At 41.9% G+C, this 144,179-nt stretch overlaps 1 protein-coding gene across 1 annotated transcript; it reads right to left on the reverse strand.

The window, feature by feature from the left end:
* Positions 1 to 8,458: 8,458 nt before the first annotated feature.
* LOC141006298 (ephrin-A5b-like) lies at positions 8,459 to 89,595 on the reverse strand. Its single transcript, XM_073478455.1, has 5 exons — positions 89,471 to 89,595; positions 18,625 to 18,917; positions 10,439 to 10,504; positions 10,233 to 10,313; positions 8,459 to 8,593 (listed from the first exon to the last, which is right to left on the reverse strand). The coding sequence occupies exons 1-5, from the start codon at positions 89,593 to 89,595 to the stop codon at positions 8,469 to 8,471; spliced, it is 690 nt and encodes a 229-aa protein (XP_073334556.1). The 3' UTR covers positions 8,459 to 8,468.
* Positions 89,596 to 144,179: the final 54,584 nt, after the last annotated feature.

The raw sequence follows: 144,179 nt of genomic DNA on the forward strand, positions 1-144,179 counted from the left end.
TCTATAAATTGCATCAGTCAGAAACATTAAATTACTTGAAATGGCAGAGGTAATGTCATGTTTTGTGTTGTTTCTATGGTAATGTGAGGAATAGATGAACTTTAAACCAAATTTGTGTTCTTACTTTCTGCAACTTTATACTTGATATGTTTTTGTACACATGTGTACATTGCAGATGAACAATTTACATCCCTCTTATTAATTGTTTTTGGGCCAAAACATCTGTGTTCATTCTAGCTTGAATGCTGCAATAATTCTGTTTTTTGTGCTTATTTTCAGTACATGGAAATAAGACAGAACGGCTCATCTAGTGGTGAGGTTGCAGATTTCAACCAACTGAACACCCCTCACCTCACCCTCCCCTACGATGGCCATTAAAAACAAATAAGTCAAAAAGCCCCTCTCTAGAGCCAGTGTTTAGTTTGTCCATTCTGGGATACTGTAGAAACATGGCGCTACAACTTGGTGGTAACAAAAAGAGAATTATTCTAGGTGTCTTAAAAAATAATTATGAAAAATATTTTCCATTTCTGCCAATAGATCCACCTAAATCCTACACACTAGTCCTTTAACTGCTATTGGATCAACTCCTCCAGTGCATTATGTGTTAAAGTCCGTTTGAATAACGTGATGATGACATACTTTTTATCTATTTTCTGTTGGAAAATTGATTAAATGTGTTATCATTGAACATTTTACTAATACATTCAGAATTAAGACTTGCTAAATACATTAATCAACATTCACATGTTGCATTGGCAAATGTTTAAAGGTTCCACAATATGATCATTTTCAGGTTCGTATTTTTATTTTAGGTGTCTACTAGCTAGAAAATGTTTACATGCTTTAATGTTCAAACAACAAATTATTTTCCTGTTGCTGTCCATTGCTGCATTACCTCTATTCACCCTCTGTCTGAACACTCTTTAAGTGCCTGTCTCTTTAGGACTCCCTTCCAAAAAACCCACTCTGCTCTCATTGGTCAGCTCTCACAGGCCTGTGCAGGCACAGACCACCGTGTTTCCGCATCAGCTGTGTCGGTGATTTTGCATCCACTGCATGCACTGCATGTTTGCACACACACATTTACAGATAGAGGGGTGCAATGTTGATCCTGTATTTTTTCTTGTTTCATATAAAAGACATATAAAATGAAACAAAGCATTTTTTTTATATCAAACAGTGAACTTTTTTTTTTCTTGCTAAGAACATTAATGTGTCAGTTAAATTGCCCTTCAAAAGAGGTGTGTAAAAAAAGAGAAAGTATCGAACACTGTATGTTACAACAGACTAATTTTTGGATACACAGTATCCACAAAACTAACTGATTGGTTTTTCTCATCATGACGTGGCTAGAGGCGATGATGACAGTGACAGTGGGCTCTTAATGTTGGCTGAAGTAAAATGGCTGGAGGCTGGTAGGTGAGAGGAGGAAAGGATTTAATCAAGAAGTAATTTGGCCATGCTGGGGGCGTGGCTTATGGTGGCGTCTGTACCTTACAGAAATAGTGATGGCTCGTTTAAAGACAGTTCCTCAATATGGAGTGTGTGCATTTGTCTTTGGATTGAGCGTTTGATACTTTTACAGTATCTATATAGCACCTAGACATGTTCTGTAATCGAAAAAACATGGAAATGTTTCTTCCTACAATATGGAACCTTTAACATATGTTTCTTGCAAAACTTATTTGCTATTGCAAATTAGTAATATAAATATAATTTCTAGCAGACCGGGTTGATAAAACATATCAGGTCCAGCCTATAACTCTCCATGAGTCATTTCAGAAATTACAGACTGTGAACTGACCTCAGTGGTAGCTATGGCCCTCATCCTAAAACACTTTTCTTAAAACAACTTAACAAAATCTGTCAGGGTGGACTCTGGGTTCATAAAGAGACTGAAGTGGTCCGCTGTGCATGCAGTGAAGTCTCTAACCACTAAAGATTCTCTCTCTCCTCTAACCACACTGAACTGCACTGTGTCCTTCAGTTAACACCTGACCACAGGGCCGTCTGAGAATAGAAATGGCCACCTCAGGACTAAGATGGAGGATGTTCTTGGACTCAGATGTCACTGGCAGTTATGAAAGAGACAGCATCTCTTGACATCACTGATTGTTCACAGTAAGAATGCACTTTTCCCTTCACTTTTCACTGAAGGGCAATGAAAATATTCAACATCAAAAATGGTAGACGTGTTCATTTGAGTGTTGCATATTTACAAGGAAGGTTGCAAAACAGCTCATAAACATCAGAGTGAAATAAGAGAAGAAAATGATGCCAGTATGAAACCATGGTTACGAGAAGATAACACTTCCTGTTTCTGTCAGAGAGAGAGAAGTTTGTCCCAAAGCTTGCCTTTGCCCAACACCTTAAAGTCATCTCTCTTCGGGTCTTCTGATGTGGGGTTGTATGAGGTATTTATCCCTAGTCAGTGTATTACCTGCAGTAGATGACCGTCAGCTCTCCCTGTGTGTGCAGAAGCAGCCAGTGCCCAAGTCCGACCCAGACAGCTGATCTATGGTGTAATACAGCATGCGGCACGTTGTACGGTTGAGGGAATGTAGTGCCAAAGGAAAGGGCTGTCTGACTGTACTGTAAATACTAAAATGTTCAAAATATAGTGTACACTTAAAATGATTCACATTTTTGGTGGGGACTAGGTTGGCCTTCTTTAAGGTGGCTAAAAAACGTCTTGCTGCTGGTCCTGTTTTGCAGTACAATGCTCTGCTTCCTGTCAGCGCTACAAGCTGCTTCTCCACACGGGGAGAGCTGGTAATACACTGACTAGGTATAAGTACCTCAAACAACCCCACATCAAATACCCCAACTATCACTTTGATAAAGGGTGCTTCATGTAGCTGCAAGTGTGACTACAAACAGAGTTACGCTGTGTGAGGGAGTTGGAGTGGCGAGGGTCAAGCTTGAGAAAAGGCCCAAAGCCTGGACGTGAAGTTTTATAGACACTGTTCCAGTCAGGGAAGGTCTATTAAACGGTGATTTCAACTTGCATTATCAGAACTGTAGGATCCAGTGTTTTGGAGCTTGACCCCTTCGAGGCGAAACAAAACCTTCGGATCTATCAGCCTCTGTAGTATGTACTATATCACTGGAGTACCTCCTCAGTGTGGAAAGGCTTTTCTAACCACTGAGAGTTCAGACTGTCCAGGGCAGATATCAGACAGCACACAGTTTTGATTCAGACACCTCAGCTGCACCTTCATTACTGCTGATAAAACAGGTTGTACCGCGGAACAGTGTGTTCCTGACCTTCTGCTGGAAATTTTCCCATTGTGTTCGTGACAACACAGTGTGAACTCTATGATAGCACGTCCAAAAAGTTTGTGCAGCAGGTTGATGAAAGGTGGCAAAGTCACCGGAGAGACAGAGGGAGGAAGAGAAAGACAGTAAAGGGAGGAATCAAAGCAGACAGCAGGAGAGGCAGAGCCAGGCGAGGAGCAAAAGACCGTGTGAGACAGAGCTCTCTTGGCAGAGCTCCCTAAAGCGCTGCACATTCCCGTAAGATTAATTGAAGCTGTTTCTGTTTTTGTTTTTTCAGTCGGTGAATTACCTCCAGATTATAGAGAAACAGCTGTTCACCCACTTCCCCCGGACTCAGCCTGTGCGATTATGCATCGAGTGACAACCAAGACAAACATCCAGCTCCACTCGAGCCGCTCCGACGAAGCCTTCACGCCTTTCTGATGTTCTTTCCATTTCACAAACTGCCAGTCATTTGCATAGCGATTAATAAAACAAACCAGACACGACAATTACAACGACAAAGAAATATTTATTAAATCTTTTTTTGTTGCTTGTTTTTGTTAGTCATAGCTGCTCCAACACGTGTATTTACAAAGAAATGGCCTTTTTGTAGAAAATTCTAGTGAGGGGGTTGAGCAGGAAACAGACATTAGAATAGTTTGGATGAGTACAGGAGAGGATGGGGATCATATAGGCACAAGGTACGGTTACTACAATGTTAAAAGAGACGTGCACTTTTGTGGCACATCCACGACAAGTTTGGGAAAAATAAGCACAGTTGTGGCGAAAGTAGCAAAAGCCTTCCCAATGCTAGATGCACAGACAAAAGCACACATCCTTTTAATAGATACAGAGGATGGAGAACAGACGCTGCAAACTAGGGACACAGTGGTGTTAGCTTCAGGCTACATGGCACCAAAATCAGGTGATGAAGAAGTCTTAGAACATAATACCTGCCCTCCTCGTAGTACATTTTGCTTAATGAAACATGAAACATCAAAATTCCAGGTGGAAAACAGACTTTCTCCCGCTGCCACAGGCAAACACACTGAGCGTATACACCAATAAAAGCCAATCGCACATCCTGAAGCCTGCAACACGGTCATCACAGAGATCTAAACTGCGGTTTTGGCTTGGAAACAGTTGGAGGTGAATGTTAGCAGATGACCACAGACAGAGAGAAAGAACATCCTGCACCTTAAACACACTTTTGATGCATCAGTACAATGAACAAGAGTGGTTTTAAAAAAAAGGGGAAGAAAAACAGATATTGTAGCTCTCGGAGATCCGTCTGTTCGTTCTTCAGGCCCTTTGATTCATGATTGTAACCTGACCGCACTGCATGTTTGCACACACACATTTACAGATAGAGGGGTGCAATGTTGATCCTGTATTTTTTCTTGTTTCATATAAAAGACATATAAAATGAAACAAAGCATTTTTTTTATAACAAACAGTGAACTTTTTTTTTCTTGCTAAGAACATTAATGTGTCAGTTAAATTGCCCTTCAAAAGAGGTGTGGAAAAAAAGAGAAAGTATCGAACACTGTATGTTACAACAGACTAATTGTTGGATACACAGTATCCACGAAACTAACTGATTGGTTTTTCTCATCATGACGTGGCTAGAGGCGATGATGACAGTGGCAGTGGGCTCTTAATGTTGGCTGAAGTAAAATGGCTGGAGGCTGGTAGGTGAGAGGAGGAAAGGATTTAATCAAGAAGTAATTTGAGCTGTCAAATGAAAAATGACTTCCTGACACTAATCAGGATGAAGAATGCACTTATTCACTCCCAAAACTGAGTAATTCCAACATGTCCTCAAATCCAAACGACAGATGGTCATTTACCACGAACTCCCAAAACGACATGTGACGGTTCCCAAACAAACATGATGCAAGTTACGTATGTGATGGAGTTAACGTAGTGTAACCTCACAAACGGCGATACGCAACATTAACTGCACAACATACCTGATGTTACGTAGTTAATGTTGTGCATCACCGTTTGTTGGGTTAAGTGTCTGAATCTATTTGGTTAGGTTGAGGAAAGCAACATGGTGACGTTACATTACATCATGTCAGGTCACGCTACAAAACCTTACGCTCCGTTTAGTTTTGTTACGATACGATATGTTACGTTACGTGACGTTGCGTTACCATACTAAGATAAATTACGATTCATTTTTCAAATCTGTCTCTTGAGATTGATTTTACTTTATAGTACAGTGATGTTAAGTTGCCAGAGTGGCCCTTTAATTGCGTAACCCTTAGAAAGATTTTCCTCTCTGACACCAAGCAGCCTTTGCACAATGACTATTGGGGTCAGACTGCAAGATAAAGATTTATTATTACAAAAAAAAAAAAAAATCATACTTGAGATTACCAACATATTTCATCTTGTAAAATTTCAACTTTTGTAATTTGTAGTAACTTTTTTGTAAACTTCTTTTTGCTTTTCTTTTAAAGTCACAGTTTATTCTTGTATTATCATTATTATTATTACTTTCTGTAAAATTCCAACTTTATTCTGAAATTCTGTTTCACTCTGATAGTAGTTTTTTTATTAATAAAACTTTATTCTCCTCATATCATTACTTTTTGTAGAATTAGACTTCACTCTACTTTTTCTGCTTTGTACTACTCCAGGTGTTTTTCAGCAGTGAAACCATAGGACTTTTACTGCCGTAGGTTTCATGAGGCAGGTAGTGAATATGAGTTGTATCAGTGCTGCTGAGAATGACGGGTGGAAAATAAGGTGAAATCGTCTGTATTTTCATATCGTAGCGGTGTAAATACCAGAGATCGTCGATAGGCGATTCATTAATGGCCTCCAGCAGCAGATGGGGGGTCTCCCCTCCCTCCTTCTTTCCGTCTCTCAGTCTCATAATTTGTAAAACTAGTTTTGCTGTATTTTAGACAAAATCAGTAACAAATGAAATGCATGATTAAAAAATAATTACAGGCATTTATATACATTCACAAGTGAATTTCACTCTCCAGAGACAAGAGACAGTGAAAAAAGACCGCCAAAGTTAGCCGAACGGGAGAAGATTTGTTGAAAGGACGTGGCTCACGGACGGAGAGAACAAACATTGCAGTGCAAGCTAGCTGGCTGCGAACATCGGTGTGCAGGGCAAAGCTTCGGAGACTGTAGATGTAAAGTTTAATAAGATTGCACTTAGAGGGATCGGCAGATGGAAAAAGCGATCTAAAAAGGCTTGCTTTGACTTAAAAAGCACAGTCGCTTGTGCTGATTAACAGTGATCATCATCACCAGGCGCAGACATGCCACTCCACCACAAACATCTCTTGCAAATGCACAATAAAGAGCAGTTTTCAGATTCTGTTTTCTATACAAAAAAACTTTAGTCCATTAATATCAGCAGGGGGAAAAAAGAAACAGCCATCCACTCCTCAACGGTCAATAGTGGATTTGGATTTGCGCCAACCAGAACAAGCCTAGTGGAGACGATATGTTTACCGCTTGTACTACTGATCTCAGCAGGAGCACTACAACGCTCCTCATCTCGCCCTCCCCTTTCCCCCCTCAGGTCCACCAGTGGTGGTTTCAATTTGCCCCGGGAGAACAGGACACCTCGCTCTGTTTATTCCGTCTCCGCGGGTGGTCGATTTTTCATTCCAGAAATAACCAGTACGAGGGTGCCCGCGGTGTATCTTCTGTACAGACGCCACTTTACACGACATCAAAGAGGGCAACTGAATCACGCATAACCCCCCCCGACCCAGACGCACTACCAACACCTGCTCTGTAACTCCCTCACTGTCTCACTGAAACATCTTTAGCCACAGAAAACTTGTGCTGCTTTATTCAGAGAAGAGTAATCCTCCCTGATTAAAAAACAATAATCTTTTTTTTTTTTTTTAACCTCATGTTAGGCATGGACACATCCCTGAACTCTGTAGGAAATTTTGCCTCTATATACAACAGCTGTGTTATGACAGTGATTCACAAAAGCAATAGTGTAATAGTAAAACTACATTTGTGACATTTTTAATGACATATTCGAAACACAAACATTCTACGACTTCTACACCCTGATAGCACATCAGACTTTTTTTTCATCTCGGACATTGTTAAAAACAATTAAAAAAACCATCATCAGCCATCAATCCAAGCAGATACATAAACTGTACTCAGTGTTTTTGTATGATTGTATCAAATAAACGGCGTGTAACCTGAACTAACTGAATGGGTAAGTGTGGTTGTTTTTTTTATTGCCTTTCTACTGTACTTACAGACTAAACCAGAACAGAAAAAAGCACGAGGACTTCACAATAAATAGGAAAATACATTTCGCCTGGCAAAATACCATATCGACTCCTACGCTCCGTTTCAAATATTTTACTGTACACCCGTGTTGGCTGCTACAATTGAATTACGTGATTTATTAAAAAACAAATACATTAATCGATCATTAAATCGCCCCTATCCAAACTCTAAAAGATGAGTGCTTCTTTAAATTTTCGTCTTTTTTACTCTCAACAAGGGTCCTCCACAGTCTGAGACGATGCGTCCGGCTCCATTTCAACCTGAGAGGAAGGTTAAGTCATCAAAGGCCCGCCCCCTTTTACCCAACACCTTTGGCAACAGTCTCTTAGCAACACCATCTTTCTTCTTTTCCTTCCTGTTGGCCTGTAAATGATGCGTCGCTTCCGAATGTTCTTTGAAAACCTCCTCCACTTTTTGATGTGAGATATAATCATGTTACATGTCAGGGGGGTTAGGTGATGTTTTCCTGAACTTAAAAAATGTTAGAAGTCTGTAAACTTTTGAGGGATCCTGCTGTGCTTCTTTGCCATTCAAGCTAAAGAGTGAACTGATTGTGTTCTGTGTGTGTATATGTTTAAAAAGCATGTATGTGTGCTTGTCTTTAACACAAAGAAATGTTTAATATCTGCATACTGTGGACGGCAGAAAGTCAAACAGGTCAGAGACTCTGTCACCTCAGGGCGCCTCCGCCACTGGCACCCACAGAGAGTCAAGAATCACACTAGTTGGCAAGTCAAAAAAACAGCGAAGGCTTCAGTGTTGAAGTCCCGTCCTCTCTCTTTTCATATAGAGAGATTGTCAGTGTTTTCTTTTTTTTTAAAAAGTGCTCCTTGAGGGGAGGGGTTGCAGGGTAGGGCGGCCTGTGGTCCAATCAGGACAGTCCATTCCCGTGGGATTCCTCACACTGGGCGCTATAAAGACAAGATGGCAGCCAGGAGGATGAGGGCGGAGCTGAGCAGGAGGACTGAAGTCTGGCACCGGCTGACAGAGTTCACATTCCTTCGAGCTGGCTCTGGTGACTCGGGGCCGACGCCGTCTGAAGGAAAAAAGAGATAAAAGTTATTACATTTTTAATGCTCCATAAACACATCAGTTTTCTCACACTGTCCAGTCCTGCAGCTCTGTATTCCCCCTCTATCTGAAACGCTGCTGTCTCTTTAAGAACCTCCCCTCCTAGTCTCCACCTAGTCTGCTCTGATTGGCCAGCTTGCACACGCCTGACCCAACACTGCTAACAACAACAGAGCAGCTGTGCTAAATCAATTTTTGCTGGCAAAACTAGCCGCTAGGCTTTAATTATGCAAATATGTGACATGGTGACGTAGTGTGATGTCACAAAGTCACGGAATTAAAAGGTGAGGCTATTGACGAGGCGTTTCAGGAGCTGTGTTTTCTGTGGGAGAGAGGAGCTTCTGGTGGTGCGGACCTTTTACATGCACAAGAACATACTGTATATAAAACAGTGCAGGAAAGGAAAAAATTAAAAAGGATAATAGGTCTCCTTTAAACATTTAAAGTTAGATGACAAGATCGATATTGCTTTCATGTCTCTCTGTCAATTATGAAGCTATACCTCAGGAGGCAGTTAGCTTAGCTTAGCAAAAAGACTGATTATGGCAATAAGATGGTTGTTTTTTTGTGTACAAAAACGAGATAATATGCTAATGAGTGATCTTTAGGGGTGTAAGAAGGTGGATTATTTGACCTTTGGATATAAGAATTCTAGCTGTGTCCAATCTTCATGCTAAGCTATGCTAAACATCTCCTGGCTATAGCTTCATATTTAGCACACAAACATCAAAGTGGCATCAATCTTTTCATCTTAGTCTCAGCAAAAAAGCAAATGTGACGTGTTTCCCAAATTGCCAAACTACTTTTTAATAACCACATGAAGCTCAGCTAATTTTTGACCCCACACCCTCTAGCTAAATTCTACTTACTGCAGACACAAACAAGTCATTTAGACACACAGAAATACAAATGTTCACACACACACACACACATACACACACACAAAAGACAGAAGAAATATCATTTTAAGGATGTATTAGCTGATAATGAGTCATAGATTCATGCTAAGCAGTAGAGATGATTCACCAGCTGATAACCTACAATATTGAAATGAAATAGAAAAATAAAGAAATGCAATAGTGAAGCCTATTATCAGTAAATGAAAATGTGTGCATCTGCTGATAACAGCTATTTTACAAAAATGTATGCCGTATTTAACCAAGTCATTAATATACTCATACACTATGCATACTATAGTAGATATTCCTGCTATTATACGAAAACTACATCGGCTCAATGACCTGATTTACTTTTGTACTTAATTTTAATTTATCCACTGTGAACACATACTCCAAACTTGGTTGTATTTAGTCCATTATATAAACTTGAGACAGTTCAAGACATTTTGCCCTGGAAAAAATGTCATAGAAAACCAATTTTCTTCATCATTTGATTATTCAATTCTTTAACTCTCCTTAATACGTATTAAATGAAAGACAGGTCTCCAGGAAATGAAAAGGAAGGAATATCATCAGCAGACGTAGCAGTTAAAAGAAATATAAATTCTGTCTGTAATGCACACATGTGCGCGCACACACACACACACACCACACACACACACACACACACACACACACACACAAGTATTGTTTATTCCCACCAACCTCTGGGTTCTATTGAGTTGTGACTGTTGTCGTCAAAGTCGACCCCTTCCTGCACGGTCCCAGAGTTTTTCACACAATTGTCTTGGGGAAACAAAGAGGAGAGAGGATATGTGAAGATTAGAGAACTTCAACGTCAGCCTGATCGCAGGCTGGTGCACAGCAGAATGGAAAACTGGGCAGAGTAGACACAACAACGCGTGACTCACTTTGAGGCCTGACGAAGACTTTGAGTCGAAGGCAGCTTCTTCTTCCCTTGTCGTCAGTGATGGCGGCTGTGGAAACATCACGTAGAGTTCAAAACATTTCCAAATACCTTCCTGGATTTAATCTAGGGTTGCATGTTTATGGTTTAAAAGGGCAGTCAACATATTACAGTCAAGAATGAGATCATGATGAGTCATCATCTTCAGAAACAAACAGTTTTGTTAAAACAAATTGAATTAGAACATTTGATTTTCCCTCAGTTCTCATTTCTAGGTTCAGACTTTTATCATGGGTGTCTGCTAGAGAAGGTTCACATGCTTTAATGTTCAGAAAACACTTTATTTTCCTTGTACTGTTCATTGCCGCAGCACCTCTATTCACCCTCTACCAGGTAGCTGCTGTTTTTATTTTTTCATAGTTTGATTGGCTGAAAAGAACAGACAAAGTACAAATGTATATATAAATAAATAAATAAAAAGATTGTGGTAAGACATTTAACATTTGAGAACTTTGGCAACTTTTGTTAAATCAAAAAAAAAAGAATGTTTTTAAAAATAAGTTATATTTCAAAGGTATCAAAAGGAAGTGTTTTTCGATAGCTAGACTCAGATATTTTATCATCAGCGGCATTTTCAAAAAATGTCAGCCAGCTACCGAGGCAAACGCAATTAAGTGTCCAAAATCTCCATAATATCTTTATTAATACAAATAATAATAATACACTTGTGTATCCACTAATAATCCAGAATCACAGGTTATTCAAGATTATCAATGTGTACTTTACTTAGCACTTCAACTTCTAAAGTCAGTTCCTGCTGCCTCCTTCCTGTTAAACTACAATATGTATGTAGTACAAGTCTTGAAGGACAGCACACTGCATGTTGGACAGCAACAGATCACAGACTGATGTATCTCTAGGTCGAGTCACAGTGAGAGCTCCTGATCCTCTGATCACCTCATCTGCATCTACAAAGGCAAAAATATTGTGCAGTCCGACTCCAACATAAGTTTTGAGGTTCTAGTCGTGTAAACCCACTCAGCATTCTCCATTCATATTCACTTCACAGCTTCACCTGAGGCCTCTTCACTCCCCACAATCTACCTTCATTCATTAACGTCGGCTAAGCAGCCAAAATGAACGCTCTCCCACAAGGTCGACAGTTTCTTCATCAGAGGTACTCCACACGCATCTCCCTTAAACACAGTCTGAAGAGCCTCTGAACTTCCCTCTCATCCTGACGTGAAACGCTCCATATTTTATGATATGAAACATCTCAATGTCACCCTCATATTTCCAGGCTAATTTGGCCAGGGGCAGTCATTTCTGCAGATGTGTGTCATGCTGTTAGGCTCACCTACAAAACCTCATTTCCCCTGTTTCCTGATTGTGAAAGGCAATCATTAAAAACTTTTTGGTGGGGTTTGCTGCAATTGTTTTGCAGCGCTACCAAAACTAATTAGTTTCCAAGTAGTGCAGGGGACCAAGCAGCTAATAGAGCGACTGAGGGTGTCTCCAGCTGTGACGAATGACTCCAACTTCTGTCTGCGCCGCTGTCAGGAATATTTTCATGTTTTGTGGCTGCATTTACATCCAACAATAGATTTTCTGTTTTTCCTTTTCAGACTTTTCTTCATGGGCTTCAATACTCTGACCTCTGTCATTTCCTGCTGGCTGCCAAGTCTCTCTCTCTCACACACACACACACACACACACACACACACACAAACAACCCTGAGAGTGTTTGGATATTGATGACCGTGTGCTGAGTATGTATGCATGCATGTATGTGGTTTCACGACTATGTGCATCTGTCCACAGACGTGTCCAAAGTTTGTCCAGACACTCTTCTATCCTTCCGCCCAGACGCTCTGTGTGCTGGATTCTGGCCCAGCGGTGAATTCCTGATAAAAAGCAAACCGTTTCAGTGTTTCCACTGTCGCCCGTGACTCTGGCTCCTATTTCAAAAGGCTCTTTATCAGATACCGTGCGGCTGTGAGAGGAGATAAAAATCATCTTTAAAACTTCACCATGAGAGGAATATTGGAATTGAAGCAGCAGAGGGGGGAAATAAACGGAGAGAAACGGTGTCAATCACGCTGCTTCTGTCTGTGTCAGCGGGTATCGAGTAACTTACCTCACACCCCGACGGTGACTGGAGCAGAACTCACTGTCTCAGTTTCTGTCTCTGAACTCGACTGGCCAAAGCCTCGTCTTTCTCTTTCTTCATGCCTCTCGTACTCCTTCTGTCTCTGTTTCCTTGGCTGTCATTATCGCTCTTTACTCTGACTCCTATAAAAAGTGTACTCCTGCACTCTCGCACGAACGTCGTGATGGACAGATATATTGGACAGAAGAAAGGAACCATTGTCTCAAGCTCCCATCGAGGACGGTTTATTAATCTTGTGAAATCATACCATAGGACAGCACCTTACAATTATTTTTGGCTTATTCCATTCGCACGTTTGGCCACACACAATCAGACCATGGTGCTGCGCTATGCATTTAATAATCAGTATAACCAAACCAGAGATGGTCCATTATCAGAGTGGGGGAAAAGCGCCTCTAACTAGCCTCCAAGTGGGTTTTGGTGATGACTTGGGATCACGGACAACCCGTGACGACCCCCCTTCTCACCTTCAAACCACCTGCATTACTCAACTCGGGTCTGTATAGGAGACCAGAGAGAAAGAAGGGGTTTGACATTAACTGCCGGTGAAAACCAAACATTTCCTGATTTTGCTGCTACAAAATAACAGCTTTTAAATAACTAAATAAACTTTGGAAGGAAGGAAATGAAACGTGTTCATGAGTGAATTATAGGAGCTTTCTTAGCAGCTTTTCTTTAGTATGTCAGAATGTGGGACTTATGCATAATCCTTTTAGCACATTTCTAATTGTGGTGAAAAAAAACAGCTACTAATACACGAATTAATACAGCTACATGTCAGCACTGAGTTTTCTTTATGCAGCTGCTATCTGTAGCCTATGTCCTGCTTTTTTGCAATGATGTTCTGTATGTCTATATGTTTACTGGTGTTTTACTAAGAGTTGTATGTCCTCTTCCAATCTTTCAACTGCATGCCCTGTTTGTTTTTTCCTCTGCTTTATTTTAAGAATCCTTTTTAACACCTTGTTCAGATAAAAACTGATCTCTTGGCTAATTCTAGCATCTTTTAACCTTTTGTTTATTCTCTCACATAAACTAAACTGAAGTCAGTGAGCAATTTATATTAAACTGCAGGTAACCATGGCAACAACACATATGCCTCACACTATATTTAATTTGCTCTCACCTGAAGCAGCCACAGTTTGAATTGATATAAAATACATTTGATTGCCACATATTGAATTAACAGTTTTCAGCTCCTTTGACAGGCAAGCTGTTCAGCTGTTCTCAATATTAGTGAGAATAACCCATTTTCTCCTAATATTAAAATAAACGAGCAGAGAACATCAAAACCGTGCAGACATGGAGTTATATCTGCAACTTTGGTAGAAGATCAGTGTCGTGTGTAAAATCCTGCTATGCACAGTTTTAATTGACAAAAATGAGTAACACAGTAAGTTGGACAAAGTGCAGAGTCCAGACTCCTCGGTGCACCACACAGGTCCGTGTACGTCCACAAAAAAGGGAAAAACAAGCAGCTGTGCAGCTCAGTCTGTGCTGCAGAAAGAGAAATGAAGCAGGAGCCGCAGTTGTCTTTTAGACGGCAAAAAGTCCTAATTAAAAGTATAAAACCACCAAAAGAATGTAAAAAATGTAATAAATAAGAGAAAATAAATAAAACTCAGCCTCCAGAGGAATAAAACAAAACACAGCCGCTCTTGTTTTCAGTCGGTAATCGACCATGGTATAAGCAGGATTATGCACCCTGAGGTGTCATCTATCAGCGGAGATTATCTGGTGTGTGTTACGGACACTTTGATGTGGTTTTTTTGAAAGACTGACAGTAGGACGTGTTCTTTAAAGGAGCACTGTGTAGTTTTGAGAAAGAAATTTTAAAGATCTTCACTGATGACTGAATAAACAAACTACCTTTAAAGGACAACACAATTTCATACTGTTTATATTTGGCGGACCCTGCCACCTTTGTAACTACAACCAGTTTTCTGACTAATTATGACTATGACTTATTTAAGATTATGTGTCAGGTGACCTCTACTCTCAGAGATACTGTTTGTTTCTGAGGATGATATCTTCCAAAATGTCCTGCAGAATCTTTTCTTCCTTCTTCTTTCTCTGTTTTTCAGTCATTTTCCCCCTTATTCTTTATCTTCATCTGTCACACTCTTTTTCCCTCATCTCACTTTCTCTCCACCATCCCTCCACAGGTTCAAACACACACACAATTACCCAACTGTCTCTCTCCCTCTCTCTCATGTCTGCCACTGAGGTCAGAGTCTGGCTTTTCTATCCTCGAGCTACACAGCCGTGCTTCACCATGACTGTAACTCCAGCTCTGTCTGCAACCCTAGACCCAGCGCTACTCAGGTCATCCGACCGCCGCCTGGCCATGACAACAGCGCCCGGTCACACGCTCAGGCACATGTTACGTGTTCAGTCATGTGTTGTGGGACCCGTGATGGTAGCGATCGCACTCTTGGGACTGGTATCACAGATCACCAAACAGGCAGGAATGCAGTGTAAGGCCGAGCTTTGGTGTGGCTGTGAGGTGAATTAGACGGATCCTGATATAGCGGGATGAGAGATGTTTTTCTTGTGATGATCGGTTTATCTTGGGGAAGAAAGCCTTTTGTCTTTGCTCCAGCCGCAGGAAGCTAAAGGGAAACTGTCGGGGCGCTGTGCTGGCGGGGTTCATGTCATTATCGATGTAGATCTGCACTGGCTGTACAGAGCGGGACTCGGGCGTTTGAAGCGCGAGGGCTTTACGGGGAGACAGTCATCTCTCTCACACAGGGAGAGCCAGACTCTCAACTGTCTCCTCTGAAAATTGGATTTCTATCCCCTGAGATTAGGATCAGGCTTTCCCCGCTCCACTGAGGCTCTATTAGAAAAACATGCCGCCCTCTGAGGCCAGGAGAAGCTCGCAGCACAGACTTCGCCGTCATCTCGGTGACCTTTGACCTTCTAGGACCAGCCGCAATACTGATCCCACACCAGGGTGGCTTTCCTCCGGGTGTTTGTCTGGCTGCCAGACGGGCATGCCCTCAGCCAACTGCAGGTGTCATGTATTTGACGTGGCCCACCCCCTCTTCCACACTGCCTTGGGCGAATGACGATCACCACAGAGGAGGACAAAGGAGAGTCTGTCTTCACTGAGACAAGCAGACATGAACCCCCCCGTCAACATGTCATTTACATGGCCTCTTAACAGATTCCCAAACCATATTATGTGCACAACACTGGTATTAACTATCAGCTATTGTTCAACTCATGTCAGAGCAAGACATAGTCAACATGCAATTTGACACTGATACCAGCAGCTGATAAAACAGAGTTTACTGTAACCAGTGTTTCTGGATGTGGATGATGCTGCTGGGAATAAAACAAGGATCCATCTGGAAAAATGTTTTTTTTCACATGTGACAGCAATACTTTGTTTTTTTTACTGATGTCAGTGAGTTTCACAGCACCAGGGAAGACCTAATAAGAACATATTTGAGTGAACAAATAATTACATTCAATTGAAATTAAGAAAAATAATGCCTTTCCTGCTAAAATGGAGGCTTGAGAAGTATAGCTCCTGTGTGTGAGACAATACAAGCTAACTGACAGCTAGAGCTGTTATAGGCTCCCAGGGACATTAAAACTTAAGTACAAATGATAAGAAACTGCATAAAAAAATAACTTGTTCTTTGATTTAAAAAAAAAAAAAAAGGCATAGACTGTCACCAAAAAAAACAAACTTTTTTCAATTCAAAAAATTAAATCACCAAGCCCAGAATTCTGTTGGTGCGCCGCTAATGGTGAGCTACAGGAAGCAGCTGTTTATAGTGGAAAAGCTTTGACAGACGTCGCACACTTCCTGCCCAGCACCAAATGACAGCCTAAGCTAACAGCTAGCTAAAGTGAATATAGTGTAGCATTTAGAAGCTAGATATTTCCCTATGATGTAAATGGAAACTAAAACAAGGAGCTAATGCTAAAAAGAGAGAGTATATTGGACTATTGGATATATTGGCAACACTAATGTTTCCTTTTGGATATTTAAATTCTTTGCTGGCACTTTATAAGCTAATGTAACATGATAATATGGAAATGTGTTTTTAACTTCCTGGTATGTGGCTAAACAAATTGCCAATGCTACTTCACATAACTTTGTTTTTACAGAGTCTGGGTCAGCATCTGTTTTTTTCACAGCTGAGGCTCATGGGTACACAATCAGTAGAATTTTACTCCTTGTTTTAATTTTTTTAAACTTATTTTTCGAGCAACATTTTTGCCAGTGTACACAGGTGGATCATGTACATCTCTGTCAAAGAACACAGAGGTTACCATTCAAAGGGGAATGTATCGGTATATATAATTCCACAAGCAGCTCTTCTTTCCAACTACACACCTCTATACATGTAGGACAAATATGGCTATTATGTGAAATGTTCTGACTGTAAGTCCTCGGTATTTTTCCCGGAGGTGTGTCTGTCTTTTGTTATTTCATCCCGTGCTCAGATCCAGTCTTCTGTCTGTAGTGAACGAGGATCTGATGGATGAGTCATGGATCTGAGTCAGCAAGAGATAGTCCATATGGCCTGAAACTGCTCGAGGCCATGAGGACTGTCTCTGCCTTTCTCTCTGAATGATCAATCATCATCATCAAAGTCTCCAAAAACATCTTCACTCGGTTTCACATCAGCCGGAGCCAACTGAACAAATTACACAGAATTAGGCAATCTATGACTTTTCTTATCAACATCCAAGGAAATGCAATAGCATCAACAAATCTCTGGCGCGGCCCTCAACTTCCTCAACAATGCAGTCATGTCAATTCAATGGAGTCAAGTAGACTAGCCAGTGGACAGAGAGATCCAACAGAAACTATGAGTGAATGTGCAAAAGATCACAATACAAAACACTGCAGCAAAAATACAGCTTTGGATTTGGCTTAACCCGCATGAGGACGATCTTGATGATGGTGTGCGCCCAGATGCTCGCCCGTAGCACTGTCCAAGATCAGTGAGGCACAGAAAAGTGTTGAAAGACACAAAACAAATTTTTACCAGACTGCCTCACAGTTAAATAAATCGTCCTTGTGATCTTAATCCTTTTAAGTCTTTTTTTTTTAAGTTTTCAAAGCTACAGACCATGTCAGGATGGAATATATTTGGGAAATCATGGTTCAGACGGTTCCATCACTGAGCAGACAACAGATCAGAAATCATGAAATGCATTGTAACAGAACACAACATGTCCTGAGATTGGTCAGGTGAGCCAAACTGTGTGTTTCTATGAATTCAGAGTTTCAGGCAGCTTTCAGAAACACCTGCTTTGGGTCTGGTTGCAAGGCTGAAAAGCTGCACCAACACTGACGTATAGAGATAAAACTTTCCCCACACTTCTCCTGCTCAGTCACAAGTCTCCTTGTATTTGATATCTTTATTATGTATATGTTGCAATGCCAAGACAGCACTCTTTTCACTGACTTCTACTGCTGTTTCCTGCAAACTATGAAGTTCCTCTGACCGATGTCAGTTAAATACCAAAAATCTACCGTGGAGACCACTGTATCTCATTTAGTCCCTCTCTTCTGGCCCTGCAGGGCACTGACTTCACTTATGAAAACAGGACATCCCAGCTGTTTGTTTTCCCGTGTCTTCTCACGAGGAGCAGAAAACTGAGCTCAGCCAGTCAGCAACAAAAGACACTTCAGACGAGAGCTCAACAGTAGAGATGTTTTGCTCCCCCTGGCTCGTATTTTGGCTTGGCCCTCATTCCAAGGACTTGCAAAACAAAACCGGAACATTGCTGCTGTCTTTTTTGCAAAACTCCAAGATGGAATTGATATCAGTCTTCTGATGTAACTGCCAGTTAAAGCTGGGTATCACTGTGAATCTTTCCACACTAATGCTGATACCATACCTGAGTTTACTGATGCTAAAACATGACTTTTTAGGCACCTTTCTTTAAGACATGCTTTTTTTTATCAGTTAAAGAAAGCTAAAGAAGCCAAAGTTGCCAATGATACAGTCATTTCTGTAAATAATACAGGGAGGTTAGTGCATACTCACAGATATAATAATACTCTCTGCCAGGGCGAAACTCGAAGCCCAAAGAGAAGGGAGTGAAGAGCTGGAACTTCTCCGAGAACTTCAGTGGTCCGTTCGGTGACAGAGGCCTGTTGCACTCCCAGCGTTTGAAGCCCTTGGCCGTGTGGTCGCAGGAGCTGTAGCCATCGTAGTTCACCATGTAGAGGATGTAGCGCTCGGCCCGCTCATCAGAGACCGGGCCGACGTAGTGCGGGCAGTAGACGTCAAGGTAGTCGTTGATGCAGACGTCGATGTGGTAGTCACCCCGGTAAAACCTGGAGGAGAGAGAAAAGAGAGAAATGTGAATATATGCAGAGTGGTTGAGTGAAAGTCTTTCAGGTCTCTGAATGCTGACAAGGTTTCAGTCCTAAGTCAAGTCTTTAAGGAGTCCTAGGTAAGTCAATGCTGAAGCCCTTATTTTCATAATTCAAAGGCAACCTGTGGAGTTTCTGACCACTAGTAGTGAATGGAGCAATGTTTTTACATGTGGATCTCCGTTTTGTTTCGCACACACAAGCACATGGGTGCCATGGTTTCACACTATCCTACTGATGGACAGGTGGTGATAACATGCCAAGAAACTAGAACAGAAGAAGAATAGAAGAAGACTGCTGGCAAGGACAACGTCAACAATGTAGGTATGAAAATTACCCAAAAATTGGCTTTGCAAATGTTTTGAGGACAGAAAAGCATTCACATTTGTTAGACCTTCAGTTCACCATGTAAATTCAGGCGCTAAGGGTCTCTATGTCAAGAGTCAGGTACAGAGCCAGACCTTCTGAAGGAATAAACACCTGGTGTCACACTGGATTCTGATTGTACTCAGAGAACCGGAGTCTGGTGAGTACTGAGATATGTGAGAGGTTGATCTGAATTCAAACACACGGACACATACAGTTGCTTAGTTAGTTTACAGCAAATGTACAAAGATGTAATCAGGCTGATCTTCTGTTTACAGCTCTGTAAAATACAATACTTAATAAAATCATGTTTGCATTTACACCAACATGTGACTGCATGTGCTTACTTGACTGTTTTAACTGTTTTTATAACCCACAGTGAGGGCCGGTTTGTGCATGTCAGCAATAACACTAACAGGATTAATGTATTATTGGTGAGGTGATTGTTCTACATGTTTACCTGCAGGGATAATTCCCACAAGATACCACATCATGTGATCTTGACCTTTATTTACCCAATGATAATGTGCTGAGTGTGCATGTTCGCTCTGCACCAGCTTGCTTAATGTTTTCTACACATTTAACACTGGGATCCCCTGAAGCAGCAGTGCTCTGCTCAAGGGTACACTGGCAGCAGCTGTTCAGATGGGAAGATAGTTACTCATTGATTTGTTTGGGGAGTCTCTCGCCATCATGCTCCATGATTGTGTGTTCTCCAAAGAGCTATGAGTGCTCCAACACCTGATGACAAGAGATGATACTTTGGGTCTCTAAGTGAAGGAAAAGTTCCCACATGTGTTCGGAAACTGTGGAAGACACAACCAGGCTCCTCTGGTTTGTTCTCAGGGTCTCATCATGTCACTCTCGATCATCCCAGAGGCCTCTTGTGGGACTCATCCGAATCCCCCTGCAATACACCCGCCCCGGCAGAAACCTCTCCCGACACACGCTAGTCAGTCCTAAGCCATATATCAATGTTAGTGCTCAGCAGCGATGACTTATGCTGGTGCTGAAATTAAAGTCCCCTAGCGTTACAGGGCTAATCCCCTGGTTAGCATGTGCCTTTAGCAGCTTTAAGAGGATCCCTCTGTAGAATGAGATTTTCATTAGCCCAATATGACAGCTTGATGCAGGAGCCCCTTGTGGAATCTCCAACTCTGGGAAAATGAGGCCTGTTTCTCAAGCTTCGCCTTGAAACAGCCCCAAGATTTTGCGCCTGGTGTTTACTGTAAACCAAGCGGACAGGAGAAAGGGGAAAAAGTGCAGCGGCGAGATATGCCAGGTATTCATTCCTGAGGAGAGTGATTGGAAACACATATTCCCATAGGCGCCGTATAAGGTTGCATTTCTGAGGCTTTTAGCGGAGACAGATTAGGCTTGGACAGCCGGCTGCTTGTGTCTCTGTAGCTGCTAATGGCCCGCGGTCCAGTATCACTGACATACTGCGGATGTCTTCAATACTCCACCTCTGTCCATTGACACAGTGAGGGCCATCAGGGGAAGACAGGCCAGAGATCGTGTTGAAGCATGCAGCAGCCTGATGATCCGATACGGGTGAACACGCCGGGGGGTTTTGCTTTGACGTGTCGCTGCCCACGGATCAGATATTACACCTACTCCTGCTCCACGCCAAGGGAAAGGGAAGTACCAGTCAGCTGATCTGAGGCCAGGTGAGACAGGAGGGGGGGGTTGAGGCGCAGCTGTTGCCGTTGACACGAACATGTTGGGACTTTGGGAGGCGTGAGTTAGCATAAAGGGAGGTGTGTGCTCGCCGCGGCCTGCTGGGGGTATCAGGTTGTCGTTACACAGATTGTAAATGTGCTGCAGGATTAGTGGCCGTCCTACTGTGTTTGTATGAGCGGATGCGTGTGTGCGCGTGTGTCTTATGGCATCAGCAGCCGTATTCTAATCTTTTTCTCTCTCTAATTATAGTCTGGTCAAACGTGAAACCAAAGCCCTTGTTTTCTCTCCCAGTTTTTCCTTTTTTTCTCCTTCCTCCAGCACCAGCTGAGCGCTTTGGCTCCAGGCAGGCACAGCATGGCCTCCCTCAGCCTCGGTTTCAGGGCTGCTCGCTGATATTATGACTAGCAGGGGTCAACCGGCTCCGCGGTATCATGTCCTCAGCCAGAGGCACTGTGGGAGAGCCTGCTTTGTCCTGCCGTGTCTTTACAAAGCCTTAAATGTTAGCTGCAACCTTGCAAGTGTCAGGGGCTGTCAATCAAGTCTGACCCAGGAGGAACAGCTCAGATTAGGATTAAGACAGTTTCTGACTAGTGGCTTTGTTAGAGATAGGTGGGGGAAAGTTTGCGAAAGTGACGATAATTGTATTCAGATACATCCTGATACTCTGCTTTACTCCTGGCATCAACAAGCAGCTTATAATCAGTCTCCAGTGACCACTTCTGATTGGATTTCACTTCTGGACTCAATACAAATCAATACAGTCATCGCCACTCGATGCTGCAGTGCATTCTTGGAATTGGTTAATACTAAGAGCTGCTGCACCTGTTAAATTATGATCCTTATGCAACTTTTTGCATATTTTTTCAATATGCAATAGACTTGTGATCTAGCCACTAAAACCACAGACAGTCACACTTAGTTACATTTTTGCGCAAAAGAATTTCATAATGCTCTCGCAAAATTCTAAATCACATCTTGACAGCGCCATACGATCCCAGTGAGCATTCTGTTGCTGAAAAGACGTCACGGGTGAGAAGACGGTCAAAACTGGTACAAAAGTTTTTCAATGACTACAACGACTCACCGACGTTGATTGAACATTCACAGTTAGACTGTGTTCCACCAGGATTTGCATTCCTGGCATTCAGCTGAGAAATTTTGAAGTGGTTTCTTCAGTCAGGCTCCAAAACGATGACAGAATATTATTTACACAAGAAAAATGTCTCTACTGCAAAACCCTGTAATAACCTAAGGTGACCGTCATTTCACTGCAGGGGTAAGGGATCAAACTACCAACCTCCTGATTAATGTGCAGGCGCTTTGTGTTCTTAGCCACAGTCACCCCTTCTATTATTTGAGAGTAAAAGCCTCACACAATAAGCCAGAAGCTTATTGTTGGCAGCTCACAGCCTCATAGTTCCAAATTTAGGACATTATATATGAAAAACTCAGTGTGTTTAATGGGTCTGCATTTAGAGACCATTTCGCCAAACAGTCAAATATGACTTTGGAGAACTACCTATCATTATGGCCTCTCTTTCAATCTACTGAACAAATGGTCAAACTTGAAGAGCACTTAGCAGAGCGCCTACCTCCACCGAGGCCAACAGTTCCTTTTAATTAAAGCTATTAAAGGCTATCAAAGCTCAATAGCCCTGTATCACTCTAAATATTAAACCACCCATAACTGCTAAACCATAATTTAACCTCACCAGATCTGCATCGAACTGCACTCACTCATAGATACCAGCCACGTAAACAGGCTTGTTGTTTTCATCGAGATCCATGCATCACGCCCTGAGAAATGAACCACAATGTTGAAAAACGCTAGCCCCTATCTCACAATGTTACAGAAAGAGAGAGAAAAAAAAAATCCTGGAACCGTCCCTTTATCTGGATCAGCACCAAAGGTTAATGGGCTCTATTCTGGACTGAGACCCATCCTCCATCCAAGTTTTGGAGAAATCTGCTCATTAGTTTTTGTGTAGTCCTGCTGACAAACCAACCAATCCATAAGAGGACACGGGTGAAACCATGATCTCCTTGGCGGAGTTAATTGTTTTTATCAGAACTGAACAAATTAGTTTTTTGTGACAAATTGATGTTGATGCACCTGGTTGAAAAGAGGGCGAAAAGACGTCTTAGATATTAGATGTCTTTTCCACGTTGTTTCCATGATGTTTAGTCAGTGAAACAACTTATACTTTAGTCATCAAGATTTGTTGCCACCGGTGACATGACCAAACTTTTTAAGCTCCAACTGGCTGAAAGCTGCATTTGAACTGTATTTATGTCGTGCTGTGAAGTTGGTCTGAGGCCATACTAAACCTTCCTGCCATAAAAGATCAAAACAGCTGATAAAACAGTTAATGAAGGACTCTAAATAAAATATTGTGCCGTGGGAGGGCATCAGGGACAGGCCCGGAAACAACAAGCAGCCAAATGTAGTTTGTGTATCAGTTTCTCATCTTTCCTTGGAACCATGTGCTTTTTTTGCTATCTATTCATGATCCCATCACTACAGATGGGTTTAGAGAGCAGTCAAATGTGGCCAAACATGTGCAGAGGAGAGTCTGTGTACATCTTAAGTCTAAAATATGGACTGTAGGTGTTTATTACAAAGGATGATTTAAAATGCAGTGTGAGAGTGCCAGCAGATGTTCCAGATGTTTGCCAGATGGAGGCTATGAGGAGGTTTTTGAGTGGCAGAAATGAAATATTGATAAGACACGGGGCCATAAACACACAGCCTGGCTCAAGATGTGGCCGGATGGATGACATTTAATCTCTCAATGTCTTCTGGTTTCTTCTTTTGACTTTCCCCTGCTGATCTCCACTATGACGTCTCTACCCTGAGACCCTGAGAGCATCCGTCACCCCCCCAACCCTCCTCCGCCACGGGCTGGACTCAAGTGTGAGAAAAATTCATTCATTTACCGAGCTTTAAACCCTCAGCAGCGTTCACAATCTTCCGCCTTTTTCATTACCGGCAAGACTTATTCATCTGTTTGTCTAAATGGCTTTGTTGTTACAGGCTATTTAGTGAGTCATTAAGCCTTCACAGGGCCGATCGGGGCAATCTCAACAGTTGTGTTTTCCTTTTGGCGCCTTTCTGAGCAGCAGGACTCGGTGAAGGCTGATCGCCAGTTTGAGGGCTTTAAAAGCAGGAGGCAGAAAGAACGATCAGACCTTGGCGAAAAAGAAAAAAACAGCACGGTTCAGCGGTTCAGTGTCAGTTATAAATGTGTCATAATGAGCCATTAACAAAATAAAAGCACCTAAATCCTCAATTCATTTGTCTTGGGGATTAATGATCCCTGATTGGCTGAATTACTCACAGCCAGTTGGAGGGGCTTATCAATGAATCAGTAACCGGAGCTCTTAACAAAGCACACATCTACGGGTAATCCCTCTTTTCACTGAGCTCCCCCTGCATGTTTGCTTTCTTTATCCCCTTCTGTTGTGTTATTGTCGCTCTGCGGCCTGGCACAGGTAAGGTATGGCAGAGCCGGTGTAGACACAAACAGACTGAGTGAAAAAAAAAAACCACAGAGCCAATGGGGAGGAGAGAGAGGGAAGAGAGCGGGAGAAAGTAGAAGAAAAGACGAGAAGAGGAGAGAAGAGCCACAAGAGTGTAAAAGTAAAAGACAGGAGAGGTAGTAGAGGAAAGATATTGTCATCAACAGTGCATATAACTTAAACTCTAACTAAAAGATCAGCGTGAGAACTTTGTCTCTATTTGCTCAATATTTAATGGCAGATTACATGACCATTTCCAGGAAACTTCAAAGGAAATTCTTAGGAAATTGGAGAGCCGTACATCCCATAAAAGTGGTACTGTTTTATTTCCTAACTTCAAGGACCAAATGCTGTTTTCAAAGTCCTCTCCAAATTGCCCGGAAAAATTTAATTCTGGTGTAGGAACAGTGAATGCTTTGTGTTTTTTCTGTTTTATGTTGTTGGCAGGAATACAAAAGAAAAAAGAAACTCTTGAACTGTCTCCCTCACTGCTGGTGAACACTTTTGTGAAGTTGGGCTTTTTATTTAGGTGTGCAGACATTTTTTTTTATTATTTGTTGACACTAAAGGAAAAGTTCACCCAAAAATGAATTTTCAGTAACAATCCTCTCACACCCATGCTGATGAAAAGTCGGGTAAAGTTTCTTAGTCCACAAAACATTTCTGGAGCTTCACAGAAAAACAGCTTTGCAGCATTCTCCTAAACAACTTATAAACAAACAACTTGAAACTCATAAATTACAAAAAAAAAATCTCCAGAAACCCTGAGATCCTGAACTGATTTGAAAAGACCTTATTTACACCCTGGATGCAGGTCAAGCTTGTGTACACACTTCAAGTGGTGTGTGTGCTAACACTTTTAGCTTTGTGGCTACAGTGAAGATTTGAGCTTTAGAAATGCTGTAAATAAAGTCTGTTCAAATTGATTTAGTATCTCAGGGCTTCTGGAGACTTTGATTGAACCAGATTGTTTAGAGCCATTTTCTGTGTATTTCCTTTCCTTTTCTTTTTTCTTTTTTCTTTTTCTCTCAACTCTCTAAGAAAAATGCGGGTAAGTAAATAAATTACTGAATTCTCATTTTTGTGTGACTTTTTAGTCAGCTTTAGTATTTTCAGTTGGAAAAACAAACAAACAAACAAACAACTAAAATCAGCCAAAAATATTTAGGTCAGTTTGAAACTGTAGCACATCACAAAGGAGAGGATATAGAGATATAGAGAGAAATAAAAACTAGACATGGGTTCAGAGAAAGAGCGCGGAGGAGCAAGTGAAGAAGCAAGAGAGGAGAGGGAAAGAAGAAAGAAGATAATAGAGGAGAGAGATGAGAAAAGACTGGAGGAATAGAAGGTGATGGAGTGAGGAGCAAAGAGATAAACACAAGATAGTCGAGGAGCAGGAGACAAAAAGAGAGGAAGAATACGAGGAATGTAGAAGACTTTAGAGCAAAATAGGGAAGAAGGGAGGAGGGAACCGAGGGAAAAGAGAGGAGAAGACAGTAGATGGGAGGAGAGCTCAGAGGAAAGAGGGGTAGAAAAGAGGAAAGATGGTGGAATGTAAGTAGTCAAGGAATAGAAAAGGATAAGAGATCGACAAAAAGAAGAGGAGTATGTAACAAACAAGAATGGGGGACAGAAGAATGAGGAAAGAAGAGAGAAGTAAGAAGAATGTAGACAAAACAGGAGGGTGGAAGAAAGCAGAAGGGAGGAGGAGGAGAGGAGAAGAGGATAAAGCCCTCCTGTTGTTTCCTCATGAACACAGTTGGGTCAGACAAGGGGCAGCTTCCCAGGGTTATCCCACAAAGACAGAGAAGAGGAGATGCTTTCAGCCCACAGAAACACATGAAGCTCCTGTCTCAACACACACACACACACACACACACACAGGATAATGTCTGCACTGAAAGACACAGACCGCAGAGTGCAGACCTCATGTTGCTTCTATATCAAGTCCCTCAATTTCCTCCTCCACAAACCGATGTGTACTAACTGTCTTTCTAAACAACACCATGGAAACCTGCACTTCCTGATTACAGCCTCTAGGGGGAACTCTTTATGGGGCCAAAAAAGGGGGTAATCAGGTCATGTGACGTGATGTCACCAGATGGGGTCTGTCTGTCCCGTTGCCCTCAGGGTGGGGAGGTCTGATCACCCTCCCTCCACCTGTCCCATCATTCAGCTTTGTTCACCGCTGGGAGGTTAAAGCCATTATTACTTAGTTGTCTAATTACATACACACACATCTGTCCGGAGACTCACAAACACACACAGAATCTATTTGAACACATAATGTGTCTGCCAGGGGGCTCAGTCCGACTGGGCGTTGACAGCGCGGAGATGGGAAAAATGGAGGCTGTAAAGTATAGACAGTTCTCTGTTTCTGTGTTTTTCCTGCTGGGAACAAAACCAGAGGAGGTGAATAATTGGCCTCAGATTGAAAACACATTGCTGCTTGTGGGAAGGCACCTCGGATAGTTAAAAAACTAAAACAGAGGCTGGAGAGAGTGGAAGCGGAGACGGGGGGGAATGAGAGCGGACGGTCTGTTTATGGACGGCGGTGGTCCTGACTGTGCCAATCACTAAGTTGTCCTTCAGTGCAGCTGCAGACACACTGTGTGCCAGGCTAAGTGAGTGCACACAGACAGGGAATGTCTTATGTAAAGCTTCATGTATATTCTAAACTCTGTCTGTCTGCAAATGAGGACCTGCTGCCTCTGAGGCGCGTGTCAGTGCACACTGTAAAGAAACAGATAAAACTCATTATGAAAGCATAACTTTCTTCAATATATACGTTTAGGAGTATAACAATGTTTTTCTACATTGTTTTTAATTTAATAAAAAAACAAATCCTCAAATATTTTGTCTTAAAATGTTGTTGAAATACAAGCACTCTAGTTCGGGCTTTATTTTAAAGGGATGTAATTTTCTAATAATAAAGTTTCCTGGAAAAACTACATAATTATACTGTAGTGTTATAGAAAATACAAGTGTTGGAAAAAGTAGAGTAAAAGTAAAGACATTGTGTTAAAATGTTACTGTGATCAAAGTGAAAGTCACCCATACGTTACTACTTGAGTAAAAGTATCTGGCAATGCTCTACTTTTGCTCTGATGCACACATAATCTGCAAAGTAACTAAAGTTGTAAATGTAGTGGAGTAAAAAGTACAACTTTTGACTCCTTTTGACTTTTTGATCCTTTGAGTTAAATTGTATTCATTATTGGAATCTTTATTATAAATGACACCAAAACTCAGACTAACAACAGTCTAAAGGTCTTGCAAAAACTCACTTTTATGACTCTATAACTCATTAGTTCTCGCTGGACTTACTTTATCAGCTGACCACTGTGTGTATTTCCCCCAAAACATAGCTGACAATCAGAGCGTGATTTACTTGATTTGAGTGAACTGACCCTTTAAGGTGAATATTGCTGACTGTGTCAGACAAGAGGGTCTGGATGAGGCAGGTTAATTACTGACAACGCTATTCTGGTGTCAGGGGGGTCAAAGCAGCAACAGAAGCATGGGGTTAGTGTCAGTCAACACACACACACACACACACACACACACACACACACACACACACACACACACACAAACACACAGCATGTCTCCGTCATTCAGTCAGTGTAAAACCCCATGGGGCCGACAGAGCGACTCATAAACCCCCTCTGTGCCAAAGATGGTTGTTCAGGTTGCCATGACGCCGGTTTACAACAACACAATGTTCCAACCACAGAACCGGCGCTTCCGACAAACACACAGCGTTCATACCTGCAGGTGTATGCATGCAGGCGCGCATATGTGTCGGCCCAGACACACACACACACACACACACACACACACACACACACCACCACCAGCCCTAACGTCACATAACTCCAGGAGGCCCAGAGCCGGTCCTGTTAAAATAACCCCACTGAAATATGTCCCATCAGCACCTGCTGGACATACTGAGGAACATGATGCTACAGATCACTGAATACACACATAGTGATGATCATACAGTATAGTAAGTGGATGATTTTTTTTAATCTAGCTTCAGAGCACACGGTCAGCGTGTAACCTCCGGGAGCAGCTCAACATCCCAGGATGCCTCCCATCAGATGAGCTGCTCACCGCGCTCGGCTGATATCGATCTGACACCTTAGACTCTGAGCTGAGGTCAGGGGTTAGTGACAGCCCATTATTCAGCCTCAGAGCCAGTGTTTGGCCAGAGTCTGAGCCCAGGTGACAGAGTGACCTCGCTGTCGTCCATCTTAGGAGCTGCTGAGGGATGGAAGGTGAAGTTTAAAAAGTCTCTTAAAAAAAACTCAATTCCCCATGAAGTGCTTCACGCTTCATTCACTGCTGTGTGTCCTTCCTGTAAACTGGACTCCTCTCTCTCTCTCTCTCCTTCTCTCTGACTCTCTTTCTGCTCAGAGAGAATCCCATCATCCTCTTCTTGCTTATTTACTAAAGGTTTCTTGCTAAGGTATCTTTAAAATAGAGCTGCAACAATTAAGTAAAGTCCTTGTTAACTTCTAATGATTTCAGCTTTTTTAAATATTATATAAATATCATATTACATAATAAGTAAATATTAACATTATATCATTTTCTGTTTTCTTTCCTAACTTTTCATTATTTTTTAAACATCTTTTAAACAGAACACATTTTTTGATATTTCATATTTTCCCTTAACACTGGTTGTGTTCAGTTGGCTATCGCTGTCCTGTGAGCACAGCTGCTTTGAGTGACATTTAAAAGTTAAGACTCCAGAATGGACCCTCGGGCTGCAACTAGCAATTATTTTCATTGTCGATAAATCTGTTGATTAGTTTTGATAAATCAATTAGTTGTTTGGTCTTTTAAATGTCAGAAAATGCTGGAAAATATCGATCAGTGTTGCCCAGATCCCAAGATGACGTCCTCAAATGTCTTGTTTTGACCACAACTCAAATATAATCAGTTTACTGCCACAGAGGAGGAAATAAACCAGAAAGTATTCACATTTTTTAAAGCTGGATTCAGAGAATATAAAAAAAGATTAACTGATTATCAAAATAGAGATTAATTAGTAAAATAATTGACAACTAATTTATTAGTTGTTGCAGCTCTCAGGGACACACAGAGCAGACATGTATGTGGTTCTGTTTTTCTGTTCACAAACGTGCAGTAGGTGTGCACAATGTACTTACACCCCCGAGTGCTTGAGCTGATGATGGACAAACTCAGAATGTAGAATTTGAGCAACTAACTAAAACAAGAAAAGTGACTCTGACTACCTCCAAGTTATTCGTTTAGTCTAAAATCAGTTTTTATCTTTTGTTTATTTTATTTATTTGATGCTGCACATGTGTGAGCAAAGAGCTCAAAGAGCAAACACTTACACTGGATGAATCTATATATTGATGTAGATGCGGGCTGCATTCATGTGTAAGCACACTTTAAACATTGATTGATTGATTTCCTCAACACTTTTCAGGAGGAAAAGGATAAAAGTAAAGCAGAAAGATAAGAAGAATACAAGGAGGGATACTTAACCCCACAGAGGTAAGACTAATGCACGCACACACACACAGAGAGAGAGAGAGAGAGAGAGAGAGAGAGAGAGAGAGAGAGAGAGAGAGAGAGAAACCCAGATGCGAGCTAACCTAAGCAGTAGTGAGTTCTACAGGAAGGCCCCACCTGAAGCTGACTTCACTAACACAGCCCTGATCGCTCTGCAGGCCCCGAGACTCAGACCTCTGACCTCCCTCCCCAGGGGCGATCCGAGCCCCCTGCGCTGCCCTATCACTTTACTGCACCCCAGGGAGCCGTGGCCCCACCCGCCCCGGGCCCAACACACTCTGAACCCACAACCAAGAAGAGGGGGGAGGGGACGGCGGTGAGGAGAGGAACCCACAGCGTCTGGACTCAATCACCCGCCCATGACAAGCCTGCAAAGCTCTCACACACCACCACCGCTGCATGCACACATACGCACACACACCAACACCAGCACTTATCCACCAGTGAGGTCTCACACACATCAAAGTGCGGTGGGGCTGACTTGGTTGAGTAATAGGCGTTCTGTGGGGAGATGGTGAAATGCTAAAAACTCAGGCTCGGAAAATTTGTTGTGTTCATGGTTCTGAGAAGAGAGGGGGCGAGGGGAAAGGGTGAGAGAGGAGTGTAGTCAAGGTTTGAAAGGGAGAGAGAGGGGGGAAGAGAGGGCAGAGTGAAAGATCTACTAGTGGGAGAAATGTGAAAGAAGAAGCCAAAACGATGTGAGAAAATGTGAGAGAGGGGAGTGGGAGAGAGCACATCGTTGATTTAAAACTCCCATAGGTGCAGTATAAGAGCTAGGAGGTCTCTGTGCATGTGGGTCTGAGAAAGCTGAGTTTAATTGTATGGCCTGGTATCAAGGCTCTAAACATCAACAGCTCCCGACCCCACACAACCTCTCAAACAAACTCCTACAGACAGAGAAAGAAATAAAAACCTTTGTGTCCATCTCAGACATGTGTCATTCATGTATTTCAACTCATAACTTTCAGGCAAGCGCTCCACAGCGGGCGGATGACAACAGGGAGACTCTGCGGAGGTCACCGCGTCATGCATGCCGAGGGTCACGTACCCAAAGTAGGCAGCTGAAGTCATCGGTAGACTACTTATGATATAAAAAGGTAATGAGCAGAGAAGCCGACATCAGACTGTCCTTGAAGTTCAGCTTTTAGTCAAAAACGAACCAACCTTTACTGTGAGATGTATTAAACAACTTGTCAAGTTTCTTCCCTCTATAATTTGTCCGTGATTACAGTGATTGCTGTGACTCACACGTCACGGTGGTCCTTCCTGCTGAAAAACACTTTAACTTTTCAGGAGATGTAGATGTGGCCCTCTTGTCAAATTGCCAACTAAGTGATGAGAGATTAGAGAGGACCACACTGTATTCCTCTCTGTTCCCGTCGTTTAACACTCCCAGCATCTTAAGCACACATCGCACTGTGTTAGAGAAAGGCAAGCAGTCGGCCGTATATGTGTGTGTGGGCACGCTGCTGCAGGTACAGGGGAGGGGATGACCCCCAGTGTGCCAACGCAGTGATCCCATTGAAATGAATGAGGTGGTTGCATTATACACAGGGCTTTTACTGGTCATTGAAAGCATGTTGAAGGGACATTAGACCTTTTTACAAGTAGAGGTAAGTGTCAGGGATTAAGGGTAAGTGCAGAAATGGAATACAATATTCTTCACTATGTTTTCATTAAGGTATAATCACCTCAAACTAAGAATGGTCGTGTTTTTAAATCTACAGAGGGAGCAGGTCCTCTTCCGCGGAGTCCACCATGTTGCATCGCCATGATTCTACAGTAGCCCAGAACAGACAAACTAATCAATGGCTCTGGAGAGGGCTTTGGTGTTTTTGTGCGTTTTATCGTCCACCATAGGGAAGGGTGAGACAACGGGTGTTCGGTTGGTTGCAGAGTGCAACCTCACCACTAGATGCAACTGAGTCGTACACACTGGATCGTACAGCTGACACTGACACCACAGTGCAAAGACATGTCGTGTTTATGGGGTCAAGGACTGAAGTGGATGCTACCCTTCATCATGGCTCACATTGTTTGCTATCACAAGAAACAATCATGAGACATAAATATGCATTAAAGGCACACAGTGTGTTTCTTTACTTTAGTACAAAAAATGAGAGTTCTTGTAACGAGAGCTCTAACATTGCATGCTGGGAAGTTTTTTAATATGCTGCTTAATCTGATGAGTTCAGTGAACTCTGGGCAGTGTGCTCAGTCAGCTGATCATCTCAAGTCAAAACGCTTCGGGTCAGATGAATTTGTGTAATTTTTTGTATGTGTGTGGGCGTGCATGTGTTAAATGATCTGAAAATGAACAAAACTTTTGTATTTACATCGAGTTGATGCTAAATTTCTGTATAATGTTTTAGTGTGTATAGGCTTACAAAAAGTGCAGCACTTGTGTAAAACTAATTCTAATGTTACAAATCCAATAAAAGAAGTGTGCAGTGTCCATTGTAAAGGCTACAGTGGGAGAAGCACTTAAGAGGCACAGCTCTGCCCCCTTTACATCCCACAGCAGGCCCAGAAAAAACAGCACATGTAACATCATGTAAGGACTAAACATAGACGCACCCTCCGAGTGCCCCGCATGCCAGCGCAGAGCCGTACCACCTGGCCCGCTCAATCTGCCCCCCTCAGGGCCCCATCACGCCCCTCGCCCCTTCCCCTTGACACAGAATGTCTGTCATAGTCTCGTCCATCAGCCTGCAAACCGGAGACTACCTCAAATCTGCACATGCCACCTTAAGAGAGGCCCGGCTCAGATTCGCACGCGCTGCCTTTAGAAGTCCGGGGCTCAGATTCACGCGCTCCACCTTAAGGGGCTGTATTTCATATTCACACCCGCTGTAGCATTCCGGTGTCAGCGCCGGCGGAGGCCATGTTCCTCATTCACATATTCAGCGCAGAGCACAGCGTACTGTCAGTGAGGTAATGGCCCGTCTTTTGGGACTTCCAGTGGGCAAATTTCAATGCATATAAAACGGTTTCCCACTGCTACAGAGCATAAATGGGCCTGAGAGGTGCTCCAAAATTTTAAGCACATGTGAATATATATACAGTAAGTGCAAACACACACACACAGACTCACACATACACACCATAGAGGCAGCAGGAGACAAAGGTTTAGGAGGGGGGAGTAATGACTGAAATATTGCTAGTTTGAATATCTGACTGAATGGGTCAATATGTGATGTGGAGGAAGAAATACAAACACACACTTTAGTAGTAATTGAAGTAGTAGTGCCTTTAGCCAGTTAATTCAATTTATTGCACATGAATCAAACCTCAGTATTAAATGCATATGTCAAATCTGAGCTTTGCCAAATTCTTTATCCAATCTGAAGGTTGGCTGCAACTAACGATTATTTTCATTGCTGAATAATCTGTCAATCATTTTCATGTTTGGTCCAAATGTCAGGAAATGGTGAAAAATGTCAATCGGTGTTTCCAAGGGTCCAAAATGACGTCGTGAAGTGTCTTTTTTTGTCTACGACCCAAAGATGTTCATTTTAATGAATGAATTTTCTAACTTCTTGAAAAAAATAGTTGGTGATTAATCTAATAGTTGACAAATAATTGATTAAAAGAATAATCATTGCAGCGCTGAATATAATTTTTCAAATATTCAAAGTAACAAAAGTTGTTAAACGTGCAGTATGTAAGAATTGGCCACTTTCAATTCATACTCGAAACAAAGAAACCCTTAAAGATAACAAAATTAAGTATTTTTATTCAAGGTACTTCTCTGTCAATAGTTTTTTAGGGACTATTTCTTTGAAAAAAAGTTGTCCCAGTCCAATCTGTTGAGTGTGCTGTGTATTCTGCAAAGTAATTGGGAAATGTTTCGAGGACCATAAAAAAATTCCATCCACCACCACTGTACAGGACTGGAGACAGCTCAGAGACAGGTATCTGAAGACCTGAAGAACTATTTGGGTGAACATACCCTTAATGAACCAGAATATTTTACTTCTGGAACCAGATCCGAACTGAATCCACCTCTCAGAACTTAAGACCATGTGCAACGATTAGACTGTGGAAGGAACTCTGTGAGCCTGAAGCAGGGCGTCGCCAACAGAAAAACCTCCCTGGATAAATAACAGTTAAGAAAAGATACACACATACAAATCCCTCCGCCCACATGTACATGCACTTTGCAGACACAGCTCTTATTATTCTGAGCAAAAGGCCACAGAGAGCAACAGAAATCTGGCCCAGGACAAAGCGGTCCGATCCGACGGGGTGGACCAGCCAAAGGAAATATCCCCAGCTGCTGTCCAACAGCTGATCAGCATTAAACTAAACCGAGCCCACTCACACACAGAAACACGCCTTCCAAATGTTTGAATAAACTCACATCCGCCCCACATCCAAGAAACAGCACGGAGCTCCTCTTCAACAACACCTGACGCCTACCCAGTCTCTATCCACCTCCCTCTGAACTTCACAACCGACCCCAGATCGGCTATCAGCGCGTTCCTCGCCACGATGAGCGTCACCTCGGCTGAATCCAGGCCAGCTGTGAAATCCCCAGATAGGAACCACATGTCAGCAGCTGCATGTCGGCTTGAGGAAGGATTTACTGCTTGGATGTGATGATGGAGAGGGCCATAAAGGAGAGATAGAGCCGCTGCTGATAGATCATCTCACCGCGGGCCGGTTTCCATCTCTGTGAGAAGACTTCGCCTCCACACCTCGCCCAATGAAAGGAGACATAAGACAGATGTGTATCTATTTTCTGACAACCCCAAGTGTCGGAAACTTCCTTTTTATCTCCATTTACCGTCTGCCACAGTGTGTGTTTTTACATGTACAGTACGAGCCTGGGTTAAATTAAGCATTTCGCGGCAACCGAATCCTCCCCTCTGCCCGTCATTATTGCTGCGTTTTAGGGAGCAGACTGCAGTGATTAGCCCCAGCCGCTGAACCGTGGGCCACCTCATTTAACACACCACTTGATGTAATTGTTATTGGAGTGGAGATACTAGCCTGCTGTTCAGACTGCAACACGCAGCAACACTTCTCTCTGTCTCCCTCTGACAGTTGCTGGCGACACTGTCGCCGCCTGTCCTTGTTTGTGAGTCGGAGGAAAAAAGAGAAATCAAGATTTGGCAGAGGCGGCAGAGCTCAAACAGCGTACGAGATGTATGAATGGAGGCCAGAAATACAGTTGAAGAGACCATCTGTTGAGCCAAACACATGAAGACGCAGAGATATCCAGTTTGGGGGATTTGTTAGAATATGTTTGTTAAAGAAGTTTAGCTGAAAAGTTAAGTTTTTTTTTTTAATTATTCGTTTAGGTTACATATGACTGTTGTTTCAACAGTATTTGAATGATTATATTTCAATGTGAAGGTCTAACATGTAGTCCTACCTAACTACAAGTTAGACCTGTCAATACAGACATTTAAAGATATATTATGTAATATTTCCGCATTAAAACGACTAGAGGATTTTGTTGAGTTGTGCACTCATATTATAAATGTTTCCGACAATGTTCAAACCCAGAGAAATCTGTAATGGGTTTCTGAAACGACGTGTTTCATTTGCTCGCTTGTCGCTACAACGTTCAGGAGAGAGTCAGAGTGAGGAGGGGAGTCAGTGAACGAGACATGACGTGAATAAAACTTTGGAACATAACCTCTCACTTGAACACTGGATAGAATATAAAAAGGAAGTAGTTTGTTTGACTGTGCTATAAACAGATGTTGACATTGTGCTGAGACCATCATAACTATTGTTGGTTTGGACCGTCATTTCACCTTACCAAAAAGTGCACAGCCGGAGCAAGACGTGGCTGATTGAATTAAGTACTGGACTCCCACCCGGGAGACTGGGTCTGGACATTTTATACCATCGTCCAATTATTTTTACACTAAGCTCACTTATTATTTTCCTTTTTTTCAGTTTTCTGTAGCAGATTGGTTATTGGTTTTTGTGAGCTCTTGGAAAACATGCTTTGGGTTAAAATAGAGTGTTTTACGATGTTAATCATGTGCTTGAGAGGATAACTTCTCCCCTGTGCATATTTTTCCGGTCTTATTCCGGATTCCTTGCAGTCGGAAAGCTATGAAATTTCAAAAGCGTCATTGGTCAGTTTTAATGATGGTCCTGGAGCAACATTAATTATGATGTTCGAGCAACAACACCATCATGGGGATATCAGATGGTGCATGATTCTGCACACCTCTGCCTTACTGAGATACAGATCACTACTCTAAAAATACCCATATTAATATCAGAATATTGATTTCATTACACTTGCAAATCACCAAATCAGTGCCTGGAGCGGGAAGGAGGTGCTGGGGGGGGTTTAAGACAAATAGACAAAGGGATATATTTAAGGTTAAAAGAAGAAGGGAGAAAATTGAAAATGAAAGATTTAAAAGAGGAAAAGGAGGAAAGGAAAGAGCTCAAACAGAGATAGAAACATATTCAGAGAGAGTCAGCGGAGACGGCGGGGTGGAGGGTTGGATAAATATACTCCCCTTCACTGAATGACAGGCATTCTCATCTCTCATCTACCCCCTGGGGAGACAGAGGGAGCGGAGCAGGGCTGGTCCTGCCATCTTAACCCTTCCTCTCTGCTCATTTTACACCACCATCCCTCTCTTCATCTCTCCGCCTGCTCGTCTTCCACTCGAGCTCAGGGCTGCCATCTTAACCCTGCATCTCTAATCGTTTTAGTACAACCCCTAACCCTCTGCCTCTCTCTCCCTCTCTCTGTCCTTTCACTGCCATTATAACCTCTCTCTCCCGCCCTAAATGGCATGTGACCGCCATTATCGCCTTGTGGAAAGAGCGGCGTCATCATGTGTGCCATCATTTTCATCCATAACCATTAGGAACGTTGTAAAAAGATACGACCACTCACACAGCGTCTTCAAATAATGGACTGTAGGCACACGGTTGGACTGTAGTTGCTCGCCAACATCAGCAGACGCTGTCATTACTTTTTACGACTTTGAGTACTTTGGCCCTTAATGTACATTCTTCCTGTCCTTCAGTGTTGGAGCCCTGCAGATTAGCAATGGCAGAGACCATTTGGTTATCAAAACAGCCGCAGGTTCGATCTCTGCAGCAATTAGCAGAGCTCTGTTTTGGAGCGGAGTCCCAGCCGACGTTATTTGACCGGGGCGTGGCAGCAATTCAATAACCTCGTGATTGTGTTTCTGTAGAATCACATCATGATTTAGCTCTGGTGTCCACTTGTCGAATTGATATTAAAGGTCCAGTGTGTAGGATTAAGAGGGTCTACTGATAGAAATGGAATACAATATTCATAATAATGTTTCCATTAGTGAATAATCACCTGTAACTAAGAATGGTTGTGTTTTCGTTACCTCACAATGAGCCTTTTATAACTACAGAGGGAGCAGGTCATCTTCCACGGTGCCTGCCATGTTGCTACAGTAGCCCAGAGCAGACAAACTCACCAAAGGCTCTAGAGATACATGTTCTGTGTTTTTAGCAACCACCATCGGGGAGCGTGAAATGAGGGGTATTTAGTTGGTTGCAATCTGCAACCTCACCACCAGATGCCCCTAAATCCTACACAGTGGACTTTCAATACAAAGAAATACTGATTATGGGTGCGTTTAGTGTGTTTAGTGTGTTTGTAAGAAGAGTCTTGAACAAATGTTATGACTTAAAGCCTGTAGAAGTTTGTTACCTTTGTCATCTAATCCTTAGCTTGTTGCTCTCAAGCACAACACTGAATTACAGAAAAAGAGTCTACAGTCGTGCTAACACCTCTGTGAGGCCGTACTTGGTAACAACAACAGTGCTTCCTGCTTGAGCTAAAGGCTAACATTAGCAAGCTGACATGCTCACAATGCTATGTTAACACACTAATGTTTAATATGTGTAATGTTTACAACGTTCAGCATCTTAATTTATTGTGTTAGGACGCTAACATGTGCTTATTAGCGCTAAAAACAAAGGACAGCTGAGGCTGATGTAGGGCTGTCGGGTCCATGGCACTGGTCCGACCACCCATTGGTCCGACCTCCCATTAGTTCGACCTCCCATTAGTTCGAACTCCCATTGTTCCGACAATCGGAGTAATGAGAGTTCGAACTAATGGGAGGTCCTCATTAGTTCGAACTGGACTAATGCATCTGTAATCTAAACAGACAGGTCGGATATTTGAGAGCTGCCAACTTGCACGAGCACGCACTGACCAGGTTGAGCACGCCACCAGATGCGCATTTCTCCGGCCCCTCAGCTGTGTGTCTGTGGGTAGCTCGTGTGTGTGTAGCCTGTGTGAATGTGTGCGTTAATCCCTCTGTTCAGCATCTCTGTTAAGATGAATAACACAAATCTCCCCACAGAGCGCGAGCCTGGCACAGAGGTGCGCGCTCTGGCGCATCTGGCACAATCGGTTAACGGCACCGAGAGGAAACTGGCTCCGCTCCGTCCGTGTGTGTGTGTGTGCGTTTCCGAGAGCTCTCTCTCTCTCTCTCTCTCTCTCTCTATCCCTCTCTTTCAATTTGCTTTATTGGCACGACTGTGATATACAATGTTGCCAAAGCATTGGGACAGCAGAGTTAAAACAAACTCTCAGAGAGAGAGAGACGCATGCTCGCAATGAAAGCGCTTGTCAGAAAGTAGGGATGACAGGTCGAACTAACGGGACCACCCATTGGTTCGACCTCCTATTGGTCCGACTTGTGGTTGACTTTGTCGGAGTAACGGGAGGTCGAACCAATGGGAGGTCGGACCAGTGGGTATTTTGTCGGAGGAACGGGAGGTCGAACCAATGGGAGGTCGGACCAATGGGCAGTTCCCGGGCTGTCATCATATCAGATTTAAACTACATGATTATTCACAATGACAATATTATCGCTGTGGTCGTCGTTGTGGTTGTAGCTAGCTAGCTAAGGCTACTATGACAAAGCAAAATTGAAAAGAAGCTATAACTATTTAAGTGGCGCTCGATGTCTGTTAACACAATATCAATATCATCTTTAAATATCATGGTTATCATATAACAGTATGTCACAACACCCCTAGGCTGCAGCAGTGTCATTTGGACATATTAAGAAGATGATCTGGTTTTTGCATCTGGATATTAAGCTTCCCACTTAGCAGTTAGCTAATTATGACATGCTGTGGCAGTGACTTCACAATAACAGTGAGAGGAAAACACAAAATGTCTGAAAGACAGCAACAGCCCTGAAAAGTCACGAATATCTGTCACTTCTGCAGCCTAATATATAAATGCAGTCACATCCTGGAGCCACTGACTGGGAGTGAGACATTGTTAAGTGTTCCTGCTGATTGGTTGACCTTCAGATCTACGACCACTGAAAGAAAACGTCTGTGTGCATGAAAGAGACAGTTTAGGTAAGAGGGCCAGAGTTTAAAATCACTCCAAACCAGCGTCAGTCAGCACACACACACACACACACACACACACACTGCCGAACACACAGCGCACACACTGCACTCAGCACTCACATTAACACACACACCGAACACTTCACATGCTCAACACTTCTCAGATAGTGTTTACCCTGCGAACAACAGCCAATTACATGGACAGGGAGGCTTTGAGAGGCTGCACTAGAGGTATTTTAATCACACAGACACAAACATTTGGACATTTTTCATGTTATTCTACACAAAACTGTGGGTGAGATTAGGTACAAATCAAAGTGAACAACATAACTCAGCGTGGATGTAAATACACTCACTTACATACAGTTAACTGTTAATCATCCTGAACTCTGTTAGTGTTATCATTCATCACATCTACTGTTTTGCCTTATTTTTACTCTTTTTGTAAGGGAGTCTGGTAAAAACTCAAATAAGACTGGAAGAATGGCCATGTTAACCATACCAACCATCCACTCTACTGCATACTGCAACAGCTTTACTGTGTTCTTCTACTTTGGAAGACTTCATTTTCGAATAATCTGATTGTTTTTTTACTTGTACTTTAGTGTACTTGACTACAGTTAAGATCACATCCTTTACTTTGTTATCAGGTCTCCTGTAGACTGTAGTCTGGCTGCATCAATTCTCATTACAGGTAGAAAAAAAAGGTGCTGGCTTGTTTGTATAGTTTAACTGGGAACTTGTTTTACACATGGGGCAGTGCCTCCTCGCTTTGAAATGGCTAAATCTTTGGAAAATAGAAAATTACAACTGCTAGTTTGTTTACCGTTATCAACCGAGTTAGGGTTAGGGTGAATTGACATTTACAGAGTGTAGGTTGCTAGCTTGGAGGTTGCCGTCGTTTGCGGTAGAGACAGAGATATTGAAAATAGTAACACGCAGATAGCAGAAGAAAACTTAAACCAACAGTCATGTTTGGAATTACCAACATTCCCCTTTAATCTAGTTTGAGCTCTCTCGGCTATGATAGCAAATAAATAATTACTTAAAACTTAATTGTTTGACACGTACCACATGAACATCGTCTCAGTGTTCCTTACAATCGGTACCAAATTACACTGTGTTTTCTGGAATAAATAACAGCAACATACCAGTTTCTCTTTAGTGAATTCTAAGAAACTTCAGGACCACTGGAGCCATTCACAGATGAATCTCTTAAAAATCTAGTTTTCCTGTAATGACTATTGACTGATAGCTCATTCCACATAAAAAGACCATAAAAAAAAGACTAATTGTGTAAAGCTTTCTTGGTCGAGTGAAGATCCTAATGACCAATTAGTTGAGTAATCGACCGAGAGGCAGCAGACCTAGAGTCCAGTTTAAATGAACCTCTTTATATTTATGCTTACATCGATATAAACTACTGTTTTTTCTTGAGCCGAGTGTCACAGAGGAACAAAACTCGCTGCATTCACATCGACTTCGCCGCTGCTGCCGTTGCTTGAGGTCAGTCACATGGCTTAATCAGTTATGTGCCAAGAGTTAAGATGTCATCTCGCACATTCGGCCTGTCCGATCGCAGAGCCAGGTCATCACAGTCGAGAAGAGGTCTCAGTTTAACACCTACAGGTCACAGGGTGCACCTTTCCTCTGTCATTAGGCGCTAGCTGAGCCTAACCCAGGGAGTAACCTGAGCCCTACCCTGCAGGCGGCTAATCCACCTCAACAAAGCCTTTCTGCTGCTCTGACAGCCTGAGCGATCATCAGTCAGGTAAAGCAAACTGCTTCGTCGTGACCATTATACACACAGGTGGCTTTACCGGCCACTCTGTGTTTGAGTGGGTGGGTATTTGTGTGTGTGTGTTCCTGGGGTGGTATGAGGTCGCAGGAAACACAGTTGATAAACAGTGTGTCCCTGCCTGACTGTGCGTTTGTATATACGAGTGTGTGACATGTCCGGACCTGTTAGGTTTCACAAGACATGAGACGGTCGGACGCAGAAGCCGAGGCTGCAGCCATCACAGGCAGACACACTGATTAGGTCGCCTTTTCTCACGGCAGGTAAAGACTCAAATCCCCATAATCCCTCAAATGATTAAGCTCAGGTCAGGAGTGACAGCACACACACACAAGAAAAACTCAGCTCTTTTAATGAAGCTTGACAGCTCATTCATATAATAAGTAATAGAGATGGAAATGTCATTTAAATTAGCGTTTAATGACTACGTTGTTTCTGATCGGTTGGAAGGTGTTCATATAATCATAGTGTCATTGTTATTCAAAGCCACGCCGTAAGGAAACCTTCTATCTTATACAATGGAAAATGTATCATAGACCTTTAACAACTTCCTATTTAATGTCTTGTGTTTTTGAAACATACTAAGGTGACAATAAAGTCGTGAAATCCATCCATATCAAATAATAATTAAGACACTTAAGGCAGAATATGCAACAGGGGAGCCGTCGCTACAATAAAAGGCTTCTTATGAGCAGGCTGGTTGAGAATCTCTAAGAGACACAGGTTAGCCAGAGGCAAACAAAATAAGAAAACAACGTGTATCGCCTTCAACAAGCTAGTCAGATGAATTCTTCCATTCTTAACCCGTGCAGGGAATGAGGGAGACACACACATTAGGAGAGTGTCTGCTGCATTCCTGTGTGCCTTCTGGCTCTCGTCCCTCCGCACTTGTCACCGGACGGCGCAGCGGGGCCCTGCGGTGTGTGCCGGCCAGCCTGAAGAGGCTCTCACAGGCCTGTTAGCATGCAGATGGTGTCAGGTGACAAGAGCCGGGGCTGCACCGCGTCTGACGGTAGAGGTGGAAAGTAACGTTACTCGAGTTCTATAACATATTTCAGATATTTGATATTAGATTTTTTTTATGTGGACTTAAATTAGCTTTTTAATTGTAGTGACCAAAACATGCTGTGTGGGAGGTGAAATAAAACATTCCAAGAAATATATTTTTACTTTAAATAGAATTTTTTAAGATCATAAAAGCTTTCAAATCGAAAAAAAAAAAAAAATTACCTAGAAAACAAGATGGATTTGTGTAGCCTTCACCCAGGAGGCCACTGTGAGTGACCGTAACTTGACTATGCGACAAACGTACTTATTTTAACCCAAACCATGATCCAAGTAGTTTTTGTGCCTAACCAAACAAACTGCAATCGTACTGCAACGTTAACCACGTTTTTGTCTAGTACACCTGTTGCTAGTACTCTCCAGCAGTCATGTATGTCATTTTGGGAGTCTTGGGGAAAAAAAAATACAATTTAAATATGCTTTACAATGACAATATAGACAATTTGGTAAATTCAGGGTTTGATCAGAGTGTTTGAGCAGAATGTGCCATTAATAAAAATGTATCCATTCATGTTTAATAAAAGTTAAACATGACTGATATCTGGGTAGACAAAGCCAAATCCAGACAGACGGACACTCAGCGGTCAGTGCCGGCGGCTGTGGTGATGGTGATGTGTGCGTTGGGGGGTCTTAATTGGTAGGAACAGCGTTGCTCTTTTCAGCGCAGCAGCAGATGTGAAGCAGGTTTCAGACAGACAGCACATGAGGGGAATGTAAATGACCTTTCTGACCTTTTCACCTATCACACTGAGATCTCGGTCTCCTCTGGCTCGGTTTTGAAAAAATAATCATAAAACGGTTTCCCAAACTATGGTATCAAAAAGTGTAGTGAATCTCAGGTGATGCACCAAACATTAGTTTTCTATACAGTATTGTTTTCTGTGGTATCAAAGTCATATCACATATTTAGGAGAGCCAACTTCCTCTTGAAACCTAAGCCAAAATCCTGGCACCTGCACACGAGTGTCTGCCTTCGTGCTCAAGTACCGTTCACGCTCCTTACATTGTTTCCCAGCTGATTCGAGGTACGAACAGAGGAGGAGCGGTGAGAGTTTGGGAGCTTCCAGGAGGAGGCTGAGACCCTCTGAAGGGTCACAAAGCAGCTGTGCTCACTTGGCTTCATCACTCAGGAGGAGAAGAGAGGGAGGGAGGAGAGACATTATGGGATATAATAGACAAAGGAGCAGAGATAATTGACTTTTGGTGGTTTGTGGGCGCAAACACTTGTCAGCTATAATGTTTATACAGTCTGTAATAAGCACAAAATCCACTCTGTTGCAGAATATTGAATATTTATCTGTGGCAGTGTATGTATAGTCTACTCTACAAGGTATACTATGTCTTGTCATGTCTTTGTATATTGTATGCACACTTCTGTTTATATTTTACCATATGCTTCAGTATAAACTGTTGTCAGAAGGACCCTGTGGCAGCGTCATTAAGACAAATTCTTGCCTATTTAATGTTTTCTGGTGATTAATTGATGCTTTAACCATAAAATCCTTGTTCTCGAATGTAACACCGATCAGAAAAGATGGAAGATGGCGACACAGATGATTAAAACGGAAAAAAAACTGTACATCTTAATAACTGCTAATGAATCTTTGACACTGTCTTTAATTCAGAATTTCTTCCCGGCGCTGTCTCATCCTGTATTTGTCTTCATAAAGAGGAATTTCCCGTGTTTGGCATAAATATTCACCTCTCTGCTTCCTCTCTTTGAGGCGATGATCTGACACCGGAGATGAGAGCTCATACTCGTACACACACACACCTCCAGGCTGTTCTGCTTCTCATTAACACTGCAATGAAGTTCACAGATGTATGCATACAAAGGCACACACACACACATTCTGAGGCATTTGCGCGCACACACACACACTGAAAGCTCGCACGTCGCAAATGAGGGTTCTTTCAGCAGAATCAGTCAGCGTGCACATCACCCAATATTTGACACAATTCTCTGCTTCTGACACACACATCACAGCGGGCTGCGTTCAATCACTCACTAACCTACTCTCACAAACACTCCCGAGCCCTGCCAGCTCTGCCTCTGGGCCCCTCGTCATGACTGAAGCACTCACTGTGTCGCCGTAAATGGATGAGAGCGTCGGGGTGGCCCTGCGGTCAGCGGGACCGGCCCACAAATGACATGTCACAGATTTGGTGCCAATTTGGACGGCCGATATGCGCATCTGTGGCCGCATTAAGTGGATGGTGTTGACAGTGAGCGCTGCACAATAGGATGATATTACAGTCGATGAGTTTTTAAATGGCCCCGAGTGGATTTCTCAGCACACAGCGTCAGTGTTTGTCCCAAGGTTGCTCTGACGCCGCGGATGAACACGAACAGTGTGTTGGATTCTGAGATCAGAGATGTTTTTAAATGCTGCTGAAGCATGAAGCTGCTTTTCTTCACTGTTTCATTCACTTCTTGATGGAACAACATTGCACCATTTGATTAAACTGTTTTCAATAGCCCACCAGTATCAGTATTTTCATTACTGATTTACACATTACATGTTGTCTATAAAATGTTGACCGTGGTGACAACTTAAAATGTCTTGTTTTTATCGACCTCCGGTCCAAAACCCAAAGCTCAGGAAAAGCTAGTAAGTGGAACGCACATTTACTACTGTTTTTGGTGCAGAGTTTTATAACCTCTTGACACATATTAAATGACAAATGTTAGCCTATTTCATCATCAAACTGTAGCTCAGCTTCTCAACTATTATCCAATGGTTTCACCGGGTTCTGCGCGTGGGCTTTGCTATCATCCAACGATCGTAGCTGAAGAATAGTTAACGCAGCTTGTCTGTTTTGTCTGTTTCTGCTGTCAGTGCAGTCTATTCAGATTCGCAGCTTTGGCCCTCGACCTCGGCCCACACTACGGTTCCTGAGGAGGATCTCTGATTTGGTGCTATTTGTCAATGTCAATGACAAAGATTTGATCAAATAAACTTTATTGATTGTTCTCTTCATGTTAACTTGTGTTGTCTTTCACAATCAAACTACCTTTTGTTCTGTTTTCTTGTGCATAATATATACAAAGTGCTATATAAATAAAATCTTGCTTATAGGGATGTATTCTTCTTCTCTAGAACCTGTCTTGGGCATTTTTAGGTCACCCCAGAGGGCAGGAGACTTGCTGAACCAGCTTTAATTTAAGCCATGAAGCCCACACTTCCGTCTCCAGTCAGCTGAAAATCGCCAGAATGCCAGGCACAAGGTTTTTTATTGGTGTGACAGCTGCGAAACGTCCTACTGTACCCCTAAGAGTAAGAAAGTGGCTGATTTAAGGCAGAAGAGGAGGGAGGATGAGTGAGGGATGATGGGTGGCTGGGAGGGTGCGAATCATCCTGGCCCTTCACTGAGGCTCTAATCCTCCTGGGCTCAGGAGAAGGTGTCGGCCTGGAGAGCCAGCCTGTCAGCACCCAGGGACTCCATCCTCTCCCCTTTATCCTTCCCCTCCCTACATCCCTCTTTCTGTGTCCCTCCATCCCTGACCTCACTGCATTCCCACATTCCTCAGATAAAATGGCAGGTAGAGAGGAAGAGGAGGAAGGGAGAAAGTTGAAGTCACAGCTGTGGCGCGTTGGGCAAAGCCCACCACTGAAGCCCTGATAAGCGTATCTCCCTCCCTCATGTGTGCCAGACAAAACCCATTTGTTTCTCATCTGTTCCCCTGATTTAGGCCTGACAGCTCGGGGTGAGCTGTGGAGGACCTGCGACAGGGTGATGGAGGAGAAGATGGGGAAAAAAGAACATGCCTTTCGTTTTCCATACCTTGCTGTTTGGTATGTTGGCAGTGTCTGTCCATCCGTCACACGCAGTATCACACACCACTGACAGGACTTTGATGGTGGTAAAAGTACATGGAGTGGATTTCGTGTCAGAAAAATAATTATTCTGGTGGACAACACATTTATTCTGTAGCTCGGACGTTCATTCTGTGTGACAAAATAATCTTTACTCCAGCTTCACTTATTGGCTCTGCTGGAGCTTTTTAACTGCAACAAAAGATAGTCGTCACTGAAAGGTGTCGTCACATGACTTAGAAGCAACCAGAGTCGGGTTGTCACATTAAACATCGACATTAAAGAATGCGCTGCTTATGATTATATTGTCCTGTATGTTATTTACCCATCAAAGAAGTAACCAACAAGCTGCTGAAAGCTTTCTTTAAGTCTAAAAAGTCTGAAAAACTGAATCCTCAGATGAAAGTTTTTCACCAAACAGGCACCCTCCACAGTGTGCACTGTCCACACACACATAAGACATGTGGTGCAGGCGTGACCGAGGCAGCTGTCGCGGGAAGCAGGACGTTACTACTAATAATTTACAGAACTGGCTGCAGAGAGGGACTAATGAGGAGGAAAGAAGTGTGTGGTCCTGCACAGCTCGACTGGCAGAGCATGGCACCGCCTCCGCCAGGGTGGCGGTGGTGACAGGGGGCTGGCGCTTCGTTCCCAGCGGAGCCACCAATGCACAAAAAATGTATGCACGCATGGTACGGTGAGGCACACGGGATAAAGGCGCTCGCTAAAAGGTGCAGGAGAACAAAAGAGAAGAGGAGGCAGGAGGAGAACACGCCTGCTGTTTGTAAATGGACTCTTTCTCTCCGTGTTCTCCCCTTCATCCTGTTTTGTGTGGATGTAGGTCTCTCATCCCTCATAATCCCTTCCCCAAACACCGATGAGTAAGTCCTGACACACAGCCACATTGCCTGCTGCTGGGGATTTACTACCTAAATAAACACTCCACATACACACACACAGAAACACACACGCGCATAAAAAATAAATTGAAGCAATAAATTCACACTGTCGTCTGTTATGGGAACAGTATCGTTGCAAATGTTCTGATTCTAATCCTGATGCAACACCTGAGAATCTGTATAGATTGAAAGACGATACTTTCTGTGATTCCTGACTTCCAGGAATATAAACTTCGTCTTATTGGACCATTTATCTCTCCTAACTTGAGGTGATATGTTCATATTTTTCATGAAAGGATCAAACTTGGTGCAAGTGAACAGTTTGGTGCCATGAAAATTTTCTTCGCGGTCCCCCAGGAAGAGATCCAGGCTAATTACAACATCACATAATGCACTGGGGCACAAAAATACTTTTTCCCATAAGCTTACATTGTGAAAGAAGCATCTGTAAAATGGTGGATACATTTTTTTTAGCACCACAAGCCAGTTGACTGTCATTTGACTATCATAATTTGAGCCTTCCAGTCCAATAAAATTGGAAAGTCTAGAAAAGCCGTAAGATTAAATCATTTTATCTCTATTCAAGTCATCCAGGCACTAAACCCGAGCCCATGGCCGCCATTTTACTTTCCAACCTAACCAAATTATGTACTTTGCATCATATCTCCTGAAAATGATAACACAGAAATGGTGATGTCTCTGTTTAGAATGATACAATGAACAACTTCAGAAACTGTTCAGCTGAATATTTAACAGTTAGTCCAGTGATCTTGTAAGAAGGAAATTCATTGTAACAGTTTCTGAGAGACACACAACATGCATGCAACAGAAACTTTATAAGTTTAGCCTCGGTTCTCAGATACTGTGATCACTGAATACCCCATTAACAATTCATGTTAACTGTTTATGATGTTGCCTATGGCATCGATATAAGTATTGACCATCAACACACAGGGGCAGACATCACCTTCTCTGCACTAATCATGTATGTTTCAGGAGATATGATGCATAATGGATAATTTGGTAATGGCGGAAAGTAAAATGGCCACCACGGCTGCCATGTGGTGTTTTGCGACGGCTCCATTTCTGAAAATGTTCACGGCTCCAAGCTGTTTAAGTGGACCACTTATCATGCTTTTATGATAAAGTGAACATTATTTTAATCAGCTGGACTATCAGCAAAGAGTGACAAAACCTTAACGTTAGCAATAGTCAAATGTTTAACGCTGGCAACACTTTTGTCAGTTAAAATGATAAATATCAGCAGCAGCAGTTTACATCAGAAGTAGCTAATTAACATTAATTCCGTAATGGCTTAAATGTCACTTTGTCTGGGTGCTGCGTTGGCTAGCGTCACGGAAGGTGCATCTTTATAGTTCAGCAAGGCCGACAGACTCTTCACTAGAGCGGTGATACAGCTGATGACATCACATGAACTTTAATAGAAATTTCCAGTCAAACTTTCAGGCATATCATATCAATATTCAAAGCTGGTTCTTAAAGGTGCAATACGCAACAAATGTCCAGCTCCAGTCAAATTCATACTCAATAGGGGCAGCTTATCACCAGAATAACTGCTAACTGCAGCTGCTGTAGCATGTCACGTGTTCTTCTTCTCCTGTATCTTCTTATTCCCAGCTTGCACTGACAGGTTGTGAACATTTTATTATGACTCAGAACTACTTTCTGCCTTCTCAACCAACAAAACCTGATAACAGATCATCAAGTTAGAGTTATTAATACTTCCTTCCAAACGCTCGAAGCTAAACCTAATTTGATTTCATAAGAGGATTTGGATTCAATAAGTGGAATTTGATACTGGATTTGATAAATGCAAACCCAGATAAACCCAAATCCTACAAACAAGATTAAGAATCTGATTCAAAGCCAGCTATTTGTACTCACACTTTCCTGTACCAACAACGTACTGAGGCTCAATACTATCCGTTCCTCCTGCAGAAGAAATAGGTGTTGGCAGAAAACCTGCATTCACTCCAGCATCCCTCAGCATTTAGCAGTCTGCACCTGAGATGTCACACCGCCTGAAAGAATTTAATTAGCATCGGTCTCAGTGGATCTTTAGTGGCACATCCAGCTCGATGCTTGTCCAGAGGCCAACATTAATTCTGGGGCGAGACCCGGTCTAAAATAAAGTTAAAATCTCATCTAAGACAATATAAAGTTTTATGTTCCTCCTAATGTGATACACAGAGCCGGAGAGACGAAAGGCTCCCAGGAGGTTTAGGTTTCCCTCGCAGTTTTACTTCCTCCTTCCTCTCTCGTCTCCTCTCCTCACCCTCTTCTCTCTAATGACCGTGCTGCTTGCTGGCTCATGGCCCGTGCTGATCTATAACCACCCATCTGGCCTGTATGTGTGGGTTTTTGATGAGCCTATGATGGATCTAAAGGTGCACATGAGGAATGTATGAATGAATGTGTGTGCGTGTGTGTTTAATGTTTTTTTCCGGCACACCTGCTACATAGAACCAGCGCACGGCCTGTTAGCTCCTCTCAACACTGTGCATTGTGCCGTCAGCCAGCGTGGCGTTGCTAATCCGCAGTGTTCAGGGTTAGCTGGAGGCTACCACGCTGCTCTCTTTACACTGGTGTGAATGGGAGAGGAATGTGGCACAGATGTTCTCTGTGTAGACCTGGCTGTTGGACTGCATGTGCACTTGGCTCAGACACGGACTGTCAGTGTACTGACATGTGTCGCCATATTAAAGAGTAATGAATTTTTAACATGGTATTGTTGTTACACGGTCCATTTGTGGGGCGTATCCATTTCCTTGTTAGTTGCATATCAAGATTTACTGTAAAACTCTAAAGCTGCAGGTTCCAGGACTCACATGCAGGGCTGGGGATATCAAAAAATACGTTGCTACCGGTACTGATGCCTAGACTTCTATACTGGTTCTTGATTTTCCAATTTTATGAAATCCGCTGTGGCAAAAGATTACATTTCACATGTGCGTGGTGACATGTCCAGTTCGAGAAATCGAATGTTTCTGGGAAAAGCTGCCTTGTTTTTTTCCAGCTTTAATTACAGTGATATATAAGCACTTCTCATTTAAAAAAATGTATTGTGAGCATTCATCCACATTATACCATGACCATGACATAACAGCCCACCAGCAGCGTATGGCATGAATCACAACACCAGGGCCTGTTGTTTTCTGTGTAAGCCCACTCACCCTCCTGTCATCTTGGCCTGTCATGCGACAATGTCACTCCCTACAGAAGTTGGTGATCTAGAAAAAACAACTGTTTAATCACATTGGGTGCACACATGCTCACATGCTGCTGTACCATGACTACTTCTGTCTGTATGACACATCCGATGTGTGCTACGGGCAGCGAGTGACATGACACAAGGTGACAAGGCTGCCGCGTGCTGCCCTGTAGCTACTGGCATGTTGTGAAAGCCTTATGGGAGATGTAGTTGTTGGATGCTAACAAAATAGTATTTTTTTTTTTCTTGATTAAAACGACAGGTGTTTAATTTTTTTTTTTTTTAAGCTGTACACATTTAGATTTCTTTTTTTTAGAATATGAACAGAAAAGCACAGGAACATGTTTGAGCTGGAACATTTAGAAAAGAAAGGCGCGAGGAGAAAAATACATCTGTAATACAGATGCTTGTTGAGGTAAACTAGGAAAGATGGTCAGGGTTATCAAATACGTTGTTTGGAATATGGCCTGAGGTCCCTCTGGATTTTTACTATCCATTGTCTTTTCAGTTGATGGTCAACCAGGAAGTGGTGAAATGATAATGATTTGTCAGTTTATACAACTTGCAATGTGGAGAACAGCTGTACAACATTTGAGCCTCCAACCCTTAGCATCAGAGGAAAATGGCCAGCATGTGAATATGGTCTATATTGAGTAAAATAGATGCAAAATCAGGGTATTCTTTAGGGCGGGGCTACTTTGTGATGCTACCAAAGCTGAATTGGGGTCTCTCAGTCAGATCCAATCAGTATCCACACCAGCTTAACCCTCTTGTCCCAATATGGTCACTTACGGCTCGCAAAAAACAAGATGGCAATGGCCATATTGCCAAACCTGAGGCTTCAAAACAAAAGAGAACCAGCGGGTAACCAGTGGGTCAGGATAGATTTACTTCTCCTCTTAACATATGAATGGACACTGGCTGTTGCAGGAATCAAACCACATGATGTGACATTGAATCCTCAGCTTACACAAGAACCAAACCTGCAGCTCCCACGGCTTTCCAAGAAGAAACACACAAACAACTGCAGCAGGAAGACAATGAGGCAATAACTCTTCCGCCCTGAAAGCATGGTTATTATGACAGCAGGCCCATTAGCTAAATGGAGAAAGAGCATGTGCAGCATGTAGCTCCGGCTATATAAATCTGCATCCCTCACCCTGACCTCTAACCGTCGCTCCCTGGAGGAGTCAACCTGGGATAATTCCAGACACCCCATGATGGCCTTCCCTAGGTCAGGTCGTGGTAAATCTCAGCCTCATCAAGACCAAGTGACACCCGGGAACGTCCCTTTTCTCCACGGCAATGCAATGCCAGCGGCCATGAGGCATGTCAAGGACTTTGTCATGACCAAAAAGTGCTTAGCTGGGCAGCTGGTGGTCAGGAAGCGACCGGAGTCACGTGTCCTCGCTTTTAGTTTTCCACTCAGGATATTTATGTGTCTCTCGGTAGGCCTTCAGCAAAGAGACAGAAAGGGATTAACTGTGGCTAATAGCCATGTTTGCTAACGAGTCACACGTGCGCAGGGGTTACAGAATGACTTCCCCTCCGTGCTTTAAAACAGATGAGGGTTGTGACCGCACAGTCGCACAGTAAAAAACAGGACGTAAATTAAGGCCTTCTCCTTCTCCTCTGGTGGAAAAGTGTTGGGCGAAAATAACGGTCTTAAATCAAACGCTCCAGCAGGCTTCCAGCTCTGGGAAGCTAGACCTCAAAATCCTCAAGTAATGGCAAAAAGATTCATACCAAAGACATGTGCTGGAAGGACGCAGGCAACACATCAAGGGGGAGCGTTGACAAGAGCCGATCAGATGTAGATTTACATTTTAGGTTTAAGAGAGGGAAAGCTAGCACTGACAACATGTGCTCCGACTCTGACTTCTGTACATCTGATGCATTTAATATAATCAGGCAGAAATCACAGAGCCTCTATTTGCGCAGTGAGCACAGAGCTGTCATTATTCTGAGTAACCATTTAACTGAACAGGGATTTGATTTAAAATCTGCAAGTATTACATGAAACATCATACGCACAGTGTGATGCAGTTTAATTTGATGTTTCTAAAACCTTTATAACAGCTTTACAAATATAAATGGTAAAAAGTAGCCAAGAAGAATTAAATACGTAACTTTTTTATCAAGGCACTGGGAGGACCTGCCTATTGACTAGTCTTTGGTTCCGTATGTCAGGGATGAAAGAGAAAAAAGACGATGTCATGAATATAATGATGCACCAGGATGAGCCAATACTTTTTACACTCTTATAATGACATTCCTCATCCGGATGATTGACTCCCACATCCTGCTCGTGAGCTGATTTCAGGTCATCAGTGCAAAACTTTTCACGAGGTGTGACGTGAAAGAGAGAAAGAAAGATCAAATACGTCACCATTTCTGAGCAGCATGATGAAACGACTACAGACTACAAAAAAACACCACTGAGTGAAACTAGATGGAAAGTATGACTGTGCCTGAGATACAGACTTTAGATACACAAGGACATCAAGGCGCAAACCATCCACCATCCACAGTGATACAACAAACGTAACTTGTTGAATGCTTTTAGCACTTTACCGACGGTGAGTCACATCCAAGATGGAAGATTCCTTTATGTCACGATGGCACTCAGCTTGCGGTGCTCAAAACGCCAAAAGAACACATTTGAAATACTCAACGGCAGTGTCGCTGTGATACGGGAAAGAAAATAGCTCCTACAGTACTTGAAACTGCTAATAACAAGGTCTGTGAATTATCACGAGCAACCGGGTCATGATTTTCAGAAACAGACACGATGTTGCCCAATCCTCACACAATAACTCTTTGCACTTCCAGTAGAGTCCTGACCCGTACAGGTCACAGGACCACAGGACTCTAACAACACACAGGTCAATGGTGGGACAATCACATTGACATCCAGCATTTTATCGATATCAGCTGTCTGTCCAGGTCACCACACGCTGACAGGAACCCTGTGCTTTCAAAGAGTCGTTGACGGATGTATTGAACTGTTTGGGAGCATTTCCTCTGATCGGCTTAGTTTGAGTGTGTGTGTGTGTGTGTGTGTGTGTGTGTGTGTGTGTGTGTGTTTGTATTGACGATCTCAAGAGCAGGAGGGGAGGGTGGGATGCAGGAGGAGGCAGAGACGCCGTGATAAGGTCAGGCCCCCTTACATCTCTGTGTGCTGATAAAGCAGGACACACACTCACTCACACACACTCAGACACTCATACCGAGGCATCAAAGACTGATAACACACCTCTGTGTTATCGTCTTGTGGCTTTGTCTCCTGCAACAACACCATACTCCTTTTGGGAGTATGCACTTTTTTACCAGAGCAGGGCAGTAGGAGGCTTCAACAGGGCGGATCTATCTCAAAGTGTTTACAGGAGATCAAACGCATGCTTTATTCTGATGAAAGGTTTTACTCAAAAACAAGATTTCCATCAACTGTAAAATCTCAATCATACAGATTACAGATATCAAGAGCAGAACATTAAGATGACGGTGCTTTTCAAAGAATTTGAACTCTTTCCTGCAATTAAACTCCTTTGCTTCTGTCACACACCAACGTGTGATAGTCTGAGCATGTAATCATTCAATTTATCTGACAACGTAACGACAAAATGCAAAACTATGAGATACAGTGTTCCTGTTCGGAGCCTCTTTGTGTTGGAAATAATGATTTTCCTCTCCTATATTGGGCATTTTGTTTGCAAGTGAACTTAAACACTAAGTCATTTATAACTGCAGCTGATGAAAGAAAGCTAAAGTCAGACTATTTGGCTCCACGGTGGAGACCCAGCAACTGCTACACCAACAAGGTAAACTGAAAATCCTTGGGCATTTTGACAAAAGCTCAATCCAGACAATAGTCTTATCCCTCATCCAGTACAAAGCCCATTCAGTCAACTCTTTCATCTGCGCAAACAGGGCAGGGGGGAACAGAAAACATTTGATCAAGTCAAAGTTAATCTTTCAACAGTTTGAACTCACCGAGCTTTGTTACGCTGGGAGCCGTAGGAGGATTTCGCTGCATAGTCTCATGGAAAGAAAAGTTTTTTTCTGTGTTGTTACCTGGTGTCCCTGAGTGGTGTTAATGTATTTTTGTGACTTTCATATCAAAGTCTCATCAGTTTTTCTTCTTTGCAAGCTGTGTCTGTCCTCGCCAACAGACACATCATGCACTTGGAGGTTTATATGACAATTCCATTTATTAAGATTACATAAGAGTTTTATTACCAACCTCTCTCATCAAACACTGTCAAACCTTGTAGGTCTCTCTTTATATTTTAAATTAAAGGGGCAGTAAGTGATTCTGGAGATGGTTGATTGTTGAGTCTCAGATTCCATTGCTCCACTGTGTCTTTATGTGGCAAATAGTTGTTTGCTGCAGTTCAAAATCTCTTGTCTTTAACCTTTAAAGGTGCAATATGTAAGAAATTCATTTTAAAAAAATTAAACATTTTCTTAAAATATCAACAGAATATGAAAACATAAGAATTAGGATGTCAATGTAAGAGAGGTCTATGTGTTGTCTTGCAGAAATATCTACTGAAGTTAGCATGCTAACCAGCTAGCCGTAGCACGTCCTTTCTAGTAAAACCACTCCAAGCTTCCAGTCCAGACTGCTAGCTAAACAGCTAACTCAGCCAACTACGGGTAGCAGCTCTTAGCAGTTAAATCTTATATATTGCACCCTTAAGTCTACTATCGTCAAACCAGAACCACATTTACAAGAGGATAGGTTATTCTTGCGGTAGTCACATATATGTGTATGTATGTATGTATGGAGCCCACATATTCTCTTCACACTATACTCAACATGTGTGGGGCCCCTCAGTTAAGTTGTCAACACATCTCTGTACCAACAGAAAACAAATCCCTCTTAAAATCCTTTTAACAACAGCTAAACCGATTTTTAATCCTGAATGTCAAGTTTATACCTGTGAAAATAACTTCCCTCTAACTTTCTTACAGTTTGCTTATCACTGTTGACTTAGAAAAGATAATCCTTAACCCCGCTTGCATAGAAAAAGAAGAAAAATTCAATTTTCAAAAAGTCTTCTGGGTAATACAACCGTTATCTGAGTAACTCCAGCACTTTCTGGAATAAAAGTCAAGAGAGACCTTCGGGTACCTTTGGGAAACTCTACCCTGATAAAAATGGCCATGGAGCACTTGATAAGGACATTAACTTTAAGTTATTAAAGGGCATAAAGTAAACAACCGGGCTGAACTCGACTCCCCTGGCCCCTGGCTGGCACACTGGGCAGCAGTGCCACCCGATCCTGGAGCCGAGGGGCCTCGCCGCCGTAAATCAAGAGGCATCCGAGACGCTGAGCTCGCGGGTGAGACGAAGACGAGACCGCAACCAGACAGACAGGAACGCTGATGTGTGTCTCTGATAACACTCATACTAGCGATACACACACACACACAGACACACACACACACATGCACAGATCCCTGCATTTCCCTCAGCGTTCCCACTCGGCTCACAAAAGAGTCCCACAAACAGTCGAACAAGAGGAGATCACAGGACGACTGACATAGTTGTGTACACACTAATTAGGCACACTTGCACGACCACAATGGGCTTTTTCATTGCCTGCATGCACGAATCACGCACACACACACACACACACACACACACACACACACACACAGGATGGTTATCAGGGTCGGGATCTCTGCCATGTTTGCTATGATACCCTCTTTGATCAGGGGTGAGAAGTTCTCTGCCCCCGCTAATAAAAAAAAAGAAACGAGACAGCCGGGTTTTTGAGAAGGTGGCAGCGTTTGTTGGAGTGTCTGACAGTCCCAGTGTGAATGGAGGATGCTGTGTTTTGTTCCGGCTCTGTATGAACAGGCGTTTTGTTTGCCAGATGACATTTAGACAATGGCAGCAGGACGGGTGGGAGGAGGGAGGGAGGAGGAGTGGGGCGGGGGGGGTTGCGTTGTCGGCAGCGATCATATGAGCGACGTCTGAGGCTTTTGTGGACTGCTGAAGAACAGAGGGTCAGCAGGTCAAGACCGAGTGACCTCTGCTGACACTGAGGCACGAAATAACACAAGGAGCGAGGGACCAATAATGTTGGTTTTCCACCTAATGCCTCTTGATTTAGCATCATCATTGTTTTGCCGTCAATCAGCCGTATTTCCACCTGTCACTGCCGCTCTGACGCCTGCAAGTCTCACTGCTGGTGTTTCGTTAAATAGAATACATTTTACTGTTTCTCTGCTGTGAAGAGCTGCATAATTCAAATTATATTGGAAACTGTTCCACTTTGTTTGCAATTATACACTAGTTGGGAAATTTGCTGTTTGCTGTAACTTCCAAATCCTACATTTGTTGAATCAACACTGTCATGACAACGAAATTTATAAAATTTATTTTTTATTTTTTGAAAATAAAAGCCATTTGTGGTCTCAAAGGGCGCAACATGCATCACATCACTTTGCTGTTTTGTGAGTTGTTGTCATTTTTCTATGATCTTTTCTTAAAGAAACAGTTAAATATTTTGGCAAATATGCTTTTTCTCTTTCTTTTAGAGATTGTAATAAGATTGATACTACTCATAGTAAACATGAAGGTAGAAGTCATGTCATTACCGTGAGGTCGCCAGTTGCCAGAAAACCAGTGGAGACTCAAGGAAGTCACTGCGACTGGCCCAAACCTCCTGGAAGTCTGCCGGACTTTGGTGCCATTGTGACATAGTGGCCAGACCATGTAATTACAACGTTACGTGATGCACAAGGAAAATGATTCGATTCACTATCAGAATTCAATCCAATTGGTCCGATAACATTTGGAAAGTTTAGAAGAGCCACATGTTTAAATCATTTTATCTCCATTCGAGTTAGCCTGTGGAAGTTAGCCAACCGGCCGCGGGGATGTCTGTAGTGCACTATTCTATGGGCTATGAAGATATGTGGTAATCTTATACCTGGAAAGTCAAAACTATTTTGGCTTTATGCGCCGTTGAGAGACTTTCATAAGACTGAACGGGCCCCATCTGTGATGCCATATCCAGATTCTCCTTGATACATCCATAAGCTTAGCCAAGAAACAGTCTTGCACATAACTCAGGGTAAAAGTGTTTTACACTTTGTTTTGGTTCAGATCACACAAACAAGATATGTGCTCAGTAGAGAGCTTTAGAGGTGCTGGTAGGCAGATTTACTGATGACCAAAGCCAGACGAGCTGGCTTCCTCTCTATGAGTTAAGCTAACAGCCGCAGGCTGAAGCTTCATATTTACTATACAGACATAAAAGTGGTGTCAATCTTCTCATCTCGCCCTCTGCAACAAAGATTAGCACATTTGCCAAAAAGTTGAACTAGTCCTTTAATCTTCTTCATCTATTCCTTACCCATTGTCATCAAACGGTCTTCATCATGCCTGGAAAAGTACAACAAAAAATAATGTTTTCCCAAAAGTCAGACTGCATTTTTACAGCTAATTCCAGCAAACCTTGTTTGGGAGCTCACAGGAGTTTAGTCTCCGGCTGTGTGTGTTGAGTGACTTCCTGCTGGCTGTTTGTCCTCTTATCTCTGAACCAGAGGCTGATCACTGTGATAAACACACACAGGGTCATCACACACACACACACACACACTAACACACTCATGTGCAAACATTCAGGTGACTCCAATCAAGCTAGTTTGTTGTGTCGCAGTTATTCGCCACAGGTGAATCAGATATCAGCAAGCACACTTCAGTCAGATCATCCAACACACACACACACACACACACACACACACACACACACACACAGAGGCTGAGAGGTGCGGGTGAAGTGGCGGCAGACACCAGATTAGGGCTTGATTCGCTGCACATGGTGGAACCTCGGACTCTCACGGCTGACAGTCAGATCTGACTCAGCGTCTCAGTCAAAATGTTGACGCGGGGACAGAGATGAAGATAAGATGGATTCAATCTGGTCTTAGTCCTCTCCTTCTCCACGCACCTCTTCACTCCCTCATGCACTGTGTGAAACTATGAACGCCTTCCAGGACAGATTGTCTGAAAATGTGCATCATTATCCTCATATCGTGTCTCACCCCTCTCTATGATGTATGAGACCAGCATATGCTCCCGTCTGAGTGAGGCTGACATGATGGGACAATGAATGTCTTATGAACTCATTCAATCCTCGCACAACCTGGCCCTGTATAACCTTTTCACGCCTTTTTAAATGGGCGATTATTCAGGCATAAAAAGGTAGGTTTAACCTGGTCACTTATTTTCTTTGTGATGTTTGATGGGGTCGTTCTTTCCTCTTTATTAAAGGACTCCAATGATAAGTCAAGTACTCAAATAATAGAAATAGAAAAATAATCGCTTCTTGTTATTTCGAAGAAAATCATAAATTATCATAAATTAAAAATCTTTGAGTCTTGGACTGTCTGCCAGCTAAAACAGAACATATGATGGCATCATGGTGCACTCTATATGATGATAATGTGCTTTTTTTTTTACTGTTTTCGGAGACAGTAATCATTAGTTTTAGCTCTACTTCAATTATTTTATTATCTACATTCAGCCCAGTCACCAGAATAAAATGTCGGTAGTAAACGTTTCTGCAAACCATGGATACGTTCCAATTTGTCAATATCATTCGTACCACATTGAGATTTTTGAAAACGTGTCATATCATGTTCAGGTTTCATTTCTGGAGGCTTAGGGGTGATGGAGTTGCAGCTATGCGAAACGGCTGCCAAGCCAGTGACCACAGTTTGAGACATTTGAAACTATGAAACCCCTGGATATTTTTAACAAGACCTTGGGACAATTTCCAGCTGTGTTCCTGGTGACAAAAAGTGGATATTTTTGACAAGTAGTCGAGACATCTCCAGCTGTGTTTGTGGTGTGAAGACCAAGTATTTTAACCCAAAACAAGATGTTTTCCTAACCCTGACCGAGTGGTTTTCATTGCCTAAACCTAACCAGACCATAAACACACACAATATAAAATTGAAAATGTAACATAAGAAGTTGGAGCATAAAGAAACACAAAGTTTCAACATGTCTGTAGTTTTCAGAAACACACATTGCCATCATTAACTCTGGAGACTTGGTTGCAACATTAACCTTTCATCGCGCCACACTGTCCCAACATTACCCGTCTCTGTCTGGAGCATTTGTCCTGCACATGTACCCATGTGGGACTGCTTTCCACTTCGCACAGACTGTTCCCTTCATTCTTTCATTCTCCTTGATGGAGAAAAGTTAAAGCTTGTCCATCACGGGTACAGGGAGGCTATCACAGCAGCCCTACACTTGGCCTCTATCCCCCCCTATTTAAACACCTCATCAAGCCGGCCTTACACCTCCCCCAGAAATAGACACTTTCTATAGATAGTAAATAAAATAAACAGTTGTGACTCCGTCTGCCTCCACTGCTGCCTGGCCTCCGAGACGATTTCTGTGCTATCAGCTGCTCCGGGGCAGCGGTTAAAGGGAATCACATGTTTGGCCTGACATGAGAAAAGTCTGTCAGATGAGGAAAACGAATGACATTGAGGAATAAGTGAAAGAGAAGAGGAATGACTGGTTGCACTGGTTGCCTTCCAGCCCGACTTCAACTTCCAGCTACGTGAGCTCTGACCAGCGACGTGAGGTAAAGAGAAACAGATCTTTACGGGAGGTTTTACTGCGTGTAAAATATTGGGTGTTGATAAGACGCCGTGCGGTTGCAAGCCTGAGAAAAGAGCAGAGGAGAAAAGAGCCGGGGTTTTATTTTGGGACTTAGTTTCCCCCATCAATTTCACTCGAGCCTCTAAAAGGTCCATTAAGGCGAGTTGAGCAGAACAGCGACAGAGGGCGACCTGACATCCATCACCTCTGCTGCTTCAGAGCCTCCAAAGCACACCCCAAAGAAAGCTAATGAAAGAAAAGTTGGTGAAGTTGTGTGTGTTGCCGCGCACAAGCAAAGCGCCTTCTTTTGTGTACAATCCTATCAATGTCACAAAGGTTACGCTCCCTCAAGATAACCCGCCGAGATCGCCGTGGGCTCCGGCTGATTTTTTTTCACTCCCCTCTTTTTGTGATTAGGTGTCAGCAGAATTTCCTTGGTGTGCAGACGATGGCTTTCATGTCGGGGGTTTCTCATGGTCTCATGGCCTATCGAGCCGCCCATTCAAACACCATGCAAAGCGGCTGCGAAGCAAAGTACACAATGTCTGTTTGTAGTCTGGTCGCACAAGCAGGAATCCATATTTATCCGGGCACAATGATTCTCACTCGGGAAAAAGGCTATTTTCTTTTTTCCTTCCACAAATTAAAGTGAAAAATCAAAAGTGTATAAAGTATTTTTCACATATTTGTCAGAAAACCTTGAGAGCCTGCAGTAATTTTAGCTGAAGCAGATGGGAGAGATCATGATAAAATCATCCTAAAATCACAATCTTACTGTCTTTGTGCTCGACATCCTCTGATTGAAAACATATCTGCATATCTCTGGGAGAGGAATGTAGCAGAAAAACTTTGAGTAGGCACAGATGTGGCAGAACTGGCAGCGTGCTGTTTGGCACTGACACAGAGTCTGGAAATGAGATTTGTTCCTCAGCCACCACTTGGGTGGACTGTGGTTTGGTTGGTATGTACTTTCTTTTTTACATAAACTTGTCATTTAGTGCAGTAAACATCCTGGAAAGACCAGTGGCACAGCAGAGCTGGAGAGACCAGGGCTCCGTGTCCTTCACGGATCCAGCTGCACTCACTGGTCTTGTTTTTTGTTTTCCAGTTTATTTCAGTAGGTTGTGATTATAAGATACTAAATAATAGATGACTCGCAAATTTAAATGCATGGTCACAGGCATTATCAATGAGAATCTTTAAAAAAAAAAAAAGAGAGAGACTTTACAGATTGTTGAAATAATGAATTAAACACAAAAGTTGTTTAAACTTTTTGTCGAAATTTTAATATAAAAAGGTGGTGGGGTGAGATTTTATTTTGGAAAATCCTTGATTGACTGTGTTAGAGTGCTACATTTATAATAGTACTAGCTGCAAACAAGTACAAAAGTACACATTTTCTATTAAGTCAAAAATGTGTTCATTTAATTGCAAGCTCTAATCAAAAGCACCTGTTCTGAATCCAAATTTTTATACCAATAATAAAATGGCAAGTTACAATTTCCCAGTCAGATGAACAGATAGGCCTGCTAATATCCTTGGTGGAAGCAGAAAACATGAAAACTATTTGGAAAAATCGTCCAAGTCAACTTTCCGGCACTCACATGATTTATTAAACCTCCTATAAGGTGAAATATAGTCGCTAAACACCGGTTTCATGTCAACGGTCAATCTAAATAAAGCCAATGTAGCCTGCCTTCCTCACCTACACACGTTTGATCAATCGATTTTAATGCTACTATAATCAACAGAGTAAAACTAACTTCACCTTCATTTCATATAATCAAGCATTTCTTCAATCTTGGCCGTCACCTTTTATCAATCAAGACCTGTAGAGCTGTGCTCAGACTGAAATAGCTTCCTTTGCTACCTCGTTCATTTCAATGCTACAGTGTTGTTTTCCTCAAAAATAGCAGCATCATTGTCTGAAAAAAAGTTTTACCTTGCTCAACAACAACAGAGAGGCAAAGTCCCACCTTCCTGTGGACCATCATGCGTCCTTATTTCAGAAAACATGTGTATGGTTGCTAATGCCAAGAGACAAATGATTTATTGAACTCACTAACTGTGCCATGAATTACACAGATGATGTTTGTCACTTTTTGGAGTTTAACGTGGGTCTAGCTTGCTCACAAAACTGAATAACTCAGCAGCTGGCGATGTGTCCACACTTTTTGTGGATTTTTCATACTTTTACTGCTGAGGTGACGGCCATGTCGGCGATGGTGACGTGTATTGAGCGGGACAATGTAGTTCACTGAGCGGTTTAACATAAAACACAAAAAGAAAAATGGTATTTTATTACCTTTAGGACAAACTGTGACTTTCTTGTTTACAAAATGATCTTTGAAAGTGACAAACATCACATGTGTAATTAAAGGCACAATTGAAACGGGTTAAAAAATGTCTCTTACCATCATAAATATTTTTAGTCTGGATATTTGAATATTTACTGGTAGCTTTGTTTTTCCTATTTACATTTGCTCAATATGTTGTCTTATCTCTTGACTTGATTTGCGAGCTTAGTTCTGTGGTTGGAAACATGGAAGCTCTCTTGAATCATGAACTCGATCTGTTATTTATCTGGGAGGAGAAATTTTGTAACTTTCCATCGTTGTAAAATCATCCCTCGGAGGAGTCTAAACAGCAGTAACATGTGTTGCTGTTTGATTCACCTTCAAACAGTCCTCCCAGTTCTCTTTTGACACCAGTTCGGGCCGTTATGGTTTTTTAATGCAGTGCCATTGTGGGCCTGAACACAGCCTCTCCCATAGTATTCTTTGCATTCTGGATGAGGCCTCAAATGTAAATGTGAATGTGATTTACCATGGGAACTTCATGGCATTCTTCTTGTTTTGGAGGACTGTGAAAGGAACCGGACTTGAGCCAGCTGAAAAGAACAGTGAGGCCTAACAGCCAAGAAGCGGCTGCAGTGAAGCTAAATTGAGAACGCCATATAAATCTTTGGCTTTTTGGAGCCCAACATCAACACGCAACCCCGCACACACGCAGACAGACACATGCACAGCAGCTCCGCAGCGACAACTGTTTACAGCTGATATGTTAATGGTTGGACCGAGGCTGGTTTGGTGCCAGGGTGCTCTACACTGGCCTCTGGAGAGCTGCGATTCTAATGAAGACCCGTTCACAAAACTCATTTACACGTGGAGGACAGAGGGGAAGGGTGTCCTGTAACTGAACACTGGCCTGCCAGATAGTCAGTGTGTGTGCAAGCATGTGTGAAATGTGTGTGTGCGGCATGTGAGAAAGAGAGAGAAGAGGGAGCTGGTGGTGATAGACGGGCGAGAGACAATGAGAGGGCAGGAGAGAGAGAGACACACAGAGAGAGAGAGGGAGAGAGAGAGAGAGAAAGAGAGAGAGGAGTACAAGTGTGAAAGCCAAGCAGCCGTCCCAGGGCTAATACACACCTTGAGCAGATATGTCAGAGGAAAACTGGAGAGGAAGGCATACGGGTGAAGAGTGTGGGAGAGTGTGAAGAGCAGCGCATGAGAGAGGTGAACAGACTGAACCAACAGCAGAGAAAGAGAGCAGCTCATCTCACAGAGGGTGTCAAGGAGGCGAGGGAGAGTCGGCGGCTGGTGTGAGGAGCCGGAGGGGGGAGAAAAGGGGATTTCCTGGATTGTGATGTCACAGGGTGGAGGCCTCCACTACAAAGCTGACCCCTGACTGCCCAGGCCTGCCTGATCCTTATCATGCCAGTGGTGCTACCGCACACTGATCCAGACAGTCTCTCTTACAGTTTGAGCTGCAGCTCAGCTGCTCGCTGGCATCATTATCCCCGGATGTGGGGAATACCTTTTTCAACCAAGCGTGTTATTGAGGTAACCCAGTTTTTGACTGTCATAAATCAAAGCTGGGGTAGAAAAACCAAAGACAAGCATGTGAGTAATTTTATACAGGCTGCATACGAGCAGCCGAACGCTAAAAACCACGTTAGAAGTGATGACAAACCAGATGGCCAAAATAACGCTTGCAGCACACATCATGTCAATCGATGTGAACTAATTGATTCCCACAGCACACACTGTCAGACAGAAGAAGCAGCCGTGGTTAGAGATGTACTGGTAGTATTTTTGTCTTTCCTGACAACGATTCCGATATCTGAACTTTGTGTATCTGACAATAGATTTATTTTTGTATGCTGTATACTACTAAACTGCTATGGATGTTGTGTTGTAGATGTGAAGTCGCTTGCCATTTATGGATATAGAGAGGTAAAATCCCTCCACTCCCGGAGGACCACCACGGCACCATATATCAGAACAAATCCGTATGGAAGTGAATGGAGAGGGACAAAAACATCTTCTATCTTGTGTGAATTGTGCCACGAATCGCATATATGGTGTTTGTCAATTTAGAAGATAATTTTTCAACCTAAAAAAGCTTGTTATAAAACTAATGAAATATAAGACAGTGAAAGTACATCATTAGTAAGACTACACAGCCAAGTGACGTCGTCTCGTTGAACGGTCGCCAAAACCCAAGCTGAACCCTTGTAGAGCTGCTCCTGTATGTCAGCAGCTCACAAACTGACAAACTAGCTAAATTGAGAAACATCATATGTGTAGTTCATGGCACAATTCAAACCGGATCACAATTTCGTTTGTCTTTCTCCATTGAATGCTGCACACTTTTTTTGTCAAAATAAGGTCCCATGGGGCACACAGGGGCATAGCTTGTGAGTACAGATGCTAGGTAGTAGCAGCGTCCCATGTCTAACAAATAAATGACATGGTATTGGATCGGTATATAGACTTATGTACTCGCCGATACAGCAGATTCCAGCATTTTAGGCAGTATTGGAGGCATTTCCATTACTGGTATCAGTAACGGAACAACCCCAGTCATGGCACAGTGTTCGAGGTGTGCCAATCTTTGGTACAGATGTGATAAACCGCTGCTTTTCTGCAGCACTGACACATGCCGACAAGGAGAAAAGGGGCAGCATCTCATCGTGATGTGTATTCGTGCAGCAGAAGGCATGAGCTCAGATAGAAAACAGCTGCCGCGGACATTTTAACATGTGCCATATGTCGCCAGTGCGTGTTACCTTCAATTATAAAGGAGCTACATGCCTGATGTAGTTTGTTCTAAATCTGGGTTAACTAGATTTAACTAATGATTGTTTTCATCTCAGATGAATCTGTTATTTGGTCTTTAAAATGTCAGAAAGCGGCGAAAAATGCGGTCAGCATTTCCCAAAGCCCAAGATGATGTCCTCAGATGTCTTGTTTTGTTCACAGCCCAAATATATTCAGTTTACTGTCATAGAAAAGGAAAGAAACCACAAAATGTTCACATTTAAGAAGCTGGAATCAGAGGCTTTGGACCTTTTTTGCTCAAGAAAGTGCCTCAAACTGATTAATTGATGAGCAAAATAGATGGCGATTGAATTTAATAGTTGAAAACTAACTGAGAAATTGTTGCAGCTCTCCTAGCAACCAGCTACACACATCTGACAGTATCAAGACAGCTGATTTCAGCTACTTTTCCATTTATTCACCCAAATGGAAATACAGAATAGTGTGTGAATGCTCCGGGTCATAATAACGGGATGTTATTTTCCCATTTTCTCGCTCCACCAACATGGTGAGATTGCAGAATTAACAAGAGGGAAAAGTGGAAACTAACATGCAAAACTTTAAGAGAATAAACTAAGAACAGATTCAGGTACTTTTGGGGCTCATTAAATAGTTTAATGATCTTATACACCCATCATTAACATATTTGTGTGTTTAGTTCACTGCATCAGCAGCAGCGTGTGTCACAGACTTCAAGGCCGAGGTAATGACCAAACACAGAGATGCAAAACTCTCGCTGCCACTTGTTTATTTATTTCCTTCTCTGGGTTTTCCCTCCGTGCTCCGGCTCAGTCTGCACACGCTAACTGCAGGCCAAGGCCAAACACCCGCAGGGAGCGACCCTGTCCTCGACACCGCCGCCCAACACATCATACGCTTTCTCTCTGCCTCCCACTTAACCCTCACCGCACACACAAATATGTTTCCAGCTGCCCAGAGACACCAAATACTCCGAGACCAGATAAACATGCCGAGCTGGTGAGGAAATGCGAATAAATGCTGAGATGTAGGACAAAAATCGTACAAAGCTGAAGCCAGGCAGGCTGAAGCAGTACTGGCGATGCACCAACACTCACACACACACACTCAGGTCTGCAGCAGAGCGAGGTGTCAGAGCCCGTTAGAGGCCTTTGGCTGGACGCAGCTCCAGAACAAGCTGGACAAAAGCGTTGCCTGTCTCCCCTCATTAAGTGATTTAAGATCCCGTGTTCCCCCGACTCCTTTCATCGCCGTCCAAAGTGAACACACTCAAAAAGCCCAACAAGACTGCCAGGACCTGCTGACATGAATGGGGTGAAGAGGGGCAGGAAAGCCAAGTTCATGGCGGAGGACCAGGGTCTAAAGCTGAGCTACGCTAGCCATGCCTATTAGGGCTCCACGCAGATGGAGGGGGGAGCCTGAATAAACTGGGGTACGGTGGAGGCTTGGCCCCCGGGTGGGAAACAGCAGCCACTTAATCCATTAACAGTTCTTCCTCCACAGAAGAAGCAACGTTTTCCCATGAAGGTTTAGTATAGCAGAAATGTGCCGTTTCCACATTCCTGGCTAACAAGGCAGCGCTATCTGGGGAGGTGGGAGAGGACGGAAAGACGGAGGAGGTGGATGGAACATCAGAGCTGCATCCAAAATCAACCTCATAAGAGCGCCGGTTTGGTTGAGCCGTGTCATAATTATGAGTGATTAACGCGGACGATCGTATATCACACAGTTACCAGGATTTGCAATGAAAACTCCATTATGTGGTCAGGGCTGGGTCTGGATTTGTCACCAGAGTTGGAATGTACCAAAGGTTTTAGCAGCTGCTGCAAAAATCTCAATCTCCGAAAGACATGTTGGTATATTAGCGTTTAGTGTGAAAGTTAGAAATTCTAGAAATGTTCTAGAAAGGAGGATCAGCATCATGAAACCAGTTAGTGAAAGACAGAAAGGCAAAGCTGCTGTCTGGTTTGTTCAGTCCAGTCACAGAATAAAATGTTGACATTCTACACTTCTGCAGACCATGGATATGTTAAATGTGTACGTTTCATAAGCATTATCAACATTGCTACAATATATACATATGATATAACATTCAGTTTACATGTACATGAGCTCACTTTCATGGCAGGAAGAGGAGGACGCTGCCAAGCGAGAGATCACTGTTCAAGTTTTAACTGTTTTAACATTTGTAAGTGTGAAACCACTGGATATTCTTCACAAGACGCTGGGACATTTTCCAGCCATGTTAGTGGCAACAAAAACAGATTTTTTTTAATGCAACTTTGGGACAATTTTCATCCACTAACCGTAACCCATGTCTGTGACAACAAAAGCGAGTATTTCAAGCCAAAAACATAATTTTTTCCTAACCTTAACCAAGTGTTTTTTGTGCCTAAACCAAACCAGACAATAAACACAGCATTGTCACAGCATAAAAATTGAACTTAAAGAAAAGTTTTTTTCATTTCATGGGTATGATATCACATTTATACAACATGTTCACATTACATGTATATGGGCTGACTTTCATGTCCAGAAAAGGAAGGGGGGTGGCAGTGTCATCTGCAGAGCGAGAGACCACTGTTCAATATGGTGTTTAATATTTGGAAGCATGAATCCACTGGATATTTTTAGCGAGATGTCTGGACAAATTCCAGACACAGGACCAGGTAAGCCAAGACATGATTTTTTCCTAATCCTGACCAAGTGTTTCGGTGCTTAAACCTAACCAGAGCATGAGCACAGTGTTGTCACAACATTAAACTGAAAATGGAACATGGTAAGGTTGCAACATATCCATGGATTGCAAGGACGTACATCGTGACATTTATTATTGTGATTGGGTTGGTTTGACCATTATTGACCTCTCAAAGCCTTGTTTTATCAAAACCAGTTAAAAATCTCGATGTTGTTTCAAGAATGAAATGAACATCAGCTTCAGACTGACTGAGGCTGTTTCCAGACAGAATTTAGACCTCCGAAGGATTTTGCAACTGCTGCAAAAGAAATCACCCTCTTATTTAGTTAATTTTGTATCTTAAGCTCTAAATTGTGTTCTGTTAAAACAAAAAATTGTGAAATCATAACCCATGAAGGCAGATTGCTGCACTAGCTTAAAGGAAATGATGCTTGTATATAACAAATTCAGCTGATTTGTACCTGAAACTAGTCGAACTGCATGTTTTTTAACTTATCTTAACAAAATAAATATCTCCAGGTCCTAATAACAGACAGAGGTCGCTTGATGAGACGGAGAGTTTTGCATCTGTATGTGCGTGCAGGAGGTGAATTTATGGCAAAAATACACACTCGGATACACACACACATAAACATACCACACACAGCTTCAATTAACACCTGAAAGGCAGCGGGCTGCTCTGGGTCACCGTGTCATCTGTTAGCGTTCAGCCTGAAGCTCGGAGAACGCCTCCTCAGATGCGTGATCTGCACTTAAGAAACCACTTTCTTCTGCAGCTTTGATGAGCACAGACGTGTGTTTGAAGCTGGTCAACTGTTTGAGAGATGTGACAGGCAGAGGGGAGACCTCAACTGAGCTGAGCATCAAGAAACCTTTAATTCAGACTCGTCTGATTCTGTATAGCGCTACAGCAGAGACACCGTGGCCTGGAAGAAATCTTTAATGTGTCCGTTAAAAGAAGGAGCCTAATTGGAGAGTGAGTGTGGTCTGAGTGGACAGTACAGGGAGAATGCAGAAAATGCACTATTTGGATGTGGAAAAAAAAAAAAAAAAGATCCTCTGAGCAGCCAAGATCCAATTAGTGTGGTATACGATGTGGGATCCAAACATTTGTTTACAAGGGGCTGTTTTTTTCCCTCGCCTCTCTCTCACAAGGACGGGGAACCCTGGTAGGATTCCACGGCGGCTCCACAACAGAGTGGGTGTGGCTACACCGCACAAACCTCGGGGCCTTTTGACATTACACTGCGCAACCATGAGGTCAGAGGAAGGCTCTTTCTTCCGAGGCACAAAGGAGTGATTTTTCACTCGCCCCGTGAGAACAGCGGCGAATAATGAACTCTCGGGCCCCTGGTATCACGTTCGGTTTCACACGCGTCAACTCCATTCTGGAGCGGAACAAAAGGGCAGTAGGAGAAACATTTGTGGGGAGGGAACAGTGTGCCCAGGGTGCCATGCAGGGTGAGTCTGATGCATTTTAAGGCATTTTAATGGCAGTGATACTCAGGAGATTAGTAGGAAATTGTTTCTTTCAGACGTACAGAGAAACATGTGCAATAAGGCGACCGGGCAGACATGCATGGAGGTGTTGTTGAACCTGCAACGTACGGCGGCAATACAGCATGAGTAAATCAGTCGGACATGCTAGAATGTGTCCAAAGCAAGTATCTGGACCCTAACTGTGACTTGACGCTGGGCCAGATGTTGGGGGCTTTAAAATCACTGGAGAGAAGAAGAATCTGTCCAAACAGTCTTAGACTATACGCAAGTGTAGCCTCAAACTGATTCATCTTGGAACCAAGTAAAAAAAACGATTTATTGCAAACCAAAGATAGGAAACACATGGCTGGAAAGTAATGCTCGCCAATTGGGTTTTTTCGCCAACGAATACAAACACTTTTAATCGATTTTTTGACTGATTTCACCTCAGATCTTACATGACGATCTCTGACCACACCCAGACAAATGTTGTGTCTTCTGCCTCAATAAGTCACTTTTAAGATTAAAAAACGTCCTCTTGTAGCGAGTATGGCTTCGATTGTGCTTCATGTTGTAGGAATCTGATGTTCAGTTGTATTTTTTTCACCATCTTTATGGATTGTCTGGATTCCTCTTAAAAATAAAGACAGACAATAATGAGCCCTGCCTCAAAGAAGAAAACTATAAACACAAAAAAACGTGGGCTACAGACTGCAGCCATTAAAGCAGCTATGGCATTTTATATTTCACCCCTAACTGAGCGACATTGGCGACATGTTAATGTGTCTGCTTCATGTGCACTGCTGCTGTGTGTGGAGGAAAACAGCACCATCAAGGTTATAGCAGCAGGCAGGTCTGGCTCATATGGCCTTTAAACAATATTGCAATATTTTTAGTCTATGTGGCAAAACATGATATTTATATCAAGATACTGGGAGACCTCCTCAAATGTAGAGCTGCAACTATGATTGCTTTTATAATCGTTTGATCGTTCATGTCTATAAAATGTTAAAAAAAAGTCTCCACACAATTTCCCAGAGCCCAAAGTGACGTCTTCAAATTGCTTCTTTTGCCCAACAAACAGTCCAAAACCCTACGAGGCTTCATTAACTGTCACACATGAGAAAGAAAAGCAGCAAGTCCTTCCATGGAACCAGCAAGTATTTGACTTTTTTGCTTGAAAAAAGACTGAAACTATTAATTGATTATCAAACTATTTGGAAATGTATTTTCTTTAAATCGATTAAAACGACTAATTGTTACAGACAAACTCAAGTATCGCACAATTTTAAACAAAAACCTCAACATCGGGATGACTTGGTACTTTCACAAAATACTACTATCACATTGAGATTTTTGATAAATAAATAAATGAGAGAGTAAAGGCGAGTATTAGAACAAGTAAGAGTCCTGTGAGTTCAGTTTATTGTAATGCAGCCTTTGAAACTATGAAAAGACAACACTTAGACTATATCATGATTTAACGATATCCAAAATCTAAGGTTGTATATAATCTCATATCACGATAACAATATAATATTAATACATATCGCCTATTGCAGCAAGATATTAAGACAGATGTTCAGCCTCACAGTTCATACCTGTGCCATCATCAGCCTAATTGATGCCACTGACCAATCAGCACCTGGTATTTGTTAGCTGCTGTGGCACCTCTACCTGCTCTTAATGAGGGTTTTAAAGCAAAACTAAAAGCTAGAAACAGGAAGTTCTCTAAACTTTCTAAATATGAAAGAATCTTATCGCACTTTTCTCCGTGAAACAATAACTCACAGACTTTAGCCTCTGTAGAGTCATTTCCTTTTGAGTTTCGGTTCCTTTGGGTCTTTTTCTGCTGCAAATCTCTGAACCTTCACACCTCACACATTTGTTATTGACAAAGGAGGGTGCAGATGCCTCTCTCGATCAGATTGTGTCAAAAGTGTCTTAATGAGAAAAATAAAAATATCCTCCCAGGCGCACATTTAATGAGTGGGGCAGGAAGTGACTGTGCTCAGGAGACAACTGGGACTAAAACCTGCGACTTCCCAGTTATGTGACACTATAACAGCACCAGCGGCCAGCAGCCCCGCTCTGTCATCTGCTCTGCTCAACTATAAAGCATTTGGGAAAGGCCAGACGGATTAGGCTGCAGTTACTCTGACATGAAAAGCTGCACTTAATTCCAGAGCTCTCATGGCTGATTAATCACAAATTATGATCAAACAGCTGACTTACAGGATAAACATATGACACCCCACTCACAAGTCTGCATCTGTGTGCGTCCGCCCTGTGTGTGCAGGCATGCGTGGCCTGCGTGTGTGTGTAAAAGCATATGTGTGTGTGTGTGTGTGTGTGTGTGCGATCACACTGTCTCCCCAAAGTCTGCAGACTCATTTTCCACAGCAGATTAAACGTGTGTCTGCACCCACAGAGCACACCGCCAAATTAAAGTCCCCAATACGCCAGACATTCATCTGTGCAGCATGTGAAACCTTTTTATATGAAGGAACACGACCAAAACTATTCCCTTCAAAGAAGATCTGAAAAATAGTATGCACTCACAAACAGTCTTAAAGTGCCTGTGTTGTCTGGAGGCTGATCGAACGCTCATATCCATAAGCCAGGACAAAAAACGTCTGCACACACGGAGGAAGTGACTTCACCTCAAACCTGGCGGAGAGTGAAGGAGTCAGCTGAGTGGTCATGAGTGAAGGTGGATGTGTTTTAGGGTGTAGAACAAAGAGTTGAAGTCTGAGAAGCTTTAATCGCCCTCCTCATATCTGATATCAGAGCAGCAGGAGTCAGCAGCTGGATGAAAAACATCTGGACGCGGGGGTTAGCAGCTCAGGGTACCGCGGCCACAAAGGGGGCTCTGATTGTACGGGGAACGTGAAGCGTTTCTGGATTCTTTGTTACCTGTTTGTCATTGATTGCATATTTTAAGCTAATAATATGAAATATGTAGTTTTTAATTGTGCTACAGCGTACTAGCTTGGCAGACATTTTGTAATTTCTGGGCGCTACGACCCATTTTGAGGGCGTTCTCCTAAATGTTGGAGTTTTTCGGTGCTATAAAAAAGATTTTCTAAAAAATTACACATTAATAACACATTTTGGTTTACTACAATATGTGTGAGTCTAAGTTTAGTACATATATTAAACACAAATGTTGGCCCTTCCAGTAAAACATTTCTTTATATGATAATAAAACATTTAGCATTCTACACCAAATTTCTGGGTGTTTCGGCACTTTCAAATTTTGTATCACAAATAAATTAAATTTACGGGATCTGTTTGCTTAAAAACATATTTTTCGGTCATGGCAAGAAATGTTTGTGGGCTCGACCTAAGAAATTCTGTAATAATAATAATAATAACAAAAATTTGGCAGCTGCTTCACCAAATCTGGTATTCTGACACCATAAAAAATGGGATTATCATAAATTTGCTATCCTCTGTCACCAGTGTGTCAATGTGTGTGTGTGAGTGGGTGAACGCTGACTTGTGCTGTTAAGCGCTTTGAGTGGTGGCTAAGACTAGAAAGGCGCTATATGAATGCAGTCCGTTTATAAAAAAACACATTTCAGGCACACTAGATCAAACTGACGGAAAAAATGTAAGACCAATTACAAATGTGAGGATTATAGAGTTGGTTCTACTGCGCTGCATTTTGTGATTCTGTGGTAACGCATTTTTGCAGTTAATGCAAATGGTTAGTTTTAAGGACAGGGCACAAATTTTAGGTGATTTGCATGAACTATAGCATATTCTTTTTTTTTATTCTATTTTTGTAATTGTAACAAATTTCGGGCAGCTAAACCAAATGTTATGTTGGATTCTGACACTGTGAAACATTTTGCAATTCACTAAAATAACACACCAAATTTGAGGAATTTGCGTGCATTGTCACATAATTTGGGATAATGCCAAGAGTGTGTTGTGGGCCCTGTAGCAAATTTGTTCTAAATTACAATTTTAGGGGTTCCTAAGACACGTTCGGGAAGTTTGGTGCTTTGGGAGTATTCCAAATATAAAACTTTAGGAGCATTACGCCAAATTCGGGGGATTCGTGAGTACTGTGACATACAGTATTTCTGCAGAGTATGGGGACAACATAAAAACTAAATACATATTAAAAATGACACAGTTTTGGGATCAGAATATTAGCTTGATAAAGTAACAGAGTTTGGGACATTGTGGCGCTGTAAGAAATCTGAGGATGATCACAAATACTTAAATTTGGGGGTGGGGGGGGATTTGGGTATTTGCTAAAACAAAATCAGTGAATGCAAAGTTAACAGCCTGGGTTTTGTATGTAGCTGTTTATGAGTAGTTTCTGAGGCTAAAAGGCTTGAGCTTCCTTGAAAGGAAAGATAGAGAGACATGAGACACACTGGAAGAGATAATGAGCCAGCAAGAAGCATGAAAGAGAAAGCAAACTCAGCTCCCTGTAACCTTCTAACATTTATACAGTGGCCGCCTCTGCAACAGTGTGTGTGTGTGTATGTGTGTGTGTATCTGTGTGTGTGTGTGTCAGTGTGTGTGTGTGTGTGTCCTTGCCACAAAGAATAGATACGATACAGATAGTGATTTATTCAGATAGTTGTTGGCATTTCACTTTACATCCCCCAGAAAGCAGCAGGCTGCTGCAGCATGACTTCAACATGCTGCATTAAGAGCTTTGCTCCCTTCAGGCAACAGGAATTCTGGGTTATTTCTACCCTGGTGTATCTGGCACAGTTTTGGTTATCTGTGCTCAACGGGCCAATGAAGGCACAGCTGCTCCGCGGCTCATTGGCTGCCGCGGGGTAATGGGTTAATCCTGATTGGTGACTTTCTAAGAGGACACACCCCTGATTTTGGGTTTTTTTCTTTGGGTGGGGTGATGGGGGAAATTAGCATATTTATCCATTTTCACTGTAGTGTGAAGGATTTGTAACCTAATTTTAAAATTTCTGGCTCCGAAGGACGTGATATCACCAAATGTAAAAATTGACCTCTCAGCTGGTGCTTCGCCCTCCAGAGTCGCTCCTCAAACTCTTAATTCAACACAGGAATAATGATTAAGACCGTTTTAATCGCCTCAACACAAACTTTATACCCGCGCAGAGTTTTCGCTGGGTTTTGAAACAATCAGAAAAGAATGTGAATTCTGATTGGAAAAGTCAAACAGCATGTCAAACAGTGGTGCTGCACCATAGCACCACATCTCCCACTACACTGCTGGGTTGCTGGGCAAAATTTAGAGCGGGCCTGCCTCCATACAGGAGTGGCTTGGTGGATGGTAAATGTGTGTGACGTCTTAGCCGGCGTGTTTCTCTAACCCCCCTGTGTATCGCGTGTCTAGACCTCACCAGCACTACTTCTGGAAAGGACCATGTGACCCAGAGGAGCAGTCACAGGACTTCAACATCCACACTCTCAGGCCCGTTTTTTTTTTCTTCTTCTTCGATCAATTCTTCCCTTTTATTCCAGCCTATAATCAGACAGGCTCAAATAAGTGAAACTGAGGCAAAGTGACAGAAGTGGAACCCAGCGCCAGCGACACATGGCTGCATCAAAGTGAGGTTCAGCCCCGCAAAGACCAGCTCGCTTTGAAAAGATTCTTTTTTTTCAGTTTTTTTAGGTACAGCAGCAGTCACAAGGCTTAATATCAGATTAATTTTAAAGAACTATGGAGAAGACGGCAAAACTCTCTTATCAAAAAAGTGAAAATTACTAAATAAAATTACAAAAGATGTAAAATCAATACATTGAAAGTGATTTTTTAGTTTTTAAATATTATTTCTCACTGTGGAAATGCTGCTTGAACACAATATGCTTGGTTTTAATCACTGTGGGTTGAGCTAAGTTTAACTGTAACGTCATGTTACACACTGGAAATACGACATGTTCTTGCAAATGCATATATGCATATACTAGTCAAACATATATACAAACAATACAAACAATACATATTTGTACTGTATATGAATACATTTGTGATAAATAAAAAATATATTTTTGCATGTGGTGTTACTTACTTCCAAAGAAAAGCAGGACCTAAATTTACAATGTAAAAAAAATCAAATTTGAATTTGAATTTAAATTTAAATTTGGTATTAAACAAATCATTTTTGTATTTAAGAAAAAATGTTTATAAGCCACTATAAATAAAAATAATACAGTAAAGAATTGACTATAAGCCATGATATATAAATAATAACAGATTATCCGCGTAGATGCAAACAAAAATAATCTGATTATGTCGATAAAAGTCTGACTTTTGTGGGATTTACCTATCATCGATGATTTAAATGTTTAAAGGTGCACTACGTAGTTTTGGGGAAGACATTTTAATCAGAAGGAAAAGATCTTCACTGACTGATTGTTTTTTTTTATGCCTAAACAAACTAAATAAACAAACTCTTTATTTTCATGACTGAATAAAGTGACTAAACAAACTGATCTTAAAAAGAAACACAATTTACACCGTTTTACTTTGTTTATATTTGGCGGACCCTGCCACCTTTCTAGCTTCAAACAGTGTTCATACCTTATTTTCCTCTGAGAACAGCTTGTTTATTCACTTATGGACAAAATAAATATTTCTGAGTTTGTATTATCTCCTTATTAATATTGAATACAAATTCAATTCTGAGGTTGAATTTCTTCTCCAAAACTACGTATGGCCCCTTTAAATAGAAACTGAAATAAATCCTTATTGCATTTGAATGTGTTTCTCCTGTGATGTTTAGATTATAACACCATAAAATCAGCCTATATAACAGATATTCCTTCCAAAGCCTCAAACTGCAGTTAAAAAATAAACATAAAAGTCCAATAACGAAAAAGAAAAAAATAATTAGTGAACTTTTGGTGACCAGGCTTCTGCTACTTACAAAAGTCCACTAAAACTTAATAGTCACCTCCATCGAGAGACAGAAATATGAGCACGGAGCCATTAAAACTTCTGATGGAAACCTAAGCAGCCGGCACACTCAGGAAACAAATAAAACATCTTTATGAGCGTGATTTTATGATCTTAATAGGCACAGTCCCGGTCCACTGGCCTCTAAGTGCTCTGCTGGACAGGTCTGTGCTTCAGAGCCGACTTCAGACTGCGGCTACTGTCTGCACCGCCACACACAAAACTCTGCACAACTTACTGTCTTCATTACCCCGGACGCTGGATAATTAAAAGAACACTTTCACTGCCCGTGAAATTACAATAAATTCCTATTAGCTGGCTCCAACCTTCATTCTGCATTTTAAGACACAGCATATAAAACTGATACACAACAAACACTGTATGTAGGAGTCGTATGGTCTGTGTAATAACAGACTAAATGAATTATTTCAGCACATTTGTTTGAATGTGTGGTTATTACAGTGCAAAAAAAAAAAAACATTTTCCAGTTTATTTAATTCCAAACTATATTTTCTGAAAAGCAAGTGAAAATAATCTGCTAATGAGCGAGAATTATTTCACTTTCCAGGACAAATTTAAGCATTTTCTAGATTAAAAAGTCATTTTCTTAACTTTTCTTAACTGATTATTAACTTTTTAAGAGAAAATGTGTAATTAAGTGCTATTGTCTCACCACTACTGGCAGTATTTCTTCTGTTTGTGGGATTTTAAAGGATCAGTATGAGATTAAAAGACTTCTTAAAGTGGCTGTTTGTTTTTTATTTGCTTTTTTTTCTTTTAATTGCTCTGTGTTGTAAATTTGAACAAATTATTACCACTGAAAAGTCATCAAATTAAAAGAAAAAGTAACATTAGATTTATTTAATACAGTAAATAATAAAATAAAAATAAAACCTATTTACATTAAGTACTAACTAATAAGTAATTTCTGTTTCTTATTATATTTTTGTGTATAATTTTCTTATATTCTTTTAATTCTCCGGCAAAATCATTCACATGTGTATTTTTTGCAGTGATTGAAAATTTTTCATGTAATTTTTTGTTTCCCCGTCAACATTAAAGGTGCACTGTGTAGTTTGTAGAATACATTTTAATTAGAAGAGAAAAATCAGAGCTGAATAAACAAACTGACCTTAAAGGACAACATGATTTCATTCTGTTTTACGTTGTTTATATGTGGCGGACCCTGCCACCTTTCTAGCTTCAAACAGTGTTCTGGTGACCTTATTGTCCTTCAAGGACGGCTTGTTTATTCAGTGATAGAATATTTGTGAGTCTGTATTTTTACCTTATCAATATTATAAATACAACACTTTTTTAGTTTTAATTTTGTTTCTAAAACTACATAGTGCACCTTTAATTTCAGCCATTTTCTTTAATGACTTTGACATTAAATCAGATTGAAACTCTGGGCGAGGTTGGAGGGTGACACCCGCCTCGTCTCCTGGTTTTTATTTGTCTCCTCAGAGTTCATGAGTCTCTTTGAAGCAGGACGGGACAGGTTATCTGTGACCTCGTCCCTTTTGTTCAGCAGACAATACAGGCTTGTTGGGCCATTAGTTCGTCTTTGTAGGTGCTCGTCTAGGTGTGATATCCGCCTTGTCACTGCTGATACCGCAAAGTCGACTTCAGAGTCCACTACGGGGACAAAGAATGCTTTCTGAGGCCAAATCTACCCCGAGGTGATTCACAACATTCCTCTCCAGTCACAGTGGAAGCCCCAGTAAAATGTAATTATCTCAATTATACATCAGAATCAACTTGAAGCTTTATTACCCCAAATGAGAAGGAACAGAAGCCGACAAGAGCTCCGATAACCGAAGAGTCTCCGATTCATGAGAGCGTAGTACTCCGCTCAAGTGGAGACATCTGATTGGTGGGGAAGGGGAGAGCAGCGATTGGCTGGGGCGGTGACATATTCTGTGTCGACTCAGCGCTGGGACCTGTTACGCCAGATGCCCTCCTCTCGTCCCCTGCAATGTTTGCAGCCCCACGCACGCGATCCCTCGCTCCGCTTGGCTGCACCCTCTCATCGCATTACTTCTGCTATTCTAACTCCTCCATCAATTATGCACTAGAATAACTCAGGGCCCTGATGGAGCCAAGACATAAAAGGGGATCATCAGCGCGAGCGCTCGCAGCGTCTGCCCGCGTGTTCCCACCGTGCTGCTGCCGTGGCCAGTGATATGAGCGCCAACGTGCCCGCTCTATAGGGCAGCACACACCAATGGGTCTGTGCATAAACAAACACATCACCGCTTGTATCATCATCGTGTTAGTGGGTCAATCAGGCTGCAAAATTGACAACAACAACTCAACAAAGGCATTAAACCTTTGTCCAGGATCACCACAGATAGCTTTTTTTTTTCATCCAAGTTAATCTCGTCATGTTGCTCACAAGAAAAACAATGTTCAGAGTGTCATATCTCAAACATCAGCTAAGACAGAACTGGGTGACTTCAAAAGACAGAAACAGCACAGCAGGTGTCTCATTAACTTCTGAACTTAAATAACTGAAGTTTGATGGCTCACATCGACTCTTTCTGACTGGTTTAAGGATGGCACTGTGCTCCGCAGAGGCCTCATTTTTAGGTTAGTTACAGGAAATCTTGTCATCAAGTCATTTTGTCAGATTTTTTTTTCCTCGATGCAAGAAAACAGGATATTCTGAATGTTTGTAGAAGTGGATTTTTTTGCAGTGTACTTGTACAGATAATGCCAAATGTTCAAATAAGCATAAGTGCCTGCAAAGTTAGGATGATTTTTGTATTATTTCTGCAGTGAAATCACAGTATTTCCTGCTATGAATGAGTCCTGAAACCACAAATTTATTTCAAACGAATGAAAAATATCAGCGCAGTTGAACTTTATCCCAGTAAAATTCAATAAAAATGTCATGATATTTTTTAAAAGAATGTCTAGTTTTTGAAACTCGAGGAGCGTAAAGCATTTCACTGCAATAGAATCAAGAAAAAGAATCAGGAAAAACATCCGAAAATCCTTCAAGTCTGCACTGAGAGCGATTAGAATCAACTTACAAATTTCACATTTTTGAAAAATCAGTCTTGAAGAATTCGATAACAGACGTGTGTGAAATGTTTTCCAGACAACATGAGAAGGAATTTTTTTTTTTGCAGCTGTTGAGTGCCGGATCAGAAAAGATCAGAAAAATGCTCAAGTGACATCCCAGGATTGGTAACCTACTTTTTGTTCCTTAAATCAAAATGGAGTCGACTTTGGAAAATGGCTGCCTGAGCTCCGCGCTCCGCCACACACCACAGAGAAAAGGCGAAGCGGAGGAGAAGTCAGCCACGTCCATGGAAAGTGTACAGACCCTGGCAGTCTGAGATTTCAATTAATGACCCTGCAACTCAACTTGTGCGATGATAAAATACCAACAACAATTTAATCGCAGTCATTCATCAGCAGAGCAACACAGGCCAGGAAAGAATTTGTGAAAAAGAGAAAGAACAGCCGACGTGATGTCGACCCCTCTATTAAAGTCATGGCGGTCCTGACCTGGATTTCTCCTGGTTGCGTGTGAAGGTTTGTCCAGGCGCTATCGTGAGATCACAAACGGCTTTTTTAATATTTCATGGCTCCCAAAGCACCAAGTGTGCTGAAATCCAACAGGAGGAAACACTTTGTCTCAACGGACCAGAGAGCCACACGAAAGGTCCCGCAAAGTCACACCAAGTTCATGAAACAACAACTGCTCTTCACACGCAGATAAATAACATTTGTCTTTTTCACCGCGGGAGTCGGAAAACGGCCAAACAACCGAAAACTTCTCCTCTGTTGTGGGACGAAAAACACCACCATGACATAAACCGTCATACCCAAATGATTACATGAGACATATGAACCGGAGAAACAAAAGCAATTAGACGGCAGCACTGTCTCCCACAAAAGCATATTTTGCCTCATCAGAGATGTTTTGGTTTGTCTCTGAGGCCGAGTGAAAAACTGGCTATCCTACGTACCGCTCGAGGAGCTTCAGTTCCCCGTGAATCACACATGATTCACAAACCTTGACTGGAAAAGTAATCCTCTCACACATCAGCTTTGTCTAATTTCTTCCAAGATACACAAAAAGCTAAGAGTCAGCAGCCATTTAGGATCAGGAAATATCGCCCTGATGAGGAGGCGCGCATACTTTTTGTTTCAGGCTTCGCTCCAAAGCCGCACTGACCCACATATAGTTCCAGAAACATTTAGCTGGAGGTTTGGCCCCCGCTGTCAAAATGATCACATTTGCTTTTTATCAAGCATATATTTCAAGCCAATTTACGTTTCAGCTGTGATCATGTATGATTTCTATCTACTCATGTGCCAATTTTCTCGTTACCTCCATTGGTCTGAAACCAGAAGAGACAGCAGGCCCTCCCTGTCAGGATTACAGCGCCATGTAATAAAACTGCTGACACCACAGCTAACAAGTCAAAACCACACACGGCTTTTAGTCCAACATTAAACTTCATAAACACTTCAAGAGAGTTAGCTGCCTCGAAATAATGTGCTTTCACTCAGTCCTGTTGAATCCTCATCCTTTTTAATTTGCTCTACTTTGAAGAATGCACCTTTAACTTCTACACTACAGAAATCTCACTATTATAAAGATCTTTTGTCTATAACGATCCCGGAAAGTCTTCATTAACTTTATTTCAGCTTGTTTCAAATACAAATCAGCTTATTTCAAGAACCTTCTAGTGGAAGACATGATAGGATGAGGTCAGGTGTTTCATTAGAATTAAGAGAAATGTCTCATGACTGAAAAATACTTGAAACAAGGCTGTTTGTTTTGGAAAGAGGTTCAAATATTCTTAGAGCACTGTAAGAAAAAAAAAGAAGAATGCAAGACTTTTAGGGTTCAGTAAAAGACAAAAAAGTCTTGTTAAGATGCAGATTTTTACAGTGCATATGAAGCAGCTGCAGAGTTCTTTCACTGCTTCACTTGACTCTAGTTTACACAGCAAGTCTTGACAAACTTCATAAACTCATGCTTCATGATTTCTTGGTGTTGAGGAGACCATACAAGGCCGGCCAGGCACACACTCTGCCATCTTTGATACTGTGTGATGCCCTACAAACAGCAGCAGTCTCGCTGGTCTGTTAGCAGCTTAGTGGCTCTTTAGGTTCTCTTTGGAAGCAGTTTTTAGAAGCTTTACTGCAGTCATTAGGAGCTAAGGCTGATTAATGTGAATGGTCAGGCAGGGCCTGGCTTTCTGAGGGAAGAACAGAGAGGGGTGAAGGGTCCCACAGGAAGTGTTTTGTGTCTCCACACAAAGGGAGGTCTGACCTCTTAAGCCCCTGAGAGCCTCTTTGCTAATACCCTCACCGGTGCCTACAAAGACACAGGGGATGCCATTTCACCACTCACATTTAAACAGCATACACAAGAAAAAAGCCCCAGCAAGATTAAAACGGCAGAAAAGTGAACCTCTGTGCAGCGGAGTGAGACTGTGAGATTAGGCCTGAAGAGTCCCCCGCTAATCCATTGACTGTCGCGCATATCAAACACAGGAGGGCCGACTCACACAGCATCTGATCTGGACACAATGGATCTCATCAAGTCACTGTTGAATCATTAAAAAACATAGATTTTTTAACTTCCCTCACTGTACTGCATCTTCTGTCAAGATACTGAGAATCAACTCTAGGAAATTCATGTAACAAGTTGACTTCTACTGGAATTCAATTGCTTCACCTGTAGTATTCTTTACATGTACTAAGCATAAGTGCTACATTTAAGTGTAATTTTACTGTAGTAATTTTACTGACACTAGATCTGAATATATCTTGGAACAAGTTGATTTGTAATAAAAACAGGTTAAGATACTGAGTTAAGCTTCATTCTCTTGATTTAAGTGTTAATTTCCCTCATTCTGTTTTGTCCTCTTTCAAGATAATAACAGTTCTAAAAGAAATAAGTTCATTATTGTATTGAAACAGGTTAAAATAGGTTTTCTTTAGGTTTTCTTTAGGTTTTCTAGATGAACAAAATAATTCCATGCTTATTCTGTCTTCTTCTAAGATGCTGACGTCAATTCTAGAAAAAGATTATTTTGAAAACAAGTTGACAGAAACAGGCTAAAATGATCCGCACAGGATAATCGAACATATTTTAATTTTCTAGATCAAGAGGACATTCAGTTCCAGAAGATTGTTGAAACAGGCTGATAAATATTTCAAACAGGTTGACATGTGCCGCATGAGCAAATATTTTCACTAATGAGCAGTATTTTCTTAGATTTTTCTTGATTCTAGTTCAGAAATGTGACAAATTCTGTCTTCTTTCAAGATCCCAGCACTCAGTACTAATCATTTCTCGAAACAGGTTGATTTGTTATGAAGAAAGGTTTCAGATTCCACACTGCCGCATGGTCGGACTGTTTCTCAAATTTTTTTGATTCAAGCGCGATTTTTCGTGGTTTCAGGGCAGCAACTGACCTCATTCTGTCTTCTTTCAGAACAATAATCATTTTAGAAGGATTCTTGGGACAATGTTCACTATTGTACTGAAATAATGAAATTTTCCAGAACAAAAAGGAATTCTAGTGCTACGATTTACCTAAATCTGTCTTCTTTCAACATCCTAACACACTTCTAGAGTCTGAAAAGATATCACACTGTGCAAGAAGATATTTCTTATTTAAACTTATCTAAATTTTCTAAATCAAGAGGACACTCTGTTCCAGAGGATTCTTGATTTGTATTCCAAAGCAGGCTGCAAGCGTTACTGTGCTGCATGGGCAGATTTTTTCAGTAGTAGAATTTTCTAGCGTGAAGCTTGCGACTTTTCTTCTTCTTTTTTCTTCTTTTCTTCTTTCAGGATGCTGACAATCAATTCTGGAAAATTCTTTGGCTTGAAAACAAGTTGACTTCTACTGGAATCTAACTGAAATAATCTAATCAGATTTCTTCACATATTATATCAAGGAAAATTTCTACATTGGAGTGCAGTTTTTCTTGATTCTAGTGGAGCAATTTAGATGATCCTGCCTTCTTCCAAGATACTGACACTGAGTTTTAAAAGATTCTTGAAATAAGTTGAGATGTAATAAAACCGAGTTTGTTACACCATGCTGCATGGTTCGATTTTTTCTCTTCAGCTACGTTAAATTTTTAGATTCTGAGATGATTTTTCTTGCTTTGTGTTCAGTGATTTACCCAATTTCTCAAGACACAGGCACTAAATTCTAGAAAACTCTTCAAAACAAGTTGACATCTATTAAAAATCTGAATTAACTGGTGCGTTGGGTGATTTTTGCTCTTTTTTAGGAAAGAAATGATGAAAAATAAAAATATTTAAGAAAAGAATTTCCTCAACTTGCAATGCAGACAGTGATTAGTGCATTCGCTGAGCCAGAGCTTGTGAGAAATCTTGCCGTAAACCAATAAAGCCTCCACACTTATTAGTAACCCCTCGTCACTAGTTCCTGTCAATCAGGCCCTGGCAGCCTGAGGGCCTCGCCTTATTAGTCACAGCGTACAGGGAGGGCAGGGGCAGCTTCTCTCTGCAGGCAGGGTCATAGAGAGCATGAGGAATGATGGGCGCCTCCACGGGACAACTGTTCCCCCTCTGCACAAAGCTTAGTATATGAAACTCACAGCTTAATTGACCCGAAGGTTCAGTCTTATTAAGGTCATTCCGTAAGATGCAACTGATTCAAGTACACCGAGTGGTCGCAAAACTGACATGATATGAGAAAGTGAATACGGGAGATTTCCTATCTGAGATGTGACGCTCTTTCATTTCATGCGCTGAGAGCCTGAAGTGCTGTGAGGAGGCTTAATGCTCCTGCACTTTGTAATAAAATGGAAGGTAAACCTCAGATAAGAAGCCTCTTATCCTCACTTTATTGATAGTTTCTGAACCCTCTCGACAGGAAATCACATTCAGTCAGCTCTCTTTGATGTCTTTTGAGATTGACACTTCCTCAGGGTGGAAACACTGGTTCTGACCCCACCCCAGGACTCCGCGGCCTGGAGACTGTTCCCCCGTCGTAGCCTCTGGCCTCTAATGCGGAAGTTTCTCTCACCCCCGAAACTGTGCTGTCCCTCCAGTTATAATCCCCCCGCCCCACCTCAGATAACTTATGCACACTCTCCACCACCACCTCTCCGTCTCCTCCTTCCCTCAGTCTGTCTCCCTGCACAGCTAAAAAGCCGGCTATGGGCCGCTGAGTACGAGCGGAACAATAGCGGCCTTTCAGGAGCTCTGTGCCGGCGCTGGGAGAGGGCTGCGGTCCTGAGACCCAGTCAATATTTGGACGAGGTTGCCTTTTTGTGTCCGTTTTTAATCCAAGCGGAACCGAGCGGCAGGGAGCCGGGAAAAGGCTGAGAGGGGAAAGCAAGGGTAAACACTGGGAACAATGCAAACAGGGCAACTCACAATGCCACTGGGAAACTATCACAACATCAGCTCGCCACCAAGTGAAAAATGGAGTATTGTTTCTTTAAGTGGAGATTAAAAGGAGAGCAATGTAAGAAAAGCAAATAGCGGAGGTCATTCCGCTATGAGAAAGTGCGCAAGTGTCAAGTCGAGGAGCAAACTCCCATTCCTGATGTAGCCTATTGCCTCAACCAAAAATAATCATGTATGTCCATAAACTGAGAGGGAAAAGAGCATTTTGATCATCAGAGAGTCTTTTAAGTCGATAACCACACTTCTATCCAACACTGAAACCATTCTTTGATTGTCTTAAGGAGAAATATGTTGCATCTGCTGGGGAAAGGCTTTGGATGGACATTATCAGGGATTAAAGGAAGCCCCTGGGGTGACAGTGCTCTCCCCGAACACTGGAATCCCTCTCTCCCCAGCTGTCAGGTCGTTAGTCCCACCCAATGAGGTTCTTTGATGACGAGGGGTATCAGTTTCCATGGCGTCCGAGACACAAACAGCTTGAGAGATTAGGGACGGAACTCGGCCCTGATTCTCCGTTGATCCCACCTATCAGCAACAAATAAACACCTTGGGCCACGGCAACGCCTGCGTGCGGACCATATGGACCCGGGTGGGTTTTAATGAAGCAGCTAAATAGCTGGTGAGCAGGGAATTCGCTAATAGCTCCTTGTCAGAGCAGCAGTAAATACCCCACTCATACACTTTATTCCATCATTGGTTACCGACACAGACGGCGAAGCTGACAAGGAACATCTGTGACTCATTTTTCTTACATGAGCTTTTCCACGGCGGCTTTTAGTTTCTGGCTTTCGATTTCTCGTCTTCGCTGGGATGTTTCTGTCCTGGTGCCACTTTCTAATAAAACATAAATTATACGAGATTTATAAGATGTAACTCATGAGCTTAATAATGTTTAATAAGCTGTAATTAATGACTTTAAAAATGGTTAATGCATGTGTTAATAACACTTATTGATCAAGTGTTTGGATTCTTTTAATCAACCTAATGTAATCAGGCATACTTTATAATGAGCTGGTAAAAAATGGTAAATAATGCATTATTAATAATTATGAAATCAGTTGTTAATACTTTACATCACTGAGGATTGTGTCCAGACTAAAATCCATTTATTAACTACTTTTTCCATTATAAAGGGTTTAAAAGTTGTAACTAATGCTTAATCACTAATTAATACATCAGTAGTTAATACTTAACAAATCTTTAATAGCCTGTTACTCAGAACGTGTACGTACTTAAATACATTTAACTAGTTTTCAATATTTACTTTATAACAAGGTTTTCATTATAAATGGTTTATATGCTTTATTAATGATTATCACACTATTGTTAATGCTTAACAGATCTTTAATAAGCTATTACTAAGGACTGAGTCTGTACTAAAATCAATTTATTAACTAATTTTAACACTTTCTAACAAGGCTTCCTTTATAAAGGGTTTATAAGTTGTAATTAATGTTTTATTAGTGATTATTACTTAGTTATTAACACTTAACAGATATTTAATTAGCTACTACTCCTACTAAAACACATTTATTAACTACTTCTTAACTTTTATGTTATAAGACTTCCTTTATAAAGGGTTTATAAATTGTAACTGATGTTGAATGGTGGTTAATAAATCATCTATGAATGCTACATCTGACATTAGCATCTAGCTAATGCTGCCACAACCTTTAACCTACAATGTATTTGTAAATTATTCATTAATCATTTGTTACAACTTGTTAACCTTATTATCCTGCTAATAGTGCCTTGTCAATATGACAGGGGACAGCACTCACACATTAGTCTTCATTACTCTTTCATCACAACATCTGAAACTACACCGTATCTGCTCAACTGTGTTTTGCAACGTGCAGAAAAATCTGTTAAATTCCTACATTTTAAGTTTTAAGTGTAAATCATCAATAAGGGTTCTTCCACGGCAATACTGCATCAGTACTGCAGTTGTAAATGTCGATAATATGTTAATAAATGGGTTTGGTGTGCTGTTCTGCAGCCCTTTCACTGAAGGCAGGAGCTGCATTTGTCCATTGAGGAGGTCTACTTCATCACAACTTGGCAACAAAAAAGTTGTTTTGACATTTGGCTTCTCAAAACATTAAGTAATAATTTATCAACATCGATAAATCCAAGTGGAACCAAGTACTTACAACTTATAAACTTGGAGACACTGCTATTAATACCTGTCAACCTGAAATGGGAATTGTAGTCCTGCCGCTACACATGCCTCTTCATTCCTTGCTTGTCTGAATCCACCCTGGGTCTACAGCTAAAAGGAGTCACAACAGTATTTTTGTGAAATCCCCTCATTTTTTCATGTAATATCCTAATTAGGATCATTCCCAGACTTTCCATACCTCGTTATGTGCAGGGGTTGTGCACATATCCTCCCCTGACTAATGGACTGACTCTGAGTAGAGAGAACAATGCGAAAGATTTCACTGCAGCCTCGACACCCACTGAAGTACATTTGACTGACGAGGACCAAAATGCTACAATAATCTGAAGCCTTTTTGAGGAACATGACGTTAAAAAACAACTAAGAGTCATTACATCAGTTGTGTCTCGGCAGTTTCTTTTGAACGAGGCTCCCTGATACTGGAGTTACATTTAATTTCATTAAGTAGCTTATACGAGCACGGCTACTCGCTGTCACTGTGGGAGCTTTGCAAACTCCAGGCGAAGCTGAACCGTCCTCGGGGCCGTAAATCCCTCCTCCGCTGCTCAGAGTCCTGCTCTTCTGAGCCTAATCAGGAACAAGCATCAGCACCAGGAAGATGTTTCCCTGAGATGAAACCACAGCAAACACGGACACACGTTTACCTAAATTACAGACAGCCTCCTTTCGGCCCCATTGAAACAATAGAAAAACATGAAAATGTCATCGCATTTCCATTTTTCACGACTCACTTCCCATTTCAATTCCACTGCTCCTGTAGGGGATTTCATGAATGGCTGAGTATGGACTGCTGCTCCGGATGCCATTTTTCCCCACTTTGGTCAAATATGCAGCAGAGGAGGCAGAGGAGGGGGGTAAGAAAGCTCATCTGGAAGTTGGGACTGTACCGCAGCAGGTTCCCAGAGCTCCAATACTGAGCATGGTTACATTAAACAGCAGGGATCCGGGGCCCGCAAGCTTGTGTGGAATACTGTAGGGTTCTGCTGAGGGTCAGGGGGCCCCAAGGCTTTAAGTACAGCCCTCTCTTACATTATACAGCCCGGGTCAGGTTTAGATTAAAGTCATGAATGAGAAAAGGAGACAGTCATTTAGAGTTACTCATTTATTTAGCCTCCATTCTGCAGAGACAAAGCCCAGGCGGGGTGCCGTGCCGGGGCCGTCACCGGGCCCCATGGCCGGCGGTACTGCCCCGGTTTTGACCCTGACAACGGTCTCCTCTGTGCTGCTTAACCCGCAACTCGCCTGGTTACTACCAAGTGTGTGACCTCAGCATGTGTGGATCTCTCACAAGACGGAGCATCACGCTGCGCCTTGGCCGCAGCTGAAATACCCCTGTGTACCCCCTTATTGTCTGCCCCAGCGTGGGCCGGGAGGGAGGCAGAGAGGGTGGAAGGCGGGGGACACTTGGACGGGGGAGCATGGCAACCAAGAAACCAGACTTGGGAACTGTTTGAAGGCCAAGAGAAGAAAAAAAAACAAAAAAAACAACCTGCAGCCTGTGAGTGCGACAGAAAGCTGTTATCAGATATCTGTCTGTTAGCAGAGCAGGAACTCCATCAGCCTTTGATGCCACCACCACATTTGCATTTGTATCATGAACATCTTTTCAGTTCAGCTCCTCTGAAGCTCAACAAACCAGTTTCTTGTCCCTGAGCAAATGTTGATATAATATTTTCTTTGACTCACACTGAAACTGTTGCCAGCTAATACCAGACAGAGGTGAAAGTAGTCCTGTCCTACTAAAACAAAGTGACATACAGTCATTATATCAGTGCCAGGAGTGGGGCACTGAGTCACGAGGGAGGTGCCCTGACACACAGAAGGGTGTTAAGGAAGAGAAATGTCACTTTATAGTTTCAACTAGAATATGCTGAGCTCATATGGAAAGACTGTTTGGTCAGACTTTGCAATAATTAAAAACCAGGAAGCAACTTTAAGTTTTCAGCTGCACCCAGCACGACTTTATCAGCACTTTCTGAGCAAAGCAGCGTGTCACTTTGATTCTCAGATGAATAATAAATCATATAAGCTCTAACTTGACGAACACGTCTCAAAGGATGAGTCTCCATTTGGCACAAAAACAAATCTGTCAATTCCAATCGATAGCAGCAGACTCAGCATTATTTCAGCGAAGCAGCGGCTCAGCCGAACACATTTCTCCCAGTAGCGCTCGTAGCACTCCTCGTGTGTTGCATTTTCGACCTGAGCGCGGAGCAAACACCGAACATTAATGCGTAATAGCGCGTAATGGTGCGTAATAGCGGACAGCCTGTGTGAAAATGCCTTGTTGTTCCTCTGCCAGGGATGATTGATGCTGCTCGGTGTGCACGGTTGATTACAGAGATGATTCAGATATGGAGGATTATCAAACTGTAATCACAAAAACGATCCATCAATGAAGACAACAAATAAAGGTTGTAGTCAAGACTGAACCTAGAAAACGCTCCATTTATCAAGCTTGTGTGTGCCGGAGAGGAGTTCATAATGTTGGTAATTGAAATAAAATGTCATATTATGATAATCGTTGTTACAAATGATGTCAGAACAGGTTAGTTTTTAAATTGTAGATATATTAAGTGAGGTTTTGTAAAGTGATTTACTTTGCATTTTCGCACTTGTGATGCCTCAGATTGGGATCAGAGTGTAAAGACTGAACATCCAGACTGAACACCCAGTCACTGAACTACTGTAAACCGGTCAGAGTGCAGCTTCAACCGGGCAACGTCAGGGTGAAGTCCGCCGCCTGCTGCGGGCGGAGGAAGCCCTGCGTGCCGGTGCGTCCATGCGGGAGAGCGGGCGGGGAAGGCGGGTTACTCACCTCGGGTTGGTCCGGTTCCAGAAGACTGCATAGCGGTCGGAGACCACCTTGGACGCCGGGTCCTGGCCGTACACACACATCCCGATGATGAGGATGAGGAAGAGGATCATTTCCACCTGCGGCATACTGTTTGCTCTGGAACTCCGATGAAGCCAAATTGATTACAGTCCGTCCTCCGGTTCAGGTTCAAAGATTCTGATGGATGTAGTTGAATGAGACAGGATGAGAGTCCACTTCAGGCTCTTTATCCCCGCACAGATGTAGCTCTCTCCTCTGTTTCTACTACAATTAAAGCGCAAATGTCCTTCTCTTCTTCTCTTGTTCAGTCCGCACTTTGACAGTCAGATCAATGACTTTGCACCAAACGCTCACTCTTCACTCGCTTGAATGAAAGACAGTTCTGCTCAAAGTAGCTGAAAATCCACTGTATTTCTGCTTGAGACACGGACAATCTTCCTCCGGCTCAACTCCGCTCCGCGCAGCGAACAGTTTCTCCAACTCGCATTGGATTTCCCAGAGAGGAGACAACGTTGCGTGCGCAGTGGAATAAAGATATAAAAACAGAGAGTTAATGTTCCGAGATGCAAATATAAAAAAAAAGGCAGGAACACGGTCCCTGTGCCGTCTCTCCGGCTCAAGATCTCTCCTCCAGATCTCAAAAAAAGACTCAAACCAGCAGCTTCTGCTCCGGCTGATCCCCGCAGCTGCCCTGCGGATCAACAACAGCACACGCAGTAAATCAAACCTCTCCGCCGCGCGTAAACGCACACAATCTCCGGGTTAAATGTCCCCTGACGAGCGGCACGAGAAGCGCTGTTATCGATGTGGAGGAACCAAACCAAGTCAGCAGCGCTGTGGCTCCTGCGGCCATGCTCTCCCGGACCAGCCCCCCCTCCTCCAACCCTCCACCCCCCCTCAAATCCCTCTCTCCCTCCCTCCCTTCCTCCCTCCTACTGTGCCAGCCGGGGCACGCTGCAAAAAATGGTCGTCTTTAGCAGTTCAGTAACAGAGACTGTTGAATCTTCTGGGGTGCGTTTTGTCACATTAAATTAATAACGACGCGGATGATCAGCTCAGCTCTGTTTCCACTTTTTGACGCCTCACGTCCTCACGGGTTGCAGAAAAATCCCTCCAAAGCGGATCAGTCCACTTTGAAATAAGCGATAAAAATCTTTCCAATCTGTGCACGAGCCACACGGAGGAGCTGTCATAATCAAGTTCATCCGCAGGGACTCAGAGAGCAGCCGCTGCTGCGCTGCTGGTTGCCGCGGACATTTCTTGCAGTGTACAGTTTCACGGTTGCTCTCAGTCTCATTGGCTTGGATTTTGAATGACGGGCGTCTCGCTTACAAAAACAATGTCCCTCCTCCTGGGGGGTATCTGTGCTTCCCAGGCCGGCAAGACGGATCCCAGATCAGTTCATAAACCTGCTGCACAACAAGCTCCTTTCACCGGAGTATAGTCATGATGTCAGTCTGTCCGGGCCTCACTTCTTTAGAAGTTGCTTTTATTCAAAAGTCCAGCTGATTTCAATGGAAATTCACCTAAAACTTAATAATAAACATTATTAATAAACAGTGAATGAATAGTTAATTACACATTAGTTATTCCACTGTTAACAACCATTAAATGCTTTATAAACCATTTATTAAGCAGTTGTTTATTGTAAAGTAGCAACTGATGTTTATAATGCTTTGTAAAGGGTTAATACATACTGTGTAGGTCATCTATAGACGTTAAAAGTAACAACTGATGTTTATGTTACTTTGTAAAGGGTTAATACATTCTGTTTTCTTCATCTATACACGTTAAAAGTAACAACTGATGTTAATAAAACTTTACTTTTTTCAACTTGCTGAAAAAATGGTCTTTCATTGTTTGTCAACAGTCAAATAACTATTCATTAAAGTTGAATTAACTTTAATTAAATTTGACATTCAATAATTGTTACTCTCACTCCTTTCATGGATTGGCTGGCATTAACTGTCTCTGTCAGTAAATACTGTGTTCTGTCCCGAGACATGAACGGCAGCAGCTGGTTCCATGACAGTCTTTTAACCGGCTAAATTGTCCTGAAACCAGTGAAAGCACCACGAGTATCTGAGCTGGCAGAGTTCTCACTTGCTTTCGGGAAAACAACATTTCCACTCTGCACTAAATGGCCTGAGATGAGACATTTTATTGTCAGCACAAAAGCAAAGCTGCTTTCATTTCCTCTAGTTTACGACTTTATGTTTTTATGCACTTCTGTTGGCCACACATTCATCTCACAGACATTCACCCCCCCTTACCTCCCAGGGCTGTAGATCTTCACTGTGCTGTGCAGAGGTTTGGGTTCATGACTCAGTGCGCCACGTAGTGGTAGTCATGGGAAAACCATCATGAACCGTGTGAGGATCCACAGGGTCTCTTTAAGAGGAATTCAATACAGCGCTCATTAAAGAAGAGGACATTTGAACTGCTCCTCTGCTCGCATGGAATTATTACAAGTATGTAGACTACATAAACATCACCAGGTGGAGTTTAAAGATTGTCCATTAGTGAGCCAGTGCAGACGCAGACAGACTGCAGCCTGGTAGTTGAACTAATCCTCCTCATGACAACAGTACCACTGAGGGAGCTCGTCTGAGGGCCGCTGGGCTCAACAGGAGGACTGTAAACTTTACAGAGACACTGAACAGCCTCGAACTGTGGCTTCTGTGTGCAAACAGCCTGATTTATTCCACCTGAACAGCCTCGTTGAACTGCTTCGGAGTAGCTCTCCATCTGTTTAGCCCTTGATGCCAAAGTGTGTACACGTATTTCAAAACTATTGGGTTTCTCAGAGCACAAAATGAAATGGTTTCTTTAGAGGCAACACCTAAATGGGTGGGTAGAAACACTTTCTCAAGTGAAGAGATATTTTATTTTATGAAGACAGCAGCTCTGAGGTGATCGCCTCCAAAATGAAGTGATATAGAAAGGGCATGGGTTAGATATCACATCAGATGCTTTATAACGATCATATCAAATGCTGTAATGCCTGTGACTGAGTGGCACAGTGGATAACGGTTCACACCCTGCCCCGGGGCTAAATTACTTCAGTAAGTTTAAATCCAACAAGGACCTTTATTGAAAAAATGTGCATGTATGTGAGACTGTGTCTGTCTGTAGGTTGGTGCTGGACGGATAGTACACAGTGGATTTAACAGGGCTTCAAAAAAGATCCAAAGAGCTTAATAGGTTCACACAAGGTGTTCTGGTGAGAAACCATAAAGGTAAAAGATGTCATTATAATAAAACGCTGAGGGGTGCTTCTCAAAGGAGACGTATAAAAGCCTGCCTCGAACAAAGTGAACCAGGATTAAACTGTTTCATAAAGTCAGAGCTGATGAGGTCAGATAAAGTCACGTCTGCTTTATTTATTTATTGATTTTAAAACACAGAGCTGACAGATTACGCATTGATCACATCTGTGGTGTTCGCAGCCACAGAGCAGGACATAGTACACAAATACTGTGTAATGAAATGATGTACTGTTGTAATTCTCTAAGCTACATACACAAAAACTTCACAGACTAATTAATGAATAATAATCAAGTCACAACTATTCATGGCGGAGTGATGATGAGTTCAGGAGCCTCATTACCTGAGGTGAGCTGCTCTGTAGTCTGGTGGACCAGGTGAGTCTTACTTAGGTCAGGCTTATTCAAACATTCTTTATTAAAAACACCATTTCCTGAAAACAAACCTGACTTACTGATTTAAGTCTGGGCTCACCTGCTTCATGAAGCACCTGTAACTGTCCCTGAACCACCCGTCCACACCTAAAACCATGTAAACCACAGTGACGTGCACCTGCTGAAGCATGAATCCTGAAAGCAGTGGTGAGCGAGCTGAACCCAAACTCCACAGCCTCATGATCATCTTCCTGCGGGCTTTGTTTACAGTAAATCCACCTCACACTGGGTTTGTTTGGGTGTCGTGGTGAGCTCATTGTGTGTGTGCGCGCATGCAGTGTGTGTGTGTCCTTTGAATGCATGTATGTGTACACACGAACCTGCAGGTCTGGGTGTTTTGGGTGTGTGCTTGTGAGCTTGAGCGCAGCTTTAGTGCATGCGGGTGTGTATGTGTGTGTGTGTGTGTGTGTGTGCATGCATGCACATCAGACTGATCATCCACCTCAGCCAGACTAATCCATGAGCTATAATCACCTCATCTCCCCAGCTAAAGTGCCTGTCCTACTTCATTTACGCCTGATATACGTCTGTGTTCCCCAAGACAATGGAGTCATTATAAATTAGGGTCAGTGGGGCTGCCAGCACAACACACAGCGGTGCATCCTAATGTTTCTCATGGCCTTATGAGTCCACTGTCACATGCGTGGAGCTCTATATGAAGTATGTTGACACGGGACGCTGAATCACAGACATGCTCACCAGCAGCAGGGTGAGGGCAGCAACCAGAGCTGCACATTGTTCAGATTTATTTTTTTCCTGTTGTTTATGAATGCAATCTGCAATAAAGCAGTGCCATCAAAGTGCCACTGAGTGTTTATGTTGTGACACAGGCATTACAGCCGTTCAGTCCGCTTCCATTAGCAGCTCGTAAACACACTGTAATCACGTTCGGCTCTGCAAAGAAAAATCCATTTCAATATTCCTATCTGCTACCGAGAGGTGAATAAATAGTTTCTTTTTCTTAACACAAGTTAAATATCCGCTGTAAACACTTGAGCTGATTATATTTTGTTGATTAATTTGTTAGTTTAGATTTTGCCAAAGAGCTTTTAGTGCTACATTGTATTAATAGCCCTGCTTGGTTTTAATATGATCTGTTGACAGCCTGTTTGTATAAAAACCAACACTGTAGGGCCAGCTTGGTAATCAGGAAGTGCCAGGTATGTACTATGGAGGATGATTAATGCGATGCAGTGGGGGAAACGACAGCAGTACATTGCTTTTATCTAAATTGTAATTTTGGGAACCAAACTCAGTCAAATTCTTACAATCAATTTTTTAAAAAACAACTTTAGGGGATTTTATTTTTTTATGAGATTCTGTTTTACTCTGTGTTTAATGTGTTCGGATTTTATGGTTTTACCTTGTTTTATTTGGATTATAATTTGCTTTATAATTATTTTTTTTTGAGAGTTGAGACCTGAATGAGCCTTAAAATACTTCCTCAGCAACCTCCCCGTCTTTTATTTTATTCATTTATTTATTCTTCTTGGATGGCTGATTGCTCAGTCCCTTCCTTGGATTGGAGAATGTACTGGGCCAAAATATAGCCGTTCAATAAATCCACGTGTCAAATCTGAATTTTGTTATTTTGAATTTTAAATTGTATGGTAATGTCAGATTACTTACTTTATTTATTGTTTTCTTAAAGAAACATCTGAAGACAAAAGTGTTGACGTGTTAATGAAGAAGGGATTCTTCTGCTTCTGGATGATTCACTGCTCTTCAGTGGCGAGCACAGGTAGCTGTGGTGATGCTAGCTGAGCAGGAATGATTGAGAGAAAGCAGAAGTTTGATTCAAACAGACAGAGTTTTGGAAGGTTAACTTGATCTGCTGAGTAGAATCAGTAGTCTGTGTTATTGCAGAGCAAGGTGACGGTGTCTTTGTGTGTGAACAGGTGAAGTGCTTTTTCTACGAACCTAACGATAGATGGGAACGGCATGTGTAACCATAGTAACTGTATTCAACAAAACATGTAGCTTCAGAATGCTAATCAGACCTAAAAAGTAAAAATGCATAACAAATCAAAGTAGATCAAAGATGAGTAAAGCTAATGCATATTTGAAATGAGATATAGGATGTTTACCCTTTCAATATTACCGGCATCTTTCCCCAGCCTCAACAAAAAATGTTTTGGTCTATATCGTCAATCACAACGTGGAACACACAGACTCTGGTGTCATGGTCAAAGACCATAACTGCCGTCTGGATTACCTTCACAGGCAAAGTTTTATCCACTTACCTTTTTAAGGGTCTCAAAGTTGCACACAGCTGCGGAGCAAAGCAATGTGTTCAGTCATTATCACACTCTTCCCCGCTGAAAATCTGCATTCATTTTATTCACATTAGTTAAATTAACACATCTCAGTACGCAGCCTTTGTACCTGCCTCACTGACTAAATATATCATTGACAGTGCTGGTGATGTCGCAGTTAGAACGTATAAAAAAGCAACACTTTTTTTAATATTCTATACAAAGAGACAGTCATACGTTTGGTAACATTATCATTTAACATAAGAGAAGGAAACCGGAGCTGTTCCTACCTTGTTAGACTTTTGGGGAATTTAATATAACATCAAAGTTTTTGGTGCATATCAGATGCAAACATTTTAATAGTTCTCCCTACAAATGAAATGTCTGGGAGATCAGGCTGGGCTTCTATTTAAATTTTCCGTTTAAGTCTAATGAAAGCTTGCTGCCTGCTGCTGGCTCTGGTCACTTGACATTCAACAAGCTCCTCTCTGCTTGTTTTCAAAAGCAAACAGTCAGCCATTGTAATCAGAACATATTGTGAGTCTGATACAGATCGATCTTGACATCATCATGTACTTCTGTCTCTTCTACTCTTTCTGTCCATTTGATTTCCTTTTACTTTCACCTCTTTTCTCCTTCCCTCGTTTTCAGCCTGCTTGTAATGCTATCGCCATCTCCTCATGGAAAAGTAAATGTTTATCTCTCCCCCAAGGGAGAGGTTTATTCCTCCGTCTCTCCCGCTTCATCGCTCCGTCCAAAACTCCAGCGTGAACCTTCCCAGCTGGCCTCGCATGCAGCCCAGCACAGGACGTGGATGTTGAGGTTATAAGAAGAATAGGCTCCAATAAAAGATTTGGCCGTGGTCAAAAATACACAAATTAATGTGAAATAGGAGTTGGGAGAGGAGGGGTGTGAGGAAGATGCATGATGACAGGCTGACTTCGAGCCAGAAAGACGTGGGAGGTCTGAGTTATTCCTGTCCAATCTGCACTTGTAGGTCTGTGTGTGTGGCACCTGGTTGAACTCCCTTTGTATACATGACCTCTGCAAACACAAATACACAAACTCACACTTGCGCACAAAAGCTTGAGAGTGTGTGTAAGCTCACACAAAGGCATGCACACACACACACACACCTCATGTGGTTTTTATGGAGAAAAAACTTCTCTCCATCCATGTTTTCATAGTGATGTTTCCCTGCATGTAGGTAAGTAATGTCTGTGACCCGTGGAGCCTGCCCTGCTTAAAGTCATTCAAACTGAGAGCTGCTGACACTGGAATGCTAGCTATGTTGTTGGTGGTGGGTAGCTGCTCACCAGATCTGTGCATTTATGCCAGTGGCGTGCACAGAGGGTGGTGGTGGGGTGAACTGCCCTGTTCTTTGTAGCTTTAATCAGCCCGGCATGTGTCTCAGTCGTAAAGAGACAGTTTCAAGCTTTATTTTTACCCTAATGTCACAACAAAAATGTACTTGGGTGTCCCAAATGCCCTTCTGGTCCACCAAAGTGCATAGTTGCTTGACCAAAGCGCCCCCAAGTACCCCTCTAGTAGGCCCAAGTGTCCTTCCTGTTGAACAAAGTCTCCCTGTGTGATCAATCATAGCGTCTCTATAAGGGTCCAGACATACCACACTGACATCATACTAGCAGTGATGACGGCCTGCTGTCTCGGCCAAGAATTTCTACTTGAACACTCCAGCTGAAAGCCAACTAGCTTGCGTGTTCTGTGCTTGTGTGAGAGGAAATACACCTCCATACCACTGGGAGGCCGTAGTCTGTACTCGGCGTTCAAAAGGGGAAAACCGGAAGACTCAGGACAGCAGAGTATATGAACTATTATGATAAAACAGCGTTTTTTCACACCACTATCACTAATATAAAATAAGTAAAGTAACCACACTAAATGGGTGAAATCACATATTCTATAGTGACATACTCAAAGGGCTTTCCCTTTCTTTTTCTCTTTATCTTGTTCTGCACCTATATGCTTAGCTGAACAGCCAATCAGAGTGACTTCTCTCACCAACGGGCCCTGCCGCCGATTGTACATGCTCAGTTGGCCAGAAAGCCGCCTACAAGGGCCAGCTACTGCTAAAGATGCGTAACACACGGCAACAACAAGGACGCTCTCATAAGCCCCTGTTTACAAGTGCCCTAAAGTCAGTATCTTCCATCAACACATTTTTATGCACATTTTGAAGTATCGCATTAGAAAAGATTCTGAAAAATTGTCCTCATTTTCAAGTTTTTGCGGTCAACTCAGTTGGTACTAGCCATTTTTGAAAGACTTAATTAGATATGAAAACACAATTCACGAATAAGTTTCAACGTAGCAAAAACTGAACTCCCATGACTGATCGGCTGTTTCTGCTTCTGCCCTGCTAAAGAGACAAAAAGTAGCGGCAAATTAAAACAGTCTCTTTTGAGATATGATGTAACGTCATTTTGGCCCTCACACGAAAAACAAACATGCATTTTGTATTTCCATTGTGTTTTCTTTATTGTATTTCAATGTTTGAAGTTCCCCTGCTGCTCTTTTTAATTACACCATCTTGTTGTTACTGTGTCTTCTGCAAGGGCATAATTGTTTGGATTGGTTATGCCTACTGTTTATCTGGATGAACCCTAACCCTACGTCTTGATAAGCGTATCGTGGTGGTGGATGGAAACAGCCATTTATTACCATTTTCTTCTTTGAAATTAGAAAGTATCTGACAACATTACAGAAAGAGTAACTACAGAGAAAGACCTTTTATGTTCTTTTTGTAACCAGAAACACGTGTCTCGCTTGCGGAGAAGTCTCTCGATCTGAAATCTTGTAAGAGTTGAGTTGTCGGGGAGTTTCCCTGAAGAAGTTATTTCCATAGTCACCACTATTTAATTGATTGACAATCTAGATAAGGCAACAACTGTAACTGTAACACCTCGCATGATTTTGATTCCTTCAGCGAGACTCGTGATTCCTGTAAAAAAACAAAAACGGTCTATTCACAAAAACTTCCATCTCCATAGGAATGGTTTCCGTAATGCCACACGCTCAGAATAACAACCTTTGTCTGTCAGTCGCAAACTTTACTTTGAACGTAACTTTTATAGTTGGAGTTGCCCCAAAGGATGACACTGCAGCCATTGCAACCTTGTCGCGGTTGTCAGCTGAGGTGATCTAAATGACCGATTCATTGATGGTAAGTATGAATCATTTACTCAAGAAAACATGTAAATATAGAGTCCAGGACTAAAAATAATGTGACTTCCATTTAAAATGTGAGATACATTTGGATAGAAGCCTGGGTATTATCCCTGTAGTCAGGGAAGATCACTGAAGATCTATCAGTGATCTTCTGTCCTGTGTTAATGTCAAATGTTTTTTTTTCCCCCAATGCCTTTGTTCTGTTTGAATCTTAGTCACAGAATCTGTGCACACCACTGATTTATACACTTCATGTGGAGGCGGCCACTGCAGACCCAGGATCAGATCTCTGCAACCTAAATTGAGAGCTAGGAACAGTCACAGCTGTGGGCGACCGCCCCAAAAGACTAAATGAGAGGGTGTCATCCAAATCGAAGCCAGACCTGCCTCGGGGAGTCATACTCTGTGGAGCTGAGCGTCCAGCGCTCATCTGCTCATTGATCGGCCCTTATTGCCCTTTCAATCAATCCGCTCACTCCCATTCTCATAACACAATTTTGTCAGTCTGAGATTAGTTTATTTCTAAAACTGTAGGGGTTGAGATTAGATTTGGGGAGAGGACTAAAGACAGAATGGAAAATTGCCGAAGAAATTTACATAATATTGAGTCATATTGTGTAGTCGGTGCTGAGGTCTTAGCCCTCTCATGGAAAACAGAAGGACACCCTGTACAGTACGTGGGACCTGTAAACAAAAGCAGAAATTAGCTTGACATAAACATGACCCGTTGAAGTAGCTCTTTGAGTTAATCTCTTTCAAAGAAATTCATTATACACACTGCACTTGCACCCTTTAGTTCTTCAAATGAAATTAGCGTATTCAGCTTTTGTTCATTAGCCTTTGATCTGAGGCATTTCAAGCTGAAGTGGGCACTTGATCATAACAGGAAATTGAGGAGCTGTGAATCAGACTGGTAAAGCTAAATCACTTCGAGCACGTACAATTGATCTGAAGCGAATGATCGAAAGGACTCATCAGATCATGTGTTCGAGGCGGTGGGGGAAAATGCGTCCGTGGGTTGAAATCTCGACCTGACGGGGTCATGCAGGGGAGGGGAGACGGGGGCAGGAGGGAATACATTGTCTGGCTCTGCTTCCGACAGATATCTGATCCCCCTCTGGGAGGATCTGTGTGAAAATGAAACAGAGACTTTTCAATAAGGCTGGTGGCCTTTAATACAGGGTTTGAAAATAAATGACTTGTGCTGCGGTCAGCCCGAGGAAGAGACCCAAAATCAAAATGGAAACATATGATCATTTGAAGAGTGATTTCACGGTAGAGCAAGCAAACAAACTCAGTGGCACAAATAAACTAATGAGGTACTGAGTGCTGATGTACTGTAAGTATGTGATCCTTTTCACATGAGTGACTTTACTTCTTTTTATACATGTGTATGAGCATTGTTGAAGGGAGCCTGTTGAAGAATTTCATTGCCAAAGACCGTTTCAGTGTGACTGTTGTTCATATGACAAATAAAAAACTTGAACTTTAGATTCAAACATAACCAGGGAAACAACTGAGTGCTTTACTATCAATTTTGCTGATGATTATTAGTTTGGTCAACTAAATATCAGAAAATTGAAGGCGCCACATGCAGTTGCCAGTATCTCCTTCCAATTTGACCTCATTTTTGTTTCTCCACCATGAATTTTTTCAGCTGTATTGCTAAAACAAGTATAACATATGACAGAAATACATTCATCAGCATTGGATCCAACCTGACCAACCAGACTCCCCCAAGGAGGAGAGGAAGAAGGAAAGTCGGGGTAAGAGCCGTGCTAATCAAGCTTGGACTTCCTGCTCCTATATATTTTTCACATGTACTTTTGGTCTGGGGCTTGGGTCCCATGATTTGGACTAGACTTCTTAGTTCCAGTAAGGGAACTCTTTATATTGCAGCACACAATTATATTTTAGACAACAGTGTGCTTTCAACTCTGTGGCATCAGTCTGGGGAAGACGCTCCATTTTAAACACTGCAGGGCCCTGGAGCACAAAGCTCCATAGAGACATGGTTCCCCTAGTTCGGTCTTGGAGAACCTGACTGGCCTGCACAGCAGCTGGTAGTATCATTAACACACACTGCATGTTGTCTCAAGAGAAAGTACACCTTTCATAAAATTTGCTCATGTAGTTCAAACGTAATACATTGCTCAGTTTCCAAGTATATCACAACACTACTTCTGGAAGCTAAATGCAAGTAAATGAAGAATAGAAATGCTTGCAGCTTGTATTTTCCCCCTAGGACTTTATTAAATTACAACATTTAGACCTGACAAAGACCCTTATGTGGATTGAAACATAATTTAATCAAACCCAAGGAGCACCAAATATGAGTTGTCAGCCCTAGGCTTCCTCTTTTATATATCTGTGGCTTTCAAAGTTTGGCTCAGGACCAAGAATTCCTGCACAGCATCCTGTGAGCGACCAAATCATCATGATACTGTCAAACAGCCAACGGGAACCAGCTGCCAGGCGAAGCACCGGTGGCATTTCATTGATTGGTGCTACACCAGTATGTGGGTGATACGGTGGATGCGACTCCAAAGATTACTTGAAAGCAGTCATCATACAAATCACAGCCTCATAGTATTGATCAATGCACTTTCACAAATACGAAAAAATTAAACATGCATTAAAAACAAAAATCTTTAACTTTCAGCTCAATATCTCCTGGACTTAACTTTCACATTTAATTTTAATTCTGTCCTTATACCAGTGGAAGTTATCTCATTTCAGGACCAAACTTTTGATAAAGCGGCATATTTAAACATCCCCTCACTGAGCTAAATCTAAAATATCACTGCTCCATGTTGGGCACGCATGCATAACTTGTAGATGTTATTACACTGCAGCTACTTCACAACTCTCTGCTCTTCCTAATTAGCAGACAGCCTGTGGAGAAGTGTGGAGCTGGGGTGACTCTGCATTGGCTGTGGCTGGTAATGATGGATCACAGGCGTCTGTGCCAGCCCAGCAGAGCGGTGCAGCCAGGACTCAGTGGAGAGAACGCTGCAGAATATCTGCATGCTAGCTGCAGACTCCGTCCTGTTGACGTGGAATCTGTGGTCATCTTAGACTTCTTAAAGAGAGTTTAATAAAATTATTTTACACAAAAACGATACAAAAATATACTGTAGATAAAAAAAAATGTGTTCCCTATACAAATAATCTTATTTCAAGAACTGCCTTAAAGCTTGATATGAATAAAGTTGGGTGATTTGACAAATTGTAGGCGTCTTGAAACAAGTACAATGTTGCATGGTGCGGGGCTTGGTGTTGTGACTACCATAGCTGGTGATCTAGCCTACCTGGCCAGCAAAAACTGCTACCCCTAGCTAGCCGGGATCATGCTAGTGCTAGCTAGTCACAATGGCTCTCCAAAGCTAGCTTGCTTGCTTGCTATAGTGACTGGCTTACTAATGGCCTGTGAGCTTGCTAGCTTGCGAACTGACAGCAAGCTAGGGTCTTGCAGCTGGTTTACTGGTTCCATGAATGGGCAAGAGGCAGCAGAGGCTCACCCAAACTTATATGTAAGGTTATATATACGTTGTCTTGGCAACATATCTCATAGGTCACACAATATTAAGTTATTTAATTTATAAATATGGAATATTTCCCACCGGCATTTTTACGGTTTAGCTGTTGATAATTTCACCCGCCGGACAACAACACCTGGTAATAGCAAAAAGCTGACATATGCTGGCTTACATAAGTCGTGCTTTCAAGGTGAGCTGGAGGCTGGAAGGGCTAAACATCACATGTCATCTGACTTTACAACAGCGATGACATTAATGCTAAGCTAATTCAAAGCGTAACATTAACTTGGCTAACTTGCCTGCAACCCTGACCTATGCATCTGGGTATGTTTTCAAGTGCATTATAAAGTGGTCGACCCAGTGTCATTTATTCTATTGTCTATCCAAAGACTACAAGATTTCATATGGATCCCGCCGTGGACGCCATGACACAACCCACTGATTGTTGTTGTCACACTTGATTGGCAAACCAATGCTGTGACTTGTAAAAGGCTTAAGGAGAGCTGTAAAACCCAAACTTTCTTCTCACAGAAATGCTCAATACCTTAACCTTAAAATACAAACCACATCTTCTTTGTGGACCTGCTTCCATCAAGGCTTCGAATTAGAAAATGTAGTGTGGGTCCTGTACAACTAGAATAGGTACATTACTGTATGTATACTAGCTCCTATAGATTTGGTCATTTTCTTTTATTCAAAGTAGTTTCACATTGTACAATAAGCAAGGACTAAGTGCCCAAATTAGTGCCCTGTGGCCAATAGCACTTACTCTCAATTACCTCCAACAATGGCTGAAATCCAAGTATAATTAGACTTTTCTGCACTATTCTTGAAGTCTTTTATGATCTGTCATTGTGTGCTAATGCAACTGGCGAGCAGAATAAAGTGTTCTAAAAGAATAATGGCAAAAGTAGGCGCAGACAGACAGACAGACTACCTGTGAATTAACAATCACCAACCAAAAGAGCCAAAAGATGTTTATTATGCCTACAAAGACAAACGCAGACGATTCCAGCTTACTGTACACCTGTGAAGGACCATTCAAGGCAGATGGATGTGACAGTTGACTGCAGTCAACAGTTTCCACTACAAAAATGAAACTCATTTATTTAAGTGAGGCAGAGGAAAGATATAAAGAGGAAGAAAATCACAAAGCAATTTGCTAAGCTTCCAAAGGAAACATCTTTTGTCTCTCCAGTCAACTCTGCTAGAAAAAAATCACAACATAAAACAACTGACTGTGAAAAGATGTGATAGAAGGAGGTGTGACTGTGAAAGACAAAAAAGTGTCAGTCATGTCCTTTCAGTTTCACTTTGTGTGTGTTCTGTGTGTTCATGTGGTTTCGATTGCCCCTTTTTCCAGTCTCGTATCTGTTTAATTAGCTCAGCGCTGTTACCTCCCTGAGCTAACCTCCCAGTTTTCTAGTGTTTTTCCAAATTATTACCCTCATCTGTGTCTCCGCCCCCCTCCACTTGCCCCTCATCCCTTCATAGTCCAGCCTTCTGTCCAGTCTTTGTCAAGTCATCTGCTGAGTTTCCTGTACCTGCTGTTGATTTTTTTCCTTTGCCTATCTTTTTGTTTCCCTGATGTGTCTTCATGTTTGCCTGCTCCTTGTGTTGCCGTGACTCCCTGCCTGCCATCTCGTGCATTTGGGTCAAAAAGATAGAGAAGGGGGACAATAGAAGCTAAGAAGGCCAGGTGACCATTGTGTTTCCCTAAAGCCTCGCCATCGAAGAGCCAAAAACCATGGCTTGTTCCTTATTTAGTTCAGGCTGTTAAAATTTATGAAGCCCCATGCATGTCATTAAAGGGGATGGTCACCAATTTAAAAGTCTATTTAAAGGTCTTGAAGTGTACTACTGTATGTAAAAAAAAAAAAAGTAAAGCCTACTGTGGCTCCGGAGAGCCTCACAAAGTTGCCTCGATCATTTGAGTCAGCGTCAGTTTGTGAAGTGAACTTTTAAAAATGAAAAATATCAAAGGAACCATTCTTGAAAATGCACTTTTTCTCTTTCTTTTTGACGGTTAAGGCCGTTACACACCAGAGTCGTGACAAATAACCAACAGAAATATGCAAAACACTCGCCTGTAAAAATGTTGCTTCAGAACTATTCACACCGGCAGCCACGCAAATTTGCGATAGTATGCTCCAATATACGATTTTGTGACACGATCATTAAAATGAAACTTACTGCAGACCAAGCAGGACAGGGACTCATAGAAAAAACAGTGCCAGCTTGCAAAGCTCCAAGAGGTCCCCAGGGATATTTAGGGTCGCAATGCAACACTGAACGGCTCGCCAACAGGGGGAGACAGGTCGTATTCACCAGGTCACCTCAGTTGACCGTCCCAGGGATCCAGTCCGGTCCATTAGGTCGCATTAATACATTAAAACACCACAAAGTTAAGAAATAAACTGACATATCGAGGCAGTGGTAGATCAGCTCACAGGTTCTGTGAGGGGAAAATTACTGTTTTTATCAAAGTGGTCTGGTGGATTTGCTTCAGTTCTCCATCGGTAAATCACACATTTACTGAAAAAATTGACCTTGTGAAGGAAAAAAAAAAAAAAGTTTGTTTTTTCGGCCTGTAATATTCACTTTCTGTGTGCAAGTACTCATGGCATAAACATCAATTAAAAAAAAAAACACTGACGTGACAAAACGCCTCCAGTGTCTAAAGGCCTTTATATGATAAATTTGACAGCCAGCTGCCAGTTAGCTTAGCTAAAAAATAAAAAATACTGAAAACAAACAGGGGGAAAAGCTAACCTGTGTCAAAGTTGCCAGAGAACAATCCCTCCCCTCATGCAGCAGGTGCCAGGTACTGCACATTGTCATTGTGGCTCTTTTATTTATTTCCAGAGGTTTGAGAGTGCTCTACAAAACAAAATAAAGACTTTATTGTTATGTATTACTCAAGAAAGGTCATACATATCAGGGGAGTGAAGGCTCCTGGCAGCAAATCATAGTTTTTTTCAGCATTTGCTCAAGGACACTTCAACAGTGAGTGACACATTGATTGCTGGAAAGATGAAATGTGTGATTTCCAAGTCACAGGATGCCCTCGGTAGCTATCAGATCACCCTGCTGTCACAAACGGACACCTTGGTCTCATTCATTGTCTTTATTCCCCGCACAGAGAGCTCATCCCTCACCGGTCTCCTTGAAGACAGATTTGGCCTCTAAAGGTGATGTGTTTGTTTAGTTAATCTCCTTTGCAATCCTGAAAGCCCTCGCTGGTGAATTGTCAGCAGGGATTATTGGGTAAATCTGCTAGGGGCTGCTAGGAGTGGAAGCAGGGGTCGCATTTTTTTAAGGTTTATTGCCATGCGAGGTAAATGGATTCACAAGATCACGTGAGGTCACAAGATCACACAAGAATCCGTTTTGCCTTCATGTACTGCATTTGTGTCAAAGTCAAAGAGTTTAGGACCAATCCGTGTCCTATGAAGAACTCAGGGCAGCTACAGGTGTGTACTAGGTGTTTTTCGACAGCGAGAGAGGCATCTGTTCATTTAAAAACAAACAATGGCGGCTCCTCAAGAGGTTAGCGTAGCTGCTACTGTAGCACTGGAGAGCGTATTTCATTGAAAGAAGAGCAATGAACGGCACTGAAGGCTTTTCTCAAATGAACAAACCATCTGGCTTGTAAAGTTAGAAGAAAAGGGTCTCTCGACTGAAATATGTGCAAGTTTACTGAATGAGAACAGTCAAGAGCACAAGAAACTTTCAACACTTCGAAGTTAAGATAGCAAGTCACTGATCTGAACATAATAACTCTTCCCATTCCTGCAGAAACTGACACTCTGACATTGACATTTACCTGACAGCAGGAGTACACAAAGTCAGTAAATTCCTCTCAGTCCCTGGTTTCTGTCACACAATGGTTACGGCTGAAGTGATTCATAGAAAGGTTGAATGGGAGCTGGCACTGATAGCTCAAGGTAATCAGCGTTTCACAGCGCTGGGGCGCCTGGTTATTGTAACCTTGTCATGAAAAAACAAAAGATTCTCATAATGGACCCAGGTTAGCTGGGTTACAGAGAACGGAGCTCAGTCTATCTACAATGAGGGTTGGTTGTGAGAAAATATCAGAGCAGCAGCCTCATTTTATGGAGTGACAAGGACGAGGGGGAATCACAATCCAAAGGTGAAGATGATGATCACACCGATGGAATAAGTCTCTGTTGTGACCTTTGTAGAAAAAAAGGACCCAAATAGTCGTCTTTCCTGTTTTCTCCTGTCGACCGTGAACTAAATATACATGTGTATTAAGTGTCTTTGTGCAAAAAGACCTTCTTTGTCCATTCATAATGTGAGAGGACTTACGTACCTGTGTCTCCATTATACTCATTTTACAGTGAAGAAAGAAGCTGCTGAATGACTCATCATCTTATGTGGAATATTAAAAGAGTGCTCAGTCAACTAAAAGTGCAGCACTGTCTGATATCAACGCATGTTCAGACATGACTTATCAGAGATTTGTCTTTATTATATCTGAACAGCAAGAAAAATACACTGTGAAATAATCATATGAATAAATAATGTGAATTATATAGATGAACCAACAATCTGTGAAAAAACAGAAAAAAAATTATGGAATGTTATTTCCACAATTCAACATTTCAGCATTCATTTTTCTAATAACTAATACACATGCTGCCATTTTTACCCCATGGCACTTTTATTTCATGTCAAGTATTATGTCCTTATGTCACTTTTGAAAATGGCACACGTTCAGTCGTATGTTGCAGTGCAGTTAAAGGGCTTATTTATGCCGTCCTTACCCTTAAGCCCAGCTCCGATCAAAGATCTGCAATGCAACGAAAGTTTAGAACGTTGCTGGGGAAAGTTGCAGCAGTGTGAATTGACCTGTAGCAGCTCGATACAGGTCGGCTGACGGTGTTACCTGTGACCCAGCCTGTCACGTCACCGGTGGCTGGTTTTAGAACGTAATGTATGTGATCAAAGCCGACTGCTTAATTGACAGCTTAACTGATTTTCTTCCGCTCCACTCGCATTCATGGCCACTTTCCACCACTGTTTCTCTCCCACGCACTCGTTTTGTGACGCACACAGCTTTTGTTATCACCACGCTGTCATTACTGGAAATGGGACTGTAGCAAGCAAATCATTGTCACTGAGCTCATTCATATTTTCAGTTGGAACAAATTATATCTAGCTATAAAAAAGCCTGACAAGCCGACGGTCAAAGCGGATGTATAGAGAATCGTTGCAATTGAGATGATTCACCTCTCATGTAGTTGCACTGGTGTGAAGCGGCAGGTTGCTGACTGGCACATTGCAAGTAGTTACAAGTTTCAACATGCACCATTTTGAATCTTTGGTCTGGGTTTTACATACGAAAATCGGATGATGAAATCGTAACTGCCCCCCGTACTTTTAGCCATATATCCTGTAGAGGGTAGCTCAGAGTCTAGAGTTACTGACAACAAAGAACACAGCGATGGTGGAGGAGGTTGTGATAATATACCTGTTAGGAAAGAGGCAAAAGCAGAGGCAGCGTTGTAGACCTCAGTGGTCTCTGAGGCCATTAATTAGATCTGACATTTGGACAGAATTTTATTCACTTCACCAGTGAGAGAAATTGATGTCAGTTGTCATTGACAGTCCTTTCAGATGTCCACCATCTTCATTCTTGTTTTTGTCTGCATCTGTAAGCTTTCAGAAAGCAAATACATAACAAATGAATGCAGAATACTTACAGAGGCATCTGTCCGTATCTTTATTTAATGTTTAGCATAAATTAGCCTTAAGGCTGCAACAAATTATGTTTTCAATATCAAATATTATTCAAATGTTTTTTTAAACTAGCTGGGATTGTTCAACCAACAGCCTTAAACCAGAAGATATTCCATCTACAACTATATTTCAGAAGCACAGCATGTTTTGACATGTTTGCTTCACAAATGATTCAGAATTTTCTGTCGATCATTCCATTAATTTACATTGTTTTAGGATTGGCAGTGTTGCTGTGTGTTCTGTCAATGACAGACATTCTCAGTGATTTTCATGTATTGTAAAATAAAAACCTCATATTTTAGAACTTAGACTGTCCACACCAGAACTTTTTTTTAAAAAACAACTTTTTTTTCCAAACAAAAGACACAAGGACAGACTGTGTTATAACAATGAGAAATCTCATAATGAGTCCTGAAGGCTGTCTGACTTTGACACCTGAGACTCCTGTTCAGATCTTACTCCTACCAACAGTCAGTGTTGGTTTCCTTTAACAATATCCATTTTCTACCGTGCAGGCAGTTTTACATGCCTAAACTTATCAGAACCTCAACCATAATAGTGGCTGAACAGAAAATTGTTATGTGAATTGTTTTTGTACAGACGCATGGGTCCTTTTGGAAGGCAGAGTCTGAGGATTGGAGCAACTTTTAAGGAGGAAAAGTTTTTTTAAATTCTGACATAGCAAGACATGAAATGGTTTCGAATGGGCTGTTATTGGCTTGTGGTGTTTAGTCAGTACTGGTAAGACCATGATAACATTAAATTTTAGAAAAATGCAAAAATACCCAGCATTGCATCCCTCAGAATAATTATGTGATTCTCTGGAAACATTAAGTCCACTTCTAAACAATAGTTTGTCCTTGAGAGTCTATTACTGCTGTGAAACAATAAACCCTGCTGCGCTTGCAGAGCCATTAGCTTTGTATTGCCTCTGCCTCATATTGCCACTTTATGAATATGGTTTGTATTTCATCTGCCAATTTGGTCAATGAATAAAATTACAATATATTGTTTCTCTGCCTCCTGACAAACTGTGATGGAACTCGACTATTGTGATCTCCATCGGGCTGTGTGTGGGTACATGACCATATAATTCATCCTCTAACATTATGGCTCCATCACAGTGTGTGTATGAATGTGGATGTGGTCATGAATACATACGTTGATTGTTTTCTTATGATAATATGAGCGTTATACTGTCTCCTCTGAATGTTCTCACATCTTTGTTATTATTATACTGTATATTATTACAGCTGATGGTAACATTGATACTGAAATATTTCATTGCAACCCCATCCACATGCAGGTCAACGTGCTGTGTCACCTAATGGGCATTTAGTGCCGTGCTAAACAAAACATCAGAATAAAGTCACCAGAATCGTAGTGGTGGTGGTAGTTATAGTCAAAATTTAAATACTAGTAAGAGTTAATATAGCACAAGTGATCTAGAATGTGCCTCTCGTTCATCCATTCACCAACACACTCACAAAGTGATGGCAGTGAACTACCATGCAAGGCACTGGCCGAAGTGTCAGAAGCAATTTGGGGATCGGTGTCTTGACACTTTGAAGGAGGAGTTGGGAATCGAACAGCCAGCCCTCCCATTAACAGACTCACTATGCCGCTGTCGTCCACAGTAATGGAACTTGCCATTGTGGGAACAGCATTTGTTGTAACCATAGGAGAAGCACCTATTGTAGCACTACAGTAATACTGGCAGCAGCAGCAGCAGCAGTAAAGCCATGTCGACACAGGCTGCTCAGTGAAAGCATTGCAACAGCCGTGGAAATTGTTGTTGTAATATTGGAGGTGCTGGTGTTACACTGACATGGTCTTCATTGTCCTATTGATTGGCTGCAAAACATTAAGAGGGTGGGTCCTGTCTTATCAGGGCCTGTCAGAGGAAAACATCAGTGCAAGAAAGTTGGTGCGCTGCTGAGAAGAGAAACTCTGTTGAGACAGTGATAGACAATAAATAATAACCCTCATCTCTGAAGTATTTTGCCTATGTTTATACCTGTGTTTATATGTTAAACGTGCAATAACAGAGTTTTTTTTTGTTCACTTCGGGGAAGCGGGCACAAATAGTAAACACAACATGGACTTATTGTGACCTTACCAGTTGATCCAGCAGTGACAGGGCAACATTAGCATTCATTCAGAGGTCTCCACCAACTCCTGAGGATATCTGGCTCTTTAATGTTTATCACTCAGCTATTTTAACCAACTAGTTGCTAACTGTTTGGTGCTAAGCAGGTACTGTACAGTGGGGTTTTAGAGCTTTTTTGCAGAAAACAGTGCAATAAGAGCATATTAGGAGTGGTGAGAGTGAACCAAAACAGTACATTTGTGGGCTAGAGAGCTAAACAATGAGCTAAAGCGCACTATAAAGCTCCATAAAGCCAAGCTAAGCTTTGGATATGGCTGATAATGCGACACTATGAGCAACCCCTCTCACACTGTCATTTGATACATTGTTGTTTTACAAATATTTGTTATAGGCACTGTAATCTAAATGAACTGAAACCAATGTCAAAGCTATGAGCAGTCAGTGCGCGTTTAGCGCCGCACCAGTGGGTCCAGCTCCCTATACAGTGTATTGTGGTCTGTTAGTAGCTGGCATAACCGCAAGGCTTAGTGTTAAAGGTCATTTTCAGGTTCATACTTTTATTTCAGTTTCTACTAGAAAATGTTTACATGTTTTAATCATTTAAAAACATATTATTTTTCTCATACTGTCCATTGCTGCAGCACCTCTATTCACCCTCTGTCTGAACACTCTGTTCTAGTTCCTATTTCTTTCAGAACCCCCCCCCCCCCTCCTGAAAAGCCCAGTATGCTCTGATTGGTCTGCTCTCACAGGCCTGAGCATGCACCTCCAACCACGTTTCAGTCTGCCTCTGTTTTTCCAACCACAGCCCGGGGTGTGCCTAAGGGCGTCGACTGTATAGTTGTGGCATCACAACCTTAGAGAAGTCCTTACGGCTCGTTTGAAGGTATAGTTTCTGAATACAGGATGTGTACATTTCCTTGCTGAGTGAGCCTTTTGATGCTATCACTGTATTTATATAGCACTTAGATCTGCTTTATAATAAAAAAAAGGTCAGGCAAATCTCACTTTATACAATATGGGACCATTTTCTTCCACTACTGTGAAAAGCAGTGCTTATGGTAACACCACTATATATAATGACTCTACACTGCCAATAAATGGTGAGAGTACTAAAGGTGGAGTGGGTTCACTCACTCAATTTTCTAAAATAGACGTAGCAAAAAGGACTTCAACATAATCTCATTTTTTAAATCCTTTCGTTTTCAAAAAATGACAATAAATTGACATTGTGCCTTGTAGTTGTTAAGTCGAGCACTGTACAAGTGATGTAAGTCTCTTATGTGCTGCTTGTGTGTATGTGTTTGTGTCATGAATGAATTCCAGCATGTTTTCACAACCTGTCATTAGCATGTCATCCAATTAGCTGCAGCTTAAATTCAACAAAGAGTGTAGAAAATAAGAAGTCACTGGTTCAGAGATGAATCAACCAATCTGTTCTTGCCTGTGAAGCTTTTTCTATTGCCCTCTTCTCTTCAGCCATCTTCCTGTGTAAGAGCGACAGATGAGAGGGGAGCGGATGAAAGATGATGATGATTAAAATAATACGCCTCTTATCATAGAGGCAGAAAGCCTCTCCGTGCCCACTGAAGAGGCCGTTTCAGGCGGTCGATATTGCCTCTGTGTTAAAAATGAAAAGTATTGATCTCTTTTACCTCAAGCCGCTCAGCTGATTGAGCCTGAGAAAATCTGTATCAGCTGCCAACCCTCACAAGCAGGCCTTAGAATGATAAACCAGGCGAAACGCCTCAGAGTTCATCTGAGGGAGCCACATTTCCTGTCAATATGATTTCAAGGAGGAGAGCTGAGTCGCCTGTCTAGTCCTGTAAGTCATACTGATAACAGCTTTATCTCTGAGACGCCTCTGTCCTCCATCACACCTGGACATCACCTAGGTTTCAGATAGACCAGCATGTGTTTGGGAGTCTAGAAGTGACCCCTTGTTTACACTTACATGTCCAACCGGAGCTCTTGAGGTATCTAAATTGAAGCAAAGGCCGCTCACTCCCACAGTAATCAGTCTGGGAAACAGCCGTGGGCTATCAGAGTCGGCACAGACACAGTTTGTCATGCAGCTAAAGGTAACGTGGTGACAGACTGAGGTCTGTGTTGTCCAGCTCTACAGTCCCTTTCATAAACGCCTGCACACTGAGCTCACAGCTGGATGATTAGATTAGTGTGACCTGTAATTGAATGACAGGCTCCGGTGATACACACAAACAAACACACAGCAGTGGGTGATTTCTGCCCATCTCTCCGCATCTCAACATCACATGCACATACCAGGAAACTTGATATGTTGGATAAATTTCAAGCATGAACACAAACATGTATCTTTTTGTGTTAACATTTCCTCTCCCCGTATCCAGTTAGTGTTGCAGGAATGTGAAATAATAAGAAAAGTGGAGAATGGGACAGAGAGGCGGACATCACCTGCTCCATGCTGATGAGGGACATTGATCTCAGAATGCTGGTTTCAATCTGTTAGTGGCTGACAGGCTGGGAACAGACCATGATGTTTACAAACAGCTTTTCTTTCCCTATTCTTGATTTGGATCCTCGTTAGCCTCCACCAAAGAATAAATAACACAAATATTGTGTAACAGCAATGTCTATATAACACAATATAATTGAAAACTAGCATCAAGATAGATATTTTGTGTATGACTTATTTCGCAATATCACTTTATCATGGTACGAAAGATAATCTAAACAAGACAACTGTTTTAATTAGAGTTGCTGCAATGTAGCATCTGGCCACCTGTGGCAGCACTGAGTGTACTGCTGCCAACTCCACATGGTATGCAAAGAAGAAACCCTGCTCAGTCTTTGAGGCAATTCTTAACATATGTTCTAGTCTTTACTTGTGCTCCCACGGAACTGTAAAACACCATCTGGTCACGACCCAAAGTTCAACATGTTTTATGTCTTCCAACTCGTCAAACACGGCAGCTTGGTCAGTTGCCTTAAGTTTCAAACCATGACGCTCTACTTACCCCTCTAGCATCTGTTTTGCATCTGAATGGCTCCGCAGTCAAGTTAGCAATAAGATGTGCAACGGCTGCTCAAAATGGATTGTTAACAATTATTTCAAAATGTTGAGAAATGGTCACAGTTCGGTTAGGTTTAGGCACCAGAACTACTTGATTAGGTTTAGGCACCAGAACTACTTGGTTAGGTTTAGGCACCAGAACTATTTGGCTAGGTTGAGGCAATTTGGTTAAGATCAGACTATGTTTTGGTAAAAATTAGTATGTTACTTATTCAACTTAAGCTCAGTCACGTCATTTACATAACTAACATTACTTGATTTATGTAAGATTATGGGAAAGTCTCTGTATGACCCATCTAACGATCCCGTCCATCCCCTAGCATGAACTTTCTTGCTCTTTATACTACTGCACTAGAGGAGCACTTGAAGGGGCGGCTGTGGCTCAGGAGGAAGAGCAGTTCTCCACCAACCGGAAGGTCGGTGGTTGGACTCCTGGCCCCTGCAGTCTACATGTCGAAATGTCCTTGGCCAAGATACTGAACGTGGCTTGGTGTGTGACTGCGCCCATGAGTGGTTATATAGTATATACAGTATATAAATGTGTGTGTGTGAATGGGTGAATGCTGATTTGAGTTGTAAATAACTTTGAGTGGTTGCTTAAGACTTGAAGAGCTACAAATAACTATCCCACTTATAAGCTTTTCGCTTTACTTACTGGCCAGGCTGTATGTGACGTGTTGGGAGTGCGTACGGGCTGTCCAATTCGAAGGATTTAGGCAGTGACGATGCAACTGCCCGAAAGTCTTCTTGCTAATCCCAGTTCCAGTCTTATGTTATATGATTGAAGCAGCCAGTAATTATTAACAAAGCCAATAACGCCAAAAAGCTTCTTGCAAGATTAATTCACACTTTCAATCCTCAGTTCTCTACAACCAATACTCCAAGTTTAACAGCAGAAAACAACTTTCTCTCTCTTTCTCCATTATTTTTCAAGACATGTGCATTAGATCACAAGAGCCCAGCATCAGGGCCTATTTAGGGGCTCTTTATGCAAATCAGGTGACCAGATTTTGGGCTTTTACATCTGCAGTCTTAGTAAATATCCCGTTAAATTGAAAAATGGGAGCGATGCAAAAGTTTGTGCCCCTGATAGTGATTGGCTTGGTAAATATCCCGCTCTGCTGCATGTCATCACCCCTTCTGTTTTAAGTAGGTGTTTGCAACAGACACTTAAATGATGATGGATTGAGCATTAATGGATATTATCTAAATACGTAAGAGAAAGAGAAGGAGGAGGAAGAGAAGCGCGAGATAAAGGAGAGCAGTTGTGACTGCTGAGAGAGGATGAGCAATGAAAGGAGAAGGAGCAGCAAGAGGTGAGGGAGGGTAAGAAGAGGATGAGGGGGAGGGAGTAGGAGGTAATGGGTATAGAAAATGGACAAGAAGGAGGAGGAAGAAGATTAAATGGTGTAAAAGGAGAAGGAGCAGAAGATTAAAAAAAGAAAGCAGTTTTGTGTAATTCGAGACAGAAAGTGGAGCAGAAATAAAAAGCAGGAGGACAAAGATATGTAAGAGTGAGAGGAAAACGAGGAACAAGAGAATGGAGAGCAGGAGATAAATGGCAAAAGGAAAGTACTCAGGTAGGAGGAGGTGAAGGAGGGAAGAAAAGAAAGATGAGGAGGAGACGAGTGACAATGAGTGGGAGGAGTATTAGATTGGGCGCTGAAGCTCCAGGCTACATTGGCAGCACTGCCTGCAGGTCAAGGAGGCCACAGCTGAATCCACACATGGTCCTCAGTTAGGAGGATCTACCGGTGACCTCCTCCCTGAAAGAGGAGGTGATTTATCACAGAGGCCATAAATCAGCATGTCTGACCTCCCGTGCACACAGCTCACGCCCCGATCTGTTTACCCTACCGCCCTGGCTATCCATTATGTGACAACTGTCAGACGCAACAGCAGCAGATACACGGATGATACACTGGTCAGTTGCTCTGGGTACGGAGATGGACTGCTTTATGTTCTGCACATGTTCATGTTCTGACAGTTCTTTTAGACGTCTGTGAAGCTTCTCTTTTGTTGCTGAAAACCAAAAACTACATGTTATGTGGCGCATTATTTTCACGTTTAAGTTTCACACAGCTGACACGAGTAAATGATCACTGCTCAGCTAGTTGCTTTTGGAAGATGCATTACAAGTTCAACTGAGGTCACCTGTGTGATTTGATGTTAAATACACCGTTATCTGGATGGCCTGATGGCTGGTTGGTTGTGGGGGGACATGTAGTTGCTGTAGACACAATCCTATTTCCTTATAATTCATTTCTAAATGGTTTTGCTCAATATGTTCTGGAGGAAATGTAAGTGCCATGTGGATTGTGTTCATTGGCAACGTTTTTCTCCGGTCCACATCCAAGTGTTAAAAGTGTTAAAAGAGACTTAAGGCTCTCTGCTCTGCGTGTGTGTGTATGTAGCTCACCCCGCCCCCGGACACACAGACACACCTGGTCTTTATGCCAGACCAAGAGCAGTGCCCAATAAGAGAGATTTCTTTTTTGTGACTCTATACATTGTTTTGTTGTTGGCGGGGGTTTTGTTTGTTTGTTTATTTAGATAAATCCAGCATATTATTCCTTTACGGGACAATACGAATATTCATCTCTTATTTTACATTCCATCTATATTCATACTCGCCCTGTGGTTGGTTGTGACAGAGATCCAGGTTGGAGGGTCCAAGCCTTAAGATTGGAGGGATGCAAGTACATTTTACAAGAAAACCAAATGTCCCAGGGAGTAGAGTAAGGTCAATCAAAAGACAGAAAAATAGAAGAGAAAAAGATTCAACAGTTAACAGTAAAATGAAGTTACATGCATTGCCACTGAGTTACTTTTCAACATTTGCCTTGCTGAAAGGAATACAAGTGCATGTGACTGGTGTCTGTACATGCATACTGTCTTTTAAAAAATTCAGCCCTACAAGTGACAGATTACAAAACTAAAACCACTGGAGGATCTCTCTGCCCCTGCTGATCTCTCACTGTTTATTTAGATGAGTTTACCTCACACACTTTAGCTAATCAACCTTAATTATCTGAAAACTATACAATGTAAACATTGACTTATCTCTTGGCAGAAGGGGGGCAGGTTTGCATTCAGGTTCTCGGTCTTTCTGTCCCTGCTGTCATCAGTAAACACTCCTTACCCTTTAGATAACAGAATAATAAAGATGTTGGTAATCATGTTTCACCCCTCACTGGTTTCCCTCGAGGATTATGGAGGGATTAAGATATTCATTGGAGTCACGGATCATTTTACTATATTTATTTTGAAATGCTGCCACTGCAGATTGAATTCTAAGTCATGTGACACATATACAGAATCATACTGCAATTTTTGGTGCCATTTCTGTTTAATAGTGATGGCAATGTGTGTCGGTCCACCACTTTGGTCCAGGCTGAAATGTCTAAACAGCTACTGGATGGATTGCCATCAGATGCACACATTTATGTTGTATTGTGATAACTCTGGTGATCCCCTGACTTTTCATCTGGTGCCACCATCAGGTTCAAATTTAATTGCGTCCAATCCGCCCTGTTTCTAACCTGAATAAAACCTTGTAGGAATTATGGACACCACCTCTGGCAGGTCCAGTCACTTAAATGGATCCAGTGTTTTCCACGGTAACGGGATGCTAATCCTTTTTGATAGAGCGATTGGCACAGCAAATCAATTATTCATGAAGATCTAGGTTCTTCTAGGTAAGGCTATTATTATTGCTTAGCCCACTTAGCACTTAGCTAATGCTTTAAAGCCTTGAAAGTGCTGCCAGTGCATCAGTAATTATGACACTTTGTTACTTGTGCTAATTCTGTAGAGCACCGGACGTATCATCTATAATAATATCCCCATCGATCTCTCCAGGAAAACTTGTGGATACTTTGGTTAATGAACAAATACTAGCAAGACTTTCCACCGTCCTCTGCTGTACTTAGCGCTACTCAGTTAATTTTAGTCAGTGTTGCCAGATCTCGCGAGACAAATAAGCAACCAGGCCTTTGAAAACAAGCCCAAAACAAGCGACTTTTGCTACGGAGCCCCCCTAGGTTCCAGGGAGAGATGATACGTCTGTGCTTTCATCGATAACGAGGGAGTATTCCGCACCTCCAATATCCCACAAGTTTCTTGAACATACACGGAGCAATGGCATGGTTAATTAATGCCGTGCACTTTGTCCTGTGCATTTTAATGTCTTTGTCACAAGTTGAACAAATTAACTCTCCAAGGTGATCCACTGATTTAATGGATGTGTGACAAGCTATGTAGGTGGCCACCTTCAGCTCGGCTCTCTGCGTTGACTCGTTCTGTCTGGAGACCTGGTAACACTGATTTTAGTGTGCCAACATGCTAAACTAAGATAGTGAACACAGTTAACATGATACCTGCTACACATTAAAAAGTTGGTGCAGACTTATTGGCAGACAAATCGTTTCCACCTTAACATTGATTTAATTTAGCATTTATTGTTCGCAACATTTGTAACCCAAATTTTGAGGAAACAATACAACGGTTATCAAGCTAAATATAGCACATGGTACTTTGGTTAGCTACAGTTCCTCTTAAAGGGGCTCTGTGGTACTTTTGTTGTGGTCAAAGCCAGTTGCTAGTTTATGTTAGCGGGCGCCATTTCTAAACTAATGTTAGCTACTGTTGCTCTCTGTTAGCAGAGTGGAGAGTGGCACTGAGACAAGGTGCTCAAACACAGCCTTAAAGAAACATCCTTTGGAGTGTTGTGAAAAAAAGTCCATCACAAAGAAATCCACAGTCCAGCAGCATTAAACAACTTACAGACAGGGGTGTGGAGGTCTAATTTTTCACGTCATGTTACAATCTGTTCACATGTGATTAATTCATGTAAATTGCGATAAATTGTTGTGTAGAAGCCCTACAAGAAGATTTAGGATTTACAGTTTCTTAGCCAGGACACCGGGTCAGCTGTACCTAGATCAAAACGTACCACCATACATTTTAGTTTGTATATGTGTTCACAGAAACCATGACTGTTTATTATGGCTGGACAGTTTGCATATCAGTAACTCTTAGTTAAGTTTATACAGTGACGTGTCCCCACTGCAAACACTCAAAGGTAAAAGGTTTCCTGCCAGTTATCAGGATTTTTTCAACCCACTTCACAGGATATCATTCACATCTAAACATTTTTTCTTTTGCCTGTAGTTTGGGTAGATATAAATGTGTCCTTTTGAAGCGCCCTGATGTTTTGAAAACCTGAAGATTAAAGTGCCATAAATCATTAGCATGTAACTTTAAATGATTCATAAGTGGGGCAGTGTGTGTAACTGTTAGTTTAGACCTGAAGTGCTTTTCTATGAGGTGTTTATACTATTTTACCCCCCTAAAGAACATAGAGCAGTTACAGATGCTAGTTTTCTTAATATTTTAATGTATTTATTATCACTGTTGAAGTTGCATGATCAGAATTATCCGTTTTTTTCTACTATGGCAGATGTGGTCAAACCCCTGACACAAGAGCCTCCTGGTTGACCATCTGCACTAATTATCTCGTGACTGTTTGCTTTGCCTAAAGGCGGGGTAGTGTTGTCGCCTTTTTCGGCTCACTGCAGTGGTTTACATGTCAACACTAAGCTGGGCTCATCAAGAGTCTTCATATTCCGGTGATCTTTCTCATAAACCACTGTTTCTGTGGAAACAAATACTAATTTGTACATGTATATGTCTGTTTTGAACACAGCTACATCCATAGGAAGTATATGTCAGTGTCAGGCACACAAGGACAACATAACACATTCACGCCTCACAACTCCACTCCTGACGTGCGTTGTGACATAACGATAGCAGACAGGGTGGGATTTTTAATCTACATTGTATCACACAGTCGGAGCATTGTTCCCACTTTTCTACCCATAATCTGCCTCTTTGCTGCGTGAGCTGTCAGAGGTCCAACGGCTTCAGGAGAGATGACATCATCAGTGTCCTCACAGACCTCATTGTAAGACACTGACCCCCATATGACCTGCAGCGCCTCCTGCTGCCTGAACGTCAGCAGCTCAGGATAGTGTGAGGTCACAGGATAATGGACTAATCAAATAATCACCATAAGATACCTGGAATTCAGTTAGCTCATATCAGCACAGACAGTAGCCACATTCAGATGGAGAAAATTCAATCAGGAACAGGTCAGGAACAGCACATATGGGTGTGTTTAGCTACGCATACACTGCCACACACAAATGAACACTCAAAACATTATCACAAAAAATTAAATGCAACACAGACACAAATGAATAGAGTGCACTTTGGCACCAGCTGTATGATACAGTTTTATGATTACCAACTTTACAAAAAGTTGTGGTCACAACTCTGATCAAGCTCCCCTCCTGGCAAGAAAAAAACAAATAAAAACCGTAAATGCTGCTCCCTGTTCAAAGAGAAGGCAACGCTCAATACATGATTTCACTATTTGTACAGGGCGGCATCACCGAATAAACCATGTTTTTCTTTTTTAAAAATGAAAACGGTTTATCACCCTAGAGGGACAGAAGTGAGTTGCAAATGTCATGTCCATATTCCTGTTAAATACTGTTAAATATGTTGAGCAAAAAGCTGACATTTTTGCTTGAGGATGATTTTAATTTAAACGCACTACAGGGAATTTTTAACTTGTTATAAAACAGTCTGAATTTAATACTCATGCCTCTGTATGACTAACGTATGACAACGAGACAATCAGTGAGAAGATTTGCTATTCCTGTATGATTATAATACTTATTTTTAATGCCTTTTTAATGCCAGAACTGAACCAGTGGCATTGCAATTGCAGCAAGGCTAAAAGGTCACCTTAGATTTTCAAACGTCATCAAAGACCATTGACCCATGTAAACCTGCCACGAAGTAAAAGGGACACAAGAACAGTCAAGGCTTGTTGTAAACAGACCTGATCCAAACAATGGTGGGCCCAAATGCACTTCCCAGTTGCAGTTTGCCTCAAAATATTTATTTTTTTTCCTTTGATTATGATGCACCTTGTGACCAGAGCTGATAGAGAGCCAGCTTGGATCCTCTTAGAGATCAGACACATTGACATATAGATCCAAGACCTGTGCCAATCGAACAGGATCCTACCTTACCCCAAATATAATATGGACACAGACTCAGTTACTGGGAACTGAGCTGACCTGTAAAAACCACTATAACATTTTTGACCCACTGGTGCTCAACACATCCTCAAACCTAAACAAATAAATAGGTTGAATGTCAGTGACTACCAAAACGACATGACCATTGTAGCACACAAGCAACAGGCATACCAAACCTTTGGCGTATGCTCGCTTTGTTAGGTTTAGGCAACACAACTACTTAGTTATTTAAGGAGAAAATTGTGGTTTGGGTTAAAATTAGTACTTTAGTTATGTAACTTAACTTAGGTTATGTGAAGTAACTGTGTGCGTAAGTTACAACAAATCACCACTGACTTTTTCCTTAACACAGGACAGGAACAGTTGCCTTCTGGGTAAATGTCTTGTGCTTTTTATATTCAACTATCATATCTATGTGAACTTCTTTATAGTCACTCTTTATACTACTTCATCTGACTTCCTCCTTTGCTGCCCATAATAATTACTACAGCCAGTAGGGTTCACCGTCTCACAAGAAATGTAAATATGGGACGTGATAAGCTTTGCATAGTTGATGCATATGATTGTTTTACTGGTGAGGATGGGCTGGTGGTGATACAGGAAGGGGGACGCATCACCAAAATAATATGTAAATCTGTGGAGACCAAGAATATCATCACCAAATATTCTGGAAACCTGAGCAGTAGTTTTTGAGATTCTTTGTCCCAGGCCCACATGTTGGGCAAAAAGAAATTTGACCCTGATGATATCACTACAAGAAGGGTCACAGGGTCATCATTATCATAATGAATGCTGGGAAATAAGAATATTCTCACCACACTTCATGGAAATCTGGCCAGTAGCTGTTCAAATTTCCTGCTCAGGAATAAAATCCATTATATTTGATGTCCTTTTTGTCTCAACATTGTGATATTACTCCTCACACTCTTTACTCCTGTTTGTAATGAGCTAAATCTGCTACCGGTCCCACAGTGCCGGCTACATTCCTAGAATGCAACGTCTTGTGTAATGTAATGTCACCTTATCCCGCATCACAAGAGCTTGTGGTGCTAACATCTCCCCGAGCACATGAGGAGTCCACATTCCACAGGCTTTCCTCAGACATCCAGACAGGGGTCCTCATTAGCAATGACCTCCCTGTTAATAGCTCTTAATTTCACATGAGTGTGGTGACCTTTAGCACGCTAGGGTCAGAGGTCGTGTCTTGGCTCTCGTTAGCTCCGTGAGAGGACACTGGCTATATTTCATACTCCGGTGATTGAACCTGAAGCTGTGGCTCGTCCCTATTTCAAAAGAGTCTTTTCTCCCTGAAAGTTTACCCAACCCTAACACTCAGATCTGTTTAGAGCCAAAGAGCTTTCAAAGAGAGGGACGCGACCCCACGCCTAAGCTGGGCGCTTTAGAGAGGTGGGCGCACAGCTTTTTTTTTCTTTTCTTTTTTTTCACTAATTCATTTACTCCTTCTATTAACCCTTTAACACCAACCCCCTTGGAGAAACCATACATTAGCCACACCTGCTGTTGACACTAGGGACGGCATGGGTGACCCGTCCACCAATTTAGTCAGGACTGAAATAGCTTGGCAACTATTGGAGAGAGCATCACCTGCAGGTGGACATTTTTTGTTCAGACTGGAATCTCTTGACAGGTGTTGGATGGTTTTCCATGACATTTGGTTCAGTCATTCATGTCCTCCCCTCAGCGTGAAATGTAATAATTTTGGTGTTCCAATGACTTTTCATCGAGCGCTGCCAACAGGCTAAAAGTGTGCACAATACTTTGGTTTACAGTCTGTGAGAGTTCTGCATTGTGGTAGTGTCTCACAAATCGAACAGTGGGGAAGGATAAAGTGACCAAACCCTGCAATTGCAATTCTTTTGCCCCTTGAACAACAGAAATAAGCTGTGAACAAAACACTGACATATTATCACTAGAGTTGCAACAACAAGTCCATTAATTAATTAGTCAATCAAAAGAAAATTAATTACCAATTATTTTAATAACTGTCTAAATATTTCAGTCATTTTTTAAATAAAAATGTCAAACATTTGCTGGTTCCAGCTTCTAAAATGTAAGGCTCTGTTGTTTATCCTTGTCATTTATGACAGTAAATGAAGAGTCTTTGGGTTTTGGACTGTTGGTTGGGCAAACAAAACAATTTGAAGACATCACATTGGGCTCTGGGAAGTTGTGATGAGCTTTTTTTCACAATTGTCTGACACTTTATAGACTGAACGATTACTCGATTAAAAGTGCCTTATGTAAAACAGTTGATTCTGTAGTCTCATTCCCAGTTCGTCAAATACTTCTGCTTTGGGTTGGTGGCTGGTCCGACAACCAACTTAAAGCGTCATCAACTATCTTTCTTCAGAATCGCTTTTTTTAACCTAAAATCATGAGAATAATCTGCAGATTAATCAAAAATGAATATAATCATTAGTTGCACCCTAATCATCAGCTTAGTGTCGCTATGAACTTGTTTGCACCATCTCCTGAGAGAAATATCTGGCTCTTTAGCTGCTACTGTAAATGCTTAGCTAAATGCACCAGCTACTTGCTAACTTTGGTCTGTCTGCTGTGTTGCTGCTACATGTAGTGTCTAGTGGGAACTAGACGGGTAAGAGTGCTTGGCGATCCTCAAACAGCCTTCATAAGCATATTTCACTTCAACCTTGGAATATCAGTGGATGGATCCCAGAGTCTCCAGTTTACAGTCAATTCATGCCAATATTGTCTCCTTAAATGAGACTCATCTTCAAGGAGGTAATCTTATGAAGCTGGAGTGGTATGTCTGGTTTGGCTTGAGTAAGAAAATGCAGATTAAAGCATTTAGAGTATCTGGAGGTGTAGGACTGTCAGTGTAGTCTTGTTTGTTTTCAAGATTATAAGATTGTAATTATTAAAAAACATGATGCATTACAGGCCTCAACACAGGATGTCTTAATATTGTTTTGTTATATTTTCCAATCATATTTCTTTTGCCAATTGTTAGGTCAGACTCCTCAACTTTCTAAAGCAGTGCTGCCAAAGTTGGCCCGCCCACATTTGATTTGGCCCTGATATTGATTATATCCCCCAGCGAGACTCTGCAAGAATGAGAGAACAGCCACAAAGTGGATACACAAGCAAATAACCACTGCACCGGTGGTGCAAAACTCAGTGCGTCACTACAGTCCATGATTTATGTTTTGAATTAATACTCCATAACTGGACATTTTTCAGGAGTTTGATAGTCCTCTGACTGGCTGAGACTTGATTTTTGCAGTTTCTCTTTTGCAACAGAAATATTGTATTTGGCATAGAGAAATCATAAATACACCAGCTGGGCAGACAAACTGCAAACTGTAACCCATCATAAATGACTTACTCATAAATAACCATGGGGTAAACATTTTCACACCTCGACTAATGAGTTGGCTGAAGTAGAGTTAGTAAGATCTGACATCCTGCTGTGGTGTCGTACAAAACCCTGAGGGAGTTTTCATTGGATCACACAGGTATTTGGGAAGCTAGTTGGGGTTTTTCCCCATGATGTCATCACAAGGCTCATGGGTGTAATAGCAGAATCTGCAAAGGTGGAGATCAGGCCGAGCAGAGCTTTTCACATCCAGATAGTACAAAGAATGTAAATTCAAATATTGAGTTACTGAAAACAAGCAAGCAGCAGGGCACAGGGTTTGTAAAATAAACCTTTCTGTGGAATTTATTAATGTTTCTGCTGTGATTCGATCAAATAAATGGCAGATTAAGTTCAGCGGGGAGAGAGAAGAAGAGAACGACGAAAGTCAAGTTGAGTCAAACTTGATTAAAACGCTCCTTTAACAAAGTGAGTTTGTCTTCGTGGAGCGAGACAGCACAAAAAGAATATCAAAGCTGCTTTATACTTCTGCTTCACATTTCAGAAGAAAGTGCTGTACTTTTTACTTTTATTTTACAGCTAAGGTTGGTGTTACTTTGCAATTAAGATTTTACATGCAAACCACATGATCAGCTTGTAAAAGCTCAGTTCATTTCAATCTTTATAGTCCCACTTGGGAAATTGGCCCTGCAGCACATTAAAACAGACTCATCCATTAGTAAAACACAATAAAGGCTATCTGTTTTAAAGACACAATGGCAGTAAAAACAAATTAAAAACAGGTAAAACCAATAAATATAGTAAATAAAGAAAACAATAAGACAGGGACTGTCTTGCTTGTAACTACAGAGGGTGCAAATTAATTGCCGGAGTGCAAATTAAGTGATTTTATTGCAAATACTAAAAGGGATGATTATATCTTCACTAACTCCTGGGGAGTCAAAGGAAGCAGCTCAACTATTCATTTAAAGGGTGGTAGGTGTCAGTGGCAATTATGTTTGCCTTTTGCCAAACTTCTCTATCAAAAATGTCAGAGTGTGGGCTGCTGCTCGCTGATAATCCTATTAGCCATGGACAGTAAAAATAATGACTGAGGTGGAGGGGGGCTGAATCTTATATTAATTAATTTTTGACCCTCCCAAGCCTTATTTCTACTTTCGCTGGTCCCTCAACTTAACTTTGAAAGAAAATGTAATACCCTCTTCCAAGAGGATCTGATCACGCTGCGTGGGCGTATTCCACATAGTCTGGTCTTAGATTTGCTCAAATGTATTTACCGAAATTGAATCTTTTATTTTAAATCTAGGTAATGTGGATACCCTGAACCGATCACTGTGACGCCACCAAGTGGTTTGTGGACTACAGTTTGAAGCCTCGGGTTTGTGGTGACCATATTTGGAGGAGAGGAGGACATCCTGGATTTGACTGAGAACCCGAGGACACACCCTGTCCTCCACACCCTCGGGGAGGCAGTTGCTCAGTCCGCTTGGGGACCAGAGAGATGCTGGTTCATAACCTGATCGGACCAGTCTGAAAACAGATTGTAGACTGATAGCTGGAGAGATGCCAGTTCAGCTCCTGAGCACTGCTGAGGTGTCCATTAGCAATGCAGCGAACACCTAACTGCTACTGGTGCCTCGCTCTGACATCTCTCCATTAATGAATGTGTAGGTTTCACAAGTGAAAAAAATGAATTTCTATGTAAAGGTATGAATAAAGTACATCTTCTTTGGCAACACAAGGCAGCCCCGCCCTACAGCATACACTGCTCTATATTTAGTTAACTCTAAATGGGACCATTATTTACAAAATGATCATCATGCTGTGTTGAAGAAGACTTAAAACTAGCAATTCAGACCATAAACTAAGTGGGAAACTGAGGCAAAGAATCAAGTGAGAAGTCATTTTCTCATAAGCTTATATACAATTAGACACCTATGTGCAACCAGTGGAGTCGCCCCTTGCTGGTCATCGGAAAGAGTGCAGTTTCTCAGGGATAGTGAAAAAATGACAAGCTCTTTACTCAGTTACTAAGAAAGTATGTGTTGTGTTTTTCAAAAGGTACATGAGATGCTTATTTCCATATATTCCTGGTCATTCTGTAACAGAAAATGTAAAAAAAACAAAAAAACAGCCATATTTAAAGCTAAAAGGAGTCTTTAGAGGCACATAACATGCATGACACACATTCTCTGTAAATTAACACTACACCATTTTTATGTATCAAAGTGACAGCAGCTTGAAATTTGATTAAGAAACACATTCAAATTAGAAATTATTGAAAATGCACAGCCCTGTACACAATCCTGAATAAAATGTGGGAAACTGTTCACTAAAGGCAGCTATAAACCAAATCGTGAAGTAAACAACAATATTACATGTCTTCGGAAAATATGTACCAGCCCTGTCTAGACCAGCGAGTGAATCATACAACATACCGCAGAGAAAGGTTACTTTGTAAGGCTGCATTTTTTTAGTTATTTATATCATTGCAAATGTCAGTGTGGTTTTTAATGAAGCGTTCTTACTTCTGGAACAGGACCCAGAAGTTCCAGTTAAAATTTTGGTCTCTATTGCTTATAGAAATACAAAAACATATAGTGAAAAGTAGACTGAGAGAAGGTGCGGGTGGGTGATGTGTAACTACACATGCACACAAATACTAAAACAACATCACATGACCGCCTCAGGGCCCATCAACAAAGATGTCAACCGGGGCAAACATATTGAGTTGTCTACCAAGGCCTAATGATAAACAAAGGCGTGCACACACACACACACACACACAATGATAGTTCATCAGACTGGGAATTGCTGCTGACAGTGGATGTGCATCTCAGCTGGTGGTGTGAGGAGAGACAACACACTGTTCAAAGACTGATAGAGAGCATGGTTTTGCATACCCGCCGCTGATATTAGCCGGCGCCTGCTAACACCTCAGCACAGCAGGCAAATAACACCACTAATGATTTTTGCAAATGCAAGTGGTAAGATCATTAAATATTGTGACAGACAGTGTTTGTTCTATTTAATGTGTATGCATCAGATATGATCCCATTGTTATTTTTTCCAGGAATTGTTTTCCCCTTCAAACTGTTTTCAAGATGAGAAAGATAACAACAACAGATGATTTGTAATTAATGAGGTGGCAACAGCAGATAAATATATGGGTATGCTAAACGTAATGATTCATTTGTAGAAGGTAACAAATTCACGAGGAAGGGTGAAGAATGCAGCGTCACCCTTCACATCATGCCATTTGGAAAAATTAAGAACAAGATGATACGTCAGGGAGCGAGGAAGGAAGTTGTCCAACGTGACTAAACCTAACATGAATTAAACATTATCTTGTCCATTAACATTTCTGCCTGAGTCACACCAGATAGATTTTCATCAGCAATGGTGGCTGTTAAACAATGACGTCAACAAAGTTCGTCTTTTGTTTTAATTGAGAGACCCCTAGTGGCAGGAATTATATACTGTGGGTTTAATCCAAACAAGCAGTTCATTGCCTTGCTACCACAGAGGCCTTAAGATCTGTCTGTCCACCCAATCAAAACACTTTGGTACGGACACACACACGTTGTAAATCTATCTGGCAAAATGTTAAACTAAATTTATAAGAAAAATGTTCACTGGCAATGTATTTCCCTTTTTTCCCTCAAAATATCTGATATTGCAATACACTGTCTGCTTGCTACAGCTACAGCATTATTAACCTTATTGTGGTTATGTTGAGGCGCTCACAGCACGTGTTTAGTAGTCATGGGTTTAACTCTCTGGGGTCAAGGCCATTTGGCCGTTTTTGATTACTTTTGATTTTACCTTTATATTTCACCATAAAAACTGTTTACCTTGCCTTGTTTGGTGTCATTTTTTTCAGCACAGCCTCACATGTGTGACTTTTTCATTTTGACATACTGTATTAACACATTGGGCCTAAAATCACACAAAAAAACATAAAATTCGAGCAGGAAAAGGGGTGTCGTTTTTCTTCCTGCACCAAACGTTACGACAATATTCAGGAAAAAGCATAGTGTAAATTATTCATCATAAGTCTGGTTTTACTATCAACACAATTTAAAAACCGGTATATAGTTTGAAGTCCGCAATTTCGACACCGGTTGAAACGGAGACTCTGCGAGGCTGCGTCTTGCTGCTATGTCATCTTAAATCGGTCATGAGATTTGGATGCGCCAGCGCATCCGTCGACTCCAGAAGGTTAAAGCCCCCCTCCAGTCAGTTTCTCTTCCTGTCTAATGGTCAGCGTTGTTTCTCAAACACAGAATGGGGGCGTGGTTAAGCGTCATACGATAAACGTCACTGTCATGGATTAGTGATAGCATGGACAAGCAGCATGAATATTAGCAGGGATGCTAATAGCTGCCGCTCAAACAGAAGTTCTTCCTGTGTATTGAGGAGCTGCAGAGTTTATTCATGGTCACACTGTAACCTGTACTGTACGATTACTGCCATTAGACAACTTCTCTGATCCGGTCGCTAACACCAGTCTGCTCTGAACACAGTCACTGGAGCTATCTCTCCTTGGAAGTTAAGCTTGAAGGATGACATATGACTCCCAGATCCCACTATAGTCATAAATCATTATCCCATGTTAGCAACAGCTTAAATTTTGTGTTTTTGAGCACAAAATTCAGTTATTTGTCGAAAAATATTTGGCAAACAGTGTGGCTCATCAATCGCCAGGAGAGGACTCAGAAAAATATGAAATATCATAAAAATATCAAAATACACTGGAGGGGGACTTTCATACAGACATTTAAACACTGGCAGAGCTCTGCCCTCACCATCCCCAACTTTTGAGCGGTACTTAAATATACTGTTTAATTCAGAGACCTTTGATTTTTATACCCTCAGAGAAATCCTATTTACTTCAGCTGATTGTTTTATGGTTGAACGGCCATCTGAACTCTAACTTAACTTGACTAAATGGTAATTATACAACAGAAAACAAAAATCCAAAACAATAATAATCGAAAAGATGATTTGAAGGCAACACAGCTAAGCTAAGTAAATTTTTCCATCTGAGGCCAGTGAGAGCATTCATTTGCCCACCATTGTGTTTTAATGGTTAAAATTACCCCACAACTCCTGATAACACCATAAAAAACATTTTTTTCTCATCTTGGAAAGTATTTCCAGCCATTATGCAAAATAATGTCAGTGTGGTCTATAAAGGAAGTGGTACCATCATATAACTGATCACAGCTGTGCTCCGAGCAAAGGGAAGCAGAAAAGCACATGAGCTCAGGAATTCTTTCAGGAGTAGAACAAAAGCTTTGGGGCTTATTGTGGGCACCACTGCAAGTATATGCTTCTTGACAGGGCGTTTAACATAGTTTGGGTCAAATCATTTTATGATTAAAGTGGAATAATGGTAATGACATTGGATTATCTAATTTGCTCTCACTATAAACTGGCTGATATCTGGATAAGTGAAGCCAAAACTGTCAAGGCTTTAGAAGAAAGACAGGCCGAGCCTGACACATATTTATGACCTGCACAGAGACTCAAGCCACACAGACTCATGGAAATCACACACACAGATGCCCACACACAGAGAGATGCACACACACACACACGCACACACACACACACATAACTAATAATACTTTAGTGATCCATCTACTATAAATCAAACAGTGCCTGCACTCATCTAGACAGTTGAATTATAGTAAAACAAAGCAAAAGCTAGGTGATAAAACGCTGATACATTGAAATCCAATTGGACAACAAATACTTAAACCTAAATGACTGAGTAGGTAGATGCCCACGACTCCCAAAACAGTTTCTAAAACTACAGGACCATTGCAGTGGACCAGCGACAGGCGTGCCAGACCATCATTGTACGCTCGCATGTTTGGTTAGGATTAGGCAAGAAAACTTTTTGGTTAGGTTCAGGAAAACTTGTGGTTTGGGTTAAAATAACTATGTTACTTATCTAACTTAAGTCACGAATTTGCATACGTTATGTTATGCTAAGTTACAATATGTGCATAACATTACTTCTTTAAAGCCGCTGTAAGTGATATATTTGTATTAAAATAAGTGTTTAATAGTTCTGTATTCCAACATTAATCACTGTTATAGTGTTTGGTCAGCAGCCCATGTCTGTCCTCATCCTGCTCATGCTGTAAAAGAAAACATTTTTTTTTGGTATCCCTGCCCACCTAATCCAATCAGGACAGAGAACCTCATTAAGAGGTGTTCCTGTCTGCTCCTGAATGCATAGAGAACAGGATCCTTCTGTTTCCTGCTACGTCTGGAGATTACTGCACGTTAATGTGGTGACATAGAGAGGAGGGAGATGATTGCTAACTGCAAAACGGACAGGAAGTTAACTAAAATGACGACAGCAGCTATAAGTTAGTAAGTCAAAATAACTCACAATTGACTTTTAGTTCAATGCTGCACATTAACAGTGGTCTGAAAGTGGCTGAAAGTCTCTGTTGCTCTTTATACGACTTTGCCTCACCTCCTCCTCTGCTGCAGTAATCAATACTACTACCACTAGAGGTCGCCACCTAACAAGAAACGTAAATATGGGTTGTTGCTTTTATAAGCGACCGAAATTGGTGTTTTTCTGATGAGAAACGGCTGAAATTGGACTAAATAAAACATAAAACAATTTAAATTAATTTATTCATTGATAAATAAAACAAAATGTACATTTTTGTGTAGAACTACTTTTTTAGCCTTCCAGAACCACCTCTTGTTCTTACAGCTCCACTGCTGTGTGCACAAAAGAAAAACGACTAATATACTACAATATTTGAAAATAGGAAGTGTGTGAGACGCTGTGGAAGGTGCTAGTGCAGGATAAGCTTGAATTCAGAAGGATGCAAGAAGCAACATAGAAAATAATAGAATTGTAACAGGGACATTTCCAGGAGAGACTATTCTGTGCTAACCTTTATGCACTGTCGTATGTTAGCTCAAGCACCATCATTACAATGAAACTTAATGAGCTAATTTACTTGCGTGTTTGTGCATTCTTAAATGCACATGTGTGTACATAATGCATGTAATACTAATGAGCAGGAGCTACAGGTACACCACACTCCCCTCTGGCTGCAGAAAAGATGCTGTATGCATACATGTACCTGTGTGTACATCTGTGCAGGTCCGTGTGTGCCTGCACATGTGTAATGAATGACCTCCACCTCATGGCTGTCAGCATATTTTTCTTATTGATAATCCAGCTGGCTCTCCACAGGCTCCACAGGCCCCTGTGTGCAGGTGCACAGGGATTTGAAGCAGACTTTGTTAAGTCTGTTTCAATGTTGCTCACATGCTCCCTGCCTAGGAGTCTCCTCAGGCTAGCTTCCATGTAACCCGGATGGATATGTGTTTGCATCCCATGATCCCTGCCGTGCACCCACCCTTGTTCGTATGAGCTACAACCTCACACCTCAGCTTCAGGAATGTGGGTTTTCAATTGCTTATGATTTATTTAAAGCTCCCTTGAACAATATTTGTATTCTTACAATGGATCAAAGACTGTGAAAGAGGTTACTCGCAGTGGCAAAGAGAATTCTCACCAACTCTGTAGCTCTGCTGAACTTTTTAGCCTCTTTTAGCTCATAGTTTTGTTTTTATGGGACATTTACTATAATTCAGTCAAAAGGTGACCACAAACAAGACTCCTATAATAAAAGGGATAATGATGTTGCTCTTTGCCCACTGAATGTGTAGCAACTGTTTTCTAATGAGTGATGCAGTGGTGGCTCTAAACGTATCAGCTGGTTTTGATGTTTGTCTGCCCCCTAGTGGCCAAAATGTGATTGATGCAGCTTTAAACAAAGCAAAGTTTACTTTTTGCCTGGTTTTTGCTCACTAGTTAACACGCTAATTCAGCATTCAGCTACCACTGAGCACACCGTTGATGTCATCCATCTTGTTTCTTGGAGTTTCCTTTTTACAAATGCACACATTGTGAGCTTTTTAATATTGCTGAATTTGTCTCTTTTTTATAAAAATAAATATGTTGAACAATTAAATTGATTAAATCAAGTTAGTAGGCTAACATTTATCATTTTCAGTGTGTCCTAACAATGTGCAAAGGGCTTTAACACAAAAGGCTATAAAAAATAAAATTATAGTTTTACAAACAGCAACTCAAAATGTTATTAAGGGGCTGATGTTGTATTCAGGAATTTGAACTCTTCTGACCTCAGTATTTCTAAAATCATTTGGCCCTGCATGTAACAATGCTATACCATGAAAAACATGTTACTAATACAGGTTATTACTTTGAGTCTTTTCAAAACAAGTAAGTAACTAGCTGGTGAATATACACTGATCAGCCACAACATTAAAATCACTGACAGGTGATGTGAATAACAATCATTGCATTCATGTGGATGCCACTTGACACACACCACCCATCCAAAACAATGTTGTGGACCAAGTGCACCCCCTCACGGCAACAGCACTCCCCAGTGGCAGTGGCCTCCCCAGCAGTACAGTGCGCCCTGACAAACCACAGGAACAGCTCAAGAAACAAAACAAAGAGCCTAAGGCGTTGACCAGGCCTCCAAATTCCCCAAATCCCATCTGATTAAGCATCTGTGGGACGTGCTGGAACAAGTGCGATCCATGGAGGCCTCACCCCCCAACATACAAGACCCAAAAGATCCACTACAAATGTCCTGGTGCCAGACACCATAGGACACCCCCAGAGGTCTGATGACTATGGTCTTGGCTGCACAGGGGGAACCTGCACAATATTAAGTAGTGATTTGTTGTGTATTTGAAGGTTGTGGCTGACTGGTGTACACTGACAGGTGTTATTTTATCCACCCCATTTATATCAATGAGCGTGGGATACATAAACAGAAACACCTCTCTGTGTACCATCATATAATTTAACGGCACCACAAAGGACAGCCTCTAAAGGGTTTCAATAAAACTTTACTTTATAACCTTCATGACCGTATACAGGCAACTCATTCTGTCAAAATGTCTTAAATACCTGTTGTATTTGACTACATTAGTTTTATATGAGTCGTATGAGTCAGCAAGTACACCCAAATCTCATACCAAGCATCTGGTAATCCTGCACTTCAAACGAGATGAATAACATCCTGTCTGGGCTGGAGATTGAAATATGAAGGAAATAACTCACGTTCAGAAGGGGGTGGACATCAAAATAGAGCTAAAAGGACAGTGAATATATAATTTACCATTGTGATGCGGACAGAAACAATGAAGGAATGTACCTGTTAACCATGACAGTGTTGTAAGGTAAAGGTCTGTCAGCTTGTAATGACGATCTTTTGATCACTGGTGGCCAAAAAACAAATAAATGAAGAAGAACGGCTTTAAATACAACATCTTCCTGCATTCCTATACAGTGGTAGAAGTTCTCTGTCAGGCCCACCACATTTTTTCCACAGCTACAAATGCACTGCCTATCACCCTGCACTGACACAAGAACACTGTACAAATTTATATATTAGGCTAATATTCACAGTTTATGGTTCATAAAAATAACCTCACTGCCCTTTTCACCATGAGATCCTGTTGTTCTTCTACTTTGTGTGTCATTATTATATTCTGTTAAGCCTTATTAGGTTTCAGGTCTGTGCCAGGACAAACTCTTAAGCAGTTATTGGTGGCTGAAGAGATTCTGATCATCATAATATCATGTTTCCTCAGGGAACACAAAGAGAACTTGATCTTTCATTTCTGGTCTCTTTGTTTTATTATTACGGGCTCGATTCATTTTTACAGGCACTGACTGTTAAAACACACACAGTGTGCTGAAAGAGATATGTTGGTTGGGCAATAATATTTTTGTCCTACAGAACCAGAGTCAGCCAAACTCCAGACTGCCTTTTCCTGTCTCTGCGTTCAGTTTAAAGGTAAAATATTAGGCTTGGATAGCTGCTCATCTGCTTAAAAACAGTGAAACACACAAATATGTATGGGTTTATGGATGCTCTAACTGGATTACATGTATTTGGTTGCTCATTTCAATGAAAAATGAAAAATGTGAATATATTATGAAAAAAGAAGAAACAGTGCAGTACAATTTCTTTACATGCAGCCACTGCCAGGCAGATAAAATAGTAGTTCCAGAGGATAATTGCTTCATGTTTTGGTGTGTGAACCATCTGTTAGCCTGATGCTGCTACTAAACTTACTGCTCAACATGCCTCCAAGCTGCATGCAGAGACATACCACCAGGCATTTATAAGTTTGTCCATGTTTGCATAGACAAAATAGTAGAACTTCTCAAACAGCCAAACCATTTACAAGGTGGTGACCAACTGGAAGCAGACAGATATACTCCTGCAAAGGGGTGGGAAACTCTGCACATCACGGTTTGAACAATAATCCCAGCTGTTTCAGCAAATGCCCCAAAACGGCATTTGTCTAAGTTCAAGTGACAAGGTCGTCCATCGGCCATAGTAATTATGGCGGGAGCGAAGGAGAAAGATATTACTGTCCAGCGACAAAGTCCACAACCGGCCCAATCGGCCTTCATTGTGTCCCAAATGACACTGAAATTCAAGAGCTCACACGTGTCCTTAATGACTCTGTAAGGACACTCCCACACAGAGTTTAAAAGCCTGCAGCTCCCCTCCAGTTAGTTAGAACTGAAGAAGCCTCTTGGATGAGAGGTGAAACGTCTTCAAGAAACTGAAACAAGTCCAGTTGCCGACATGGTGATCAACCAACAATAGCCCTCTGACATCATCCCTGTGCTTCTTCCTGCTTCTTCAGAAGTAAGCTAACTTTCCCCAATTGAAGTTCATATAATTAAACAAAATCCCCAGTCAAACTGAACAAAATCTTCCATATCTTTAAGTCATTAATATTTAATCAACTCTAGTACCTAACTAGATCTGTATTGTTGTTAGAAAGTTAGCTTGCTTACTAGGCTACGCTAACCAGTAAGTTTGCCAATAAGCATTAACATTAAAGGGTGTTTCTCAGAACAATGTACCACATAATAAGGCTATTCTACTCTCTCAGGGCTTGTTCTGTGAGTGGTTTTAATGTTGTGGCTGATCAGTGTATATACAAGTGTCAAACCAAAGGTTAATCATTTTTGATGCAATAGGGTTGTCTGTATTTTTGCTTAGGTGTTTACAATCTGCTGAATACAAATACAAGTACAATGGTAAGCTTGGCATGACAGAACAGGATGTTTTTATTTATTTTACTTGGACTGTCATATTGTGTTTTTGTGTTTTTACATTCTCTATTCTATCTTCTTGTTTTAACACGCTTTAGACTCGGCTTCCTTGTGTTTGGCTCGACTGTTGAGTGTTTATTCTGTAATATTGTCTTCCTGAGTTTCCTGCTTTAGCGTAACTGTCAAAGCACTTTGAAAACTCTCTTTTTAAAGGTGCTATATAAATAAAGTTTATTATTATTATTATTATTAAAGTACGCCATTGAACATGCTAAACTTAACTTTGCATTGACATATTAGCCTTCTCCTTCTGAGCGTGTTAGCATGCTGATATTGATAAGTACAGCTTCAAAGAGCAAGCATAGCTCTAGGAGGTTTTTGTCAATAAGTTTTCATTACTGAATTAATGTTATGTCCCTCTTGATCTGGATATTTGACAGACCATGTTGACAGTGTGCAAAAAATGAAATACCACTTGAGGGGCAAAATGTGTTCCCACCTCAAGAAAGACAATGTCCTACATTTTACATACATTACTGTACAACTACTACATACTACAAAATAAAGCTATTTCAGGAGGAATTCATTTTTTTTTTTCAAATTTTTATCAATTATTTTTTTATTCAAATCCAAATTTAAACAATTACATTTTTTCCAATTTTTAAATTGTTTTTATTCAAATCCAAATTTAAACAATTGTTTTGAAAATTGTGGGAGAAACCGGAGCACCCGGGGTAAAACCCACAGAGGCATGGGGAGGACATATGGCGTTATATTTGAGTCAAAAGTCGTGCGAGCGATAACACATCTGCACGCACGCAGATCTCTCTGCGCGTGTAAATTATTTCGTGTCACGAGGCACGAAATAATTTACACGCGCAGAGAGATCTGCGTGTGTACAGATGTGTTTTGACTCAAATATAACGCCATAAGGACATGTTAACTCCACACAGACAGCACACATATAGCTTGAAGTTACTTCGGAAAGACACAGTATGGGGAGCATTTCTGACTGGCGGGATGTCGGCTTTTTGGTTGACATCTTTATGAAGGTCCTTTTTCTTCTTCTGCCGGGTGTTATCTCTCACCTGAGCTACTTTTTCGCTGCTGAGAATTACATAATTGCCGTACTTTCTCAGCCGCTCAAGCTCTCTGGTTGTTTCTTTTCCCCTGTTGATGTATATTTTTTTTCAGGGTTTTCTGCTTTTTCAGCTGCTCTTTTGTCGCTTCCAGCTTTTGAAGAAGTCTCTGCCGAGACTATTTCCCTCATTTTCACGGCTGTGTCAGTGGTTGAAGAAGAGCTCCCCGCACTATGTCTGCAAGATATATGTGTGCTGCTGTGGGAGGTAACGGTGATACACTGCCCCCCCCCCCCCCCCCCCCCCCATGCCCGACCACAGATGACATATGGTATCTACTGGCTGTCCGCAGTAGAGAGGTCCTTGGTGTTGATGTTTGATGGCGAATGTGACAGCTTGAGTTGTTGAAGCCATCTTACTTCTTCCACTTCTTTGGTTTCCTCAATCCCAGAAAGTGACCGGCTCTTTTCCAGACAGTCTTTTTTGGTTTGCCTGGGTGATTCTCCTCAGAGACTTGAGTCACATCAAGAAGTTCAGGGGCCGGTGCAGTAGTGATGGACTCCTGCTCACACGGCTTCTCCTCTGGAACTTGAGTCACCTCCAGAAGTTCAGGGACTGGGGCAGTAGTGATGGACTCCTGCTCACAGGGCTTTTCTTCGGGAACTTGAGTCACCTCCAGAAGTTCAGGGACTGGGGCAGTAGTGATGGACTCCTGCTCACACGGCTTTTCTTCGGGAACTTGAGTCACCTCCAGAAGTTCAGGGACTGGGGCAGTAGTGATGGACTCCTGCTCACACGGCTTTTCTTCGGGAACTTGAGTCACATCCAGAAGTTCAGGGGCCGGTGCAGTAGTGATGGACTCCTGCTCACACGGCTTCTCCTCGGGAACTTGAGTCACCTCCAGAAGTTCAGGGGCCGGTGCAGTAGTGATGGACTCCTGCTCACACGGCTTCTCCTCGGGAACTTGAGTCACCTCCAGAAGTTCAGGGGCCGGTGCAGTAGTGTTGGACTCCTGCTCACACGGCTTCTCCTCGGGAACTTGAGTCACCTCCAGAAGTTCAGGGGCCGGTGCAGTAGTGATGGACTCCTGCTCACACGGCTTCTCCTCGGGAACTTGAGTCACCTCCAGAAGTTCAGGGGCCGGTGCAGTAGTGATGGACTCCTGCTCACACGGCTTCTCCTCGGGAACTTGAGTCACCTCCAGAAGTTCAGGGGCCGGTGCAGTAGTGATGGACTCCTGCTCACACTGCTTCTCCTCGGGAACTTGAGTCACCTCCAGAAGTTCAGGGGCCAGTGCAGTAGGAATGGATTCCCGCTGCTCACACGGCTTCTCTTCAGGGACTTCAGCTTCTTTCAAGGCCGTAAGCTCTGTGGAGAGCTCAAGGTTGAGAGAGATCTGAACATTAAGCTGAGTTTTCAGCTCCTCCAGATGTCTCTCATAACGTCTCTCATTCTCCAAGGTGTTTTGCTGGAGATTATTGATTTCCTCGGTCATCCTGTGACGGAGGTCATCCTGCTCAGCCCTCAAGTTGGTAATCATCTGCAAGCCTTTCGACACTGTGTCTGCGTGAGACTTGACTTCATTCTCAAGCTCCCGCTGCAGAGCATCAGCCTGCTGTCTCACAGTGATGACTTCAGTTTCATACCTTTGGCAGATATCATGGTGTAAAACACTGATCCTGTCCAATTTGTCTTGGACTAGGTTGTTCTTCTGCTTCTCCACCTGGAGCTCAGCAGTGAACTTTTCCTGGCTGGATGTTTGTGCCTTTTTCAGCTCCTCATGTTCTTGTTGAAGGAGTTTTCTTTGCTGGACTTGCTTCAAAAGATCATGCTGAAGGGTGACAACCTGCTGTCTGACTTTAATGACGTCAGTTTCATACCTGAGTCTGAGCTCATTGTGGGAGACACTGATCTGATCCAGATCTTTTTGAAGAAGCTTGTTCTTGTCCTTCTCCGCCTGGAGGTCAGTTTGAAACTTCTCCTCATTGATTAAATGGGCAACTTGGAGCTCTTCATAATCTTTATGAAGGTCCTTCTTCTTCTTCTGCCTGGTGTTATCTCTCACCTGAGTAGCTATCTTTGCGTTGCTGAGAGTTACATCATCGCTGTACTTTCTCAGCCGCTCTAGCTCTCTGGTTGTTTCTTTTCCCCTGTTGATGTACATTTCTTTCAGGGTTTTCTGCTTTTTCAGCTGCTCTTTTGTCGCTTCCAGCTCTTGAAGAAGTCTCTGCCGAGACATGTCTCTGGGCTGCTCGCTAAAGAACTCCATTTCCTTCGGCTGGTATAATCTGTCTCTGAAAAATGCTGTTGTCTCTGATGAACAGATATTGTCCGTATCAGACGTCTTCCTCTTGAAGCTTGTCTTTGCTTTTCTTTCCTACGTTGTCACGACTGTGTCAGTGATTGAAGAAGAATCGGACCTGCTATAGGACTTTTATAGGTTCTATGTGGCTTTGATTCTTTTGGCTTCCATTCTTTTGCTTTAATTTCACACACAAGCACACACACACACACACACACACACACACACAAACACACACAAAAAAACACACACACAAACAAAAGAAAACACAAACACACACACACACACACACACACAAATACTTTTTGAAAACAAACATCTGTTCTGATTTTTGGAATTTTGCCCTCTGAGCTGAATTTCAGCATTTGTGATTCCTTGTATGTGTATTCAAAACGTAACCAATCGCTCATTTTTTACTAGTTTGGGTTGAAATTTGTCCTGAACACCAAAGGGACACTAAGGAAACTTGGCAACATGTTTTCATTTGCAAGTTACATTTTGACTTTGTTTTTTTGGGGGGGTTGTTCTGTGCTTATGTGTTTCAGAGGTGCTGTGGGGTTGGTGGGCATGGCTTTCTTGTGGCCTGAGCTATGGCTGATCACACACACCTGCAGCGGATTGAGGTAATCACATACATTACTGTACAACTACTACATACTACAATGTGTCCTTGACCCAGTGGTCATGTCCTTGTGAGAACTGTTTGCATTCACATGTGAAATGACCTTCAGATGTTTATTCTCTTTGGCTCTTCATCCCATCCGGGCTTTAGTTCCTTTTTTTGCCTCTTTATTCTCTCTCGGGTGTCCCTCCCCTGGATTGCGACTCCGCTGGCCTCGCCGTCCCAGAAACCCGTGAAAGGAAGGCAATCTAACCCCGCACAGGAAACCAGTCAGCCTGTTTTTGCTGGCAGCCAACGGAGCAGCCGTGTTTTAATATTTATCCACCAAACCCCTCGTACCACATAAATCAGGGGTACAGAGGGGCAATACTAGACCTTACCCTCTGTTGCAAAAACCACAAACGTCCTTCGACAGGAAGAAAAGGTAAATAGTTGAGCAGATTGGCAGAGAGGAAGGGATCAGCGGTGCCAACATAGAAACTGAGCTGCTACTTCGATAAATGAGGAGAGAGAAAGTAAGAACTTTCCTGTGTGAGGGAAATGAAAAGAAAGATGTTCTGTTCCTGATTTAGAGTAATCAGAATCACATTTACTTTAAATCCCAGGGATAACAAATGACAACAGTTGAACTTCGTGGCATTGTTGTAGACTCTATGTCACTATTCAGTATAACATCTGTCAGTATGTGCATATTTCCTGATGTGTCAGGCTGAGAAGAAAAATGGTTTTGCTTGGAAGTAAGTGCATGTATTCATTTATTTTGGGGATTTCATAGAATTTCAGTTGTCATATGACACAGTGCATAACTAATGTGTTTCTGTGTAAATCCCCCTCATGAGCCTTACATCGTGTACATAATCACATTTCGACAGACGGGCCGAACTGAAAAGGCAGCCAGGAGCAACATTCCCAAAGGAGGATTCAGCTTTTAGTTCACAGAAACTTTTCGCTGTTAGTGGAATCAAACCTGTGAATTTTTGGGAAATTGCAGCTACACAGCAATAGCAGAATAAGGTCAAAGTAGAATAAAGCTTGATTAATGAAATCATAAGTTGTTATCTGTGTTGCATCCTCGCCCCGACTCCTTACCACATCATAAGACTCCCAGGCCGGCATTGACAGCTGGATTCTGTCCTTCACTTTCGAGGCAAAGGCCAAAAGTCCAGAGCAGGGCCATAGTTAATCCTACTGGGCTAACAAATTGGCTCTTATCTCCCCTCCGAGGACTCAACTTGTCAGATCTCACAGATAGTGCTCGTGCAATGAAATGGTACAGTGCACACCGTTTAAACACATAAAGTCATTAGCGTGTCTTGTTGGAACTTTGCAGGTCCCTGGGTCCTGTAAACCCAGTTTCAGCCGGCCGTAGGGATCAGCAGGCTTGGAAGCATAAACCAACCTCCCGACATGGATTCTGTCACCAGCTTATATGTCAGTCGTGGTTTTTTTAATCCCTCACTTAACACAAGGGAAAACACTCAAGCCATTCACTTCTGACAGACCCTTAAGAAGGTCCTTTTTCTGCCAGCCAGACCTCCAGTTCAGTGCGAGGCCAGCATATCGGAGAATCCCCAGAAGCATACACATATTGTGTTACCCAGTATAATTGATAGAGGGTATAGGTTTTATATGTTTACAGTTTTGCTTGCACAAAGATCGTAATTTCGCTTAGGTGCAGGGGCAAAGAAGTGCGGAAACACGGTGCACGTTTCCCTCATAAACTCTCGGCTGGGTTAACACCGGGGCATTCATGCCCGTCTCACAAAGCTGTTTCTAGGTGTCCTCAAGGCCCGGTGTCACGGGGAGTATCTGGTGTCAGGTACGATGCACATGTTCAGCCCTCCTCCCTTTTATAGAAAGCCCAGATGTTTATTAGAGGATTTATAAGCAGCTGAACTGCGGTCTGGAGCTGATGCTGTGTAGCAGACCGTAGCGTTTAGCCTGACACTCTGTTATTGCAGGTTGCTAATTCTTTCAGGAGCGTGCAGTTTGAAGAGGTGGTATATGGAGCAGAGAAAAGTAACAGCACCCATGGGGCTGATAATGTCAAAAGCAGCCTTGATCAAACCTGAGACGCTGAGAGGCTTTTTTGTTGTTGTTTATTCTGTAGTAGGTGCATGAGGTATTGAATATGTTGCTAGTTTGCCTGCCTGTTCATCTGTGTGTGAACAAGCACCCTCTGGAGTACTTTTATCTGTAATTTTGTCAGCGAAAGCAAGGAGGAGAGGAAGAGGAAGAGGGGAAGGGAAAGCTGAAATAAAATAGACTTATGATAGTAAACAAAATATTCTGATGTTGTTCACATGCTGACTAAGATAGATAGATAGATAGATAGATAGATAGATAGATAGATAGATAGATAAATAGATAGATAGATAGATAGATAGATAGATAGATAGATAGATAGATAGATAGATAGAAACATAGAAACATTTATATAAAGTATATATAGACACTGCTAGGGATGAATATTTATAACTCACTTCTTTGAATTATACTAAGGCTTAAAGTTATGCATAATTAAGGTCAGGCCGCTTTGAGTGATAGCTAGCTGGAAGCTGTCTGCTGGGCTTCACCTCAGCTAATTTCAGTAATGTAGCTTGACCTCTAGCGTCAACTGGTAGACAACTGCTAGACCTGGCGAGCTCTGGAGAAGACAGCCGTGGACAGCGCCCCGGATATTCTGAGAGAATTAAAACACCTAGAGTTGAGGACAGCGCAGACTTTCTTTAATAAACCTTTGTGATTGAAAAGTGGATTTATCTTCACTCATGCTCCTCAACCTCTACAGCAGCAAGTGCAAAGCTGCCGAAATCTACAGTAATGTACGATAATTCTCTCTTATTTGAGACTATGTTTAACATACCTATTTTGACCAAACCATGATGTTTCCCTAAACCTGACAAAATTGCGACGGTTTCACAATGTTAGTCATGTGTTTGTTTTTGTTACCATGACAACAAAGGTCATCTGAATATGGATCTGGTCTCCAGATTGTCCAACATTCAAAACTGAATTTTGGCGTATGCACTGCACTACATTGTGTGAAGTCATTGTGTGACCAAGTAACAGATTATTAAGACCAGGTTCGGAATACTGTGTGAGCATTTATCACACATCCTTTATCAGACTACAGTTTCCACCATGAGCTCAGTCTTTGTCAGCACTAGTTGGACATTTGGCTGCACCAGGTCAGCATTTTGTCAAACTATTTGAATAAAAAGTCTTACTTTGGCAGCAGTTAGTGGAAATGTTGTCCAAATTGTTCCAATAAAGGCCTTACTAGTGGTACCAGACAGCACACCAGTAACACAGCTGTCAGCTGTCTGTTTTTTGACCATCTAGTCGCCCCCTGGACTGAACGTAACACTGAAAGTCTTATCTACAATAGCTCTGGCATGTTTAATAGTCAAACATGGATTCTGTCCGTATATCTATACATCTACCCAGCCTGTACTTCAAAGACGAAAAAGAAAGGAGAATAGAAAAGAGATAAAGAAAGACAGAGGTATGAAAGGGAGCGAAGGAAGAGCAGCTGGAGGAAGACAGAGTCATCCTCGCCCTGGGCAAATCTGCCCAGATAATGACTAGGTGAGGAGAATCTGTGTCACCGGGTGGCACTGCTGGCACTGGCAGTAGCTGACTCTCATGGACCAGCTGGGCAGCTAAAAGGACAAACAAATTATCCCATTACTGCTGATGTTGAATGCATTTTCCTCTTTAAGTCTTGCCATCTTTTCCTCACTAGAAGCACAACTGAGATAAATCTGCGAGTTAGTCATTAAATCTTCAAGTAAAGCCAATCAAATGAAAGCAGCAGGGAGAAACACCGAGCAAGACTTGTATTGTTTGATCTCTTGTGATGTGAAGTAAGAAATCTGTCAGAGAAATGTGACAGAAAAACAAGACACATGCAGAAAAACAGACTAAAAGATAGACAGGCAGCCTGATTGATGGTGACTTGTGCTGTATTATCCCTCAGTCATGTCACAGTTAAGAGAGAAAACAGGGCAGGATGAATGTGACTCTTATTTTTATCCATGATAGGATATGATCCTAATCTAATCTCCTCATAGCCAGAGGTAAAAGAACAAGTACAGACATGTGACGTAAGACATCTCTGGCCCAGCCCCTCAGCTCTTACCAACGACTTAAAGCCACGCTGAGATTCACTCTTGTCTGCTGCCTCTTGCTCGATCACTCTCCATTTTACTCTTCTTTATTCCTCCGTCAAAGTCCTCATGTCATGATGTCCGTCGAGGCTGCTGAGCCCTGTTCTATTTCCCAATCGCCCAGCTCCAGCTTTTTGGCCCATTCCAGCAATGCCCCCCTGCCTGTACCTGTAATTCTCCTCCTCCTCCACATTCGTCAAGTGAAGCATCCCTAATGTCACTTGTTTGATAGCGTATCGCTTTTACGCTCTCTACCTGAAATTTCCAGCTTGTTCTGGCCAGAGGTAACAGTGAAGACAGGACTTTTCCTTCCTAGTATTCCCTACAATTTAGGAGAGCCTGTGAATATTATATGAACATTACAAAACCACAGAATGACATTGCTTTTAGACAGCATTTTGCCAGTGTTGACTTTAGGTTATGGCAACCAAATGGCATGACGGAAGCCGGGGACACAGACATGGAATATGGGCTTGGACACCCTGATTTTGTCTTTTCATGTTCGGTATGTTTTTTGATCCTTGGCCCCAGCAGTAGTTCTCTAGTCTGGCCATGAGTAAATTTTATAGTCTGTGATAAAATCAATGAAGTGTTCTTCTACATTTCCTTCTAATAATGTCATTGACAAAATGGAGCATCAGTGACATTATCTCTTGGTGGCTCATTTCGGCTGTGATGGGCAATCAACAAATACAGGAAAATATTTAGCTCTGTGTTGTTCACAATTAAGTTTTTGACATTTATGGCCAAAAGTTAAATGATCTCATTTCGAATCTGAAGTTGTAGATAGTGTTCATGAGTGTCCTTATTTATTCTGCGTTTAACATTCTTGAATTGTGGGATCAAAGTTGTTAACCACTGTTATCTTCATAAAACATTTGTTGTGCGAAATGACAAATTATGCTAAGAAAACTATTGCACAGCTGCTAAAATGCATGTTAAAATGTCCTGCCAGTGTGTCGTTTGTACATTTATCTAAACTTTGTTAAGTCATTTTTGCCTACATTAGCAAGCTTGGGTTGACTTGTACAGCTGTTAAATGGTTTACAACATAAGAAAATGCAGAAACTGTTTTCTTCGAATAGACAAGTCAATCTCTGAGTCTTTTCACTATTGGAACAAATGTTAAGAAAAGAGAAATTTGTCTTTTTTTTCTTTGTAAACAGGCACATCTCTGTACAAATCAAACAGTACACCAACTATCAGCCCTCCAGACTCTCTTGCCATGTCTTAAGCAAAGAACATTAGTCCTGCCTCAATGTTCCTG

The sequence above is a fragment of the Pagrus major genome, chromosome 12 (assembly GCF_040436345.1).
Source record: "Pagrus major chromosome 12, Pma_NU_1.0".
Taxonomy (NCBI): Eukaryota; Metazoa; Chordata; class Actinopteri; order Spariformes; family Sparidae; genus Pagrus; species Pagrus major.

Coding starts and splice junctions, on each gene's coding strand:
- LOC141006298 (XM_073478455.1), bottom strand. CDS start 89,595: ATGCCGCAGGTGGAAATGATCCTCTTCCTCATCCTCATCATCGGGATG. Junction 18,918..89,470: donor TGGAACCGGACCAACCCGAG/GTGAGTAACCCG, acceptor TCTCTCCTCCAG/GTTTTACCGGGGTGACTACC. Junction 10,314..10,438: donor AGTCTTCGTCAGGCCTCAAA/GTGAGTCACGCG, acceptor TGTTTCCCCAAG/ACAATTGTGTGAAAAACTCT.